At 44.0% G+C, this 144,179-nt stretch overlaps 1 protein-coding gene and 2 non-coding genes across 9 annotated transcripts; 2 read left to right on the forward strand and 1 right to left on the reverse strand.

The window, feature by feature from the left end:
- The first annotated feature begins 17,276 nt into the window (after window positions 1-17,276).
- GAPVD1 (GTPase activating protein and VPS9 domains 1) lies at window positions 17,277-93,419 on the forward strand. Of its 7 annotated transcripts, none has more exons than XM_010810351.4 (26): window positions 17,282-17,394; window positions 48,661-48,878; window positions 50,129-50,972; window positions 52,702-52,788; window positions 53,735-53,869; window positions 54,019-54,208; window positions 56,702-56,862; window positions 57,322-57,451; window positions 58,552-58,677; window positions 60,427-60,600; window positions 62,573-62,713; window positions 64,053-64,187; window positions 64,679-64,798; window positions 68,668-68,745; window positions 68,874-69,247; window positions 70,890-70,977; window positions 71,968-72,048; window positions 75,394-75,516; window positions 76,812-76,941; window positions 78,946-79,055; window positions 80,827-80,986; window positions 82,586-82,788; window positions 83,295-83,508; window positions 85,453-85,525; window positions 86,703-86,900; window positions 88,173-93,419. In XM_010810351.4, the coding sequence occupies exons 2-26, from the start codon at window positions 48,694-48,696 to the stop codon at window positions 88,311-88,313; spliced, it is 4,401 nt and encodes a 1,466-aa protein (XP_010808653.1). In that variant the 5' UTR covers window positions 17,282-17,394; window positions 48,661-48,693; the 3' UTR covers window positions 88,314-93,419.
- Window positions 93,420-122,651: 29,232 nt separating this feature from the next.
- LOC112448975 (U6 spliceosomal RNA) lies at window positions 122,652-122,755 on the reverse strand. Its single transcript, XR_003037424.1, has one exon. It is a non-coding gene; the product is annotated as a U6 spliceosomal RNA (small nuclear RNA).
- Window positions 122,756-143,874: 21,119 nt separating this feature from the next.
- Window positions 143,875-143,987, forward strand: LOC112448953 (U5 spliceosomal RNA). The gene has a single exon (XR_003037402.1). It is a non-coding gene; the product is annotated as a U5 spliceosomal RNA (small nuclear RNA).
- The last annotated feature ends 192 nt before the right edge of the window (window positions 143,988-144,179 follow it).

The raw sequence follows: 144,179 nt of genomic DNA on the forward strand, positions 1-144,179 counted from the left end.
GGAAATCAGAAGGCCAGGTTTCCAAGAATCCGCTCTCAGTGGGGTAACATAAGACATGCTTAATTGCTCCAGGTTCCAAATAGGAAAAGGAGTACGTCAAAGCTGTATATTGTCACCCTGCTTATTTAACGTATGCAGAGTACATCATGAGAAACGCTGGGCTGGAAGAAGCACAAGCTGGAATCAAGATTGCCGGGAGAAATATCAATAACCTCAGATATGCAGGTGACACCACCCTTATGGCAGAAAGTGAAGAGGAACTAAAAAGCCTCTTGATGAAAGTGAAAGAGGAGAGTGAAAAAGTTGGCTTAAAGCTCCACATTCAGAAAACGAAGATCATGGCATCTGGTCCCATCACTTCATGGGAAATAGATGGGGAAACAGTGGAAACAATGTCAGACTTTATTTTTCTGGGCTCCCAAATCACTGCAGATGGTGACTGCAGCCATGAAATTAAAAGACGCTTACTCCTTGGAAGGAAAGTTATGACCAACTTAGATAGCGTATTGAAAAGCAGAGACATTACTTTGCCAACAAAGGTCCGTCTAATCAAGGCTATGGTTTTTCCAGTGGTCATGTATGGATGTGAGAGTTGGACCGTGAAGAAAGCTGAGGGCCTAAGAACTGATGCTTTTGAACTGTGGTGTTGGAGAAGACTCTTGAGAGTCCCTTGGACTGCAAGGAGATCCAACCAGTCCATCCTAAAGGAGATCAGTCCTGGGTGTTCATTGGAAGGACTGATGCTAAAGGTGAAATTCCAATACTTTGGCCACCTCATGCAAAGAGTTGACTCATTGGAAAAGACCCTGATGCTGGGAGGGATTGGGGGCAGGAGGAGAAGGGGATGACAGAGGATGAGATTGCTGGATGGCATCACCGACTCGATGGACATGAGTCTGAGTGAACTCCGGGAGTTGGTGATGGACAGGGAGGCCTGGTGTGCTGTGATTCATGAGGTAGCAAAGAGTCAGACACGGCTGAGTGACTGAACTGAACTGAACAGAATGATGTGTGACAACATGTACAAAATGTTGCCAATCAAGGAAGCTCATCTGAGCCTAGGATTCCAGGATTTTTATTGGGGGTCAATCAGGTATACAGTGCATATCCAGAGAGAAGATGTTCACCAGAGAATACATACTTGTTAGTATAAACCAGACAAACTGGTACAATGTGGCTCAAAAACCCCAGGCATGTGTTCTTGTTTTTTCCTTTTTCTATCCTTTTTCAAATTCCTTTCCCATTTAGGTTATTACAGAGTGCTGAGCAGAGTTCCCTGTGCTATACAGTAGGTCTTTATTGGTTCTTTAAATATGACAGTGTGCACATGTCAGTCTCAAACTCCCAATCTATCCCTCCCTACCCCCTGGTAACCATAAGTCCAGTCTCTTAGTCTGTGAATCTGTTTCTGTTTTTATAAATAAGTTCGTTTGTATAATTTTTTTTAGATTCCACATATGCACGATATGACATATTTGTCTTTCTTGATTTATTTTCTGAAATTGTCCATTTCTCTATTTAGAGTTTCTTATTTTGTAATTAGTTAATTCTTTATATTTACATATTAGTCATTTTTTCAGTTATATGTATTGCAAATATCCTTTAACTACACTGTGGCATTTGTTTTCAACTCTCTTCCTAGTGTCTTTAAAAACCTTTTCCTTGTGAAAGCATTGCAGACTTGCAGAAAGTTACTTTGCCATTAAAGGTCTGTACAGTCAAAGCTATGGTTTTTCCAGTAGTCTTGTAAGGATGTGAGAGTTGGACCATAAAGAAGGCTGAGTACCAAAGAACTGATGTTTTTGAATTATGGTGTTAGGGAAGACTCTTGAGAGTCTCCTGGACAGCAAGGAGATCAAATCAGTCAATCCTAAAGAAAATCAACTCTGAACATTCATCAGAAGGATTGATGCTGAAGCTCCAATACTTTGGCCATGTGATGCGAAGAGCTGACTCACTGGAAAAGATCCTGATGCTGGGAAAGACTGAGGGTAGGAGGAGATGGGCCAACAGAGGATGAGAAGGTTGGATGGCATCACTGACTTAATGGACATGAGTTTGAGCAAACTCTGGGAGATAGTGGAGGACAGGGAAGCCTGGAGTGCTGTGGTCCATGGTGTCACAAAGAATTGGACATGACTGAGCGACTGAACAACAAAAACAGCAAAATACTAGAATCCCATGTACCCTTCACTCAGGTTCCTCCAATGTAAGATGGAGGAGGTAAGATGTAAGGTGACATCTTACATAGTTGGAAAAACTAGGAAGTTGACATCAGACCGTTACTTTTAACTAGACCACACATTGTATTCAGTTTCTACCATCTTTTTAGCCTGTGTGTATGTTTGCATATAATCCTATACAGTTTTTTTTCCCCAAGAAGCATTATTTTTTATTTATAACCCCACTGTTTTATATGTATATTTATGGACTGTCCAAAAGCAGTATTTTTAGTAACCTTGGAAGTTTTAAATACTCTAAGCAGCTCCTGAAATCAAGTTGTCAAATTCCTCACCAAGGACAGCCTTAGATAATCTGTGGGCTCCCAGATAGTAAGTATTCACCTGGCAGCCATCTGTGCTTCAAGCCTCCATCTTTCACCTGCAAGGCTGGTGATACTCATTTCTGCCAAATTCTGACCATGACACCATTATCAAGATCTACACCCTAAGTGGCACTTCTGCGTTGACCTGATTTCACACTGTGACAAGGTCAACATACCTGCAGTTATCCTGTGAAGCCTTTCCCTTTCACACCCAAGAAATCCCCTCTTCTATTCAAAATTCCATGACATACAATCGATGAGCAATAAACTCACCCCCATCGTCCCATCTCCTGACGTGGAAAGCAGACCTGGGGCCTCCTGAGTTCTCACCGTCAGCGTGGTGGAGGCCACACCGGAATGCTGCCCTCCAGTGTTCAGGATGCAGAAACCTCGGGCCAGCAGGCTTGTGACGGGAACCTCTCCAGACCCAGGGAGTCTGCATGCCAGGGACCTGGCCCTCAGAGGCCTGGTGGCAGCTTGCCCCAGTCCACTCGAACCTCCGGAGAAGAACATCCCTACTGAGAACAGAGGCTAGAAAGCAGTCTTATACTGTTTTATCTGATGGATAGATTCATGTAACCATCACTAAAATTAAGTTAGAACTTAATTCTATTTTTGATGGCCAGATAGTTCGACAAACAGAAAACATCAATTTTTTTTCTTTTATGGTTGTGCTTTTTATGTCGTTTTAGAAATCTTTCCTTATCCTGAGATCAAGAAGATATTGTTCTTAATTATCTGCTAAAAACTTACTTTTTATTGTTTTAATTAATTAATTGGCCGTCCTGCAGCATGTGGGATCTTAGTTCTCAGCCAAGTATTAAACTGGTGCTTTGATAGTGCGGAGTCCTAACCACTAGACCACAAGGGAAGTCCCTAAAACTTACATTTTTAAACCTGTCTCTCTCAGATCTATATAATTTACTTGGAATTTATTTTTTGATATATGTGAGTTATACATACTGTGAGTAAAATGAATTTTTTTCCGTATGAATGCTCAATGGTCCCAACACCATTTTTCATATCAGTGTTTTGTGAGCCTCTGTCTTAATTTCTATAGCTGTATAGAGCTGGACTTTGAGCGACACACAGGTTTGAACTGCATGGATCCACTTACGCATGGATTGTTTTCAATAAGAAATACTACAGTAGTACAGAATCCGAGGTTCGTTGAATTTGTGGATGTAGAACTGTGGATACAGAGGGCTAACTTACAGTTGGATTTTCTGCTATGTAGAGGGCTGGTGTCTCTAACCCCACACATTGTTCAAGAGTCAACTGTAACAAATTTTGATATCTGGTAGGACAAGTCCTTCCACACTGCTCTTCTTCAGGAGTGTCCTTGGCTAATCATGGTAATTGTATTTCCATATAAATTTTATTTTTTATTTAAAAAAATTTTATGTATTTGGCTGCACTGGGTCTTGTGTCATGTGGGATCTAGTTCCCTGACCATGGCTCCAACCTGGGCCCCCTGCTTTGGGAGCATGGAGTATTAGTTGGACCACCAGGGAAGTCCCTCATAAAAAATTTTAGAATTAACTTATAAACTTAGGAAAATAAATTATTAAATAAAAAAGCTAAGTTACTCAATGAGTCCTATGCCATTTATTTTTAAAATAAGCTTTATAAAGTATTAATTTTCTATTTAACTTATTTCTGTATTGTAGAGTTCTTTAATTTGCATGAATTTTGCATTTAAAATTTGCTATCAGGAGTAAACAATTTCCATTTTGAAATGATGTTATGATTTATCAGTATGATATATTATGTAGCCATTAAAAGTGTTGATATCTATGATTTTCAAAAAGTACATAAATTGTAAGCATGTTACTTTTTTGGTCTAGACTCTTTTGCTATTAAAAAATCTCCATTTATCTATCAGGAGCTTAATAAACTTGGAAAACTTTAAGAACTTAAAGCAGGAGGGCTTAGAGGAGCTATTCCACATTCAAGGTCACAAGGGGTGGTGGTGAGGAGATACCCCTCGTCCAAGGTAAGGAGCAGCGGCTGCGCTTTGCTGGAGCAGCCATGAAGAGATACCCCACGCCCAAAGGTAAGAGAACCCAAGTAAGACAGTAGGTGTTGCAAGAGGGCATCAGAGGGCAGACACACTGAAACCATACTCACAGAAAACTAGTCAATCTAATCACACTAGGACCACAGCCTCGTCTAACTCAATGAAACTAAGCCATGCCCGTGGGGCAACCCAAGATGGGCGGGTCATGGTGGAGGGATCTGACAGAATGTGGTCCACTGGAGAAGGGAATGGCAAACCACTTCAGTATTCTTGCCTTGAGAACCCCATGAACAGTATGAAAAGGCAAAATGATAGGATACTGAAAGAAGAACTCCCCAGGTCAATAGGGGCCCAACATGCTACTGGAGATCAGTGGAGAAATAACTCCAGAAAGAATGAAGGGATGGAGCCAAAGCAAAAACAATACCCAGCTGTGGATGTGACTGGTGATAGAAGCAAGGTCCTATGCTGTAAAGAACAATATTGCATAGGAACCTGGAATGTCAGGTTCATGAATCAAGGCAAATTGGAAGTGGTCAAACAAGAGATGGCAAGAGTGAATGTAGACATTCTAGGAATCAGTGAACTAAAATGGACTGGAATGGGTGAATTTAACTCAGATGACCATTATATCTACTACTGCGGGCAGGAATCCCTCAGAAGAAATGGAGTGGCCATCATGGTCAACAAAAGAGTCCGAAGTGCAGTACTTGGATGCAGTCTCAAAAACGACAGAATGATCTCTGTTCATTTCCAAGGCAAACCATTCACTATCACAGTAATCCAAGTCTATGCCCCAACCAGTAACGCTGAAGAAGCTGAAGTTGAACAGTTCTGTGAAGACCTACAAGACCTTTTAGAACTAACACCCAAAAGAGATGTCCTTTTCATTACAGGGGACTGGAATGCAAAAGTAGGAAGTCAAGAAGCACCTGGAGTAACAGGCAAATTTGGCCTTGGAATACGGAATGAAGCAGGGCAAAGACTAATAGAGTTTTGCCAAGAAAATGCACTGGTCATAGCAAACACCCTCTTCCAACAACACAAGAGAAGACTCTCACATGGACATCACCAGATGGTCAACACCGAAATCAGGTTCATTATATTCTTTGCAGCCAAAGATGGAGAAGCTATATACAGTCAACAAAAACAAGACCAGGAGCTGACTGTGTCTCAGATCATGAACTCCTTATTGCCAAATTCAGACTGAAATTGAAGAAAGTAGGGAAAACCACGAGACCATTCAGGTATGACCTAAATCAAATCCCTTATGATTATACAGTGGAAGTGAGAAATATATTTAAGGGCCTAGATCTGATAGAGTGCCTGATGAACTATGGACGGAGGTTCGTGACATTGTACAGGAGACAGGGATCAAGACCATCCCCATGGAAAAGAAAAGCAAAAAAGCAAAATGGCTGTCTGGGGAGGCCTTACAAATAGCTGTGAAAAGAAGAGAAGCAAAAAGCAAAGGAGAAAAGGAAAGATATAAGCATCTGAATGCAGAGTTCCAAAGAATAGCAAGAAGAGATAAGAAAGCCTTCCTCAGTGATCAATGCAAAGAAATAGAGGAAAACAACAGAATGGGAAAGACTAGAGATCTCTTCAAGAAAATCAGAGATACCAAGGAAACATTTCATGCAAAGATGGGCTCGATAAAGGACAGAAATGATATGGACCTAACAGAAACAGAAGATATTAAGAAGAGGTGGCAAGAATACACAGAAGAACTGTACAAAAAAGATCTTCATGACCCAGATGATCACGATGGTGTGATCACTCACCTAGAGCCAGACATCCTGGAACGTGAAGTCAAGTGGGCCTTAGAAAGCATCACTACGAACAAAGCTAGTGGAGGTGATGGAATTCCAGTTGAGCTCTTTCAAATCCTGAAAGATGATGCTGTGAAAGTGCCGCACTCAATATGCCAGCAAATTTGGAAAACTCAGCAGTAGCCACAGGACTGGAAAAGGTCAGTTTTCATTCCAATCCCAAAGAAAGGCAATGCCAAAGAATGCTCAAACTACCTCACAATTGCACTCATCTCACACGCTAGTAAAGTAATGCTCAAAATTCTCCAAGCCAGGCTTCAGCAGTAAGTGAACCGTGAACTTCCTGATGTTCAAGCTGGTTTTAGAAAAGGCAGAAGAACCAGAGATCAAATTGCCAACATCCGCTGGATCTTGGAAAAAGCAAGAGAGTTCCAGAAAAACATCTATTTCTGCTTTATTGACTATGCCAAAGCCTTTGACTGTGTGGATCACAATAAACTGTGGAAAATTCTGAAAGAGATGGGAATACCAGACCACCTGACCTGCCTCTTGAGAAACCTGTATGCAGGTCAGGAAGCAACAGTTAGAACTGGACATGGAACAACAGACTGGTTCCAAATAGGAAAAGGAGTTCGTCAAGGCTGTATATTGTCACCCTGCTTATTTAACTTATATGCAGAGTACATCATGAGAAATGCTGGGCTGGAAGAAGCACAAGTTGGAATCAAGATTGCCAGGAGAAATATCAATAACCTCAAATATGCAGATCACACCACCCTTAAGGCACAAAGTGAAGAGGAACTAAAAAGCCTCTTGATGAAGGTGAAAGAGGAGAGTGAAAAAGTCGGCTTCAGATCAGATCAGTCACTCAGTCGTGTCAACTTTTTCACTCTCCACTTTCACTTTCATCAAGAGGCTTTTGAGTTCCTCTTCACTTTCTGCCATAAAACTCAATATTCAGAAAACTAAGATCATGGCATCTGGTCCCATCACTTCATGGGAAATAGATGGGGAAACAGTGGAAACAGTGTCAGACTTTATTTTGGGGGGCTCCAAAATCACTGCAGATGGTGACTGCAGCCATGAAATTAAAAGACGCTTACTCCTTGGAAGGAAAGTTATGACCAACCTAGATAGCATATTCAAAAGCAGAGACATTACTTTGCCAACAAAGGTCCATCTAGTCAAGGCTATGGTTTTTCCAGTGGTCATGTATGGATGTGAGAGTTGGACTGTGAAGAAAGCTGAGTGCTGAAGAATTGATGCTTTTGAACTGTGGTGTTGGAGAAGACTCTTGAGAGTCCCTTGGACTGCAAGGAGATCCAACCAGTCCATTCTGAAGGAGATCAGCCCTGGGATTTCTTTGGAAGGAATGATGCTAAAGCTGAAACTCGAGTACTTTGGCCACCTCATGCGAGAGTTGATTCATTGGAAAAGACTCTGATGCTGGGAGGGATTGGGGGCAGGAGGAGAAGGGGACGACAGAGGATGAGATGGCTCGATGGCATCACTGACTCAATGGACGTGAGTCTGAGTGAACTCCAGGAGTTGGTGATGGACAGGGAGGCCTGGCGTGCTGCGATTCATGGGGTCGCAAAGAGTCGGACATGACTGAGCGACTGGTCTGAACTGAAGAACTTAAAACTAAGAGTAATACAAGACAGTGAAACAAGTCATCAGTGAAAGATATAAGATATGATTACATTAAAGATACTTCATACACTGTAAGGGACTTCCTTGGTAGTCCAGTGGCTAAGACTCCATGCTTCCAATGCAGGAGGCCTGGGTTTGATCCTGGGTCAGGGAACTAAGATCCTATATGCCATAACTAGGAGTTCACATGCCACAAGTAAAAATCTCAACTGCAACTGAGACTCGGCACAGGCAAATAAATAAAAACAACAAAAAATTTTTTTTTAAAGATTTTTCATGCATTGTAACTGAGTGCTTGCTTAGTCGCCCAGTCCTGTCCAACTCTGCACCCCTTTGGACTGTAGCCCTCCAGGTTCCTCTGTCCATGGGAGTTTTCAGGCAAGAATACTGGAGTGGGATGTCATTTCCTCCTCCAGGGGATCTTTCCAACTCAGAAATCAAATCAAATCCATGTGTTCTGTGTCTCCTGCATTGCCGGTGGATTCTTTACTGCTGAGCCATAGGGGAAGCCCATGCATTGTAATTAGTCGTCAGTTAAATTCAAATACAGATAATGCACCAAAGTTTTATGTTGCATTAACATTATAGCTCCTATCATTCTGCACATAACTTGCAAAGGTAGAAAAATAAGTTTTATAGTAGATTTCATTGCCCTTAAGTATGAGTTGCATGATTTATGATCCTGTTCTACAGGAGTCATTTTTATCATTTCCAGTAGTCTCAAATTTTAGGCTTTTATCTGTTGTTCTCAATTTAGCCAATAATTTAAAATTCCTTGGCATATGTTACAAAACTAAATGACTATGTGAATACATTAATACACTGCCTTAAATCAAAAGCTACATCAGCTTCACAGTAAATCGACCTCTGAATATCTGTATTTCTGAACCTGCCAGTGGGGGCCAGTGCAGGACAAGCAAGGGCACAGAGCATGGAATAAGGCTATGGCTGCAATCTTGTTCTCTACTTGCAACTGGACTGTACACGTGCAAAGAAGGGTTTTGTGAAGGAACTCTTTGCCACCTGTGATTAGGACAGCATCCATGCCTGTCTTCTTGGATTTTCCAGAGGTTTAGAAAAATGTTCCCATTAAGACATAACATATAGTTAATTCACATGTATTTTTTTGTTACTCAAAGTGTGATGAGTCAACCTAAAGACCTATCAATAGGAGATGCTAAACTAAACTAGGGTAGAGTATACTATGGAAATATTGTGTAAGGTTCAAAACAATGAGGTAGATTTTTATGTATCTATATGGAAAGATGCCAGGATTTATTATTACATGGAAAAAGTATTACAGAACATGGAACAATATATACAATGTGATTCTATTTGTGTTAAACACCCCACCATGTGCCAAATCTGGATGCATACCTCTCGAGTTGACAAGCTCGGCTCCTGGATGGAATTGGATGGGAATCAAGAGGAATTTTTGACCTCTTTATATTGTATACATTTAAAATTTTTAATTTTCTTTTTTTTATTCATTTTTTTAAAATAAATTTTTTCATTTTATATTGGAGTATAGTTCATTTACAATGTTTTGTTAGTTTCAGATGTACAGCAAAATGATTTAGTTATACATACTTCTATTATTTTTTGGATTCCTTTTCTATATTACAAAGTATTGAGTAGAGTTCCCTATGCTATCCAGTAGGTCCTTATTGCTTATCTTTTTTATATACAGTAGTGTATATATTGGCGGAGAAGGCAATGGCACCCCACTCCAGTACTGTTGCCTGGACAATCCCATGGATGGAGGAGCCTGGTAGGCTGCAGTCCATGGGGCTGCTAAGAGTCGGGCACAACTGAGCGACTTCACTTTCACTTTTCACTTTCATGCACTGGAGAAGGAAATGGCAACCCACTCCAGTGTTCTTGCCTGGAGAATCCCAGGATGGGGGAGCCTGGTGGGCGGCCGTCTCTGGGGTCGCACAGAGTCGGACACCACTGAAAAGACTTAGCAGCAGCAGTAGCAGTGTATATATGTTAATCCCAACCTCCTAATTTATCCCTCTCCCCCACCTTTACCTGATAGTTCAGTTGGTAAATAATCCACCTGCCATGCAGGAGACCTCAGTGTGATTCCTGGGTCAGGAAGATCCACTGGAAAAGGGATAGGCTAGCCACTCCAGTACTCTTGGCCTTCCCTTGTGGCTCAGCTGGTAAGGAATCCGCATGCAATGTGGGAGACCTAGGTTCGATCCTCGGGTTGGAAAGATCCCTTGGAAAAGGGAAAGGCTACCCACTGCAGAGTTCCAAAGAATAGCAAGAAGATAAGAAAGCCTTCCTCAGCAATCAATGCAAAGAAATACAGGAAAACAACAGAATGGGAAAGACTAGAGATCTCTTCAAGAAAATTAGAGATACCAAGGAAACATTTCATGCAAAGATGGGCTCGATAAAGGACAGAAATGGTATGGACCTAACAGAAACAGAAGATATTAAGAAGAGGTGGCAAGAATACACAGAAGAACTGTACAAAAAAGATCTTCATTACCCAGATAATCACGATGGTGTGATCACTCACCTAGAGCCAGACATCCTGGAATGTGAAGTCAAGTGGGCCTTAGAAAGCATCACTACGAACAAAGCTAGTGGAGGTGATGGAATTCCAGTTGAGCTATTCCAAATCCTGAAAGATGATGCTGTGAAAGTGCTGCACTCAATATGCCAGCAAATTTAGAAAACTCAGCAGCGGCCACAGGACTGGAAAATGTCAGTTTTCATTCCAATCCCAAAGAAAGGCAATGCCAAAGAATGCTCAAACTACCTCACAATTGCACTCATCTCACACGCTAGTAAAGTAATGCTCAAAATTCTCCAAGCCAGGCTTCAGCAATACGTGAACTGTGAACTTCCTGATGTTCAAGCTGGTTTTAGAAAAGGCAGAGGAACCAGAGATCAAATTGTCAACATCCGCTGGATCATGGAAAAAGCAAGAGAGTTCCAGAAAAACATCTATTTCTGCTTTATTGACTATGCCAAAGCCTTTGACTGTGTGGATCACAATAAACTGTGGAAAATTCTGAAAGAGATGGGAATACCAGACCACCTGATCTGCCTCTTGAGAAATCTGTATGCAGGTCAGGAAGCAACAGTTCAAACTGGACATGGAACAACAGACTGGTTCCAAATAGGAAAAGGAGTCCGTCAAGGCTGTATATTGTCACCCTGCTTGTTTAACTTCTATGCAGAGTACATCATGAGAAACGCTGGGCTGGAAGAAGCACAAGCTGGAATCAAGATTGCTGGGAGAAATATCAATAACCTCAGATATGCAGGTGACATCACCCTTATAGCAGAAAGTGAAGAGGAACTAAAAAGCCTCTTAATGAAGGTAAAAGAGGAGAGTGAAAAAGTTGGCTTAAAACTCAACATTCAGAAAACGACGATCATGGCATCTGGTCCCATCACTTTATGGGAAATAGATGGAGAAACAGTGGAACCAGTGTCAGACTTTATATTTTGGGGCTCCAAAATCACTGCAGATGGTGACTGCAGCCATGAAATTAAAAGATGCTTACTCCTTGGAAGAAAGTCATGACCAACCTAGTTAGCATATTGAAAAGCAGAGACATTACGTTGCCAACAAAGGTCCGTCTAGTCAAGGCTATGGTTTTTCCAGTGGTCATGTATGGATGTGAGAGTTGGACTGTGAAGAAAGCTGAGTGCTGAAGAACTGATGCTTTTGAACTGTGGTGTTGGAGAAGACTCTTGGGAGTCCCTTGGACTGCAAGGAGATCCAACCAGTCCATTCTGAAGGAGATCAGCCCTGGGATTTCTTTGGAAGGAATGATGCTAAGGCTGAAACTCCAGTACTTTGGCCACCTCATGCAAAGAATTGACTCATTGGAAAAGACTCTGATGCTGGGAGGGATTGGGGGCAGGAGGAGCAGGGGACGACAGAGGATGAGATGGCTGGATGGCATCACTGACTCGATGGATGTGAGTCTGAGTAAACTCTGGGAGTTGGTGTAAAACTGTAAAACAGAGACATCACCAATCCTATCTATCCCATTTGGTTGTTATTAGGGTAAAACCAGAGGATGCAGGTCAAAGCTTTTTATCATAAGTCAAAATATAAATGTTATACTTTGACATAATTCAAACTCAAACAGCTGGCAAACATTCAATGCTAAAGGCTAACTTAGTTGTTTTCTGTTTACTACATTTCTTGTGTAAAGTCTACTTTCAATCCAGCAAGCAATATATTCATTCTTGTTCTTATAAAATATATATATGATACACAACGTGGATGGGCCTAGAGATTATCATACTTAGTGAAGTAAATCATACAAAGACAAATATCATGTGGTATTGCTTATATATAGATTCTAAAAAATGATACAAATGAGCTTATTTACAAAACAGAAACTCACAGACTTAGAAAACAAACTTATGGTCACCAAAGTGGAAAGGTGGGAAAGTGAAAGTGTCTGACTCTTTGCGACACTATGGACTGTAATCCATGGACTTCTCCAGGCCAGAATACTGGAGTGGGTTCAGTTCAGTTCAGTTCAGTCACTCAGTCGTGTCCGACTCTTTTCGACCCCATGAATCGCAGCACACCAGGCCTCCCTCTCTATCACCAACTCCCGGAGTTCACTCAAACTTACGTCCATCGAGTCGGTGATGCCATCCAGCCATCTCATTCTCTGTCGTCCCCTGCTCCTCCTGCCCCCAATCCCTCCCAGCATCAGAGTCTTTTCCAATGAGTCAACTCTTCACATGAGGTGGCCAAAGTACTCGAGTTTCAGCTTCAGCATCATTCCTTCCAAAGAAATCCCAGGGCTGATCTCCTTCAGAATGGACTGGTTGGATCTCCTTGCAGTCCAAGGGACTCTCAAGAGTCTTCTCCAACACCACAGTTCAAAAGCATCAATTCTTTGGCGCTCAGCTTTCTTCACAGTCCAACTCTCACATCCATACATGACCACTGGAAAAACCATAGCCTTGACTAGACGGACCTTTGTTGGCAACGTAATGTCTCTGCTTTTGAATATGCTGTCTAGGTTGGCATAACTTTCCTTCCAAGGCGTAAGTGTCTTTTAATTTCATGGCTGCAATCACCATCTGCAGTGATTTTGGAGCCCCCCAAAATAAAGTCTGACACTGTTTCCACTGTTTCCCCATCTATTTCCCATGAAGTGATGGGACCGGATGCCATGATCTTCGTTTTCTGAATGTTGAGCTTTAAGCCACCTTTTTCACTTTCATCAAGAGGCTTTTTAGTTCCTCTTCACTTTCTGCCATAAGGGTGGTGTCACCTGCATATCTGAGGTGATTGATATTTCTCCGGGCAATCTTGATTCCTACTTGTGCTTCTTCCAGCCCAGTGTTTCTCATGATGTACTCTGCATTTGTTAAATAAGCAGGGTGACAGTATACAGCCTTGATGTACTCCTTTTCCTATTTGGAACCAGTCTGTTGTTCCACGTCCAATCCTAACTATTGCTTCCTGACCTGCATACAGATTTCATGACCTGCATGTCGGGTGGTCTGGTATTCCCATCTCTTTAAGAATTTTCCACAGTTTATTGTGATCCACACAGTCAAAGGTTTTGGCATAGTCAATAAAGCAGAAATAGATGTTTTTCTGGAACTCTCTTGCTTTTTCTCCTACATATTGATGCACAATAATGTAAATTTTACTTTTTCCAGGGGCATGTAGTTTTTAATCAGGATCTCTTGAGGGACAGCCTCTAAATTCAAATGAATGCAACTTTGGACTAGGTGATCTCTGATACAGCTCTAACATCCAGGATTCAATGTTTCTATCACTAATGATGACATTTCAGAGAGCTATCATGGACATGAGGAAAAAATATTTTTGTCTGGAAATACCAAAAGCCCCTCAAATCACTTGACGTAGCACCTGCTTTCTTGTCTTGCCTCCAAGTACTGGCTGTGCACAAACAAAAGGAAAGAGAACACTTAAAAAAGATTGAGTTTGTCACTGCTCTCTGCTTCTGTGGCAGAGTAGTCTGGGGATTATGAGGTCGAGAGTCTCAAGAACTGAGCTCTAATCTAGATCTGGCATGATTTCTGTGGGTATGAACAAGTAATTTCATTTTCTCTGTATGTCAAGGAAAGTTCCGTGATGTAGTGGAAAGAAAAGTGCTTTGACCACAGCTCACTGTTTATTCATCCCATTCATTAAAAAAAAAAAAAGAAAATATGTATTACATTCTAAGTAGGTAGTATGGCAGGTTCCAGAGAGACAGTGGTGAACAAAATGGGGTTCTCTCCCTTTGTAGTGAAGTGAAAGTCGCTCAGTCATGTCCGACTCTTTGCAATACCATGGACTGTAATCCATGGAATTCTCCAGGCCAGGATACTGGAGTCCGTAGTCTTTCCCTTCTCCAGGGGATCTTCCCAACCCAGGGATCAAACCCAGGTCTCCCACATTGCAGGCGTATTCTTTACCAGCTGAGCCACAAGGGAAGCCCAAGAATGCTGGATTGGGTAGCCTATCCCTTCTCCAGGGTATCTTCCTGACCCAGGAATCAAACTGGGGGTCTCCTGCATTGCAGGCAAATTCTTTACCAACTGAGCTATCAGGGAAGCCCTCTCTTCCCATAAAGTGTACTATTAATTGATTCTGAGCATCTTTTCACCTCCTGAGTTCACTTGTCTTTGTGTAAAAAGTGTTCAGGATAATCTTCATATTCCACAAGAATTACTGTTACAGTGATCCTTTTCTCGTTTTTTTTGGCTGCGGTGGGTCTTCACTGCTTTGCACAGCTAGTTGCGGTGAGTGGGGGTTACTCTTTGTTGCCATGCATGGGCTTCTCATTGTGCTGCTTTCTTTTGTTGTGGAGCCTGGGCTCTAGGTGTACAGGCTGCAGACAGGCTCAGTAGTTGTGGCTCTCAGGGCTCTAGAGCACAGCTCAGTCGTTTTGGCTTTCGGGGCTCTAGAGCACAGTTCAGTCGTCGCGGCTCTGGGGCTTAGTTGCTCTGTGGCATGTGGAATCTTCCTGGACCAGGGATGGAGCCGGAGTGCCCTGCATTTGCAGGTGGATTCTTATCCACTGTGCCACCAGGGAGTCTGGTGATCCCTTGTTCTGATGTGCAGGTTGTGTTCCTTGGATGTACTAGCTGGAAGAAAATATTGAGAACTACTTATCTAGGTCAAGTTCTTCATTTATAGATTGACAGAGGACTCAGAATGACTAACTGACCATCCCGGTATTCTTTTTACTTACTACACACTGCAATTTCTTCACAACCCTTAAGAACTTTTCGCAACTTCGGGGGTTATTTCCTTCCCCTTTAACCTGGCTTGTGTGCTCCAGCCCATTTATAGCACTGTACTCATTGTTAAGTGAGAGCCAACTGTGAATGCATTTCATTTTGCTGGACTCTTCCTTAGTGATATGCCATTTCTTTCTTGAAATCCAACCATTCAGTAAATTTGAAGTGTTACTTCCTGCCTAAAGTCATGGCCCATCAACGTGATGAATATTTTCACCAGGAATCTGAATGCACTTTATAACAGCTTATATTTATGATCCTTAATCTGTGTGATTATCCTTTTACCCTAAATAATAAACCATATTCTGTTGCTTTTTTCATTCACTGGTTGCTGTGTGTGTGTGTGTGTGTGTGTGTGTGTGTGTAGGTGTATGTGTGTGTGTGTTAGTTGCTCAGTCATGTCTGACTCTATGCACCCACCAAGCTTCTCTGTCCATGGGATTCTCCAGGCAAGAATACTGGAATGGATTGCCATGCCCTCCTCCAGAGGATCCTCTCCACCCAGGGATTGAACACAGGTTTCCTGCATTACAGGCGGACTCCACCATCTGATGGAAAAGGCAATGGCAACCCACTCCAGTACTCTTGCCTGGAAAATCCCATGGATGGAGGAGCCTGGTAGGCTGCAGTCCATGGGGTCACAAAGAGTTGGACACGACTGAGTGACTTCACTTTCATGCATTGGAGAAGGAAATGGCAACCCACTCCAGTGTTCTTGCCTGGAGAATCCCAGGGACAGCAGAGCCTGGTGGGCTGCCGTCCCTGGGGTTGCTCAGAGTCGGACACGACTGAAGCGACTTAACAGCAGCAGCTAGCATCTGAGCCACAAGGGAAGCCTCTGGTTGCTTTGGACAATGTTTTATAATACATCTGTGGAATAATCTCTAATTCTTGAGTCAGCTGAATGGCAATATGATAGCAATAATACCTGATGAGCTTACCACAGAATGCTCTTGTGATTTAAAAAAAAAAACAGAGGCAATAAATCCGAGGCAAATTTTGACAATTTCTAAAGATAATACATCAAGGAGAATGACTAAATGGAAAGCAGTCTGGGAGCTGAATCATATTTAAGTTGCTGCAAAACTGACAATTATCACTTTTTTTTTTTTTTTTTTGGTCTGGAGACGCCTAGTGTTGGAAGATATAATTATTGTGTTCAAGTTTTTGAAAGACTCAAGGGGAAAACATTCTATATTGCTCTAAGCAGCATAACTACTAGAGGTGGAAGGAAGTAAAAGGGAAATAGATTTTGGTTCAGCAGGAGAACTTTCTAACATTAAACACTGCCCAACAGTTGAGCAGGCTGTCTTACTTAAGTAAGTGAGCGCTCTGAAATTTGAACTGTTGAAATAGAAGTCGGACGCCTATCTGGTGGGAGTGTACAAGAGGGAATTCATGCCCGGAGGAAGTTGGACTAATGACTTTTAAGCTGTCTTCCAATTCCAAGGTTTATAGGAGTGTTCAGTTAACCTGACATTTGAATATATGTGAATTGTTATTTTTTAAAAATTGTATTAAATTGTCAATCGACCTAAAAACTGTATGGTCAAGTTTACAGTAAGTAAAGTTTGATAAACATAGTGGGAAATCAGGTTTAAGACTGAAAACCCAGATGTCATTAAAGGCAATTAGTGACACTTTTAACAGAAAGGAAGAAGAGAGAGCTATATGGGTTTGGAATGATGTGTTCTGGTCAAGTGACACTTGTCACCTAAAACATAACTGCTATAAATTGTTTTACTTTACACATACTTGCTCAGAAGGATTTTTTAACATTCAGCGGTACCCTACGCGAAAGCAAGAGGGAGTCTTTGGCGAACAAGTCTCTGGAAGCCCTTTCGCGGTAACCCAGCCGCTGAAGACGGCTCCAGCCCGTGGCGGACTCGGGGTCGGGGGGTGGGGGGTAAAAGCGGAAGAGGCGCCGCTGGTCGCGGGTCCGAACTACTAGTCCCAGAGGTCCCCGCGGCTCTGCGCAAGCGCGATGACTTGGCGGCAGCGCCGCCGCAGGACGCAGGGAAGCCAACTAACGAGTGGCGGCGGCAGGGGCAGCGGCGGTGGCAGTTCGCGGCGAGAGCGACGGCTCCGAGGCCGAGTGACGGTCCGACGCACACCTCGGTGCCTTCCTCCGCATGATCTTCTCGGTAAGTGCACGTCCCCGATCACCCCGCGCCCAGTGCGCGGGCTCCTTGCCTGGCGGCGGTGCTGCTCCGGCCTAGGGCCGCAGCCTGCGCCTGACGGCGGGCCACCGGGTCCAGCTGACCCCTGGGCCCTGGGCCTTTCCCTCTAGCGAGGGGAAACGTGGTGCCGGGGGCACACGGTTCGGTCCGAGGGGAGAGGAGGCGGCGCGCTGGGGACCAGGCAGCCTGGGGCGGACAAGAGGGAGGGACGCGTGGGGGATGGGATGGGAAAGGAGAGCCAGAGGCGAGCGACCTGGCAGCTGGAGAACTGAGAATGGGAGTCGAGAAGGTGCAGTGTCCTCTGAGTGCCGCTGGTGAAGATGTCTTGGTTCGGAGACTCTTGACAAGCTGGACTCAAGGGTCTGGGGGTGGAGGGGCAGCCCACCTACCAGAAACATACACACCATACTTGGCATCTTTCCACTTCCTGTTGGAGGTCTGTAAATATGAAGCTGTCGGTTGCTTCCATCGCCTTTCCTTCAACTTCGTCTTTCATTGACTGGCAAAATGTAAACGAGTGCTGGCTAAGCAAAGAAGAGAAATAAACAGGTAGTTCTGTCTGTAAATCTGCGTAAAAACAGGAAGGCGTGGTGGTCCGTTCAGATGAGAGGTTAGTCAAAGGAGAACTCAGTGTTTTTATTTTTAAATTTGTGCTAAAAATCAGTTTGATCGAGGCTTTAAACTAGAAAGGATTTTAAACCTGGGATTCACCAGTTGGTGGATAGAATTCAGGAGCTCCTTGAACTAGAATGAGAACAAAACGCGTCTTTATTATCTGATGACTGTATTGTCATTTCCTTCACTTACGAATATAAGCAACAAACCACAGTAGAGTTAGCGATGCCTGTGACTTTGTCACCAATGTAAATAATAGGTATTTTTGTGTCATGTTTACAGGTGTTGCGGGTATCTCAAAATATCATTTATGATACACTCCAGTAAAAAAAGTATCATTTATGCTTATAATTTCTTTGGATTATGGTATTATCAGACCCACTGTTAGACCTTGTTATTTAATTTGATAATAAAGGTGCACATATATTACAATATCAGGGTTTTTTTTTCATTCTTTTGCTAATAGTTCAGTATAATTAGTTTCTTTTGTAGTCGCATATAGTTAATTATGCATTTAAAAGCAATCTGAAAGGGGGGTCCGTAGGCTTCACCAGACTACCAAAGAGACCCACGGCTCAAAAAGACTAAGAATTTCTGAAGCAGAAGTAAGTTTTGGGGATCTGTAATTTGGCTTTCAAGAATATTTGAATCATTAGATAAGAAAAAAGTCAAAGCAGATACGACAATAGTGTAGATGAAAGAGGGAATTTTTGTATTCAGGGAAATAAAAAAATCTGACTGTAATCAGAGTAATAGTTTTGAAAAATAGTATGGACCACAGATATTTCACTCAAGGTACTGAGGAATCAGCAAAATAATCTGAGGAAGAAAGGGAAGTGAGTACTTTGGCCCTTAGATTTTTGTATAAAGGCACCTCCTGGTTCTAAGTGATTAAAGGAATTGAGCCCTCCAAACTCTTGTGTAAGTCCGTGAAAGAAAATTTTAGTGTGTGCTGTTTTTCTTTAAGTCATGTAGGTAGTGTGACTTTTAAAGGGGGGGAGGATATTCTAATTTTTCTATCTTTTTGGGGATGCGGGGTGGTGGGCCACACCGTGAGGATTGTGGGATCTTAGTTCTGTGACCAGGGATCAAACGCGGACCCTGGCGGTGAGAGTACTGACTGCCAGGGAATTCCCCAGACTAATTTTTCTGTCATTAAGAGAAAAACTGCAGGATCTCTCTTCGAGTCTGTTTTCCTGTTGCCGTTCTTTTCATACATGACAGACAGTAAAGTACAGCTTAGAGTTGAAGAGTTACTAAGTCTTTTTCTTGAAATTTCATTTTAAATTCTTGTAGTTCAGCTTCTTTTTGGCCTCAGACTTCTCACTGACAAATCACTGTTAACATTTTTTCAGAATATGTGTGACTGGAAGTTTGCACCTGTTTGTAAAGCACCTGTCAGCATCTTGTGTGAGATATTTTCCCCTCTAAAATAATAGCTATAATGAAAAACTAGTGCAGCAGACTTTTTCTAGAAAGGATTAGGGGAGGGTATGGAAAGCTGAGGAAGAGTCTTTTGTGAAATAGATGTTGGTGCTGAAATAGTTTGTGTTGACTTAAACACACCGTATTAAAATCACTGCCTTGGGGAGGTCTTGCCAGATCTTTCTGTGACCTTACACTGCCTCTTTCGTCATTCTTTCTCCCCTGCCCCTTTATTTTATTTATAGCGTGTACCTATCTGGCATCGTATTATTTGTATATTTGTATATATTTATACCTAAAAGATGAAGAGAATTTAGATTGGAGCTACTACTACTAAATGGGAGAGTGGAGATTGGGGAATGCTGTGTGGATATGTCATTTGAACTGGACATTCAGTCGTAGATGTGATTAGCTACAGGGATACTGGAGAAAGGCTTTGGGTACAGGGAACAACTTGAACAAAGACAAGGACAGAGGAGTTTGTAAATCAAATAAACATCTAAATCAACAGCTCGCCCCCACCTCACTCCCATCCATCCATCCATCCAACCAGCGCGTTAGGTCTGTAACAGGAAAACTGGAAGAAAAGATTATGTATAAAGGCAGTTTGGGATGAACAGAGGCTGAGAAATCTAGGCTCCCCATGAAAGTATGTGACCATTTGCCTCCAGATGGATCTCTCCCTCCTAGAGCCCACCACAGTGACATTGCTCACAGGGAACTTGAAGTCTCTATGCTGAAGAACCAGAGAGGCAGCCTGGGGAAATGAAGAGTGTGGGGTGTGGAGTCAAACAGATCTAGTCTTGAATTCCTTGTCTGCTGCATAATAGCTGGATGATTAGGCAGTAAGTTATTTGACTTCTCTAAAGCTATTTCCTCATCTGTATAATGGAGGTGATAAATAGCTGTCATATAGGATTAACCCCAGAAGTAACTTCAGGAACATGGCTTTCACTCAGTAATTGCTAGTTATCTTTTGGCATTCCAACTTTCAACGTGCTTTCACCCTTTTCCACCTTCATGCCACGTCCCTGACCTTAAAACAGCCACTGCTCTCTGGTGCCTTCTCGGGCACTGTCACAGTGATGTCACTTCCCACTTCACCCAGTCGGCTTTACTGTGAGTTTGTGAGCAATTTTCCAGTGGTGACACTTAGCACCATACAAGGTGATACTGCCTGAGAATGGCATTCTGGAAATGGCAACAATATGTATTAACTTTTGTTGGGTGCCCCTAACAATACAAAATTTGCCACTCTTTAAATGGAATGTGCTTCAGTTTAGATTAGTTTATTTGGAAAAATTGCCCCTGATATTTGCAGAAAATTGCAGCAGGAAAGTAGATACATTCCCAATTGTAAGATGTTTCACTTTTATTTGTTATTATTATTTTTAGTAGTGAGTGTATTGGGGCGTTGGTTACACATTCTCCAGGATAAAGTATGATTTTTTTGAGGTGTTAAAAGTCTGATAAATTTAAAATAAAAAAGTCTGATATAAGTGGGATCCTTGGGGTGGATTGGGGGCATGGAAGGGATGTTCAAGAGGGAGGGGATATATGTGTACTTAGGGCAGAGTTACAGTGTTGTATAGCAGAAACCAGCATGACATTATAAAGCAATTATCCTCCAATTAAAAATAAATTTTAAAAAATAAGTGGAATCCTTTTTACTTGCTTAGGAAAGACCAAAAATAATTGAAGAACAATTTCTTCTCAAGTGATTAATTAAAATTTCCCCTTCAGCTTTCCTTCTCTGTAGTTAATGTTTTCTTAGGTAAGAAAGGATTTTAGCTGTGTTTTTGATTTTTTACATTTGAACTGCATAGAACACAAATTCTATATGTTTGCATAGAATTATTTGTGGCTTTAACTCTTAAATCCTAATCAAGATATTTTCATTTGTAAAGGAACAGTTTCTGTATTGTGTACAGAAAAAGCTTTTGACACAAATTGTTTGACTTGTGGCTTGTAAAATTATAGATAATTAAAATTTCCTTCTTTGTGTTTACCTATATTTTCTTATTTTTTGGATTATGTTTCAGTATGTATTACGATTTTGTAAAAATATTTTCAAAAGGGAAGTTCTTCACTGTTTCTAAGCTGAAACCCAGTTTTGAACTCTGCAATTCAAAGGTCAAAAAAAGTGATGAATATCTATTGATACTTCAAGTTCTCATATTTAATAAATAAATGGTTGAGCAAATGTTTAAGAAAATACAGACTTCCTAAGGGTCTTTATAATGTCTTTTTTCTTTTCTAAGTTTGAAGATAAACTAAATACTTATTAAGTATGTATACCCAAAAGGAAAATATAACTTAATGCTAACAGTGTAATTAAATTGTATATATTAAGCCAAAATTATCTTTGTATTCACCTTTTCTGTAAACCGTTTAAAAAAGACAAGACTACATAAAAAAGAATGAAATGTTGCCATTTGCAGTAACTTGAGTGGACCTAGAAAATATTGTACTTAGTAAGTCAGAGAAAGACAAATATATGATATCACTTATATGTGGAATCTAAAAATAATGCAAATGACTTTATATTCAAAACAAAAACATAGACATAGAAAATAAACCTATGGTTATCAAAGGGGAAAGGGGGTAGGGGGTTGGTGGGATAAATTAGGAATATTGGATCGACAGATACAGACTGCTGTACATAAAATAGATAAGCAACAAGGATTTACTGTATGGCACAGGGAATTATAACCAGTGTCTTATAATAACCTATAATGGAAAATAATCTTAAAAAAGATATCTATCAATATATAGATAGATTTCTATATGTATGTATCTACTTGTGTGTGTGCTCAATTGTGTCTGACTCTTCATGACCCCAAGGACTGTAGCCCACCAAGCTCCTCTTGCCCATGGAATTTTCCAGGCAGAAATACTGGATCAGATTGCCATTTCCTACTCCAGGGGATCTTTCCCACCCAGGGATCAAACCCTCGTGTCTTGGGTCTCCTGCATTGGCAGGTGGATTCTTTGCCAATAGATAAAAGATAGATAGATATACATATCTGAGTCACTTTGCTGTATACCTGACATTAACACAATATTGTAATCAACTATACTTCAATAAAATGATGATAAACAATACAAGGCTTTAAGCAGACTGTAACTGTATAAACAGGCAAGATGTCTGCTCATTAATTTAAGATGTCTGTCTGAAAGGGTGCCTGCTTGGTCTTGCTCCCATGTAACGCCTGTACACCCACGCTGGAGACTAGTCATCAAACGTGTTCGGTTCTATTTTTTTCTCTTCCTAATTTATACTTTCAATTTATTTTCTCTGAGTCTTTGAAAGGATTAATATTGGGAAATTTAAAAGACAGAATATTTAATCAAGGGATGTTAACCTATTCCCTTTTTTTCAGGATCAGAATCAAATTATCTTCCCAAGCAATTCAAATTTTATCTAAGTACATCTATTTTAAAAGTTTTTAGGACTTAGGGTAAAGTCATCTATTTTCAGCCCACTCTGAACTATCTCCTTTCACTTTCTAATGGAGAACTCTGACCCATGTCTTAATTTTACTTCCACTGTTTATAAATCCTGACTACCTGACAAAAATACATTAGGTCTGAAAGTCATAGCACTTATGGCAGAATTGCAAAATGTTTACAAATATGGATTTCTGTGTCCAAAAGGCTTAGGGAAGAATAGATTAGTTCTTTTTACAGAATTTATTTCATCTTTACCTTCTTTAGAACTCAAGGAATCTAACTTTGATTTCTCTAAAACAAAGTGCTTTTTAATATCGAATTATTCAAGGGCCTGGTGGGCCAACGTGGATTCTGATGGAAAGTAACTTATTAAGTAAGCTTTCCTCTAAGTTTCTGTTTGTTGCTGTTCAGTTGCTAAGTCTGACTCTTTTCAACCCCATGGACTGCAGCAGGCCAGGCTCCTCTGTCCTCCACCAACTCCCAGAGTTTGCTCAAATTCATGTAAAGTTTTTATTCCATCATTGCAAAACATCATGATAGCAATAATGACAACAATACCTAACATTTATTGACTTCTTTTTTTGTAGGCATTATGTAAACTAAAGTTAAAAGTTCCATAATTCTATGGAGGCATCTTAATGGTTCATTTATTTTTGAAAAGCCGTTTGACTAATGAGATTTTTTTTTTTTTTTTTTTGTGCTCCAGAATGTTCCTTTTAGGTAGAACACAGTGATAATAATACTGTTTGAAGTTTGATAGTGTTTGTAATTTTATGAAGTACCGTTTTGGTAAATGTGATGACACAGACATGTCAGTCTGCTGTTTACATGCTTTCCTTAAATTTGAGGGTGTACTCTTGGATCTTGAAACAGGCTTTACCAGTATTACAGCTCAGCAAAAATGCAGCTGAAGCCCAAAGTTCTCTTTCTGCTCTTCTATCTGGTAGTTTTGTGCACCCACTGTATTTAGGGAAGAAACTTAAGTTTATGCTGGGGACGAAAGCTTCCTCAAAGCATGTGGGTGGTGAAATCTCTCTCTCAGAGGTTTGTAGAGTGTTCTAAGGGTTTTAGGATTTTTTTCACTAGTTTGCCTTGATCTACAGATTTCTGTATGTCTTAGTGAGTTGTCGTTAGAGATTGGTGAATAGGAGGAAATTAGATTTGGTGATATATAACTTTGGACTAATGAAATTAATTAAGGCTTACATAACATGGAAGTTCCTGATACATTTCTAGATCAGGTGGATATTTTTTGTGTTACTTACTGCCTTTGGAGGAAAAGGGGATATAATTTTAATACCATTGAAATTCTGCTTATTAGTGTGTAGTGTGTTATTGTTCAGATGTACCAAGAAATTAAGTACTGTGTCCTTTTTGTTGGACTGGAAAATTTCACAGTTTTAATTATTCACAAAATTTGTCTGGTCCTGAGTGTTTAAGTAATTGTACTAGCAGATCTTTAAGCAGGGGAGCTTTTAGTGCCAAGTTTTTATTATGTTTTCCTTAAAATTTTTTTTGAATTACTTAAGTAATAAATATTCTTTGTTTAAAAAACAAAACTAAAAACAATGCAGAAATGAAAAATTTTTTCCCTACCTGTATATGCACATGCTATATGATTTGGAATTTTTTTTTCCCCCAGAATTATAGTTAACACTTGTTCTTGTTAAGTGCTTTACATATGTTAACCCATTAAACCCTCTAAACCTTATGAACATACCTGTCAAAGGTTCAGTTTTACATCCATTTGCATATGAAGAAACTGAGGCAAGGAAAAGTAATTAGCCAAAGGCTGCATAACTGCTACTGCTACTGCTAAATCGCTTCAGTCGTGTCCGACTCTGTGCAGCCCCATAGATGGCAGCCCACCAGGCTCCCCTGTCCCTGGGATTCTTCAGGCAAGAACACTGGAGTGGGTTGCCATTTCCTTCTCCAGTGCATGAAAGTGAAAAGTGAAAGTGAAGTCGCTCAGTCGTGTCCGACTCGTAGTGACCCCAAGGACTGCAGCCTACCAGGCTCCTCTGCCCATGGGATTTTCCAGGCGAGAGTACTGGAGTGGGGTGCCATTGCCTTCTCCAAAAGGCTGCGTAACTAGTGAGCAGCAAAACCGAGATTTGAGCTCAAGAAGTCTTGCTCTGGGATTTGCCTTTTAACCTTGGACTGCCTCTGGGATCTTACCTTGCATATCATCCTGCAGTTTGCTTTTTTTCACTTGGTGGAACCTGATAGGCATCGTCCCATGAACCTCTACCTCCTTCTTAGTAATGATGTGGTAGTACATGGAAAGCCGCTTCCCTGGTGGCTCAGCGGTACAGAATCTGCCTGACAATGCAGGAGAAGAGACGCAGGTTCGATGCCTGAGTCAAGAACATCTCATGGAGAAGGAAATGGCAACCCATCCCAGTATTCTTGCCTGGGAAATCCCGTGAACAGAGGAGCCTGGCAGGCTACAGTTGATAGGGGTCACAAAAGAACATGACTTAGCAACTATGCAAGTCCATGGAAGGCGTTACCATAATTTACTTAATGTCTTTCATGCTTCATCTTGTTTAACTATCCCATTAGTAATGATTTCAAGTAAGATTTTAAAAAGTCAAGATTTTTAAATGAAAATAGTGAGTCTACATTAGTATTTACTAAGTAATGCATATTAGCTGTCCAGGTGTTTTATTTTGTCAGTTGTGTGGTCTAATAAAACTTGAGCTTAATCCACAAGCTGTTTGTTATGCATTGGATTTCATTGTTTTCATGGTTTTTCTTTTTTAGCTCTGGAAAATTAATTAATAGATCTGGGGGGGGGGTAAAATTGACCTTTGGATTTTATTTACTTTTGGTAGGGTTTGGAGTTTTGGTGTCATAACACAAAGTGCTGTACTCTGAATTTTGGGTACTATCTGACTTTGAATTAGGTACTTACGTCTTCAGAGCTGTGTGTCTTTCAGTTCCTTGTGCTCCTGCCAGGAATAGTTGGTACCAAGTCTATTTTTTTAAACAATGTTTTACTTTTGTTTCAAAAATGTCAACCAAAGATCTTAGAAAGTATCAGTCGTTTCCATATTTTTCCCTCATGATATACGTTTCTTCATTGTGAAGAAATGTCCTTTTTTTTGGTACCTTAATAGTTATTTCAGACATACTCATTGGGAAGTTAATAGGTGTCTCCAACTTAAATTTGGTTGCTGTTCTTTAATCATTTTGGAACTGAGTTAGCAGCAGCTTGGCTGATTCCTAACTGGAACATTGCTCTTCATCATTCAGTCGCTTGTTTATTAATTATTTATAAATTTATATGTTGATTCAGTACCTGCTAAACACCAGTTCCTCTGCCAAGTAATGGAGATACCAAGATGACTGTGTCCCTGTTTCAGGGCACTTGAAGTTTTGTTGAGGAAACAATGTTCTGTTGCAAATAGTCTATGAGAAAATGTCTGACTCAAGAGGCTGGTAAAGGCTTCTCAGTTTGGGCTGGGCCCCGCTGCCTGAGTGGGACTTAATTGGCCACTAAGAGGAGTAGGCAGAGGATTCTAAACAGAGGGCGTGTAGAAATCCAGTCTCTGACAGTGACTCAAAATTGTCATCAGAATGTCATGTATCCCTGTGAGAATGCGGGTCCCTCAAGAGCAGACCTTAACCTGTCATGTTCATCAGCGCCTTGCACTTCATAGGTGTTTAGTAAACATTTGTTGACTGGGTGAGTGAAACGAGTGTGTTAAATAAAGCCTTACTGTCCTTGTCTGTCCATTTTTTGGAAAGAGCTGAGTTCATTATTTTTAATACCTGATGATGTTTAGAGTATGTTAATTTAAAGAAACATAAAATGAGTAAGAAGCTATTCCTGCATCGAAAGAGGTAAGTCTTGCAAAGGGAAACACATGCAGACAAATCATTGTAATTCAACATGATTATATTTATTTAAAAAAAAAATTTGCAGTGAACACCCATCTCTGGTATGGGTTGGATACATCCCTGAAAAGTGGTGGGTATTTAAAATCCTATACAGCTAACATTGTAGTAGGTCATTAAAAATGACGGTCATTTTTTTGCCTTTTCACATTAGTATAAATAGTACATGAATATTATGATGAAATGTACGTATATAGTGAACAAAAAAAGTAACTGACAGTTCTGTCAAGGTCTAGGCAGTAGTATATAACTGTTTACCATGCTTGATTCTCAAGTAACATCAGAACTTTTCCTGAATCTGCACACTGCTTTACTGTTGTTTATTTGAAATGTCTTTTTTGGGGACCCCTTAAAAATATTTTTAAAGAAGCTTTATGTTCTTACCATAATGAGAGGCTACTATCTCTTGCCCTAAATAGAAACCAAATTAAATATAATAAAAACACGGCAGTGTTATAAAACTTTGCTTACTGCTGTTTGTAGAAGAGTACTGAGTTTGAGATCTGCTGTCCTTTAATGAAAGGAGAGATTAGCAGGTGTTGGGCTTCCCTGGTAGCTCAGCTGGTAAAGAATCTGCCTGCAATGCAGGAGACCTGGGTTTGATCCCTGGGTTGGGAAGATCCCCTGGAGGAGGGCATGGCAACCCTGTCCAGTATTCTTGCCCGGAGAATCCCCATGGACAGAGGAGTCTGACAGGCTACAGTCCATGGGGTCACAAAGAGTCAGACACCACTGAGCGACTAAGCACAGCACAGCAAGTGTTAGGGAAATGTTGAAGACAAACTGGGGCCTTGCTTAGGTTTTCTCCATGATGTGAATAGGAGAACTGAAAGAGACTTTAAGATGGAGTAACTTTCCCACTCAGTGTCATAAGGGAGGAAGGACGAACCCTATTTGTTAGAGGCAGTTCCCCCAGCACTTAGCAGTGGGAAGAGATTTGGGGGCTGGGCCTCAAAGGAGAAATTTGAGTTCACTTAAAGATAGGGAGGATATAGGCTTCGTGTGTGTGCATATGTGCGTGTGTGCATGTGGATGCTCAGCTGTGTCCGACTCTTTGCGACCCCGTTGACTATAGCCTGCCAGGCTCTTCTGTCCATGGGATTTTTTTCAGGCAAGGAAACTGGAGCAGGTTACCATTTCCTCCGTCAGGGGATCTTCCCGACTCAAGGGATTGAACCCATGTCTCCTGTGTCTCTCCTGCAGTAGGGAGGAGAGTCCAGGAATGAGACTACTCAGATGATGAGACTCTTCATAGTCTGAAGGGTTGACTGGAGGAAGATGATAATCTTGAATTTTCCTAACCTTTCCCAATAAAGGGCCATTTTGATTTTCTGTTCTCTCACATTGGAAGAAGGCAGAAGATACACTCAGAGCATAGCTCACTTTGACAATATTGATTACTCTCTGAGGTCACTTGCCCACAGGAAATCCCAGTTAGCTTCTAGAGAAAGAGAGTGAAGTGACCAAGATGTTCTGGTGCCACTTAAGGAAGAATTGATGCTTTTGAACTGTGGTGTTGGAGAAGACTCTTGAGAGTCCCTTGGACTGCAAGAAGATCCAACAAGTCCATCCTAAAGCAGATCAGTCCTGGATGTTCATTGGAAGGACTGACCACCTGATACGAAGAGCTGACTCATTTGAAAAGACCCTGATGCTGGGAAAGATTGAGGGCAGGAGAAGGGGATGACAGAGGATGAGATGGTTGGATGGCATCACCGACTCAATGGACATGGGTTTCGGTAGACTCCGGCAGTTGGTGATGGACAGGGAGGCCTGTCGTGCTGCAGTTCACGGGGTTGCAAAAGAGTCGGACACGACTGAGTGACTGAACTGAATCTAGGTTAGTCCCTAGTAACTTTTTCAAAACTTTCATATACCATTTGTTTAGTAGGATTTAGGTTATTTAGTCCTGAAGTCCAACTAAACTTAACTTTGTCAGACAGTTTGAAACTTTCGAAGAAGAGGGGAGTTGTCCAGCTACTGACTGACATATTAATAGTTGGAAGAGTGGGGTGAGTAGAAGAAGTGACCTTGATGGTGAATTAAAGCACTCATTTTTGGGAGGCACATGGCATGGTGGTTAAAATCTGTGTAAGCCAGGTACACTTGGATTCTAGTCTTAGCTTTGCTAGTTACTGATTTGACCTTGGGCAGAATATTTAATTTCTTCATCAGTAAAAGGTGGGTACGAATACCTTTCAGGAATGTTACACAGATGAAATGCAAATTTCCATATAAAGTACCTAGTTAGTCCCTAGCAATGACAATCCTCCTGGCAATCTTGATTCCAGTTTGTGTTTCTTCCAGTCCAGCGTTTCTCATGATGTACTCTGCATAGAAGTTAAATAAGCAGGGTGATAATATACAGCCTTGACGTACTCCTTTTCCTATTTGGAACCAGTCTGTTGTTCCATGTCCAGTTCGAACTGTTGCTTCCTGACCTGCGTACAGATTTCTCAAGAGGCAGATCAGGTGGTCTGGTATTCCCATCTCTTTCACAATTTTCCACAGTTTCTTGTGATCCACACAGTCAAAGGCTTTGGCATAGTCAATAAAGCAGAAATAGATGTTTTTCTGGAACTCTCTTGCCTTTTCCATGATCCGGAGGATATTGGCAATTTGATCTCTGGTTCCTCTGCCTTTTTAAAACCAGTTTGAACATCAGAAAGTTCACGGTTCATGTATTGCTGAGCCTGGCTTGGAGAATTTTGAGCATTACTTTACTAGCGTGTGAGATGAGTGCAATTGTGTGGTAGTTTAAGCATTCTTTGGCATTGCCTTTCTTTGGGATTGGAATGAAAACTGACCTTTTCTAGTCCTGTGGCCACTACTGAGTTTTCCAAATTTGCTGGCATATTGAGTGCAGCACTTTCACAGCATCATCTTTCAGGATTTGAAAGAGCTCAACTGGAATTCCATCACCTCCACTAGCTTTGTTCATAGTGATGCTTTCTAAGGCCCACTTGACCTCACATTCCAGAAACACAAGCTGGAATCAAGATTGCTGGGAGAAATATCAATAACCTCAGATATGCAGCTGACACCACCCTTATGGCAGAAAGTGAAGAGGAACTAAAAAGCCTCTTGATGAAAGTGAAAGTGGAGAGTGAAAAAGTTGGCTTAAAGCTCCACATTCAGAAAACGAAGATCATGGTATCTGGTCCCATCACTTCATGGGAAATAGATGGGGAAACAGTGGAAACAGTGTCAGACTTTATTTTTGGGGGCTCCAAAATCACTGCAGATGGTGACTGCAGCCATGAAATTAAAAGACGCTTACTCCTTGGAAGGAAAGTTATGACCAACCTAGATAGCGTATTCAAAAGTGGAGACATTACTTTGCCAACAAAGGTCCGTCTAGTCAAGGCTATGGTCTTTCCCATGGTCATGAATGGATGTGAGAATTGGACTGTGAAGAAGGCTGAGTGCCGAAGAATTGATGCTTTTGAACTGTGGTGTTGGAGAAGACTCTTGAGAGTCCCTTGGACTGCAAGGAGATCCAACCAGTCCATTCTGAAGGAGATCAGCCCTGGGATTTCTTTGGAGGGAATGATGCTAAAGCTGAAACTCCAGTACTTTGGCCACCTCATGGGAAGAGTTGACTCCTTGGGAAAGACTTTGATGCTGGGACGGATTGGGGGCAGGAGGAGAAGGGGACGATAGAGGATGAGATGGCTGGATGGCATCACTGACTCGATGGACGTGAGTCTGAGTGAACTCCAGGAGTTGGTGATGGACAGGGAGGCCTGGCGTGCTGCGATTCATGGGGTCTCGAAGAGTCAGACACGACTGAGCGACTGAACTGAACTGAATGACAATCCTGAAAGGCCCAGTGGTTATTATTGTTTTTGTTTCCTAGGCACACGTACACTTTACTACCACCAGCCAAAACTCTCCTCTTCAAGCTCAACCACTACTACTTATAATGGCTTTTTAAAAATTTTGCTATTAAGTGGAAATTAATATGAAAACTGACTTTTCCTAAACAATTCTGGCTGATTTGCCTTGCTTCTTTTGACTAGGAATTAGTGCAAAATGTTAATACACCTGTGGAACTTTTGCGTTAGGAGGTTTCTGTGTTTTGTTTCCGATCACAGTGAACTGAAAGAAAAAATATTCTTAGAATGATAGTTTAAACAGTGCAGTATGTTACCAGATGTTAGTGGGTTCTGTGACATCAGTTGATGATAAATTACAGTGTTCATGTGCAGTTCTCAAATTCGTATACTTTTTCTTACTGAGAGAAGTTGCCAAATTGTATGCTTAGATTTAGAATTATGTTATTTATACAACAAAAAATTAAAAGACTTTACTTTTTAGAACAGTTTAATTTACAGAAAAACCTAGATGATGGTATAAGGAGTTGCCATACACCCAGTATCAAGTTCCTGTTGATATGGCACATTTGCTATAATTAGTGAACCAGTATTGATAATTATTATTAATTAAAGTTCATACTTTATTCAGATTTCTTTAGTCTTTACCTGATGTCCTTTTTCTGTTCCAGGATCTCATTCAGGATATGTTACATTTAGTTGTTATTATCTCTGTAATTTTTGATTGGATCATTTTAATTAACCAAATTATTTGTTTGCAAAACATGCTTTATTCTCAAAATTCAAAGCCATACCTATGTGTGGCATATTATGTTACTAAAAATGCTCTTTGCTTGAAGCTAGTTCACCTTTAATAAGCCTTTATTAGTATAGGTTTCATCATGTTAGCAAGTAGTCTGTCTTACCTTTTAACTAAAAAGGTAAGAATATTTTTTCTTTCAGTTCACTGTGATCGGAAACAAAACACAGAAACCTCCTAACGCAAACTGTTTGATATTTCACGCTTACTTTCATGGAAAGGTTCATTTTGGTCGCCTCTGTCATGTGAAGGACATGGAGTATGTCTCATTGTGTCCTAGCGAAATGATAAAAATTACTCTGCCTCTTTTTTGTGGAGGAACTAAGATCCCACAAGCTGTGCCACGTGGCCTGTGGGATTTTACCTCATTGACCAGGGATTGGACCGAGGCCCTTGGCTGTGAAAGTAGAGAGTCCTAACCACTGGACCACCAGGAAATTCCCTGCCCTACCTCTTAATTGATAAGAATAGTGATGTCCTACATCATAGATTATTTATACTTCACAATCTTCTCATGTGAACTATACTATTGAGCATATGAAGTAGGTAAGAGGTAAGAGCATTATCCCAGTTTTGAAGATGGGGAAGCAGAAACTTAGCTGAAATCACTAGCTACAGATCACGGTGCCAGTAGAAGGCAGAGCCCAGTCTTAAATCCCTCAGATTTTCTTACTGTAGTTGTTTGTTTGTTTTTTTTTTTAATATCCTTTCTGTTGTCTTGTATGAAATAATTTCTATAAAAAATGATAAAGTAGTGAGTGTTTTTGTGTTACTGACTTATAGAGTTGATCTTGAGTTTATTAAATTCCTGAAGCCTGGCGTGCTACAGTCCATGGGATCTCAAAGAGCCGAGCAACTGAACAACAAGAGAGAGATGATTAGATAAACTCTCGCTGTTACTTATAAGTTTAAAACTCTTAGCTGCATATCATTAACTTGGGATGCTTCTGATTAGAAATTTTCATCAGTGAAATAATCAGACATGATTCTCATTCCATAAAACATTTGAAATGATTTCCCCCTACTTTTGAGTCCTTGAGTCACGGGAGTTCAGGCATAGTTGCTGACATGTGTGATACGCGTTTCCTCCCTGGAACTTTGAATGCATTTTCTAATCCACGAATTTCACTTTATCTGGTTGTGCTTCCTTCCCCATGCTCTGTGTTAGAGTAGGTATGCGTGCTTATCAGGAGTTGACAGGCTTTTTAGGCCAGATAGTGAACGTTTTAGGCTTTGTGGCATATGGACTCTGGTGACTCTGGCAACTATTCAGCTCTGCTGTTGTAGCCTGAGAACAGCCAATGATAATATATAAACAAATGTGCATGGCTGTGTTCTGGTAAAACTTTATTTGTACAAGTAGGCAACTGGTTGAATTTGACCCACAGGCTGTAGTTTGGCAGCCTCTCCTCTACACAATTGTAGGAACGATACAAAAGCCCAGTGTGCTTCATTCTTCCAACTAAAATCTCCCTCTGGGCTCTCAGTGATAAGTCTTCCTAACATGAGTTGAAAAGGTTAAAATCTGACTTAACACGCACAGGTATGCTGCTGCTGCTGCTACTAAGTCGCTTCAGTCGTGTCCGACTCTGTGACCCCATAGACGGCAGCCCACCAGGCTCCCCCGTCCCTGGGATTCTCCAGGCAAGAACACTGGAGTGGGTTGTCATTTCCTTCTCCAATGTAAGAAAGTGAAAAGTGAGAGTGAAGTTGCTCAGTCGTGTCCAACTCTTCACGACCCCATGGACTGCAGCCTACCAGGCCCTCCATCCATGGGATTTCCAGGCAAGAGTATTGAAGTGAGGTGCCATTGCCTTCTCTGATGCATAGGTATAATTGACTTTATTTTTGTAGAAAATGTGGGTAAGTGGAACTGAGGTTAATATAGATTTTCAAAGTTCAGTTATTGACCCCTCCAAAAAGAGATTATCTAACTTTGAAAATGCTTGCAGCTTTCAGGGGGCAAAAAACAGTTTGTTACTGTGAGATATACCTAAAGTTAATTTAAAAATTCTTTGATTTTTACTTAAGTTCTTTTTCTCAGAGCGACTTGTGATAATGCCGTTAGCAAACCTGTATGAGAACTTCTGTGTTCGGCTGTGGTATTGGGGGCTGGACATACATAGGTCTAAGAGAGAATTCTCATCCTTTGAGGGGACCCTTCATTCTTGCTGGAAGGAAAATGGACATTAAAGATGAAAACAAAAAATAACGGTTCCAATGTAATGGTGTGAATAAGCACTGCTTTAGGAGTTCAAAGTTGGAATTTATCAGTGGGGCAAACTGCATGGTTGGGAAGGAAGATTTCATTGAGCTAGGCCTTGAAAATGTAAAGGAGCAAATAGGATGAAGGTGAGTTGAAAATAAAAATGAAGAGGCATACGAGGGTTTGTATAGACAAATAATACTCTAAAAGTAAGGAATAAATGTTAATTTTGAGCGTGTAGTATTTTTAATGTTTTCAGTACAGTGTGCTTATTGTAGTTAACATGTATTGATGCTTTTCATAGTATTTACCTCTCCTCTTTTCCTGTCCATCAGAGACTACATGCTTGTTCTTCCTATGTTATTTCTACCTCTGCTTACGAGGTTTCTAACATGAATATGTTACTGAAATGCCTCTTTTTCATTCATATATTCATTAGCAGATGTGTACTGATGTGCATGATGTGATGGATTCTAGTCAGTGCGAACAGAACTGGAAACAAATTGGGCATAAATCCCTCCTCTTAGGGAGTGTATATTTTCTTGGGGAGATGGTGAATACATAAGATAGATAAGTGAAATGTATAGTAACCAGTGCTAACAAGTCAATCCTGAGATCAGTCCTGAATATTCATTGGGAGGACTGATGCTGAAGCTGAAGCTCCAGTACTTTGGCCACCTGATGCGAAGAACTGTCTCATTGGAAAAGACCCTGATGCTGGGAAAGATTGAAGGCAGGAGGGGTAGGGGACAGCAGAGGTTGAGATGATTGGATGGCATCACCAATTCAAGAGACGTGAGTTTGAGCAAGCTCCAGGAGTTGGTGATGATCAGGGAAGTCTGGTGTGCTCCAGTCCATGGGGTTTGCAAAGCGTTGGACACGACTGAGTGACTGAACTGAACAAGAAAAATGAAATCAGGGAGACATAAAATGAGCATGTGACTGAGTGAGGGTTGGAATTTAGGTAGGGTGGACGAGAAAGACTTCACTGAAGATGACTCTAAGACCCAAAGGAAGTAAGAGACCCGGGTGGGAAGCAGGTGCAAAGATACTGGAGTGGAAGTATGCCCGGCAGGTTTGAGAATCGGGCTGAAACAGAATGAATGTGGGGGTTGATAGGAGAGTGATCTAATGTCCTTCTTTGTGTGTCTTGATGAAATTATTAATAGTGTCTGCTTTCATTCCCAGTAGTGTCCCAGTTTGGACGGTAAGTTCTGTGGTCTGGTAATAGGAGGTGAAGTCAGAGAGCTAAAGGGGAATAGAGGTAGACCACGGAGAGCCAAGAAAAGAAGCTTTTGGCGGATTTTAAGTACAATGATGTTATTTGACTTAGGCTTTCACAGGCTTTCACTTAGGCTCACTGTGTTGAGAATAGGCCGAGAGCAAAGACCGAAGCAGGGAGCCTGTGGAAAATCGCTTCCGATGCTTCGGTTTTCTCAGTGAAGTAGGAGGCAAGGGGCTCAGAATAAGGAGAGGGGAAGAAGTTGGAGATCTGAGGAGAGAGGATGGTATGGATTCATTGCCTGGGGGATTGGGGAGTGGTGGAGGGACTTGGGGGAGTACCAGTGCGTGTGCCATGCGTCAGTGAGGGCCCGTGTAGGGTTTGTGATCGTGAGTTTGAAGTGATGCTAGCATGGTTGTGTATGTCGGTTTTCTCATTCACAGGTATAAAGTAGGAGTTGGGAGAGCATTAGATTCAACTGGAATTGAGGGTCAGTCAAGTGAGGGCAAATTGCGGGCTTCCCAGGCAGCGCTAGTGATAAAGAACCTGCCTGCCAGTGCAGGGAGATGTACTAGATGCAGGTTCGATCCCTGGGTCGGGAAGATCCCCTGGAGGAGCACAATCCACTCCAGTATTTTTGCCTGGAGAATCCCATGGACAGAGGAGCCTGGCAGGCTACAGTCCATAGGGTCACAAAGAGTCGGACACGACTAAAGAACTTAGCATGCGTGCACGGAGCAAGTTGAGAGTGCATTCGGCAAGTGATCATAATGATTGACTATGGGGTTTATGCTAGTTGGGTAAGGAGGGAAGCAGGGACAGGAGGAGGCTGAAGGTTAGTTTAAAAAAAAAATATATATATATATATATATATAAAATAGGCTTAATGGCTTGAAATTCTTGGTGGGGTCAAATGATCATTGGAGTTTGAGTGTTGTAGGGGAAGGAGAGAGACTGTAGTACATGATAGCAGTAAGGGTGGGTAATAGTAGGTCATATAGTCTGATGAACTTGAAAGAAAATGCTTAGCAAGTTTACCTAGTGTTCTGGATTTATTTAAAATATGTTCACAGAAATGTCTTTGAAGACATTTTGGGCTATCGAAGGGTTTAGAAGGTGAGTTCTTGTTCAGATATTTGAAGCATTACCTTCATGTGATTTTTTATTTTTAAATATTTATTTATTTGGCCATGCTGGGTCTCAGTTGCGGACATGTGTTAATTTTTTTAAGTGAGGGTTTGCTTGAAGGTTTTGGTTTCTAAATTGCATAGATTCGTTCACATTTTGCTATGTCGTTGGAAACATTTTACGCGTCCTATCTTGAACAGAATTTCAGTTCTAATTGGACTGTGAGCTCCTTGAGATTAGGGGGCCTGGCTAGGTTCCCACAATAGTTGATAAGATATTTTGTTAAGCTGTATTAAGGCAGCAAGAAAGGTACAGTTTGAGAATCGCCAAAATATTTTCCTCTATCATTTTATTATGAAAAGCTTCTAACATAAAGAAACTGTTGAAGAGTAGTACATTGATCACCGTATACCCACCAACCAGATTCATTCAACAGTGTTTATATTTTGCAGTGTTTTACAAATCTTTTAATTTTTTTTTTGACCATGTACAAGTGAGTTCCAGATATCCTGACACTTCACTTCTACATACCTGAGCGTGCATCTCTGAAAAATACAGTGTTCTCCTGTGTAACCACAGGATTTTTCTGAGCCATTCTTGTAGATCAGGGAAATAGTAAAATGTACCGGCTCTGTCACCTGTCACCCACTTGGCCTCGTGCAAGTTACTTAACGTCCCTGAGCCTTAATTCGCTTTGCTGCGAAGTTCCTATCTCAGAGGGATGTTGTGAGGATGAAGTGTGTAAAGTTCTTAGAACCACACCAGGCACAATTTTCAGTTTATAAAGTGGTTTTCTGACATAATACTCAATTCTGGTGTATACCGCCACAGCCGACCCTTGTCACCGGAGTTGGAAACACCTGCCTCGCCATCGCCATGTATAAGTGTCAGCAAGCTGGGATTTTCTGCCTCCAGTGTCTGTCACATCTGTCCGATTCTTTCCACTGCCACTGCAGTATTTCTTGCCTATCAAGTTTGTAGTGTTTCTTCATCTAGTTCCATCCCTATCTCCTCTTCTTTCTCCTTACTGCCAGAGTTTATGTTCTCAAATATAAATTTAATCATGTTAATCCATTTAAACTCTTTCCCCATCTCCTACAGTCCAGTTTCTTTTTCTTTTCTTTTCTTTTTTTTTACAGTCCAATTTCTTAACACTGGGTTCTGTGTGCAGTCTGTCTGTAGCCTTATCTCATTATACATTGAGTCCTCTGCCTCCAGCCTCACTCTTAACACACACAAACACACATGTCCCCAAACTGTAGGAAGTCATGTGTAGTTCTCTGAATATCACACACCTCTGTGCTTTTGCTTGATTGGCTCTGTGTATCTGGAAGTCAGTTCAGTTCAGTTCAGTCACTCAGTCGTGTCCGATTCTTCGCAACCTCATGAATCGCAACACGCCAGGCCTCCCTGTCCATCAACAACTCCCGGAGTTCACTCAGACTCACGTCCATCGAGTCAGTGATGCCATCCAGCCATCTCATCCTCTGTCGTCCCCTTCTCCTCCTGCCCCCAATCCCGCCGAGCATCAGAGTGTTTTCCAATGAGTCAACTCTTTGCATGAGGTGGCCAAAGTACTGGAGTATCAGCTTCAGCATCATTCCCTCCAAAGAAATCCCAGGGCTGATCTCCTTCAGAATGGACTGGTTGGATCTCCTTGCAGTCCAAGGGACTCTCAAGAGTCTTCTCCAGCACCACAGTTCAAAAGCATCAGTTATTTGGCACTCAGCCTTCTTCACAGTCCAACTCTCACATCCATACATGACCACAGGAAAACCATAGCCCTGAGTAGACGGACCTTTGTTGGCAACGTACTGTCTCTGCTTTTCAATATGTTATCTAGGTTGGTCATAACTTTCCTTCCAAGGAGTAATAGTCTTTTAATTTCATGGCTGCAGTCACCATCTTCACTGATTTTGGAGCCCCCAAAAATAAAGTCTGAGATTATTTCCACTGTTTCCCCATCTATTTCCCATGAAGTGATGGGACCAGATGCCATGATCTTCGTTTTCTGAATGTGGAGCTTTAAGCCAACTTTTTCACTCTCCACTTTCACTTTCATCAAGAGGCTTTTTAGTTCCTCTTCACTTTCTGCCATAAGGGTGGTGTCAGCTGCATATCTCAGGTTATTGATATTTCTCCCAGCAATCTTGATTCCAGCTTGTGTTTCTCCCCGTCTACCATTTCTCATGATGTCTCTGCATATAAGTTAAATAAGCAGGGTGACAATATACAGCCTTGAAGTACTCCTTTTCCTATTGGAACCAGTCTGTTGTTCCATGTCCAGTTCGAACTGTTGCTTCCTGACCTGCATACAGATTTCTTAAGAGGCAGGTCAGGTGGTCTGGTATTCCATCTCTTTCAGAATTTTCCACAGTTTATTGTGATCCACACAGTCAAAGGCTTTAGCGTAGTCAATAAAACAGAAATAGACGTTTTTCTGGAACTCTCTTGCTTTTTCCATAATCCAGCGGATGTTGGCAATTTGATCTCTGGTTCCTCTGCCTTTTTAAAACCAGCTTGAACATCAGGAAATTCACAGTTCACATATTGCTAAAGCCTGGCTTGGAGAATTTTGAACATTACTTTACTAGCGTGTGAGGTGAGTGCAATTGTGCCGTAGTTTGAGCATTCTTTGGCATTGCCTTTCTTTGGGATTGGAAGGAAAACTGACCTTTTCCAGTCCTGTGGCCACTGCTGAGTTTTCCAAATTTGCTGGCATATTGAGTGCAGCACTTTCACAGCATCATCTTTCAGGATTTGAAAGAGCTCAACTGGAATTCCATCACCTCCACTAGCTTTGTTTGTAGTGATGCTTTCTAAGGCCCACTTGACTTCACATTCCAGGATCTCTGGCCCTAGGTGAGTGATCACACCATCGTGGTTTTCTGGGTCGTGAGGATCTTTTTTGTACAGTTCTGTGTATTCTTGCCACCTCTTCTTAATATCTTCTGTTTCTGTTAGGTCCATACCATTTCTGTCCTTTATTGAGCCCATCCTTGCATGAAATGTTCCCTTGGTATCTCTAATTTTCTTGAAGAGAGCTCTAGTCTTTCCCATTCTGTTGTTTTCCTCTATTTCTTTGCATTGATCTTGAGGAAATCCTCTTTTTGTCTGGCAAATTCTTATCCCACCCCTGCCTCCCCGCCCAAATACTTGTCTTTGAAGACCAGACTCGGGTACCTAACTTCTCCGTCACTCCTTCTCTTTTGTCCCTGCTCTACGTTGTACAGCCTTCAGCATATAATCCATATTTTGGGGCAGCCACTAACTTGCATGTCTAATAGAATGGGGGTTCTATTAAATTAGAAAGTCCTTGAGGACTAGGTTTTATCTTTTTTTTTTTTGTATCCCTTGTACCTAATGTGTTGCTCATGCCAGGCACAAAATAAATATAGGTATTGTGTCCACGTTTTAGGAGAAAAAAGCCTGAAGTTTAGAGAATATGCATTATGTACCCAAGGTAACAGAACTATTAATGAAACATAGATATCTTTAAGAGCCCATTTCAGTTTTATTTTCATTAACTATAATACTTCTCATAATTACAACCATTTGTTCAGTGATTCTGTTCTTAGTCTGTGGATTTAGAGCCCCCTAGAGGATGTTAGAATTCCCTCATACTACAACTACTACTTCTAAGTCGCTTCAGTCGTGTCCGACTCTGTGCGACCCCATAGACGGCAGCCCACCAGGCTCCCCCATTCCTGGGTTTCTCCAGGCAAGAACACTGGAGTGGGTTGCCATTTCCTTCTCCAATGCATGAAAGTGAAAAGTGAAAGTGAAGTCGCTCAGTCGTGTCCGACTCTTAGCGACGCCATGGACTGCAGCCCACTAGGCTCCTCCGTCCATGGAATTTTCCAGGCAAGACAACTGGAGTGGGGTGCCATTGCCTTGTGTGACGCATAGGTATAATTGATTTTATTTTTGTAGAAAATGTGGTTAAGTGGAACTGAGGTTAATATAGATTTTCAAAGTTTAATTATTGACCCCTCCAAAAAGAAATTATCTAACTTTGAGAAGGAAATGGCAGCCCACTCCAGTGTTCTTGCCTGGAGAATCCCATGGACGGAGAAGCCTGGTAGGCTGCACTCCATGGGGTCGCAGAGTTGGACACGACTGAAGCGACTTAGCAGTAGCAACTTTGAAAATGCTTGCAGCTTTCAGGGGGAAAAAAACAGTTTGTTACTGTGAGATATACCTAAAGTTAATTTAAAAATTCTTTGATTTTTACTTAAGTTCTTTTTCTCAGAGCGACTTGTGATAATGCCGTTAGCAAACCTGTATGAGAACTTCTGTGTTCGGCTGTGGTATTGGGGGCTGGGCATACAGAGGTCTAAGAGAGAATTCTCATCCTTTGAGGGGACCCTTCATTCTTGCTGGAAGGAAAATGGACATTAAAGATGAAAACAAAAAATAACGGTTCCAATGTAATGGTGTGAATAAGCACTGCTTTAGGAGTTCAAAGTTGGAATTTATCAGTGGGGCAAACTGCATGGTTGGGAAGGAAGATTTCATTGAGCTAGGCCTTGAAAATGTAAAGGAGCAAAGGATGAAGGTGAGTTGAAAATAAAAATGAAGAGGCATACGAGGGTTTGTATAGACAAATAATACTCTAAAAGTAAGGAATAAATGTTAATTTTGAGCGTGTAGTATTTTTAATGTTTTCAGTACAGTGTGCTTATTGTAGTTAACATGTATTGATGCTTTTCATAGTATTTACCTCTCCTCTTTTCCTGTCCATCAGAGACTACATGCTTGTTCTTCCTATGTTATTTCTACCTCTGCTTACGAGGTTTCTAACATGAATATGTTACTGAAATGCCTCTTTTTCATTCATATATTCATTAGCAGATGTGTACTGATGTGCATGATGTGATGGATTCTAGTCAGTGCGAACAGAACTGGAAACAAATTGGGCATAAATCCCTCCTCTTAGGGAGTGTATATTTTCTTGGGGAGATGGTGAATACATAAGATAGATAAGTGAAATGTATAGTAACCAGTGCTAACAAGTCAATCCTGAGATCAGTCCTGAATATTCATTGGGAGGACTGATGCTGAAGCTGAAGCTCCAGTACTTTGGCCACCTGATGCGAAGAACTGTCTCATTGGAAAAGACCCTGATGCTGGGAAAGATTGAAGGCAGGAGGGGTAGGGGACAGCAGAGGTTGAGATGATTGGATGGCATCACCAATTCAAGAGACGTGAGTTTGAGCAAGCTCCAGGAGTTGGTGATGATCAGGGAAGTCTGGTGTGCTCCAGTCCATGGGGTTTGCAAAGCGTTGGACACGACTGAGTGACTGAACTGAACAAGAAAAATGAAATCAGGGAGACATAAAATGAGCATGTGACTGAGTGAGGGTTGGAATTTAGGTAGGGTGGACGAGAAAGACTTCACTGAAGATGACTCTAAGACCCAAAGGAAGTAAGAGACCCGGGTGGGAAGCAGGTGCAAAGATACTGGAGTGGAAGTATGCCTGGCAGGTTTGAGAATTGGGCTGAAACAGAATGAATGTGGGGGTTGATAGGAGAGTGATCTAATGTCCTTCTTTGTGTGTCTTGATGAAATTATTAACAGTGTCTGCTTTCATTCCCAGTAGTGTCCCAGTTTGGACGGTAAGTTCTGTGGTCTGGTAATAGGAGGTGAAGTCAGAGAGCTAAAGGGGAATAGAGGTAGACCACGGAGAGCCAAGAAAAGAAGCTTTTGGCGGATTTTAAGTACAATGATGTTATTTGACTTAGGCTTTCACAGGCTTTCACTTAGGCTCACTGTGTTGAGAATAGGCCGAGAGCAAAGACCGAAGCAGGGAGCCTGTGGAAAATCGCTTCCGATGCTTCGGTTTTCTCAGTGAAGTAGGAGGCAAGGGGCTCAGAATAAGGAGAGGGGAAGAAGTTGGAGATCTGAGGAGAGAGGATGGTATGGATTCATTGCCTGGGGGATTGGGGAGTGGTGGAGGGACTTGGGGGAGTACCAGTGCGTGTGCCATGCGTCAGTGAGGGCCCGTGTAGGGTTTGTGATCGTGAGTTTGAAGTGATGCTAGCATGGTTGTGTATGTCGGTTTTCTCATTCACAGGTATAAAGTAGGAGTTGGGAGAGCATTAGATTCAACTGGAATTGAGGGTCAGTCAAGTGAGGGCAAATTGCGGGCTTCCCAGGCAGCGCTAGTGATAAAGAACCTGCCTGCCAGTGCAGGGAGATGTACTAGATGCAGGTTCGATCCCTGGGTCGGGAAGATCCCCTGGAGGAGCACAATCCACTCCAGTATTTTTGCCTGGAGAATCCCATGGACAGAGGAGCCTGGCAGGCTACAGTCCATAGGGTCACAAAGAGTCGGACACGACTAAAGAACTTAGCATGCGTGCACGGAGCAAGTTGAGAGTGCATTCGGCAAGTGATCATAATGATTGACTATGGGGTTTATGCTAGTTGGGTAAGGAGGGAAGCAGGGACAGGAGGAGGCTGAAGGTTAGTTTAAAAAAAAAAATATATATATATATATATATAAAATAGGCTTAATGGCTTGAAATTCTTGGTGGGGTCAAATGATCATTGGAGTTTGAGTGTTGTAGGGGAAGGAGAGAGACTGTAGTACATGATAGCAGTAAGGGTGGGTAATAGTAGGTCATATAGTCTGATGAACTTGAAAGAAAATGCTTAGCAAGTTTACCTAGTGTTCTGGATTTATTTAAAATATGTTCACAGAAATGTCTTTGAAGACATTTTGGGCTATCGAAGGGTTTAGAAGGTGAGTTCTTGTTCAGATATTTGAAGCATTACCTTCATGTGATTTTTTATTTTTAAATATTTATTTATTTGGCCATGCTGGGTCTCAGTTGCGGACATGTGTTAATTTTTTTAAGTGAGGGTTTGCTTGAAGGTTTTGGTTTCTAAATTGCATAGATTCGTTCACATTTTGCTATGTCGTTGGAAACATTTTACGCGTCCTATCTTGAACAGAATTTCAGTTCTAATTGGACTGTGAGCTCCTTGAGATTAGGGGGCCTGGCTAGGTTCCCACAATAGTTGATAAGATATTTTGTTAAGTTGTATTAAGGCAGCAAGAAAGGTACAGTTTGAGAATCGCCAAAATATTTTCCTCTATCATTTTATTATGAAAAGCTTCTAACATAAAGAAACTGTTGAAGAGTAGTACATTGATCACCGTATACCCACCAACCAGATTCATTCAACAGTGTTTATATTTTGCAGTGTTTTACAAATCTTTTAATTTTTTTTTTGACCATGTACAAGTGAGTTCCAGATATCCTGACACTTCACTTCTACATACCTGAGCGTGCATCTCTGAAAAATACAGTGTTCTCCTGTGTAACCACAGGATTTTTCTGAGCCATTCTTGTAGAGATCAGGGAAATAGTAAAATGTACTGGCTGTGTCACCTCTCACCCACTTGGCCTGATGCAAGTTACTTAACGTCCCTGAGCCTTAATTCGCTTTGCTGCGAAGTTCCTATCTCAGAGGGATGTTGTGAGGATGAAGTGTGTAAAGTTCTTAGAACCACACCAGGCACAATTTTCAGTTTATAAAGTGGTTTTCTGACATAATACTCAATTCTGGTGTATACCGCCACAGCCAACCCTTGTCACCGGAGTTGGAAACACCTGCCTCACCATCTCCATGTACAAGTGTCAGCAGGCAGGGATTTTCTGCCTCCAGTGATTGTCACATCTGTCCGATTCTTTCCACTGCCACTGCAGTATTTCTTGCCTATCAAGTTTGTAGTGTTTCTTCATCTAGTTCCATCCCTATCTCCTCTTCTTTCTCCTTACTGCCAGCGTTTATGTTCTCAAATATAAATTTAATCATGTTAATCCATTTAAACTCTTTCCCCATCTCCTACAGTCCAGTTTCTTTTTCTTTTCTTTTCTTTTTTTTTTTAACTGTCCAATTTCTTAACACTGGGTTCTGTGTGCAGTCATTATACATTGAGTCCTCTGCCTCCAGCCTCACTCTTAACACACACAAATACACATGTCCCCAAACTGTAGGAAGTCCTGTGTAGTTCTCTGAATATCACACACCTCTGTGCTTTTGCTTGATTGGCTCTGTGTATCTGGAAGTCAGTTCAGTTCAGTCACTCAGTCGTGTCCGACTCTTCGCGACCCCATGAATCGCAGCACGCCAGGCCTCCCTGTCCATCACCAACTCCCTGAGTTCACTCAGACTCACGTCCATCGAGTCAGTGATGCCATCAGCCATCTCATGCTGTCATCCCCTTCTCCTCCTGCCCCCAATCCCTCCCAGCATCAGAGTCTTTTCCAGTGAGTCAACTCTTCGCATGAGGTGGCTAAAGTTACTGGAGTTTCAGCTTTAGCATCATTCCTTCCAAAGAAATCCCAGGGCTGATCTCCTTCAGAATGAACTGGTTGGATCTCCTTGCAGTCCAAGGGACTCTCAAGAGTCTTCTCCAACACTACAGTTCAAAAGCATGAATTCTTCGGTGCTCAGCCTTCTTCACAGTCCAACTCTCACATCCATACATGACCACAGGAAAAACCATAGCCTTGATTAGACAGACCTTTGTTGGCAACGTAATGTCTCTGCTTTGAATATGCAATCTAGGTTGGTCATAACTTTCCTTCCAAGGAGTAAGCGTCTTTTAATTTCATGGCTGCAGTCACCATCTACAGTGATTTTGGAGCCCCAAAAAATAAAGTCTGACCCTGTTTCCACTGTTTCTCCATCTATTTCCCATGAAGTGATGGGACCAGATGCCATGATCTTCTTTTTCTGAATGTGGAGCTTTAAGCCAGCTTTTTCACTCTCCACTTTCACTTTCATCAAGAGGCTTTTTAGTACCTCTTCACTTTCTGCCATAAGGGTGGTGTCATCTGCATATCTGAGGTTATTGATATTTCTCCAGGCAATCTTGATTCCAGCTTGTGCTTCTTCCAGCCCAGCGTTTCTCATGATGTACTCTGCATATAAGTTAAATAAGCAGGGTGACAGTATACAGCCTTGAAGTACTCCTTTTCCTATTTGGAACCAGTCTGTTGTTCCATGTCCATTTGAACTGTTGCTTCCTGACCTTCATACAGATTTCTCAAGAGGCAGATCAGGTGGTCTGATATTCCCATCTCTTTCACAATTTTCCACAGTTTATTGTGATCCACACAGTCAAAGGCTTTGGCATAGTCAATAAAGCAGAAATAGATGTTTTTCTGGAACTCTCTTGCTTTTTCCATGATCCAGTGGATGTTGGCAATTTGATCCCTGGTTCCTCTGCCTTTTCTAAAACCAGCTTGAACATCAGGAAGTTCACAGTTCATGTATTGCTGAAGCCTGCCTTGGAGAATTTTGAGCATTACTGTACTAGCGTGTGAGATGAATGCAATTGTGTGGTAGTTTGAGCATTCTTTGGCATTGCCTTTCTTTGGGATTGGAATGAAAACTGACCTTTTCCAGTCCTGTGGCCACTGCTGAGTTTTGCAAATTTGCTGGCATATTGAGTGCAGCACTTTCACCACGTAATCTTTCAGGATTTGAAATAGCTCAACTGGAATTCCATCACCTCTATTAGCTTTGTTTGTAGTGATGCTTTCTAAGGCCCACTTAACTTCACATTCCAGAATCTCTGGCCCTAGGTGAGTGATCACACCATCGTGGTTTTCTGGGTTGTGAAGATTTTTTTTGTACAGTTCTTCTGTGTATTCCTGCCACCTCTTCTTAATATCTTCTGCTTCTGTTAGGTCCATACCATTTCTGTCCTTTATCGAGCCCATCCTTGCATGAAATGTTCCCTTGGTATCTCTAATTTTCTTGAAGAGAGCTCTAGTCTTTCCCATTCTGTTGTTTTCCTCTATTTCTTTGCATTGATCGCTGAGGAAATCCTCTTTTTGTCTGGCAAATTCTTATCCCACCCCTGCCTCCCCGCCCAAATACTTGTCTTTGAAGACCAGACTCGGGTACCTAACTTCTCCGTCACTCCTTCTCTTTTGTCCCTGCTCTACGTTGTACAGCCTTCAGCATATAATCCATATTTTGGGGCAGCCACTAACTTGCATGTCTAATAGAATGGGGGTTCTATTAAATTAGAAAGTCCTTGAGGACTAGGTTTTATCTTTTTTTTTTGTATCCCTTGTACCTAATGTGTTGCTCATGCCAGGCACAAAATAAATATAGGTATTGTGTCCACGTTTTAGGAGAAAAAAGCCTGAAGTTTAGAGAATATGCATTATGTACCCAAGGTAACAGAACTATTAATGAAACATAGATATCTTTAAGAGCCCATTTCAGTTTTATTTTCGTTAACTATAATACTTCTCATAATTACAACCATTTGTTCAGTGATTCTGTTCTTAGTCTGTGGATTTAGAGCCCCCTAGAGGATGTTAGAATTCCCTCATACTACAACTACTACTTCTAAGTCGCTTCAGTCGTGTCCGACTCTGTGCGACCCCATAGACGGCAGCCCACCAGGCTCCCCCATTCCTGGGTTTCTCCAGGCAAGAACACTGGAGTGGGTTGCCATTTCCTTCTCCAATGCATGAAAGTGAAAAGTGAAAGTGAAGTTGCTCAGTCGTGTCCGACCCTCAGTGACCCCATGGACTGCAGCCCACCAGGCTCCTCCATCCATGGGATTTTCCAGGCAAGAGAACTGGAGTGGGGTGCCATTGCCTTCTCCAGAATTCCCTCATGGAAGATTACAAAGTCATGTGTGTTTTCTTTAGACTGAGTTAATAAGATTATGTATGTTTGGCACCAGTTTTTTTGAATGTACATGGATATTTTTGTGACTTAATAACGAATCATCTTGGTGAAGTAGACATATTTAAAATCTTTGAGAGGAAAGCAGTCTGAGGGACTTAATACAGGCGACTTGAATTAGTTTGCTGCTGCTGCTGCTAAGTCACTTCAGTCGTGTCCGACTCTGTGCGACCCCATAGACGGCAGCCCACCAGGCTCCCCCGTCCCTGGGATTCTCCAGGCAAGAACACTGGAGTGGGTTGCCATTTCCTTCTCCAATGCATGAAAGTGAAAAGTGAAAGTGAAGTCGCTCAGTCGTGTCCGACCCTCAGTGACCCCATGGACCGCAGCCCACCAGGCTCCTCCGTCCATGGGATTTTCCAGACAAGAGCAGTGGAATGGGGTGCCGTTTCCTTCTCCAAAATAGTTTGCTAGGTAATTGATAAAGTACAAGAAAGTGTTTTTTTGAAAGCAGTTAAACTCAGGTTAGATGATAATACCAGAAACTTCCCTAGAAATCAGTAGTTCATTAAAATAAAGGTTAAAAATTTCTGAAATCAAACTTATTTTAAAAATTGTTGAATCTGTTTCATTTTTTAAATTTAAAAGTGTCTTTAAATATATTTCCATTGATTCTCATAATGTTTAATTCTTGGTATTTTTTTAAGTCTTAGCACAAAAATACTTATTTCATATATATAAACATATTTTCATTGGGTCTGTAAACATATGGAGAGTTCTGTGGGCTATGTTCCTCTTTCCAAAGCTGAATTCACTGCAAATTATGGTTTATCAATTCCAAATAAATCCATTATGAATTTGTTTGGTTGGGACATTTTTAAAAAGATTTTTAATATATTTCTTTTCTTTAAATTTGTTTTTATTTGGAGGGGGACAGCTGTCCCCACAACTTTATTGAAGTATAATTGACATAGCATTGTGTAAGTTTAAGTTATATAATAATGATTTGGTACACATATATTGCAAAAGTTTGCCACAGTGAAGTTAGTTAATGCATCCTTCACCTCATGTAATTACCATTTTCTTGTTATTATGATGAGATCATTTAAAGCTTTACTCTCATAGCAGCTTTTAAGTATACAATCTTAATGTTTAATTCTTGAAAAAAATTTTTATTCAGGTTTAGATTCAACATTGATTTAAATGTAAATTCAACATATTCAAGTGTAAATTCCGCATTGATGTACAGTGTTTTGAAGTAACTCAGATATAAGTATTCTTTCCCATTACGGTTTATCGCAGGGCATTGAATATCGTTCCCTGTGCTATACAGTGGGACCTTGTTTATTCATCCTGTATGTAACAGTTTGCATCTGCTGATCCCGAACTCCCAGTCCTTCTCTTCCCCACCACTACTGTTTAATTCTTAATGAGGAGCATTTTTCTAACTTAATGACTGCTGTCTGGACACAACGTTGTATTCTGCTATCTGGGCCACAAACGCTTCTATTGCTGATAGAAAACATTTGTGGTCTGGCAGGCATTCTAACTTCAAGGGTATAGCTTAAATAATAATGCTCTAAAATATGTGTGCTATTTTTATCAGTTTGTTTAGCTACTAGATGAACAAGAATTGTGTGATTTCATTCATTCCTGTGGCAAATACTTCTTTACCTCCTGGCGTGAGCCAAGCCCTCTCCTTAGCCCCGAAATTACAGCTGTAAGTCGACAAAGCAGACAAGCCTTGGTCTTGGCAGTCCTTGCCTTTCAGTGGGGAAGCCCCACTCTAAGCATCTTGAACATGCATGTAATATATGCTGAGTAGGGGCAAATGCTTAATAAAAGGTCAGAAGAGAAAGTAAGAAGTGATTTTCTCTGTTTCAGAATGAGTTGTTTTAGAAGAGCTTTCTCAATAGACATTTGAGCAGAGAGACCCGAAAATAAAAATAATTTTTTTTTCTTTTTTACTCTTAGTGATCAGCCTTTGTACCTTCTCCACGTTTGAAGATGGTGAAGCTAGATATTCATACTCTGGCCCATCACCTCAAGCAGGAACGCTTATACGTGAACTCTGAGAAACAGCTCATTCAGAGGCTTAATGCAGATGTACTTAAGACAGCCGAAAAGTTGTATCGTACAGCATGGATTGCTAAGCAGCAGAGAATTAATTTGGATCGGCTTATCATCACCAGGTAAAGAAAAGGTTTTGAGTTCAGAAATTTTATAAACCGCTATAATTCTGCTTATGGCAGTTACATAACTGCTAACTGCAAATAAACAAATATATTTCTAACAAAGTGCATCGTTTAAGATAACTTAAATCAGCATCCCAATGGTGAGTCTTTGCTTATTTTGTTTATTAATTAATGTATTGACCTAAGCACTGTTGTAGAGAATTACAACTTCAGCATTAATATTTTATACCACAGCGTTTAATTTTGTACATTGGCATTATATAACATTTTATTTGTATAGAGAGTAAGTTATCTTGTTTCCTACTTTTCTCCTAATATTATTTAAAATATACATTTTCATGTTTTGCTATTGTGTATCTACTTTGCAGTTTTAGAAACCTCATTTTTCACTGTGTTAATACTTCATTATTCTATTGTTCCAAGAAGCAATTTTTTTTTTTTGGCTGCACCACAGGGCATGTGGGATCTTAGTTCCCCAACCAGGGATTGCACTCATGCCCCCTGCAGTGGAAGTGTGGATTCTTAACCACTGGACCACCAGGGAAGTCCCTCAAGAAGCGGTTTTTAAGTTTAGAAATACTGATGCTGTGGTATACTGTCTAGAAAAGAAGACAGACATAAAAGAGTACATACTCTATGATTCCATAAATATGAAATTCAAAAAAATGCAGGACTAATCTTCACTCCTAAAGGAAATCAACCCTGAATATTCATTGGAAGGACTGATTCTGAAGCTGAAGCTCCAATACTGATGCAAAGAGCTGACTCATTGGAAAAGACCCTGGTGCTGGGAAAGATAGAAGGCAGGAGGAGAAGGGGACGACAGATGAGACGGTTGGATGGCATCACTGACTCAGTGGACATGAGTTTGAGCAAACTCTGGGAGATGGTGAAGGACAGGGAAGCCTGACATGCCGTAGTCCATGGGGGTCGCAAAGAGTTGGACATGACTGAGCGACTGAACAACAACAACAACCTTCAATGATAGAAATCAGAATAACGGTTATTTCTCAATATTTTTCATGGAACCTGATTTAATATGAGAAATCTGTTCTCCTTTGTACTTTTTGGTTTTGACTTTCTTGACATATTCAGGTGCTGGTGGTCTAAAAGATTTTAGCAATTCCTAGTGATCTCATTGGTGAGACTGTAACCAACTCACGTTTCCATGCTTCAGTATAGTATATGTGTTACATTATTATTGTTGTTAATTTTATTATTTTGCTTGTTTGCTCTTTTTTTTTTAGTGCTGAAGCTTCCCCTGCTGAATGTTGCCAACATGCTAAGATTTTGGAAGACACACAGTTTGTTGATGGGTATAAGCAACTGGGATTTCAGGAGACTGCTTATGGAGAATTCTTGAGTCGACTAAGGGAAAATCCTCGTCTTATTGCCTCCTCCTTGGTTGCTGGAGAGAAACTTAATCAGGAGAACACACAGAGTGTCATTTACACAGTTTTTACCTCTCTCTATGGCAACTGCATTATGCAAGAAGATGAAAGCTACCTCCTTCAGGTGTTGAGATACTTGATTGAATTTGAACTTAAAGAAAGTGACAACCCCAGACGACTTTTGAGGAGAGGAACCTGTGCCTTCAGCATCTTATTTAAACTTTTTTCTGAAGGACTGTTTTCTGCCAAACTTTTCCTCACAGCTACTTTACATGAGCCGATCATGCAACTGCTTGTTGAAGACGAAGATCACCTGGAGACAGACCCAAACAAGCTGATTGAAAGGTTCTCCCCAGCTCAACAGGAAAAACTCTTTGGAGAGAAAGGCTCAGACAGGTTTAGGCAGAAGGTTCAAGAGATGGTGGATTCCAATGAGGCCAAACTTGTGGCCTTGGTGAACAAATTTATTGGTTATCTCAAACAGAACACTTACTGCTTCCCACATAGTCTGAGGTGGATTGTGTCACAGATGTACAAAACTCTCTCCTGTGTAGACAGACTGGAAGTTGGGGAGGTCAGGGCCATGTGCACTGACCTCCTGTTGGCCTGCTTCATTTGTCCTGCAGTCGTCAATCCAGAACAGTATGGAATAATCTCCGACGCTCCCATTAATGAGGTGGCGAGATTTAACCTGATGCAGGTATGCTTTTCCTGGGCATTCAGTGTGAAACCAGTTGATTGGGCATTGGGGTGGGAACGGAAAGTATGATGACATTGTTCGTATATTCTTAACATTCTTTTCCCCAAAGTGTCCCAAATATTTGCTTCTTAAGTTTTGTGTTCATTTTTAAATGGAGTCCTCACACACTTTAAATATTTAGATGATTCCATTTTCTAGAACAAGGCCACCATCCCTTTCCCATGATTTCACAATTCAGAATGATTAAAAACTGAGGTGGTCTTTTATACTTCCTTTGGTAGCAAAACCTATCCTGAACTAACAAGAGGCTGTTTATAGTCCATTTCGTGTTAATGAGTATTTGTGTTTTGCTGCGGGAATGTTAATGTATCTGATTATAGGATGCCACCCTAAATACTGGGCATGTTACGTATGTATGTTACCAGCCTTTCTAAAATCTCCAGATTTTGAAATCTGAAACTCTTCTGGACCTAAACGTTTTCAAAAGAAGATTTTTGGATCTATGTTAGCACTTTTTTCCCCCCTAATCATCTAAACTACTGAAATCATGTTTTTATTTCTTAAGGGATTCTTTTAATTATATGTTATTCCCAAAAATACTGTGAAGAAGATAGAGTTTATTTGGAATACCATATATCTTATCTTTGGATGATTATTTTTTTAATGATAAGCTTTTTTTTCATGATTAGTTCTGTCATTTTGGGGTGTTTAGAAATTACATAGACATCCCTAAAATAAAATTAGAATTTCTTTGTCATCTCTGAAACACTAAATTTATTCTTACGATAACATCATTATAGTTTTATTTTTGTCATTCCAGTAGAGATAGAATCACATGCTTTCAAAATGAGTAAAAAGAGGGATTGTCCCAGATTTGAAGATGATGCTATATGATAACTTTCAGCAAAATATCTTTAGAGAGTAGATTAACAGTTCACTTTTTGCAGTAAGGATCTGGCTCTGAGAGTTAATATTTACTTTCAAAACAGCTTATGCTCTGTAGGAATTATTTGCTTTCAAGTCTAGAAAAAATGTTTTACCTTGAGTACTTTATGAACTATAGAAAAAAGTACTTAATAATAACTTGAGATAGTTTGTCAGCTTTTACAAATTAAGTTTTTAAAGATACGGTAAGTACAGCAGCAGAAACAAAGATCATGTACCTTCATTTCCTATTGTCGATATAATATGCATTAAAGACAAAGCAAAATTTTCTACTTATTCATTATAGCTCAGTATAAACATAATAAAATACAGTGGGCTTCCCTGGTGGCTCAGTGGTAAAGAATCTGCCTGCCAGTGTAGGAGACACGGGTTTGATCCCTGGTCTGGGAAGATCCCACTTGCTGGGAAGCAGCTGGATGCGTGCACCTCAACTACTGAGCCCTTGCACTCTAGAGCCTGTGCTCTGCCTCCAGAGAAGCCACCGCACTGCAACTCAAGAGAAGCCTCGGCTCATTGCAACTAGCGAAAAAGCCTGTGCGGCAATGAAGACGCAGTCTAGCCAAAAATAAATAAATAAATAAAAATGTAAAAAACAGAAGTCCTTAAAATATAGTAAAAGCTGACAGAGTCAAGATGCATATTTTATTGGGGATCCCATTTTGTATGCTTGGTTAGGTGATGTGAATATTCTTATGAAACAGATTTTTAGAGTAGAATGGAGATGGTTTCACAGTGGGGACTGTCTCTCCAGCCTGCGTCTTCCCACCTCTGTTCTGGGTTGCAGGTTGGCCGCCTTTTGCAGCAATTAGCAATGACTGGCTCTGAAGAGGGAGATCCCCGGACAAAGAGCAGCCTTGGAAAATTTGACAAAGTAAGAGTGGATCCTATGTCATGTGAAGGACTCTGTATGGAAAGTTCTGCTAAAATATTAGTGAACCTAACTGTTCTCTTTATTAAATCTTATCTCTCAGTGATGTATAAATTAAATATTCTTTTTAATTATGCTTGGTTTGGCTGTAGAGGATACAGTGTTGGATCAGTAGCATTTAAAGGAAGATGTCATCAAAGATTACTAATGCTCACTTGCTGAAATGTTGAGGCGATGCCATTGTAATGAGAGCCAAACAGCTGTTAAGATTATTTTTTAAAGTTCGATTTTTAAAAATTGTTACAAAATTAAGTCTATGAATATATGAATCAGCAATGATTGATAATTTTAAATGGATTTCATAAGTTAACGTGGCATTGTTCAGTTGATTTAACTAAATAAAAATTTATCATATTTTTAGTAGGCTGTACATTCAACCTAGATTAAAATTCAAAGGTTATGTAGTGAAGTTTCCCTTCCACCTCTGATCTCTAACCTTCATTTCCTCTTCTAAAGGTTCTTTATATTATCAATCTTCTGTTCGTCCTTCAAGAAGTCTATGTGTATATTCCTAATATATTTTTAGGAATATCTTTTCCTAATTACAAGTGGTAGGACTGTGTGTACTGTGTGCCTCATGTTTATTTCACATACCAGACTATCTTGTTGATTATTTTATATCAATTTATAGAGTTTAATTTTTTCAAATATTGGGTTTAATATAATTTTCAAGAAGAAAAGCTTTCTACGTGCTTCTTTGTCTTAATCAGAAATTTTGTTCCCTTTATTGTTTTAAATTTATTTATTTTAATTGGAGGCTAATTACAGTGTTGTGTTGGTTTTGCCATACATTGACATGAGTCCGCCACGGGTGTACATGTGTCCCCATCTGTTCCCTTACTTTAAAGGGAGAGTGTTTCACAGTGGTTTTTTTCTCCTGTTTGAACAGAGCTGTGTTGCTGCTTTCCTTGATGTTGTGATTGGAGGCCGTGCAGTGGAGACCCCGCCAATGTCCTCCGTTAATCTCCTGGAAGGGTTGAGCAGAACTGTGGTTTATATAACCTACAGTCAGCTTATTACTCTGGTAATGGCTTTATTCTGTAATAGAATTTTTTTTCCTCAAAAGTCATTTATCTAAACGTGGGCAGACCCATGGATGAGTACATTGTGTGAGAAATATACACTGTTTGAAAAATTGATCTCACAAGCTAATGTCCTTTTTACTTTTGCCAGGTGAATTTTATGAAGAGTGTGATGTCTGGAGATCAACTGAGAGAAGATAGAATGGCTCTTGACAACTTACTGGCAAATCTACCCCAGGCAAAGCCGGGAAAAAGCAGCAGTCTGGAAATGACCCCCTACAGTACTCCTCAGCTGTCTCCAGCAGCCACTCCAGCAAATAAAAAGAATCGGTTGCCTATAGGTAAAGAGAATTTCTCACATTGAGGCTTTCCTTTAAATTGAATGTTTCTTTATTAGGCTAGGCTATTGCTTAGTGATTGGGGGTATAGTTTTCAGTAATTTGGAGAAGCTCTTCTCTTCATTTTTACTGGGAGTAATTCAGGTTTTAACATTAAAAAAATATTGCACCAGATTAGTTAAAGTTCATCAGTAGGCTTTAGCTTTATCTAGACATACTTTTCATAATTGATTGGAATCATGGCCCTTACAGTATACTTATATTTCAGTGTCTTGGACAATTTTGAAAATGTGATTTGCTCTAAGTGGTCATTATTTGAATTAGGTAGACCTCTTCTTTCCATAAAGTTCTAAATAATATAATAAAATAATATTATTTTAGAAGTTTTCTGTTGGTAAAGTTGAAAATATATAGTTACTATTTTTCATTATTAGTAATAGTCAGTCTTTTATGACTGAGTTAAAATCTTTGCTATTTTATGAAATAAGGCAAAACTTTCATTTTATTTTGTCAAGCATATTAAGAACTGGGCTTCCCAGATGGCTTAGTGGTAAAGAATCCACCTGTAATGCAGGAGACACAGGAGACGTGGATTCAATCCCTGGGTCAGGAAGATCCCCTGGAGTAGGAAATGGTAACCCACTCCAGTATCCTTGCCTGGAAAATTCCATAGACAGAGGAACCTGGTGGGCTACAGTCCACGGGGTCACAAAGAATCAGACAAAACTGAGCATACACATCAGTAGGAATGTGGCATCATATTCTTCAAGTCTTTGGCTTTCGTCATCCCAAAATGTCAATTTTCAGAACTAGAGAAAGAAAAAAGTAAAACTTGACATTCAGTATTATAGTCTTATTTGCGGGGTTTTTTTTTTAGCATTAAGAAACAAGTGGTGTTTGGTAAACCAGAGATTTTTTTTTCTTCCATGATTCACTCGTGTACATTAGTTCTTTAATTTCTTGTCATTCAGAAGTGTCATTATATAAAAGGAAAAGTATCATGGAAAGTAAACTTCAAATGTTTGCCCGTTGTGATTTTGTACAGTTGTGTGACCTGGTCGTTGAACTTACTTCCTATTGTAAGAGATATGTCCGTTATTCAGAGGGTCGATTTTCTTTCTGTTTAATGCCTTCGCAACCCAGGACAACAGTTAGCAGCCATCACTGCCTGGGATTCCTCAGCCACCAGTCTTACTGCTCATATTACTCTAGTAACCCCGTTTGGTGGGTAATAGGCTGTTCCTCTTCTTACACAACTTTTATTTAAGAAATAGTTTATGAAATCGTGCTCCATGTGCATGTTGCTTTTGCTTTATGTAAATTGCTACATGAACTTTGATTACTTGCATTTTTACAAATTGTAAAGTTTATTCCGTAAGATTTCATGTAGTTGTTCATAAAGCTGAATTTAAGCTTACAATTCGAGAGAAGACAGAGTCAGCGAAGAAAGGTGTGAGTGAAACCTGTTTTAGACTTGTGGAAGTTGGTGTGTACTTTGAGTTTTTGAAAGTTCGAGTGATTGATGAAGTGATCTACAGCATTGTGGAGAGAACATGATTGTTTATATTTCTGTCTTCAAGTAGGTCAGCTTTCACTCAAACTGAAGGTGAAAGGCTTTTGTTATTATTGAGTGTTTTGGCTTTGTCTGTGTTTTTTATTTTGTACAGAAAGAGTATCTATTTAGTATTCTAGTTGTATCGAATTGTAATGGCCTCTGAAAGAAAACTGAAGCTTATCACAGAGGACTGAAACTCATAGAGAATTTGTCACAAACCATCTAAATCTTTCAGTTTCCAAAGTTCTTACAAGATCTGTAGGATGGAATACTTTCTAAAGCTATTACTTATTTACTTATAGACAGGGGAAAAAGCACCACAAAATAATTAGATCCTTTGTTAGTTCAGACTGTTCCCATAAAGCAGAAAGGAAATGTGTATTCAAACAGAGAACTCTTCTGTATCTTTGAAAAGAGGTTAATACAGTTCAGAAAAAACAATGTTTTGATTCTGTTTTATTAACAGTTGCCTAATTAATGCGTATAACTTTGTATGGCTATCAGATTTCCATACGAAATTTTCTAATGCTTGTGAGTGTAGTTAGGAGTATGGGAGACCTGTGGCAGTTAAGTCATTATGCTGTAGAAGTAGTTGAAGATACCTTGAAAAGGTAAAAGAATAAAATAATGCTTTTCTTGTCACCCCCAAGTCTTAAAGTGATGGAGGCGTGTTTGCTGTTCTGCAGGTGTAATCTGTCACTCCCTGTCAGGTGAACATGGATCATTGTTTCTGTGGATCAGTTTTGAAGGAGAGTTTGTGTCAGTCACTAGATGAGTACCTGGGAGGACATATATATTTTTTTCTTATTCACATTCTCACCAGTCTTTTTTTGTGCATGTGCAAGTGTTCTACATTAATAGAAAATATATTTTTGTATTAATGTGCCGTTTTCTTCATTTTGTTTTTTCTGTAAATTATCATACTTGAATTTTTTTGTTAGCAACTCGGAGCAGAAGTCGCACGAACGTGCTAATGGACTTGCATATGGACCATGAAGGGTCAGCTCAAGAAACCATCCAGGAGGTGCAGCCGGAAGAGGTGTTGGTCATTTCCTTAGGAACAGGTCCCCAGCTTACTCCAGGGATGATGTCAGAAAATGAGGTATGATTGTATTGTTACACACACTTGTAGCTATTAACCTTAAGAAATTTAGATTTTTTTTTTCTTGGCTATGCTGTGTAGCATGAGGGATTTTGGTTCTCCAACCTGAGATTGAACCCACTCCCGCTGCAATGGAAGCTGGGAGTCTTAACCTCTGAACCATCAGGGACAGACCGCTGACCCTGAAGCCTCGGATTCCTGCAGCCCTGAACTGCCCATTGGCAGCTGATTGCCTTTTGAGTCACTGACATCAGTGGGGTCATGGAAAGGCATAGGTTCAGTTCTTCAGTTCTTCTTGATGTACTTTCATCCCAGGGGCACTTAGACCCTGTAAATGGGTTTTTAGTTAAAAAACGATTATTTAATGTTAAGAAGAAATTAAATATGCATTTGCCATGGTTTGTTTTTCTTATCAGCAATCTTTCCATTGTGATAAACTAATGGCGTTTTATTTTTCAGGTCCTCAACATGCAGCTTTCGGATGGAGGACAAGGAGACGTCCCTGTTGATGAAAACAAACTCCACGGTAAACCTGATAAAACCTTGCGCTTCTCCCTGTGCAGTGATAATCTGGAAGGAATATCTGAAGGTGAAGGGTTACTTCATTCAAGGAGTTGTGTGATTCAAGTAATATTTTGTTTTCTGTTCTTTAAAGGAGCCTTATAAATTATAATTATGCCATCTGTGCCTCTCACTGAGGAGAGTAATGAAGTTTTCCTCTAATGATCTCGAACAGTTGGCTGTAAAGATGATTTCTCTGAATAAAATTAAGATGGCAAGAGACCTTTGGTCATATAAAGTAGAGAAGATGTATGTCTTTATTGAGACTTGAATAATACCGAGTTTTATTTCACTAGTATTAAAATATACCAAAGCTTATAGAGCTCCTTTAGAGGGATTAATGCATGTGTAAATGGAAAAAATGGACTCATAATATTTCAGGACATTGTGTATACTTTTAACCTTTTAATGAAGCGGAAAGATACAATGGAAATAGGATAGGAATTAAAAAGGAAATAAAAAGGCAAGATTGTAAAGTGAGAATATGTAATTCCATGTGCAAGGACAAGCTTTATTAATGGAAGAGTTTCAAGTTGATTAACATTTTAGGATAACATAAACAGTAATAACTTTTCCTTTTTCCCCCCTCACTTTTAAAAATGTAAGTAATGTACATTCATTCTAGAGAATGAAATGAAGGGAAAAAATTGAACCATCTGTAACCTTATCTTTCTATTAATAACAGTTAACATTTTGGTTTATTTACAGCAAAATTAGGCTTATGCTGTTTTGCAGCTTTTTTGGTTTAACAGTGTAACAATAACATTTCCCTTTGTAATTGAACATTCTTAAATAACATAGTTTTTAATGGCTACTTTCTTTAACTTCAAATGGGCATTTCTCATAATATATTTAAACTTTCTTCTGTGACTACACAAGTAGATTGTTTCCACTTTTTAGACATTATAAGAAGTCCTGCAACAAGCAACCTTAGATGGAGTTTGATTAGTTCCTTAGGATAAATGTCTAAAAGCAGAATTTCTGGCTAAAGGGTGTGTTTATTTTTAGGGTGTAACAGCATTAAAAGCACTTTAATCAGTCTTTTATTTTCTTATCAAGGCATGAAACAGTACATGGCAGCTCATGACTGTCTTGTAAAGTTCACTCACAGTATAAACGTCTCTCTAGGTCCTTCAAATCGTTCTAATTCAGTGTCCTCACTAGACCTGGAGGGGGAATCTGTGTCAGAGCTTGGAGCAGGACCTTCTGGGAGTAATGGAGTTGAAGCTCTACAGCTGTTAGAGCATGAGCAAGGTAAAGTGAGGTTGAATTCAGTTGCTCAAGTAGCAGAGAATTTACCTGGTCACAGAATAAGCAATCTGTTTTCCTGTGAGTTGGCTGTGTTCAGTTGATTATATAATGACCATTAAACTGGCATTTATTCATAGTTCCTACATTTCTTAAAAATGTGTTTGGTTGGGAATTCCCTGGCAGCCCAGCAGTTAGGACTTGGCACTTTCACTGTGATGGCCTGCTTTAATCCCTGGTCGGGGAACTCAGATCCTGTAAGCTGCATGGTGGAGTCAGAAAAAAAAAAGTGTTTAGTTGCTAAGTGGATTATTTAGGCTTAAATTACATAGAAGAACTAAAATGAATTGCTTGAATTGTGTGATACTTGGTATTTCAGTTCTGTAGTATTACAATTTTAAGCGGTGCTAAGATAAATTCTGAGGGCTCAAGGAACTTAGAATAGGGAGAAAATGGTACGCAAATGATTAAAATGATCATAAAAGTGCATTGGCAGTTCTGGGTAAGAAATACATGTGGTTCAAAGTGTAGGGAAAAGCTTATAGGGAGAAAATACTAGCCTTGAAGCCTGGCTGGCATTGGCATTGGCTGAAACTAGAGATACTCTAGGTAAAGTAATATTAATAGTATAAGCAAGCTGGGAAACCATAGTACTCTCTCAGGAACTGTCAAGTAGGGTGATAATGTGAGGTTAGGATGAAAAGCAGATGGATCCCTGTTGTCCTTGTAGAAAAAGATCACTGGTGGATTTTATGGGAATGTTTATTGCCCTCAACTGGATTTGAGGCAATGACTTCAGTGGGTGTAAAAATCACCTGAGGAGTTAGGAAAAAAGGAAAAAAAAAGAAAAGGCATTTCCCATGTCTCATTTCTAGAAATCATGGTTTCATCTCTTTTTAGAAGGGAAAAGAGGGTTGCCAGTCAGGTTACATGTGGGTTGAATAAAAGTAAGGCTGAGTTTTACTGAATCAGTTTGTCACTGTGTTATTTAGGATTAAATTTTCTGCAAAAAGCAGAAACCTAAAATAATATTAGCTTAAGATGGAAGTTGAAAGAATATCACTTCTTTAACAAACCTTTTAGGTGATTCTGGTATTCTTTTTAAAAAATATTTATTTGGCTATGCCAGGTCTTGGTTGCAGCACGAAGGACCCTTAGTTACAGCTTGTGGGATGCAGTTCCCTGATCGAATCTGGACCCTCATGCATCTTGGATCACTTGTAGTCAAAGTAGGGAGCTCTGCTAATTTTAGCTGGGCGTCTATTGGTCAGTGGGGAGCTGGCTAGTCTAGGATGACCTTTCCTTTGTTCCGTGTGGTTCCTGCTCCCCTAAAAAGCTGGTTTCAGCTTGTCCTCGGGGCAGAAGCAAGGATGAGAGAGAGCAGATGCTTGTGAGATCTCTTGAAGCCTAACCTCGCAACTGGCTCACTTCCTCTTTATCCTTTCAGACAGAGCAAGTTACCAGGCCCGTCCAAATTCGAAGAAGGGGGCATATATCCCAATTCTTGAACAGTGTCACACTACTGAGGACGTGGAGACAGTAACTGACCAGAAGGGGGAGGACATATGTTGAGCTTGGTTCAGAGAGGGAAAGAGTACATCCATGAGGGAATAATTCCGTGTTTTGGTACTGTGTGCTGAATGTTCGTGTTCAAATACATAACTTGGAGTTCAAACACATAAAGTTCTTTAAAGTTGATTTTAAAAATGGTAGCTATGCTGTGAGTTTTAAAGTGCTTAATTTTGCTTTTGCTAGCTACCACGCAGGATAATCTTGATGATAAGCTCCGGAAGTTTGAAATCCGTGACATGATGGGACTGACGGATGACAGGGATATATCAGAAACAGTGAGTGAGACGTGGAGTACGGATGTCTTGGGAAGTGATTTTGACCCTAACATTGACGAAGATCGCTTGCAAGAAATCGCAGGTAACTGCTGGTGAATGTCTCTGGAAGATTGCTGTTCGGTTATTCGTATCCACCCACCCCTCATGGGAGGGAGCTTCCGTGCTCTAACATGGTGTGTATGTTAATAACTGGAAAACTGAGATAATTGTATGTGACAAGGCATTTGTGTATTTTTTTTTTCTCTTTATTGAAATATAGGTAGTGTTTTCTCTGTCTGCATTTAAGGGTTCTTCCCCATACAAAAAAGAAGAACCAATCTTTTGAATTATCTTCTTGTCAATTCTTGTTTACAGAGCCTAGGATATGTTCTTAGTCTATGATTAGCATATTCTTTTGAAACTAAACACTTTGCCTTAAAATGAAAATTCTTATGGGTTATAGCCGTAAAGCCTTTCAGAGTAATATATTGAGATTCTCTAAAACCTGAATTCACTTCTGGAAGGTTTAATTCTGCTCCAAGGAAGGAACAGTTTTCTCTTTTTCTGTTTTTCTAGTATCAGGTTTATCGAGATACAGTTTCCATATGTTAAAAGTTACCTTTTTAAGGATAGTGTTCTGTCCCTTCTGAAAGAGTCACACAGTCTTGTAATCACCATCTTTATTTTCTTTTTAAATCATGGACCATTTCAAACAAATACAGGAGAGAACAGTACACTGAGCACCATTACCCGTCACCCAGATGCAACAGTACACATACACACCTGGCCAGTTGTTTCATCTCTTCTCCCACCTTTTCATCCCCTCTCCTGATTATGTGATTAGGTTTAGGCATGTTCCAGACATTATTTTATTTGTGATTATTTCATGACATATCTTTCATTTAAAAAATTTTAAATTTTACATCAGGGTATAGTTGATTTACAGTGTTGTGTTAGTTGTGATTCAGTTACACATACACATCTGTCTACTCTTTTCTAGATTCTTTTCCCATGGAGATTATTACAGAACATTGAGCAGAGTTCCCTGTGCTATATGATAGGTCCCTAATGACCATATATTCCATATATGGTAGTGTGCATATGCCAATCTCAAACTCTTAACTTATCCATCCCTGCCCCCCATCTTTTCCCCTTGGTAACTGTGACGTATCTTTAAAAGGTAACTTTTGCCAGTAACCTTTTTCCAAAAGTTCTTCATCTACTGAAATAGAAGTTTATTAGGTTTAATCAGAAGTAGTGGAGCGTTCTGAATTTGACTATTTTTAACACAGATGTACAACAATGTTTAATCTTTCTGTTTGTATTTTTAAGACGTTTAAATAGATTTCCCAATTGGTTTTGCATTATTTTGTTCCAGATGTCAAAGTGAGAAGTTTATTAGGTTTAATCAGAAGTAGTGGAGTGTTCTGAACTTGACTATTTTTAACACAGATGTACAACAATGTTTAATCTTTCTGTTTGTATTTTTAAGACCTATAAATAGATTTCCCAATTGGTTTTGCATTATTTTGTTCCAGATGTCAAAGTGATATTTTTCCTGTAGGTGAACTGTATTTGGGCAATAAGTTGTATTTGCAGTTGAGTGAATGCTACAAAGGAGATGTGTATTTTCCTGCAAATATACTTTATTGCTCTGAATATGTGGTTAATGTGCCAGAAAAAAACGTTTGGCCAGTATAACTTTCTGTGGTTAAATGTCTCTGAGTGTTTTTAATCCCTGAAGGACTATAATTATTAGAGAAGTGCTGAGGACACACAAAATTTGCTGAAAAACAAGAGTGAAAGCTCGTTGCAATGACTTGACCTAATGAACTGTGTTTTCTCAGTGGAGACCAAGGTGAATAGTAGGAAACTGATGAAAAGGCATTCGTGCTGTTGTGACCCAAGTGGGAAATGTGTGTTTTTAGTGGTTTTATTGATTGAAATTACTCTTACCTTGGCCTTTTTCTTGTGAGTAGAGAGATGTTGTTAGCTTCGTGTTTGCCCTTTTTCCTTCATCACTGCTCTTTCCCTGAGGATCTTTGTTAACCCTTTGCTCCCCGTTGGTTATGCAGGTGCAGCAGCAGAGAACATGTTAGGCAGTTTACTGTGCCTGCCAGGTTCGGGGTCAGTGCTTCTTGACCCCTGCACTGGTTCCACCATATCAGAGACAACAAGCGAAGCTTGGAGTGTAGAGGTATTGCCAAGTGACTCAGGTTAGTATGCTGTCATTGTTTGCTTTTGATTTGCACAGAAGTTTTAAATGTAAGGCATCCTAATTTCTATATTATGTATACCTTTTGTCAGATATACGTTTGACAAGTATGAGGCAATAACATTGCTAAAAACTTCAAATGATAAATTAGTTTAGGATGTTTTGCATCCATCAAGAAAAAATGTAGTGTTGGATGGCAGAGGCTGATAACAGGTGCTTTCTGACTTGGTTCATTTATCTTGAAAGCAGTTGTTAGTAACTCATCAGGATTCTATGTGGGACATTGAGTTCAATGTCTCTCACTAACTTACTGCAAGAGAAGAATAGCAGCACAGCTTGAACCTTGAGTGGTTGAATACCTGGTAATAAGCATGTTTAGATTTGGAGAATTTAACCCAAAGATACCGAATGTATTTTTGAAATGCATTGAAATTGAGACTCTGGAATCCCAAGAATTCTTTTGTGCAGGGTTATTATAAACGTGGCGGTGGTTTAGTTGCTCAGTCCTGTCCAACTCTTGCAGCCCCATGGACTGTAGCCTGCTAGGTGTATTTTGTACTTTCTCTTATGTATTGCATTTCTGCTTTTTTTCTGCTTATGAATTTAAATCCTTGGCTTCAACTAAGTATCAACTACCAGGATGCAAATATAAGCAACTGGGTATCTGAATTACATTCTGTTTCATCTGCTTGGCTCAAAAATATGAAGTGATTTTGATATGTGTTTTTTAACCTTACCACATTCAGACATGCTGACCTGTCCATAAGGAGACGGTAGGATTAGCTCACTGCCAAGCATCCAGGAAAGTGAAAGTGAAGTCGCTCAGTCGTGTCCGACTCTTAATGACCCCATGGACTGTAGCCTACCAGGCTCCTCTGTCCGTGGGTTTTCCAGGCAAGACTACTGGAGTGGACTGCCATTTCTTTCTCCGGGGGATCTTCCCAACCCAGGGATCGAACGCGGGTCTCCTGCATTGCAGACATGTGCTTTACCATCTGAGCCACCATTGGAGTTATTTTTTTAGAAAGTGGTTGATTTAATGGCAGGCTCGCCTGTATTCTTTAGTTTACTTAACCAGAAGAAGAAATACTCTGAGATTAGTGATCTGGAAGCAGAGTTTTCATCTGTTCACAGTGAACTGGCCTGTATCAGGATAAAAACCACAACCTTGACTTCTTTAACACTTGATCTAACTGGCTTTGCTAACTGGCCCAGACTTGGAAGTCTGTTTGCACTGAGTCTGTTCATGCCCCAGTAGCTTTCTTCATCTGGGTCACAAAAGCTGAAACTGTGATGTGCTAGCAGAATCACTAATGTGGTACCTCACTTCTTCTGCTTAGAGGCCCCAGATCTAAAGCAGGAAGAGCGACTGCAGGAACTGGAGAGCTGTTCTGGACTGGGTAGCACATCTGATGATACGGATGTCAGGGAGGTCAGTTCCCGCCCCAGCACACCAGGCCTCAGTGTTGTGTCGGGTATGTCTGTCTTGTTTTAAGGAATAAGGACTTGAAGGTGTGTTCCCACTTCCCCCTTTGTAAAGTCAATAGCAAAGATATATATTTTGTTTAAGATCTGAGTAACTCCCAGGAAACAGTTATTTCTTCGGGATCTGACATCTGTGAGAAGTTACTATGTGCCTTTATAGAACTTGTCAGAGTGGTTGATAGACAGTCTGTGTGTGTTCCCTCTATAACTATCTGTTCTTGGTAGCCTCTGCTACTGTATTTAGCTGTCGTGTGGTAATTCTGATTATGTTGTACAAATCAAAGTAAATATATTTAAGCAATAGTACGAGAAAGGATATAATACCAAACAACTCCCTTGTAAAGAACTGGGACACAAAAGAATGTGAGACTATATACATTTCTCCAAACTTCATATACTTTTTGTGTGGTTATTTTGTTGTTCTTGCTGTTAATTTTTTTACCATATATATATATATATATATTTTTTTTTTTTTCTGAAGGCATAAGTGCAACCTCTGAGGATATTCCCAATAAGATTGAAGATCTGAGATCTGAGTGCAGCTCTGATTTTGGGGGTAAAGATTCTGTCACTAGTCCAGACATGGATGAAGTCACCCATGGTAAGAAGGGGAAATGAGAATGACTTTTATTAATAGAAATGATCACATCCGTGACTGAAACTGTCAACCTTAACACAGTGCTGATGGTGATATCAATTGTTATACATCTTTGGGGCGTTATGTGTATAAGGCCTTAAAATAAGGTTCACAGACTAAATTTCATTCAGTTAATCCATTGTAGGAATCAGTCGTAAGGAAACAGTTGATGTATGGAGAAAGTCTTAGGCACCAAGATATTCTTCATAATATTTATATTGGCAGAAAACTTAAAACAACCTAAAAACTGAAAAATAGAATGGCTAAGTGAATTTTGAAGTAACCACTTATTAGAACTTGCACAGCTGTTTTTTAAATACTTTAAAGAATATGAAATAATTTGGAGAAATACCTAGAACATAATATCACTTGGAAATTTTATCTTAAAGCATTTTATATATAAGATAATAAAATGTAAAAAAAAAAAAAACCTATCCTAAAGAAAGCACTGGGAAGAAGTACCAGAGTGTTAGTAAGTAGTGATTTTATATACTGTGTAATGGTTTTTTTTTTAATTTGTTTTTTAATTGAAGGATAATTGCTTTACAGGATTTGGGTACTGGGTTTTGAAGTACTTTTATTTTTACATTTTTGTTTATTCTAAACCAAGGTTTCTTACCTCAACACTATGGCATTTTGAGCCAGGTGATTCTTTGCTGTGGGGCCTGTCCTGTGCATTGCAGCATGTTTAGCAGCATCTCTGGCCTCTGTTGGAAGCGTACCATCCCCTTCTTGTGCAGTCATGACAACCAAAAGTAAAAGTTGCTCAGTCGTGTCTGACTCTTTGTGACCCTATGGACTATACAGTCATGGAATTCTCCAGGCTAGAATACTGGAGTTGGTAGCCTTTCCCTTCTCCAGGGCATCTTCCCAACCCAGGGATTGAACCCAGGTCTCCCACATTTCAAGCGGATTCTTTACCAGCTGATCCACAAGGGAAACCCAAGAATACTGGAGTGGGTAGGTAGCCTATCCTTTCTCCAGCAGATCTTCCTAACCCAGGAATTGAACTGGGATTGCCTGCATTGCAGGCAGCTTCTTTACCAACTGAGCTATCGGGGAACAACCAAAAATCATTGCCAAATGATCACTTCGGTGGTACAGTAAGCCCCAGTTGAGAACCACTGTTCTAAACCAGCAGTTTTCAGAGTGTCGTGTCCATGGTCCACTGAGGGCCCTTATGACCTCTCAAGGGGTTGGGGAGGTATGAGGTCAAAACTGGTTTCGTATAATAAAAGGTTATTGTCCTTTGTACCATACTGACGTTGCACTGATAGTACACAAGCAAAGATGGGTAAATTTGCCGAGGCCTTTAGGACAAAGCAGGACAGCAGGACCAGGCTACCAGTCACTGTATTCTTTTCTCAGAGTTAAAAAAAAATAAAAGTTTTACTTATGAATGTGTTTGATAAAGCAGTAAAAATTATTTAATTATATATCTCAACCCTTGAGTACACATCTGTCTAATATTCTGAAGACACAGGAAATATCCCTAATGGATTTTTGCTGCATTCTGAAATATGATGGCATGTCTAAGGAAAAGCTTATATGATTGAGTTATGAGCTGAAGTAGCTGTTTTTTTTTTCTTTTTTCATTGTTTGTTTTTTCATGAAACATCATTTTTACTTGAAAGAATGATAAGCTGTAGTTATTGGTACTTGGGTATTTGGCAGACATTTCTTGAAATTAACAAAATGAGCCTGTTATTTCAAGGAAAACAACTTACAGGGTAGAGTTTGTTGCCAGTGATAAAATTCAGGCTTTCAGATAGAAATCAGAATTTTTGAAAGCTTTGTGTCTACCTCCCTGAGCATGACAGATTACTGCTATTTAAAAACTTTTCTGGTGAGATTGGTGGTGATACTGAGAGTGTCATTTTTTCTGGATATTATACGATGAATGGTGTCAACATTTGGAAGATCTGCATTTATCTAGTTGAACCAGTATTTTCCAGATGACCAACACATGATGTAACAAAATCATGCTTGGGTAAAAGATTCCTTCAAAGTGCAAGACAGACCACTTGAATTTTAATGTAACAGTACAAAAAAGTTCGTTGGTCTGGTTTCAGCTTCCAAATTGTAGCTAACCTTTAAAAAATAGTTACTACTGCCAAGGTTTGGTATAGTATTTGAAGAGTAATATCCACAGTTTCCTGAAAAGGCTGTTAAAATATTATCTCCTTTCTACTTGCATATCTTTGTGTGATCAGCTTTTCCTTATATACGTCAACCACAACAGCACAGTGCAACAGATGGAAAGCAGAAGCAGATATGAGAATTTAGCTGTGTTCTGTGAAGGAATTTGCAGAAATGTAAACGTGTCACTCTTCTGGCTTTTTATTTTGGAAAATACAGTTACTTTTCACCTAAAAAGGTTATTTGTGTTACCATTTAATGAGTGTATTCAATTGAATTAATATATGTAACATTTTAATATAAAATTTATCAAAAGTTTAAATGTGTTTTATTTATATATTCTTTTCAGTTTTAATTGCTAGTATGGTTAACTATATTAGATATAACCAACCTTATATGAGATATATAAGATATATCTTATTATATATCTTATAATATATCTTATATTAGTTATAGTATTATATATAACCTTACATATAAGTAAGGTTTTAGGGTTAAGAAATTGTAAGGGACTTTCCTGGCAGCCCAGTGGTTGAGACGCCACACTTCCACTGTCAGGTATGTGGGTTGGAACCTGGGTGGAGAACTAAGATACCACGTGCTGTGTGGTGCAGCCAAAATATAAAAAAATAATTTAAAGAAATTAAGCATGTTTTACATGACCTAAGACCAAAATCTTGAAAACTGATAATTCTAAGCTATCTTTCCTAATGATAAACTATTTCTGTAGTTTTTAGAAAGGAAAGTAATTATAAGACAGAATAAAAGGAAAATCAAATGGAAAAATCATACTATCATTCATTATCAAAAAAGAACTCAGACTAGAAAGTTTAGAGCAACAGTTTCTTTCATATATTTGTGAGTTTTAGTCTCTGCATACTTATGTGTTTTAATAGTCTCTCATTTTGATTGTTTAGACATATGCTTAGAGGGGGCTTCCTAGGTGGCACAGGCGTCAAGAATCTGCCTGCCAATGCAGGATATGCAAGAGACATGGGTTCAATCCCTGGGTTGGGGAGATCCTCTAGACTAGGAAATGGCAACCTGTCCCAGTATTCTTGCCTGGAAAATTCCATGGACAGAGGAGCCTGGTGGGCTACAGTCCATGGGGTCGCAAAGAGTCGGACATGACTGAGCGACTGAGCACTCATGCTCAGAGGAATCATCTTTTACTCTGTAGCTTTAAAATAACGTATTTTAGAGGTTCAAGTTTGTTTTGTGGTATAATGTAGCTTGACTCACTTTTGTTATGAGTTCTCTGTTGCTGAGAACAATAGTGAATTTCAAGTTTTAGAACTTTTAATTTATGCTCCTGCTGTAGGTAGTATTTGTTTTTATAGGTGAAGGCAAAGTGGACTCAGGAAACTTAAAACATTCTGAAAGTTTTGATGATTTTCATCTTCTGACTCTGCTCTTTGCAATAACCACAATATAATTTGGCCATTAAAAGTAATAGGCATATGGATACTAGACCACTTAAACATAATTAAAATCCATGTATGTAGATAAAAACCTAAAGTGAATTTGACGTAATCAGAATATACTATTTATTAGACTGCTTTTTCTGGTATGCCCCTCAAGTTCTGATTGGTCAAAAAGGAAACCTGTGGAAGAGAGAGCCTTTTTCGCTGCGTGGAGACTGCCTCTGAGTCATGACTCCTGAGTTGGTCACACCGTCTGCCCGTGTCTTTCAGGTGCCCACCAGCTGACCTCTCCTCCGTCTCAGTCAGAGTCTCTGCTTGCCATGTTTGATCCATTGTCTTCGCACGAAGGTAAAGTAGTCGGGTGAACTTTCTGGCTCCTGTTCTATCACGGCCAGAAGAGCAGAACTACAACCCCTTTGTTCATGCCTTTTGGGACCAGTTGTGTCTCAGCTGAGAATGTTTTTCCTGTGTTGCAGGGGGAGCTTCTGCTGTGGTAAGGCCGAAGGTTCACTATGCCCGGCCGTCGCACCCACCCCCAGACCCCCCGATCCTGGAAGGAGCTGTGGGAGGAAACGAGGCCAGGTTGCCTACCTTCGGTTCCCATATCCTGACTCCAGCTGAGATGGAGGCGTTTAAGCAAAGGCACTCGTACCCCGAGAGATTAGTTCGCAGCAGGAGCTCCGACGTCGTGTCTTCTGTCCGGCGCCCGATGAGCGACCCCAGCTGGAACCGACGCCCAGGGAATGAAGAGCGAGAACTCCCTCCAGCTGCAGCCATTGGTGCTACTTCTTTGGTGGCTGCGCCTCACTCTTCATCTTCATCCCCGAGTAAGGACTCCTCAAGAGGAGAGGTACGGGACACAGGCCATGCAGAAGAGCTTGCTCGTTATGGTCAGCTACAGTTAGTGTTCCATCTGCCTAGTTCTCTTGATACCTGAAATTAATGCGGAATATATAAATCTAGGGTGAAGGAGGGACAGTAGTCATGTCTAAAGGTGGTTTGTCAGTCTGGTATGTCCAGCACCTTAACCCATTAAAAAAATCCCTCTACTTTGGTTTTGTAGTATCTTGCATTTTTATGATACTTTTAACTTTTCTACAAGTGATTTTGTATCTCATTTAAACCTCACGGTTTCCTTCAGAGATGGATAGAGGAACTGCTTTTTTTCTTTTTCCAATAAGTTGTTATTTTTAATTTTTCAGCACTCACAGGGTTACTAAAAAAAGTTGGAATGAGACACAAAGAGCCTCCCTCCCCCAGCCTTGTGAGACTTAGGTGCCAACCCGATGCTCCAGTGCATATTTCTCTATCTTTCTATGTAGAGAAACATTTCCAGTTCAAGAACAGCAGAATTCATGTCTCTCATTCTGTGTTTGCAATTCCCTTCTCCAGCAGTGAGAAGCCTGCTTTCATGATTCTTCATGTAGGTACTTAATTGATGAGTCTCCCTCGTAATGAATATCCCACCCCCACCACTGAACCCTCCCTGGGTGCCCTCATTTCCCTTCTTAGGTTCTGATATCCCATTCACATGGATGCCCTCAGAGAAGGTATTTTTAGTTCCAATTTTGTAGATGAGAAAACAAAAATAAAATGATTTGTCTAAGGTCATATCATAGATTAGTAAAGGAATTATAGTCTCTGCCTTTTGACATGTAGTCTTAATGATAACTCATAATTGATGGTCAAAGCAGCAACTTCGCAATTGGTCACATCTAGCTTTGAGCAGCTGTGCCACATCCAGTCTGTATAACTTTGGGGAACCTGGGGAGATAACCTTTTTTAGCCTCATATTTCTCATCTATAAAGAGGGCTTAGTAATATTTATTTCCTGAGACTATAAATATTATTGTTAAGCCCTTTTGCTGCCCTGGTAGCTCAGACAGTAAAGAATGTGCCTGCAATGCAGGAGACCCAGGTTTGATCCCTGGGTCAGGAAGATACCCTGGAGGAGGGTATGGCAACCCATTCCAGAATTCTTGCCTGGAGAATCCCATGGACAGAGGAGCCTTGCAGGCTATAGTCCGTGGGGTTGCAAAGAGTCAGACACGACTGAAGCCACTTAGCACCCACAAGGCTACTGTGAAGTTTAAATGAGGTAATACATGTTTTTCATTCAGTGTTTGGCACACAGTACATACTTAGTTTTATTATTAATACTACTGCTACCTCTCTCCAAATCTCTAGATTTTATCTGCATTGCATTTAGTCATCCCTTATGAGTATTTATTGAGTGCCTACTCTATGCTGGACTCTATTACCCTTTTGGCTTACTGACAGTAGTGAGATAATGCCTGCCCTCAAGTAATCAATCAGTCTAGTGCTTGAAAGGTATACGTCTATGTTCCAGAAGCTGCCTGTACCACAATAAGAACAGTTTTGCTTTGAAGACAAATGAGTGGTTTTTGTATTTTACAGACTAACTAAAATCCTTTTCATAGTAATTTATCCTGCTGTCCAACTACAAATAAAACATCAAACTTTTTCTGCAGACTGAAGAACGCAAAGATAGCGATGATGAGAAATCAGACAGGAACAGACCTTGGTGGAGAAAACGTTTTGTTTCTGCCATGCCCAAAGGTAATTTTATAAGATATCAGAATGCAATAATAGCAACAAGAAGCAAAGCCCCCAAATCTCTTTCAGAGAGCTAAAATTTCAACTCCTCTGGGAGGTTCTTGTGGGGCCTGAGTTTCATGCTGTTTTGAGGTTATAGAAAATGCTTTCACTCAGGTGAATGCTAAGGTACAGCTTTAGAAGTGATAGTTCCTGTTCTTTGCAGGAAGTGGCAATGGTTTCATAAATGAAAGTCAGGCAGGCCACAGTTGTTTAAATATTATATTCCATTGAAGTTAAACATGTAGGACTTTTGACATATGTATTGCTAATAATTACTGCAGGGAAAAGGGATGCTATTAATAAACATTGAAAATTCATTCTTTACATTCTTGGAATAAACTTAAGCTTCTTATGTTTATAATCATTGAGAATGATAATACCCTGAATATTAGTGTTTATTCTGGAAGGCAGTTGTGTACATTGTTCGCTTTTTTTGTGTGAATAGCCTGGCATCATTCCAATAGGTATTGAAATCTGAGTTGGCAAAAGCATCTCTTCTAGGAAGGAGAGATTATCCAGGACTAAAGGGAGGGGCTGCTTCCGAAGGCCGCTTCTCGGCACTGTGGTGCTCAGGAGCTGAGGAGCACTGCTCTCACGCCAGACTCAGGCCCACTAGAGGAGGAGAGAATGAGGCTCAGAGCTTTGAACGTGTTGTGTTTTTTTGAGCAGAGGTTAAGAGGCAGTGGTTTTGATTCAGTGCCAGTAGATTCCTGTTAAATCCTTCTTCCTGTGGCAGATGACCTCAAAGCAGATTCTGAAAACTTCTTTAAGAACCTTCAATGCTATGTTAAGAATGATAATCAGTGGACACTCGGGATTTCTTAGCTTTTAAACTTTTCACCTTCCTTCCACTTAGAAATGTTGGCACACCAGTTAACTCCAGAATGACTGCTGTCTGCCGAGTAGTGCAGTATGTTATATGTCACACTACTGACTTTATTTAATTTCCAGCTCCTATACCATTTAGAAAGAAAGAAAAACAAGAAAAAGACAAAGATGATCTGGGGCCTGACAGATTCTCAACACTCACAGGTTTGTAGACTCATGGACTTCCTGGCTCCTTCATTCCCAGAGCACATATTTCATAACACTTTCTCTTGGGTGCCATAAGCGTTGCCTTTTTAGACGAGTGTGTCTGTGTGTGTACAGTGGGGAGTATGTTCTCATAGCTCTGTGGTTTCCAGTTGGCGGCCACAGTGTGCTCTTCCTGCAGACCGCCACCACCATCATCATCCTCATTGTCATAACTTGCATTTATGATGAGGCCCCTGACCCTGAGCCTCTGGGCCTGCCCTAGCACCCGACATCTTAGTGGGATGACGACCTCCCATGCCTTTGAGGAAAGTGTGGTGACGGTTTCAGCGCTGTGCATGCCGTATCTTTGGATCATTGACGGTAGTTTCCTTTAACGTTGATTGTAGAAGTCTCAGTTTATTTCCATCTATAGTTCTTGATTATTTAGGATCACTGAAATTCTGTTTTACCTAATCATTTCCTTTTTTCCCCGAGAAGTGTTCAAACAACATCAGTAGATTTGTAAACTTGACCAGTTTTTTTACAGCTTGAATCATGTTAACATTGTTATCTGACCCAAGGAATATATAACTAGGGGTTGGGTTCTTACCTCATGCAGCATTTGTATTTTTGCAGCTTCTTTTTGGCATATTATGAATGAACACCCTGAAAGGAAAAAGTATGAGAGGTAGTATTGACAAGCCAACCATGAGTTTGATAGCTGTGTACTGTCTCCAGTGACTGCAGAGCATCTGGAGGGAAATTAATTCCTCGTCTCTCTTTTTCTTGTGTTGATTTTTAAATTATGTTATCCTACTCAGGTAAAAAGAAGGTTTTTATTTAAAAATGGGATAAGTTTCAAAAGAACATCCTCCTCAAAGAGCTCAGCATAGTACAGGTAGAATCCCATTTCACCGCATAGCCCCATCATGTCTAGCTCTGAAATACATGTAGACGGTTCTATGTCCCGGCGTCCCTTCCTGTTTATTTAATGAAATGACTTTCCTGGAATAAAGGGCTTTTATCAGCAGTAGCTGTGCTTTCAGGCCAGGTTTCCTGCTGAGAGCAGTCAGGCCTCATTCAACCAGCAAACACTTGTTGAACATCTGACTCATGCCAGGCACTGTGCTAAGGGTTGTGTGTGTTAAGTCAAATCACACATGAATCTTGGCACTTAGTCTGATTGAGAAGAATTGGAAAGGCATAGTTTGGGCAAGATTTCCGTGTTTTCTTACCATGCTCCTCGTTTTAGAACACCACCACCATTTACAGAGTGGAATACTCAATGAAGAAATCTCAGGTTTTCAAAATGTTTGAATTAGTAACTTTGGAGAAGTTTTAAATTATTTTTTATTCGTGTCTTTAGGCAATACATTTTTATTAGTTCTTGGTGCCTAAAGGAGAAGCTAAGTTGACTAAGTTTTTCCCATAAAATATTCCATTTTGTTTGTGTTTGATTCAAGCAGTTTAGCTGCCCGACTGGTGCAGAAATTTCTACACACTCTTAATTAATGACTCACGGAAAAGTATCATTAAATCAATTTTTTGAAATGTTATGAATTTCTTAACAGTCTGTCCATCATCTCGCCACCTTTTCTTTTTTTCATATTCTCTCTGAATCTTTCCATACCTAGACACGGCTTTTCATGATTAAATCAGAGTTGTATCCTTTTAGCACACGTTATTTCATAAACCCTCTCCCAGTTTCTCCTAGACATAGGTGGTTTTTTAATCATTATTGGCTCTTGGATCATCTATCATGATTTTATGGCAATGTAAACCATTTTCTTGCTTTTGGATATTTAATCATATGCAATTTTATTTTTTTACTATGAAAAACTACTTAAGATAAGTTGGAACACTCATCCCCTTGTACATATAGCATTTTTTGTATGTTTTAGTTATTTGTTCTTGTTGTTTATTGTCCTCAGATAAATTTTTTTTTAATGGCATTATAGAAATAAAGGTTATAAGCAACATTATTGCTTTCACTATGTTTAGCCTTTTTTCAGAGCTTTCAACAGCACTCAAAACCAATAGCAGAAAGAAGATTTTGTAACAATAAAGGTTTTGTAAGTTTTCATTTTGAAGATCATGTTTTTTTAGGACTTTCTTACCATGCATTGAAATTATTATAGCAGAAATTAAATTATTTTGGCAGTTGTTTCTCCCTACAGTTTTACCACAATTTTACAGAGACACAAACACTAAATATTGTTTTTTGTAGAAAGAGAAGAAGAGCCTGTGAGCATGCCACTTAACCTCTTTCTACTTAGATTTCCTTTTCTTGAAAATAGGGGTGGTAATGGTACCTCCCTTGTAGGGTTATTGTTCAGCACAGTTCCTGGCACGTGCTAAGCTCAGTAAATGTCAGCTGCTATTCACACTAGCTGCAGTTAACACATAGGAATATATACATTCTAGTGATTTTTTAAAAATATATGTTTTAAGACTTTTTAAAAAAATGGGATTCTACCGGAGTGTGGATATTACCTGCTTGGCCTAGATCTGTCTCAGGAATTCACATCTCACCATGGAACTATGTTTTGTCCCATAGATCTGTAGCACTTCTTTGCTTTGTTAACTGTTAATTAGTGACATTGCCATCTGACTCCAGGAAAACATAACTGATGTGCTTATTTTGCTGACAGGATAGTGGGCCTGTCAGTACCTGTGATGGTGGTAAACCTTTTCTCTGTGTACGCCAGGTACAATTCAAGCACTCTCCCAGAATGTCTAGATTCTCTGGGAGTGCCTCTGACGCCACTGCATGCACAAAAGTGCTCTCTAGTCCAGCACCTGTAACTGTCATGGTGAGATTCAGTGAGATAGAATATGAATTACCTGAAGGTTTTAAATACGGTGTAGAGAGAAAAATTCATGAAGGAAAAGTGGAGGAAGGCATTTTAAAAGTATTTAAAAGGGTTAAGTTTTAAGTCTGAATACGTTTTTTTTCCTCCTTCAGCATAGAGATGTCTGAATAAATGAAGCCTGAGTATAAAAACGCCTTGTTGGAAGTTCTGTTAGCATGCATTGCTAATAACAGTGATTTGAGTGTAAACACTGTAGGATCCCATCATCCATTCAGTCTGCACTGAACTGTTTGACAGTGTCATGCAGAAATCTGACGATGATGAGAAAGTGGAGCTATTCGTCCCAATTTCATGCCTTGGCAAGGCTCTCAGACCTAGACCTGGGATGAGTAGGCAGCTGCATGGTGCCTCTTGTAACACTGAGATATGTGCTCTAAAAAGTCTTACCTCCTAATCCGACTTTGGGATTATGCTACTGGTGTCGTACTAACATCAGAGTGGATGCAAACCAAGGGGCACTAATTCTTCTCCTCTCCTTTCCCTCCCGCAGATGATCCCAGCCCGAGACTCAGTGCACAGGCTCAGGTCGCTGAGGATATTCTGGACAAATACAGGAATGCCATCAAACGCACCAGCCCCAGTGAGGGAGCTCTGGCAAACTACGAAAGTGCAGGTGACCATCCTGATAAAGAACGGAATAGGAACTTTTATATCACTGCCATGAAAGTGGTCTGAACTGAAAGTAGCCTCTTTCTTTTTTAACTTTTTCTTTTATATTGGAGTTAGTCAATTGACAGTGTAGTTTCAGGTGCACAGCAGAGCAACCCAGCCACATACACACGTATCCATACGTACACACGTAGCCATACACACACACGTAGCCATACGTACACACGTATCCATACGTACCCACGCGTATCCATACACACACACGTAGCCATACGTACACACGTAGCCATACGTACACACGCATATCCATACGTACACACGTAGCCGTACGTACACACGTATCCATTCTTCCAAGTAGCCCTTTAGTAGCTCCCGTAAACAGTTGTCAAAAAACCATGGTATAATCCCCAAGATTAATATTAGAGCGTCTCTGGAAGAGTCTCTGACAAACTGAACATGAGTTGGCTCAAGGGGGACTCACAGGAGCCTGAGAAAACCACCTACTCTTTTTAAGTTTTAAAATAACAAAAAAGTTGGAATAGTACAGTGAAGGTCTGTTATATTCCATCTGCCTAGACTTACCAGTTGTTAATGTTTTGCCACATTTTCTATATGTATTTTTTTCCTGAAGTATTTGAAATGATCTCCTAAGAATAGAGATTTTTTTTTCCACATAGGCACAGTATCTTTATTACACTAAGGAACTTGTCATTTCTTTTGATTGTATACATGCATGTATTATCTAAATGGATAAATTAGAAACATAAAAATAACTGTGGGGGCACCATAGGTCTGTGCTGGCTGCATTTGTGAGTTTGTCCCCAGCTCATTCTCAGGTGGGGAGGATTGGGGGGGTGTCCCTTGGAGTGAGGATGAGGGGTCTCAGTGTGGCCTGGCCGAGAGGGTCACAGCCAGCTGCTTCCTGACTGGGCAGGATTCCACGTCTGAAAAACGAGAGTGTTATATAAAATGATTTCTGAGACCCCCTTTTAGTTCTGTGGTTCAGTGATTGTGGTTACAGAGTATTATCTTTATTAAGTTAATAAAGGTTTTCATTGTTTTGGATTATAATTGGATAAGAAGTAAAATTATTCTCAATTGCTCTCTTGATATATTATCATTGCAGGCAGTTTATTTATATGTTTGAAGTTTCTTTTTTTTTTTTCCCTTTCTCTCTCAAAGAACTCTTTTCAGAGGGCACAGCTTAATTTATCGTTGAGTTGCTCTGAATACCTACCAGTACTAGAATATTCCGGATTAACTTGCTTATCCTTTTTGCCGGGGGTGGGATTTGTTTAGAAGTCATGGGTGACGGTGAAAGCGCACACGACTCTCCTCGTGACGAAACCCTGCAGAACATCTCCGCTGACGATCTCCCAGATTCTGCGAGCCAAGCGGCTCACCCTCAGGATTCAGCCTTCTCTTACAGGTATTTCTTGTATACGACTTAGAATCTTTGGGTTTGAATTTGTCATCACTATTGCAGTCACTTCAAGTCAGGTGTTTCTTTGAGTCCCTTAATAAACATGTAGAGCAGGGAGGTAAGAACGAAACGCTGTGCACTGAGAAGACTTTGCTCGCCTTGTGGATGTCATATACAAAGGCTTTAATTCAGAGAATGAAAAAGCCAAGCAAACCTCATGGGCTCACAGGGACCACATATTGTTGAGTAACCCACTTCCCCAGTAAGCCTACTGGAGCCCTCCCAGTTTATCATCTTCCTCATTCCCTCGATTTCTAACACAGTTTGAGAAAATGACTTTAGGAGCCTGAACAGTTGTGCACGGGCTTAGTTGCTCCAAGGCATGTGGGATCTTCCCGGATCGAGGATTGAACTCCTGTCTCTTGCATTAGCAGGCAGATTCTTTCCTACTGAGCCTCCAGGGAAGCCCCTGGATTATCAGTTTTAAAGCATTAATTATCTGTCCATCTCTCCGTTTCTGTCTTTCTAGCTTTTTAAACTTTTTATTTTGGAAACTTTCTAGCTTGTACAAAACGGGAAAGTACAGTGATGTACCCGTTCCCCAGATCTGTTACTCATACGTGGCCAGTATTGTTTCATGTTTACTTCCTCCCCCACTTAATTTAAGTAAACTCTTAATAGCATATCATTTTATTTACTTTTATTGAGGTATCGTTGATTTATAATATTGTTTAAGTTTCAGGGGTACAACATAGTGATTCACAATTTTAAAAGATTGTACTCCATTTACAGTTATCATAAAATAATGACTATATTCCCTGTGCTGTACATATCATTTTATCATTAAATATTATGGAGCTTTATACTTTTTTCCTATGGTAAAACGGCATGGGGTGTAGTGGGAGACAATTTTTATTTTCCAGCCATGATGTCACTGCTTTATATTTCGGAGTCTTTACAAAGTAGGCAAATATTACAGTTGATTGAGCCGATTCGTAAGTTACTCATTTTCGAGGAAGCAAACCATTAAGGTGGGTCTCAGAACCAGTCAGGTGAGGTGGACAAGTGATAATCCTGCAATAGGAGCAAACTCTGGCTTGCTCTCAGAGGTGTTTTGACTCCTTTTATTGGGAGGCAGCCTCAGCCATTCTGAAGAAGCTCTGATCCCTGCCCTCCAAGACCCTCCCAGCATGAAGGACTGCGTTGCTGAGGAGGGTGATGTCTTGCTGAAGGGTGCTCTGCCAGGTGGTAGCAGGAGGTTCAGTGGTCAGAAGTTGAGCGGGTTTTGGTTCAATACAAAGTTTTGATGAACAAGGCAACAGAAAGGTCTTCTTGTCACAAGCTTGTCTTCTGGCAGGATCAACATTTCTTGAGAAATGTGGTGGAAGGCTTCCTTAGTTTGAGTGCTGAGATGGTCCTGATGACTTCTGTTGATTCCTTCCCAGCATGGGCAAAATCTGGCTTTCTGACTTGTCATCACGTTTAGCATAGAATTCAGTGGATGTTGGAACGTCAGAAAGGATTTGTTTGATTCTAGTGACTTTACCAAATGGTCCTTGCTCAGAGCCACCTTTACAACCTTACTTCTCAGGTAACCAGAAAGCCCACTCCTTAAGCAAGGTGTCAGTAAGTTAAAAATTATCTTTTATTTATGACCATTTGAAACATTTGAGTCCTGAGCTAGCCTATTAATTTGTGTATGTGCGTGTGTGCTAAGTTGCTTCAGTTGTATTTGACTCTTTGCAACCCTCTGGACCATAGCCCACCAGGCTCCTCTGTCCGTGGGATTCTACAGGCAAGAATACTAGAGTGGGTTGCCATGACCTCCTCCAGGGAATCTTCCCGACCCAGGGATCAAATGTTTCTTATGTCTCCTGCATTGGCAGGCAGGTTCTTTACCACGAGCACCACCTGGGAAGCCCAATAATTTGTATAGTAAATAAGATAATAGTTTATAGAATGTGACCATATCTGGACAAAGAAATGACTGTATTTTCATCTGTTTTTTAGAGATGCAAAAAAGAAACTGAGGCTCGCTCTTTGCTCTGCGGATTCTGTGGCTTTCCCAGTGCTAACCCACTCAACAAGAAACGGTTTACCAGACCATACAGACCCAGAAGGTAGGTTGCTACATGAGAGTTTGTTTTTTCCCTATGCTTTATAGGAACCATATGAAACTGCCAGTATTCAACTGTGTTTAAACTATACAGCAGTTCCATGCAGTTCAATGTAACACATTTATATTAGCATCAGTTAAGGGCACTTGGTGATGGAATTCCAGTTGAGCTCTTTCAAATCCTGAAAGATGATGCGGTGAAAGTGCTGCACTCAATATGCCAGCAAATTTGCAAAACTCAGCAGAGGCCACAGGACTGGAAAAGGTCAGTTTTCATTCCAATCCCAAAGAAAGGCAATGCCAAAGAATGCTCAAACTACCGCACAATTGCACTCACCTCACTCGCTAGTAAAGTCATGCTCAAAATTCTCCAAGCCAGGCTTCAGCAATACGTGAACTGTGAACTTCCTGATGTTCAAGCTGGTTTTAGAAAAGGCAGAGGAACCAGAGATCAAATTGACAACATCTGCTGGATCATGGAAAAAGCAAGAGAGTTCCAGAAAAACATCTATTTCTGCTTTATTGACTATGCCAAAGCCTTTGACTGTGTGGATCACAAGAAACTGTGGAAAATTCTGAAAGAGATGGGAATACCAGACCACCTGATCTGCCGCTTGAGAAACCTATATGCAGGTCAGGAAGCAACAATTAGAACTGGACATGGAACAACAGACTGGTTCCAAATAAGAAAAGGAGTACATCAAGGCTGTATATTGTCACCCTGCTTATTTAACTTATATGCAGAGTACATCATGAGAAATGCTGGACTGGAAGAAACACAAGCTGGAATCAAGATTGCTGGGAGAAATATCAATAACCTCAGCTATGCAGATGACACCACCCTTATGGCAGAAAGTGAAGAGGAACTAAAATGCCTCATGATGAAAGTGAAAGTGGAGAGTGAAAAAGTTGGCTTAAAACTCAACATTCAGAAAATGAAGATCATGGCATCCGGTCCCATCACTTCATGGGAAATAGATGGGGAAACAGTGTCAGACTTTATTTTTTGGGGCTCCAAAATCACTGCAGATGGTGACTGCAGCCATGAAATTAAAAGACGCTTACGCCTTGGAAGGAAAGTTATGACCAACCTAGATAGCATATTCAAAAGCAGAGACATTACTTTGCCAACAAAGGTTCATCTAGTCAAGGCTATGGTTTTTCCTGTGGTCATGTATGGATGTGAGAGTTGGACTGTGAAGAAGGCTGAGCACTGAAGAATCGATGCTTTTGAACTGTGGTGTTGGAGAAGACTCTTGAGAGTCCCTTGGAATGCAAGGAGATCCAACCAGTCCATTCTGAAGGAGATCAGCCCTGGGATTTCTTTGGAAGGAATGATACTAAAGCTGAAACTCCAGTACTTTGGCCACCTCATGTGAAGAGTTGACTCACTGGAAAAGACTCTGATGCTGGGAGGGATTGGGGGCAGGAGGAGAAGGGGACGACGGAGGATGAGATGGCTGGATGGCATCACTGACTCGATGGACGTGAGTTTGAGTGAACTCCAGGAGTTGGTGATGGACAGGGAGGCCTGGCGTGCTGCAATTCATGGGGTTGCAAAGAGTCGGACACAACTGAGCGACTGAACTGAATTGAACTGAAGTGAAGGGCACTTGGATTACTCGTGGTTTGTGAAAATGTTCTCTGATTGGTTCTGCTTAGTTTTACTGATACAGACATAACTGACTTCCCACAGGCTGAGGGATGACCTTCAGCTTATATAAAGCTTGTGGAACTTCTCAACAGTAACAGAATTCTGATGTTTTTTTATTTAGACAATGAAATTGTCTGCTTCTTAAAAGTGCAAATAGCTGAAGCAATTAACTTACAAGATAAGAACTTAATGGCTCAGCTTCAGGAAACAATGCGTTGTGTGTGCCGCTTTGATAACCGGACCTGTAGGAAGCTGCTGGCGTCCATCGCCGAGGACTACAGGTAACATCCCCAGCCTGTTTCACTTGTATAACTGTTTTCAGCTGCAAGTATTTTCTTCTCAGCCCTTATTTCAGAAATGAATCTAGGCTCACTGCAAAGTGCTGGGCTTTCCTGGATGTAGATTTCCAAGCAACATATGTGGATATTTAGTCTGGAAGTGTAGTTGTAAGCGAGCAGCTCTTACTAGGGCTTCTCTGATAGCTCAGTTGGTAAAGAATCTGCCTGCAACACAGCAGACCTCAGTTCAATTCCTGGGTGGGGAAGATCTGCTGGAGAAGGAATAGGCTACCCACTCCAGTATTCTTGGGCTTCTTGTGGCTCAGCTGGTAAAGAATCTGCCTGTGGTGCAATTTGATCCCTGGGTTGGAAAGATCCCTTGGAGAAGGGAAAGGCTACCCACTCCAGTATTCTGGCCTGGAGAATTCCATGGACTGTATAGTCCATGGGGTCACAAAGAGTCAGACACGACTGAGCGCCTTTCACTCACTCACTCACTCAGATCTTAGTAACAGAGTACAGTTGACTTCAGCTTTGCCCAAAAGCATCTTTGGTGGAGGTGGGGCCAGGATAACTAGGATGTCATTTCCCTCTTTTAGTGGTGATAGAAAAGACTACTTCCACGGACCAGGGAAGCAGGAGGAGTCCTAGGAATTGTTACCATTTGCCTGTTGCCTATCACTGCTGACATTTAAGTTGAGAAGCTTAGGAAGTAAAGAGGCTTAGGGAATGGGTGCTCTAGTGATTGTTGCGTTTAGACTATAAGCAGATAATTGGTGGTATATTTAGTGATCTTGTGATATATCAGCCTGTATTTTGTTGTTATTTTAGTCTTTTGTAGCAGTCAACTTCCTGTCAAGTACGAGGTTCTACCAGCATGGAGACTGTGCTCCAGTGCAGAACAGACCAGTGATGGGAAGAGATTTGGTAGTGTTTAGGGAGTTAGGGAGCTGAGTGTTCGGACCAGTAAATGGTTCTGTTTCTTTCTTTTTTTTTTTAATTGAAATACAGTTGATTTACAGTGTTAGTTTCAGGTGTACAACGTAGTGATGCGCTTTTTGAACATTATACTTCAGTTAAAGTCGTTATAAAATGTTGGGTCTGTTCTCTGTAGTGTACGTTCTACCCTTGCATAATTTTTGGCTGCACTGGGTCTTCATTGCTGCGTGAGGGCTTTCTCTAATGTGGTGTGTGGGCTCCTCACTGCGGCTTCTCTTGTTGCAGAGCACAGGCCTCTCTTGTTGCAGAGCACAGGCTCTAGGGTGTGCCGGCTTCAGGAGTCGCAGCACACAGGCTCTAGAGCTCAGGCTCAGTAGCTGTGGCACGCAGGTTTGCCCCTCGGCATGTGACACCTTCCCGCACTGCGGATCGAGCCCATGTTCCCTGCTTTGGCAGGCGGACTTGTAACTACTGGACCGCTAGGGGAGTCCTGACTCTGTTTCTTGACCTGGCAAAATAGTCAGTTCTCAGGATGGTTGTCTGCAGCCCGATAGGCTCATCTGTAAAACCAGAGTCTTTGGGGTAGTTCTTTTCCTTTGGAGAAAAGTCAGGACTCTTCATCTCCAAGGAAGGTGTGCGCTGTGTGTGTCTGGCGTCCTGCAGCGTCTTTCCTTTCAGGAAGCGGGCCCCCTACATTGCTTACCTCACTCGCTGTCGACAAGGACTGCAGACCACGCAGGCTCACCTGGAAAGGCTACTGCAGAGGGTTCTGCGGGACAAAGAGGTGGCCAATCGATACTTCACCACCGTCTGTGTGAGGCTGCTGCTTGAGAGCAAAGAGAAGAAGATCAGGGAATTCATTCAAGGTAACCAGAGACCCTCGGTGAAGCCGTATGTTAGCGGGAAGATTTGGGAAGTTTTCTTTTGCTACTTTTTAAGTACCTACCTGTCTAAGAGCAGTTCCTTAAATTCCCAGTTATTTCTTAGTAATTAAACCTTGATATTCAACCAATAAATGTCGTGTTTATCCTGGTTGAATACCTATGGTTTATTAAAAAGTTGGCAAAATTAACAAAGTTTTGGATGCACCCAATTTTTCTTATTTTTTTTTAAACAAAGCATATCATTTTGTAACAAACCTCTTGTTCTTAAACTTCTGCATGTGTCTTACCTTTCCCCTGTTTTTAATGATTTGGATGTATTTTCTCCCCAAATGAAACCATGCCCAGATACTTCTGGCTTTGAGAGCATGGTAGCGGCACAGTAGTAGATTATGATTCTAATAGTTTTCTATTTTTAACTACTTTCTAATAATTTCCTATTTAAAATCGTTCAAATACTCTATTTTAAAGCATATTATTTTGCATTGGAGACTTTCAGAAACTCACAGCCGCTGATGATAAAACCGCCCAAGTGGAAGATTTTCTGCAGTTCCTGTACGGCGCGATGGCCCAGGACGTCATATGGCAGAACGCGAGTGAGGAACAGCTTCAGGACGCTCAGCTGGCCATTGAGAGAAGTGTGATGAACCGGATCTTCAAACTTGCCTTCTACCCAAATCAGGACGGGGACATACTCCGTGACCAGTGAGTGCTCCTGCCTGTGATGGACTAAGTAGGGCTATCCCAGCCAGCCCCATAGTTTAGACAAGCTATTCATGAGACGTGGTATCTGAGTAGTAAAGGAAAAGATACGTGTTTCCTTTTTGCATCTCTCAGAGTTACCAGACCGGAAAGAAGGAAAGCGCTGTGTTCTCAGAGATGCTGGGAGTTGGGTTGGAGGGTCGTGTACACTGGCCTGGCCGCTGTGGAAGGCACTGCTGTTTACTCTGCCGCAGCTATTCTTCCCTTCTTTCTTCTACCTACTCTTACCCTTCAGATCAGGACTCAGACCTCACTTCCTCGGGGGAAACCTTTCCTAGCCTGTCTGCCTGGGTGAGATGCCCTGGCAGGGCAGGGCTGCCTCAGGCCTGGGTACCTTTCTTTAGCACTTGCCACCATTGCAGTTTTACACTTGAGTCATGGTTTCTCAAGCTGGCATGGCTGACATTTCGGGCCAGATGATTCTTTACTGTGGGAGGCTGTCCTGTGCCTTGTGGGACATGTGGCGTCATGGCTGGCCTTGGCTGGTAGTACCCTACCAGCTGTGAGAACCACGCCGTCTCCAGACACTGCCAAGTGCCCCTTGGGGGCAGAACCGCCCTCTGTTCCGGATCACTGGTTTGTGTGATTGTTTGATGAACGCCTCTGTCCTCCACCGGATGGTTCCTTCTTGAGTCCAGGAACACAACGCTTCATTCATCTCTCCACTGGGGCATCAAGCACAGTGTGTGACTTCTGATATGTTCTTTTTATTTATTGGGAATGATATGTATTTGAATATCAAAATATCAAAAAGTGTATGGCATATGAATTAAATCTCAGTAAAGCCTATTTTTAAAAACAATCCTAAAAATACTGATCTTGAAAAAAACAATCTAGAAGGGTAACAGTGGTTATTTGGGGGTAGTGAAACTCAGCATTTTAATTTTTTCCTCTTCTGCATTTTATGACCCGGTTTCTGTCCCCGAGTGTGTTGCTCAGTGGCCACCGTGTGCCCCGAGCAGTGACAGTGACTCACTGTGCCAGCGGCCCTGAGGGGCCCATGTAATAGGACCTCAGGGTGGGACACTGGTGGTTTCTGTAAGATTCACTTTTTTCATGGAAATTTTAAGATCTCTCGTATATTTGAGAGAGCTCACTTTCCTTTGAGTGGGTTAGGATCGTTCCCACCTGCCTCCCTCACTTGTTCCTAGACTCGGGCTTTTTACCCCTCCCCAAGTTTCTGTATGCAATTTGCCAACTGGGTTCTGTTTTTTCTCCAGAGCCCCAGTTTTTGGCTTCCAGGGTGGGATGAGGAATGGGAACATTCAAACTGCTTACTGCAGAGAGGACCTTTGAAGCCGAGTATGCCTCTGTCCCCTCCGTGTCATCTTTGCAGGTTTATAGAGAGTTAGCACTGTGTTCTGGAAAGGACACTCAAAGGCAGGAGACTGGGCGTAGACTCACCACTGTGTGGCCTTAGGGAAATCCTTCACCTTTTAGGCCTAATCATTGTCATCTCTGAAATGAGAGGTGAGCGTCCTCAGCATCCCTTCTCCATCAAAGCGTCTGTGCTCTCCAGTTTCTGGCCTTTGACCCCTCCACTTCTTCTTAGCCTGTTCACCAGTTAGCTTGTCCAGGTAGCTTCCGGGCTAAGGAGTCCCCTCACTTCTCCTGTGGACACTTCCCTGGTCCAGAAAGGAGGGGTTCCCACTCTTCCTCCTGCATCCCCTTGGCTCCCTGAGCCTTTCTAAGCAGATCCTAAACGTGAGAGTTTTTGACCAGGACAGAATACTTATAGCTAAGAGAGAGTCTCAACTGTAATGGTAATCTGTATTTGGAAGTGAGTCTAAAATGGTTTAAATGTGTTTTGAGGAAACCGATTATGACTACCTGCATACCTTCTTTTCTGAATTATGTATTTACATATGTGTTTTGGGGCATTTTCAGGGTTCTTCATGAACATATTCAGAGATTGTCTAAAGTAGTGACTGCAAATCACAGAGCTCTGCAGATACCAGAGGTAATAACAGTTTATACAGTATGGATGGTATTATTCAATTAAAAGTGTCTTGGTGTGCTATGTACATGTTACCAATTTTTCAGGGAAGCAGAATATAGTAAGTTATAAAGAAACCACTTGCACTGGATGTCCTTCAGCCAATAAAATTCTCAAAGGTCTTTCCGTGGATTAAAATTCCCTAGCCTGAGAAAGGACCTTAGTAGTGAGAGGTGAGTGGAGGGCCAGCCTGGGGTAGCCCCCGCCCTGACATCACCCCCTGTAGGCAGGGCTTCCTGCTCACAGCTCACTCCTCCTGCGGCAACCACACACTCCACTGATGCTTTTATTATCATATAGAGCCTTGGAGTCCTAACCACTCAATAGCCAGTGTTCTTTCCAGAACATTCTGCAGGAATGTCCCATATGAAAGGATCTGGTGGAACTTCAAAGAGAGTGTGGAAACTCCTGTCCAGAAGAGGGAACTGAATCTGAATGTGACCTCAGAATTACCTTTTAGTTCCTAATAGTACATTTTTACCTGTCTTACACCTCTTACAAAATCAGGAAACAGGAAAGTTTTAGGTATATGAGTTTTCTGGTTGTTTCATTAGAATCTGGATATTAATTGGCATAAAATTTTTAATTGTCCTTGATTTCTAGAGCTGCTGCAACACAGGTACATACTAATTTTTAAGCTATTGTAAAAGTAGCTTGTCGGTGCTTTTGGAATCAGCTGCAATACATAGATAAGTCCCATTCTAGCTCTTTTAAGAAAGATAATTGTTTTAAATTTATGAATTCTAGGTTCTGTGTTATCAGATGCCTCTATTACTATATTTCTGGGTGGGTTTGTGTGTTTGTTTGTTTTTCCTTTGGGGCCGCATCATGCAGCTTGGGGATCTTAGTTCCCCAGTGACCGGGGATGGAACCTGGGGCCCTGGCAGTGAGAGCTCAGAGTCCTAACTACTCAACGGCCAGGGCATTTCTCTGGGTGGTTTTATTTTAAAATTCAAAGCAAATAATTTAAAAGCTTAAAAGTTAGGCTTCAATCCTGAAGTGGGAGGATGGGGAGGAATTGCAATTTGGTTTTTCTGAAAAAGGGAAAAGGCAGCGGCTTCACCCATCCGCCTCCTGACGTAGAGGTTGCTCTGGTCACTGCTTCCCACGTGCATGACAGTCTGTGTGTGGTCTCGCTTAGGTTTATCTTAAGGAGGCACCGTGGCCCTCGGCACAGTCAGAAATCAGGACAATAAGTGCTTACAAGACGCCCCGGGACAAAGTGCAGTGCATCCTGAGAATGTGCTCCACGATCATGAACCTCCTGAGCCTGGCCAACGAGGACTCCGTCCCAGGGGCAGATGACTTCGTCCCTGTGCTGGTGTTTGTGTTGATCAAGGTAGGTCCTCGCTACCACCCGTGAGAAGAGTTTCTTTGCCATCCTGATTCGGGGGGTTGTGCAGAGGGTCGCCAGGTGTTAACAGACTTTGACTCTTTTACAAGTTTCCAGCTCTGTGATACCCAGGAAGAAAGTAGTTAACGTCAAGTTATGTTCTGTTCTGAAGTTAGGGTTTTCCAAAGAAAGGAAGAGCTAGATTCCTAGATGAACATTTTCAGCTTTTTAAAGCAGTGCCTGAAGGTCTTGCTTGGAGCTCAGTAGGTAATTACTGAATGAATGAATGAGGGCAGGTTCTCTGGTCATGTTTTTACCATCTTCTTTCATGTTGAATTCTTCATAGTGGTTATCACATAAACTACTACATTTTCCTGTCATCTTTCTCCTCTTTGACCTCACATTTTATTAATTGTACCATATTGTTTTTAAAAGCACTGACACCTCTTGTCCTTTTTTGACTTTAAAGTGTCACCATTCACATGGTTTATTTTGAACATTTTGGTTTGGAGGTGGGGACCCTGCAGTTTGGGTGCACAACAGCCAGCCAGTATGTGTTCCAGTCAGCTCAGCCCTCTGGTGATGTCTAAAGTGTATTTGACATATAGCTTACTAATTCTTAATGTTGCGGTATTTCTGCAGCCTGAACTCTTAGCTCAGAGTCAGAACCCTGACTCTGAATCAGTGTGCGATGAGCCTGCTTCACTCCTCCTATTGCCCGTTGCTCAGCTCCCTTCCGCAGGTGATGTGTTTAGTCCCTATGCAGAGCCAGTCTAAGCCCCTTTTAAGGAGCAGGCCTTAGCTTGCCCTCCTGATTTAACACACTTGAGCCTGGAGGTGAAAAGCAGGAGTTTCTGTGCTGCCTCCTGCAGCAGAGGGCCTACTCTTTTTTTTTAGTTTTTTTCTTTCTCTGCTCTATCCTTACTTACTAAACAGATATAACTCAATTTGTCTGCAGCATTTCCTTCCTTATCTGGAATCTTGGGATGTTGAGTAAAGCCACTGGGATTAGTGCAGCCCCTCTAAGGACCCGTGAGGTCAAGTGCTTTGTTAGGCTAGAAAGCTCTAGATAGTCGAGCTAGGATTAGAACCTGAGTCTTCTTTCCAATACACTGTTGCTCCTCACAGTAACTTGGGTTTACAAATTAGTTCCAAAAAGGATTTGGGGGATTATTTTGAAAAGGACTGGTATCTCTTTTTCACAGGAAAACATTTGAAAGATGTTACCATAAATGATTTTTCCGGCTGAGTAGTTGACTTTGTTTTTCACTTCTCTAGGCAAATCCACCCTGTTTGCTGTCCACTGTTCAGTACATCAGTAGCTTTTATGCCAGCTGTCTGTCTGGAGAGGAGTCCTATTGGTGGATGCAGTTCACGGCGGCCGTGGAATTCATTAAGACTATCGATGACCGAAAGTGACCGAGACAAAGGCCCAGCAAGGCGGCGGACTGTTGGCAGGGCACACAGATCTCTCAGAAAACGTACCAGCTGCTTTGAAGGCTGAAGATTGTTTTTGTATAATATTGTACAGTGTTCAGACCTTTTAAAACAGATCTTTACTAAACAGATTAATGAGCTAACAAGCAGGTTCTCTTTTCTTTGGGTTCTTTTCCTTTCTGAGTTGCATATTTCATTAATTTCTTGTCCCCACATAGAGAATAGTACTGCAAAAAGGGACCACATTTTTCAGGTATTTTGAAATACAAAAAAAAACACAACCCAAATCTAGAAAATTCCTAGATCTCTGTTTATGGATACTCATTCTTTCTTTTCATTAAAAAAAAAAAAAAAAGAACAGTACACCTCTTTTAAGATGCTGTCTAATCTTGGAAGCATCTAACAGAAGGAAAATAACCAGTTGCACTGAGGATTAAAATAGTGGTAACATTAGTGGCATTATCTATAAATACACTCACCTAAATTGAAAAGCTAAGAAGGAAATGTAAATATGATATATATTTATATTTGATGTAATATGGACATCTTCAGATTCTAATAAACAAGGAATATTGCTGATGGTAGGTTGTCATGTACCCTCTTGTGAAATGGTTTCCTTGACAACATTTAAGCTGAGCTTAAAAGCAGAAGGTGAACAAATACGCAGAAGTATTTATTAAAGTGTAACAGTTTATTGAACTTTCTAGGTATGGAATTTGATGCACAGGGCTGCCTTTGATGAGGGGTATAGAACTTATTGAATATATCACTTAGACCTTCTCACCCTGGACGTCTTTGAGCCTGCAGTAGGAGATAGACTGTTTAATCACCATACGTGGCATACAAAGGGACAGTAGATACCTAACCCACCCTTGTGGTACTTCTCATCTGAAATGCTAAATATAGTGTAGAAACCCCAGCCAGAACTCCTTACAAACCTTTAACTGTAATATATTTTTGAAATGATGATTCACATTGAATGCACAGACCAGGAATTCAGTGAATGTCATTTTTTTAAAAAACTAATTTGTATTGTCTGCTTTAGTGGTACAAGTTTTACTAGTGATAAACTATTTTAATCAACCATACTATTCTTACGGGGGGGAAAAAATCTGTTTTGGCAGGTTTCTGTGCCTTTGTTTCCCTCTTCTGAACAAAAGTATGTTTTTCTGTATTTTGGTTTGATCGTGTGTTGCTGATTAATCAGGAATGAGTTTTGGTGTCTGAGAAACAGGCCAAGGAGGCCCACCAAAGCTTTGAGCACAAGTCTTACACATAGGCCGTTGCTGACTGGTTTCACTCTGTGTGTTTCCTAAACGTGTTAACTTCTTTTATGAAAATTGGTCCCCTCCTTTGAGTCTCTTGTTGCTGGCAGCATTTCCAGGCATGTTTAAGGGAACTGTGACCAACAACCTTGAGCAGATAAGGACAGAGGCTGTCTCTCCAGGAGCTCTGTGCTCCACTGTGCCTAAAGAAGCTGGGTTTTCTTTATGCCTTGACCTCTTCTCATTCCTTTACTCTAAAATACTGAGATAAGTTGCAGAGGATTGTGAGATGAGGTTTCTGCCTTTTAGGGGCAGATCAAAATTAAAGTAGTACTGAAAAATGTCCTCTTGAATGTTAGATCAAGAAATCTATGTACAGTCATGCTTCATGGACTGTAACGGTCAAGCTCATTTAGGTCTTAGAAGTCAGATCCCACCGTAGATACTTTACAAGACAAACAAACTGTCTTAACATGATTTCTAAGGCAGAGGGGGGCAGTTCAGCATTTGATTCAATAAATGTTAAGTCAACAGAAGTCTTGAAATAGTTGAAATTTATTGTTTGGGGATTTAACTCAGAAGTCAATGCAGTTTTTCACCCCCGTGGTGGTTCCTAACTCACTTCCATGTTGTTACTATGGAAATAAATATGAAGATGTGGACACTGCATGGGGCTCTTTTCTGTGGAGAAGGTGGTGAGTTTGTATCTCCTAGAGGCAGGAGGTAGGGCTCTGCAGGGCTTGAGACAGTTGTGAGAGGAGGACCTCAGAGACTTGGCATCACTGGGTGCTTGTGTCTTGACTCAGATGCCAGCAGAGAAGCGCACAGCCCAGCTGTTTAAGGTTAAGCTGTTTTCTTCAGGAAGCCGGTCAGGAGTAAGGACTATTTCAGCATTAACTGTCATCGGTAGTTTCGTCATAACAGGGTTTAGTAGTGTTGAGTTCTGAGTTTAGGAATTGGTAACTGTCTGCATGGGCTTCTCAGGTGGCTCAGCAGTAAAGCCTCTGTGTGCCAATACAGGAAACTCAGGTTCGATCTCTGGGTCAGGAGAAGGGCATGGCAACCCGCCCCTGTATTCTTGCCGGGGAAATCCCATGGACAGAGGAGGCTGACCGACTACAGTCCATTGGGTCACGTAGAGTCAGACACAATTCAGTGACTACACAACACCTGTGTGTGTGGCAGCGGTGGGCGTGAGATAGGGAGTAATCCGATTGTACTCTTTCAGGAAAGGAATAGTTGTCCTTCAGCTGTTTCGTACCACAGATCCTCCCAGGACATAGGTCATATGAAGGAGTGTGCAAAAATACAAAATCACACGTAGGAAACCTTCAGTAGCCACTGATTATTACATGGAATTTACAAAGAAAATGAATGTTAAATGTTCACTGAAATTCTGTGGAATTATCTCACGAAAAAAATCAGTTCCTATTTTGTATTAATACTCTGCTTCCAGAGATGGTTAAGTAATAGAATTACAGATTGAAGATTATCTTTTATTTGTAAAAGTGTTATTTTTTAAATCGAGTAAACATTTTGTTTTCTTTCTCTAGGTCAAATCTCAGCCACAGTTAACTGATTTCTCCTTTTTCTTTTTAAAAACCTGTTTATAAAAGCCATTTTATACAGATATGAAATCACTGTAAGAGGGTTGGGCTTTGTGAAGGATGGAAAATAGATGTGGATGAGATGCATGGGTTTTTCTCTCCCTGTTGTGTCCTGGAAGCCTTTGTTTAATGTAGACTTTCAACCTACATGTTCCTGAGGTACGTAAGCAAGAGAACTAAAACCCGTCCCAGTCAGTGACAAGGTCTAATTTTGGCCACAAGAAGCTGTACCTGACTGTGCATGCCGGTCGGCACTGTTCCCCATTGCCTGCCGTGGGAATTCCGTGGCCAAGTGAAGATCAGCATCGTGAAGATTTAACAGTTCCTGTGTCTGATGAGATTGGGTGTGAAAAAGGAAAGTAGGAACACACTTGCTCAGAATTGTTAGTGGGTTGTGTCAAAGTGATAGAGTCGTTAGTGGACTTAGCTTCCTCCGTTGATGTGTGTCCTAGACTTTCTCCTCCCTTCCCATTCCTGCTTTATTTCGTAAGGAAAAGTCTGCCCTCTGTTTAGTTCTTTTAACTAGTAAGTTTATTCTATATGTAATTGCCAACTTTAGGGGGGAAGTCAGAAAAGATCTTGAAGCTCAAAGAATTTTTAGTTGAGTAGATGCACAGTGATGAGATGTTTGAGGTACTTTGCCAAAACACTTGAGAATGTTGCCAGATTAATAATCATATATTTTAGAATGTGGGTTACCCAAGGAGTAGGGTGACCAGGAATTGCTTTATTACCCTTGAGAATACTTGGAGAAAGGAAGATACGCTTTGCTTCAGTGTCAAGGTTGGTGTGGTTGAGCTGTGGCATCACCACAAAGCTGCATGTCCCACAGGCCTGTGCTCATCAAAGGTTAAATCCCCGGGAGAGAAAGTCCTCTACACCTGGTTCGTGGCAGACTCTGTGGGCAGGAGCCACACGCCTTAAGAATTCACCTCTGCTGAGTTAATGTTCTGTCTTGTCTTCCGTCGTCTTGTGTTTCACCTGTGTGAAAAAGCTTTGTACTGCCTCTCCTCTTGAAACTGATAAAAACCTATAAGCCTCAGTGAATGAGCTTGCACCATCTTGTATATGTACAGGAAACCCATCCTGTCTCCTAATGTGATTACTCATGTACAATATCATTGTGTAAAATTGATTAAAAAGGGAGAGCAGTTGAATTCATTGGGTTTTATGTTTCCATCATCTCTTTTGTATTTGGAAGCATTTCTGAAAATTTCTCTGACTTCTCAGATGTAACTAAGGTTCTCCATGAATTCACACTCGTCCTTTTCATCTGAACATCTACTTGTTAACTACAGTACAGGAAGGAATTGGAATCATCCAGCAGTTGCTAATAAGATGGTGCACATTCACTCCTTTAACACGGTTCCTGTCTGAACCCTGTATTTGGTTAGCTATTCATCAGCCTTAGTTCTGAGCGCAGAAGTCCTAATCATGGTATTCACGGGAGCCTTGATTAATCCTCTCAGTTGAGGGAAGTTTCTATTAGCCAAGGAGCCCTTGTTGCAGAGGCCAGCTCATTCTACTTGCTGATGGAAAAGCACTTTGTTCATATTGATTGCACTTAACTTGGTAGGAAACATTTAAAAACTGGATTAGGATTCAGTTTTCACTCAGTCTGTTCATTATTAAAATTAATGCTATGACTTTCCTAGAACTGAAAATAGAATTCAACTTTTCTTGCCAATTTGGAATTCCCTATGTCACCTGGACTCTTGTTATATTTGTGCCTGCTCAGCCCTCTCTAAGTAAGCGGCTCTGTGGCTTTTCCCTGAGGATGCAGAGCTAGTGATGTTTAGCTAGGCCTCCCTGCAGTGCTGCCTGTAAAATATGTCACGATCCTGGAAAGTGAAATCAGGTCAGAAGCTCCTCTTAGCTGTAAATGCGTCTCTACCTAGAGATTTAAGTATTCATTGAAGGGCTTTCGAGTCAGTCATTTCATTCCAGAAGAACCCTATTCCATCTTCTTAGGCTACCAAAATACAGTACAAAGACTTGAGGGGGGAAAAACATTGATCAGAGAGGCAGGAAAATCTGGTTATGAGGATCCAGGAAGCATCTTCCACATTTTGTGCTAAAATGGAAAAAGCTCTCAATTCTGTCATTGAACCTGTTGTGGACAGTGAACATGAAAACCATGGTAATCTCATTTCTGTTAACTAGGATTTCAGCATATTGCTGGCCCAAATCATTAAATTTTATGCTCCTGTAAAAAAGAGTATCCAGTGTGATTTTTAAACATGGACCATTTTACTTCAACTCTCCTTAGCCCTACTAATTTGCAGTTTTGACAGAACTTTTGTCACCAAGACTGTTGGTTAATAAACATAACTGCTGATGTTTCTTATCAGTAATTCCTAGTGAATGTAGTCAAGATATCTGTCTGATCTGACTCACTGACCAAATAAACCAATCTTTGGGAAAATGAAAATGTTAGTTGCTCAGTTGTGTCTGACACTTTGTGACCCCGTGGACTGTAACCCACTAGGCTCCTCTGTCCATGGAATTCTCTAGGCAAGAATACTGGAGTGGGTAGCCATGTCCTTCTCCAGGGGATCTGCCTGACCCAAGGATCAAACCCAGGTCTTCTGCATTAGAGGCAGATTCTTTACCATCTGAACCACCAGGGGAGCCCACAATCTGGGGGTGGTACTCAAAACAGGTCCATTTTTAAGTGCCCTAGGTAGTTCTGTAAAACATTGTTTTCAAACCTCACTGTTAAGAATCACCTGGTGCTCTTGCTGATAAATCAGCGTGCATAGGGGATGGGACAGGAATCTTTAAACAAGAACTCCAGGTGACTTATTTTTGTGGGACTTAGAGCAGCACCATGAGTCAGCATTTCACAGAGAATGAGCTGGAGGACCACGTGCACTGTCCACCTGGGACGATAAACTGCTGATTGATTATTCCTCACAGGGCACATTGAATCAATTTTGGGGGAAGAACAGAGAAAAAATCTGCATGCCTAGCAAACTCTCCTTCTCTGATGCTAAAAAATGTGTGATCTGTGAAAGGTGTTCAATTCCTCAAGTTTTGGCTCCACATCCCCAAGGTGGGTAGAGCCCCTTTTAAAGGATACAGGGCCTGGCAGGGACTTCCCTGGTGGTCCAGTGGTTAAGATTCTGCGCTTCCACTGCTGGGGGCATAGGTCCAGTCTCTGATGAAGGAACTAAGATCCTTCATGCTGCACAGCATGGCCAAAAAAAAAAAAAAAGGGATAAAGGACCTAGTAGCCAAGCTGATATCCTTTAAGGATAGTTTTTTCTTTTTTTAAAATTTTGCTTAAATCCAAATGTTTTCTGATAATTTTCTGGTTATATAAAAGGTTTCTTTCTCAAACCTCAAATTGCTAGACATTTGATAATCACGGTGTTCGAATTTCTAAGTGAAAACGTATCATCTAATCTTCCTTCCTCATTGTTTTAGCTTTTAAAATGGCTGTTTGGTTTCTGTTGCCTTTGCTGTCCCGTGTTAAGTAACAGCATTGTTTCTAGCAGCCCCAGTTTCCAACTGGATTTTTTCCCCCAACTGGATTTTTTTCCTGGCCTGCCCTCTGCTGAAAGTGAGAGAACCTGTAAGCAGTCACTTCCCCTCCTATTTCTGATCCTCTCAGTCGATACGTGAGTTCCAGCCCCTTCCTCTCTCTCTCTCACTTTTTGATCAGTAACAACATTCTTTTCCTTCTCTTGTGGCTGTGATGGTGACAGTTGAGGCTGTGTCTGCTGTAGCTTGGGCTTACCTGATAGCTCAGTTGGTAAAGAATCTGCCTGCAATGCAGGAGACCCAAGTTCGATCCCTGGGTTGGAAAGATCCCCTAGAGAAAGGAAAGGCTACCTACTTCAGTATTCTGGCCTGGAGAATTCTATGGACTGTATAGCCCATGGGGTCACAGAGTTGGACGTGACTGAGCGACTTTTACTTTCTTTCTGCAGCAGCTTAGGGGTAGCAGCAGTCTGGGAGTGAGCCAGCCTGGTGGGGTGGGGGGAGACAGAGGCAGGCGCATAAGAAAGTCACAAATGACAGGAAGGGGAGGTGCTAAGGCCATCATCCCACAGCACAGTGTCACAGTGATGCCCCGAAACACCTCCTCCACAGCAAAGCTGGGCCACACCAGTGGGATCATCCAGATCATTCTTGCTACTTCCTGGAAAGCCACTGGTTTCAAGTGGTATGTGGTTGTAATGTCAGGTCCAGGAGCCTGAAAATGGTTCTTGTTTTAGACCTGCCACTAATCAATTCTAAGGCCAATGAAAACCTCTTAGAAGGGTTTTTCCTGAGTTGGGCTCTACTACCTCAGTGGTCCTGGACATCCAGTCTTGGTGAATATATATGTATACACAGACTTATACATGGATATACAAATATGTATATATATGCATATATGTATGTGTATATGGGGCTTCCCCAGTGGCTCAGTGGTAAAGGACCCGCTCCTGCAGTGCAGGAGCCGCAGAAGATGAGGGTTTGATCCTTGGGTCAGGAAGATCCCCTGGAGGAGGGTACAGCAACCCACTCCAGTATTCTTGCCTGGAGAATCCCATGGACAGAGGAGGAGCCCGGTGGACTACAGGGGGTCGCAAAGTCGGATGTGACTGAAGCAACTTAGCAGGCAGGCAGGCATGTGTGTATATACATATGTGGGTGTATATAAATGTGTGTATATACATGTGTATGTGTATACGTGTGTGTGTGTATTTATATGGTCTTGAAATAGTTCTCCTGTGCCAGCATTTAACCGAGGGATGTAGTAGAGTGCAGTGACACTGCGGAGGTTGCCAGCATGGACCATGGGTGTTTGGAAGCCCTGATGGAAGAGGCTGCCCACTGAGCTGATTCAAGGAGGGACTTGAGGCTCCAGCCAGTGAACACCAGTTTAGGCACCCAGCTTCTTTCTAATCTGGTTTAATGAACTTGAACCAGGACTGATGTATTGTGGGTGACCAGGTACAGGCTGGGTAATCCTAGAGAAGCACTTTTCTCTGACATCAGCCAGCAGAGCCGAGGGGCAGCATTGGTTCTGCGTCGTGACATCCCAGGAACACCGGAACGACCTATGAACACAAAAACCACTCCACCTGTTTTTAACTAAAAGCTTCCCTTGTGCACTTAAGCTTGTGCTGCTGTGGTCATGAATAATACTGACACAACTTCTGAAACTTCCCTTTATACTGTTGACTGGAAAAAAAGTGCAGCGTAAGAGCTGTGAGTCCAAGTTTATTTGGGGACTTACTGAGGAGATGGTTCTCAAGCAGCTTTGAGGACCTGCTCTGGAGGAAGGGGAAGGCTGATACATACGTGATTTTGGTGAAGGTGGTGCATGCAGTGAAGCATACATCTCACTAAAAGGTTTCTGCTAGTCATGAGAAGGTGTCTCCATGAATGATTTTAGTGATTTTTCTAGATGTGAGGAGATGCAAGATATTGGGTTCAAGACATTTTCTCCTGAAAATATCTCTCTGCCAGTTTTTCCAGACGAAAGAGTGCCTCATTCCTGATCTCCACCCTGAACTCCTTTCAGGGGGTGTTGAAGGTCAGCAGCTGCAGTGGCTATGACCTAACCCTCCTAAAAGCAGATGGCGAGTGACTTTTTAGTTGTCAGTTCTTCTCTGCATTTGGCTATTTCAATCTTTAGTGCTCTAGTCCACCCACCTCTCCTATTCCTCACTGCCCCAATCCCTGGATCACTCACACCCCCTGAAGAGTCTCCTTAGGAAACAGCTCTAATGTGCTTTTTTTTTCATCTCCATGATCACAACTGGTGGATTTCCATGCCTCCCTTCCCTTCTTTCTCCTAGAGTCAGTCAAGTCTGATCAGATTTCTCTTCTCTCCAGAACATTTTCTATTTTGCTTCCAACCTGCATTTTCATCCTCATGCCTCTGTCCCTTTTTTCCGTCTAGCTCCACTCCTGCCCCTCAAAGTAAATCATGCTTTACCTGCAGTACCCACAAATTGGCACTGGCCCTCTACCTCTGCAAGGATCAGATTATGAACCACTGCAGCTGCTGACCTTCAACACCCCCCTGAAGGGAGTTCAGGGTGGAGATCAGGAGGAATGAGGCCCTCTGAGCTCTGTGAAAAACTGGCGGAACGAGTCTTCAGACAGATAATTTCAGGAGATGATTTTATGAGCCCAATTCTTGCATCTCCTCTCCTTCACGGTGACCTCTGCTCCTTGTGGCTAGCAGAAACGTTCTGCAAAAATTATGTGCCTGATTGCATGTACTTGCCCTGCATAAAATCACATATTGCCCTCCCCCCACCCCACCCTCTTTGAAGCAGTTTCTCAGAGCCATCTGAAATGCAATCTCTCAAGCTATAGTCCTCATTTGACCCCAAATAAAACAACTCACAACCCTCAGATTGTGCACTTTTTTCCAGTCAACACCTGCCCCCAAGCCTCCGCCTTTGCAGGGCCCTCTGGTTTCAGTGCTCTCCCTAAGCAGGCTCTGCAGCTCTTCTGGGCGGGCAACTCCCCAGATGTCCCCATCCTTCCCTCCCTCTCCTAGGAGGCTCATCCCCCTACACTTCTCTACGAAGTAGTGATCTCTCTGGAACCTGAGCTCTCCTTAGGGACTGTCCGATCACCAGCTGGCAGGTGTCCCCAAGTGTCGGGGGCCGGGGAGGAGGGTAGTCAGACAGTAGCCCCTGGGTGCGGGGATTCCACTCTTTTTTCCTCCCAGATTCAGTCTGTGCAGGGACAGGGGCTCTCTCTCCCCCACCTTCACGTGGTCCGGGGCCGAAAGCTCTGCTTGTCCTCGGGGAAGACACTGCGCCCCAAGCCCCGGACCTCTACCTGGGAGACGGAGGTGAGCACAGGCTCCCAGCGGCCCCGTCCCGCTGCGCGCGCCTGTGTCTAGGCCCGCCCCCGGTTCACCCTGCTGGGACCGCGCATCCCCAGCGGGAGAGGCCGGTTCACCGAGGTGGTCCTTCGAGCTGATGGAGGGTCGGATAAGGAGCCCCCCCACCCAGCGAAGCGCCGGCACAGCCGCGCCAAGTCCAGGGCGGGCGGGCGGACGGCCGGCGGAGAGTTTGGGAGGTCAGGCTGGCTGTCCAGGACGCACGCGGTTCTCCAGCTCCAGCCGGCCCTCGACGGCTCTTCCAGCGCCCGGGGCTGCGCTCGGGGCCCAAGCTGCTTCCGGGGAGCCGAGCCCGGGGGTCTCACCCTGCCTCCCTCGCTTGGAGGCCCAGATCCCGGTGCCAGGTGGCCGCCACGCAGAAGTGTGGGCCCTGCTGGGCCGTCTGGGGCCGCCCCGGGGTCCGAGGACGTGCCACACTGTTGCCTGTCCGGTGTCTGCTCCGCACCCCCGTGAGGCACGGGGCGGGGATGGAGGGTCTCCGGTGCCCTGCGGAGTGCCGCCCGGCTGCAGCCCCGAATCGGGCCACGTGGTCGTCTGTTTGCACCGCCTCCAGGTCCTCCTTGTTCCTCAGGCACGGGTTAATCCTACACCGTGAAGGAGTAGGAGTAATTATTATCTCTATTTATTTATTACTTTAGGTGGGGTCTACAAACCGGTGTTCTCTGGGGGCAGCAGTATCGTGTTGGGTAGGAAATCCTGGGATTTGAACCCAAGGCAGCAGGGGTTCCTCCCCTGAGGCGTCCCAGAGCTGCGGGGCGGTGGGAGAGGGCTGCGGCTGGACCTCGCTGTTCGCCGAGTCGACTCTGAACTGGCCGGTTTAGCCCAGGCCCCTGTTTTGCTGTTGCTTGGGCGACATCTTGTGGCCAAGGACGGGTACAGACCCGCGGCGGCAAAGGCTGCGGAACGAAGGCCCCCCTCAGGCTCCTCTGGAGGAGGCCAGAGGCTCTCGGACTCAGAAGCCGCAACCAGCCCCCTTGCACCCACCCTTTCACTGAACTCTTTTCTAGGACAGCCCCAGGCAGACCCCCAAACTCACTTGGGTCCCCTGAGCTAGACACAGGAATATACTGGGTTCCTCTTGGCCCACCCCTTATTGGGGCAAATTAGCATTATATAGCAAGCTAGTGACCTGGTGGCTTAGACAGTAAAGAATCTGCCTGCAATGCAGGTGATCCTTGGCTCAGGAAGATTCCCTGGAGAAGGGAATGGCAACCCACTCCAGAATGCTTGCCTGGAGAATTCCATGGACAAAAGAGCCTCATGGGGTCGAAAAGAGTTGGACCCAACTGAGTGACTAGCACACAATGACCAGGTTATTATTCCCATTTTGCAGATGAGGCAGCAGCCCTGAGTAACCACAGCAGAACTGGAGCCCAGCTTTGTCAGGCTGCAGCATGCTGCCGGACATAGGGCTGAGAGCCGCAGGTGTCGTGTACCCCACTGTCCAGGGAGGTGCTGCCAAGGGTGGAAGTATTATTGGCCACAGGAATGCCTTGAGTTCATTTTTTGGTGCTGAGCACAGAGCTGTGTGCTTTACAGTATCTCACAGAACCCTCACCTGTGAGCCGGGCAGCATTATGAGCCCCATGTTACAGGTGAGGAATTTGAGGCTCAGAGAGGTGAAGTGGCTCATCTAAAGCCACCCAGAAAATCAATGGCAGAGCCAGGATCTGATCCAGGTCTGGAGGATTCACAAATCCTTATTTTTTTTAATATATTAATCTTTAAAAATATATATTTATTTTTATTTATTTGGCTGTGCTGGTTCTTAGTTGGGGCATGTGAGATCTTCTATCTTCGTTGTGGCATGGGCATCTTTAGTTGAGGCATGAGGGATCTTTTCCAGTTGCCACAGGTGAGATCTGGGATTCCCAGGTGGCTCAGAGGTAAAGAATCCCTCCGACTAGCACCCATACCAATGTAGGAGATGTGGGTTTGATTCTGGGTTGGGAAGATTCCCTGGAGGAGAAAATGGCAACCCACTCCAGTATTCTTGCCTGAAAATCCCATGGACATGGATAGGGGAGCCTGGTGGGCTACAGTCTGTGGGGTGGCAAACTTGGAAACGACTTAATATGCACGCTCATGTAGGATTTAGTTCCCTGACTAGGGATGGAACCTGGGTCCCCTGCATTGGGAGTGTGGAGTCTTAGCCACTGGACCACCAGGGAAATCCCCTGAGTCCTTATTTTTAGCTACTAGGGGACCCTGTCTGCTTCTCTGCAACATATCAGCCCCATAGGATTATGGGAGAATCATATCAAGCAGGCGTGGAGAGAGCTTTGCGAACTGTAGAGGACGGGGCCCCTGACAGTGCATTATTATCCTGCTCCTGGTGTGCACTTCCCTTTGTGCGTGTGAGCCCTTTGAGGGCAGGGCTGGATGCTCATGGCATCCTCAGGGCCCAACACAGAGCCTGGTACCCAGTGGGCAGTCTGGGGAGCAGGGAAATGCCCACTTCCGCACCCATCCCCACGAGGCCCAGGTCCACTTCCTAGTGTTCATGGTCGAGGCAAGGATAGTCAGTCTCTGCCTCCTGATTCACTTCGTTCAGAGGAAGGGGTGACCTTCTCTGCCTCCTTGGTTGCAATAGGCTGGCACCTGGACTCCCACGCAGGGCCCAGAGGGAGAGGGCTTCGTGGCGGGAGATCCCTCGCAGGCCCTGAGAAAGCAGCAGGGCGGGCGGAATATAAATGCGCCTGTGAACGCGGAGGAACAGATGAGAGCGAGCCTCCAGGTGACTGGGTGGAGAGGACCCACAGGGGCAGCCGCCTCCTTTCGGCGCACAGATTGAGCCCATGATGAAGATGAATGGAAACCCCTTTGCTGGAAAATGTGGCGGCAATCAAGACGCTACCTGGGCCGGGGGCCCTCCTACCAGCTCCGTGCAGGGAAATGTTAGGATTCGGAATTTCAGCACCAGCCACATGGTTAGTACGGAAAGCAGGCAAAACTCGTGATAAGCAGCCCCAATTAGAGGATAAATGATACAGGATGCCCGTTAGTTTGGCAGGAATCTGTGGACTCAGCGGCTGCGGGTGGGTATCAGACGGCCCCTGCAAACAGATGCCAGCTTGCACAAAGAAACGCAGCCCGCACGGCTGAGGATCCCGGCCCAGCCGTGGACCCCTCGACCAGGGGGTCCTGCCCAGAAGGGTTTCCTGAGAGTAGCCGTGGGGTTCTGAAAGGCTGGCTGAGAGTGCGGAGGTGAGATGACTTTGTGGGTTGTCTAGCACTTGCGGGTGGCAACAAATTGAACTTGTAGCTTCCAAAATTCCACATGGGGAGGCAGGGCTCATGAGGACCCTGTGTCTTCATCTTTCCAGGCTGAAAAAATCCCCCTTTTTTCCCTCAGTACGTCCACTTCAAAGCAATGCGTGTGATCATTGGGTGACATGCACCGTGGACCAGGAGGGAAGGTTTGCCGGGCGTATTAATATTGTCGGCCAGATTGCAGGGGGCATGTTTAACGCGCTTCAGGTGTTCTCGCAGCGTTGGCACAACGGATCAGCTGATTACAAATCATGCCTATTTATTCATTAAACAGGGCCTGGGGGAAATTCAAAGAGGCAACACTGTCTTCACTTCATTCAATTTGCAGTCTGTGATTAAACGAAACACAGCTGCAAGACTCCAGAAATGTTGCCTAATATCCATCCGCCTTTATGTCCTAGCTCAGACGGACCTGTTCTCTGGAGGCCATTTCTACCCTCAAGTGGGGTCTTGTCATCCTTCTTCAGCTATTATGCACTCACAGACTGCTTGTGACTCTGAGCAAGTGCCAGCACCAGCACCAAGGACTCAGTTTCTTCATCTGTATAATGGGTTTGTGATCCTCTGGCTGTTGGGATGGGTGTTCAGCGGCTCTTCTAGGCCCCAGTCAGAAACTGGATGGTGAAGATTCCTTCTGTACCCCCTACATTCTGGGCTGCCATTAAGACGCAGGCCCCAGGGTCCCCCAGACAGCCCTGAACAAGGCAAATCTGCATCTGCTGCTACCATGGGGACCCAGCACAGAGCCTGGCACATAGGGACTGCTTGCCCAGCGCTGGGTGGAACTGGCCTGGTGTTTCCTGTCCACGACCCCGGGCATCCCAGTGTCCCTCTGGGATGATGCGGCTGACAGTCTCAGTTTGCCCAGGATGTTCCCAGGATGTGGGCTTTTTAGGACTAAAACAGGGACCGTCAGTTTGCCCTCAAAGTCCCATGAAACTCTGCTTTTCCAAGTTCCCTAAAATGAAAAATTGAGCTAACTTTACCTTCAATGCTTGCAAACGTGTGGAAAGCCCAAGAGTTATTTATTATCATCAATAAATTATAAGAACCAAATAGCCAACATTTGCTTAGTGTTTTTTAATCCACAAACTGCTTTTAATTTGTAGGATGAGTGTTTCAGGGCTTCCTTTCCACTTACTCAGCGTCCACGGCTTGAGCCCCTAGGGCTGGTATGGGAACACAGGCTATCAGGGGCTAAGAAAGGAGGGCACCGGTCCCTTGTGAGGCTCCTTGAATTCTGTCACTCTCAACTCAGGTCACGTTTCTGTTCCTCCCTCCTGCCTCTGTTAGAGGCATCCACATCCAGAAAGGGTCCCTAGGCAGAAAGTAAACTGTTAGCCTGAACCATATGAAAATAGTCTTTCTGTGGATCCCCAACAGTCCAGTATCATCATTTTCCTAGGGTTCAACCTCAGATAGTAGCGGTGAAGTTCAGGCCATGAGCAACTGGAGACAACTTACTTAATATCTCTGAGCTTCAGTGTCTCATCAGGAAAATGGGGCTCTTAATTAAGTTCCTCCGTTCCGGTGTTGCTGTTGGGATTAATGAGATCATCCTTGTATCAGGCATTTCAGTAATACCTGGCTCTTAGTAGGTGCTCTTCAAACTAGAGCTTTTATTTTCAGCCTGTATCTGTTGTGTCCTTCAGCTTTCTGAGCTGCTTGTGGTCAGCCACGCAGCAGGCGCCCGACAAATGCTGATTGAATGAAGGAGTGGAAGTATGAATAAATGTGGCTCTCTCCGTTAGTGTTTCCCAAATGACCTTGAACTCAGGCAGGCTGCTTCCCCTCCGCTAAGCAAGGGGCTCTCCCTCTGCCCTCCTCTCAAGGCCTCTTGGTGAAGCACCCCGTTTCTCCCGTGGCTCCCCACAGGGGAACTGATGGGTTGCAAGACGCGTTTCCATCCCCCCTATGGTTTCTAAAACATACAAATCATTCTGGCTGCACTTCTGTGTTTCATTACGAGGAATGCACATTTGAAAACAACAGAGGGTGAGGTTTAAAAGCAACATGCAATTTTTATTACATATATCTCCAAATCTGCCATTAGGCCTGTCCCCGTGGTGTTATTGACCTTGATTCTTTCTCATTTGCATCCTGCATTTTTCATCCTTTGGAATATGGTGTTTTGGGACTTCTCCATCATTAAGTGGATTTACAGCAATTTCCCTGTGTGTTTTCTCCAAGGGATTCTGTTATGAGATGCACATTAAATCTCCATTAATACCTCATTATCCGACTGATAAGATTACCATGATAATGAGGCAGAAATTCTAATTGTTTCACTTCTTATTGTGCCTTCCATTTAATCCTTTACTCTACCTGGAAGTTGGTCACGAGCTGGTGAGCACCAGGCAGAAAAAGACTTTCCAAAAGGAGGACCTGGAGGGTGGGATCTTCATGATCAATAGTGATGGAGGGAAAGAAAGGAGGTGGAAGAATGTTTAAATGAACTTCCTGGGCCAAAAGTTTGGCAGTGGAAAGCCATCTGGGGTGGGCCTAGGTTGATTTACAGAGCTTCTCTGCTCCAGCCTGATATACACTCAGACAAGGCGCATGGATGCACATGCACACAGACATGTGCTTAATCACATGTGCATGCACGCTCACGTACATAACCACTCACATACATGCACATAGGACACACATGCAAATGCACACACACGCACACACAGGCCAAGTTCCAGAGAGTCTACTCATGACCTCAGGCTCCATTTTCCTATTGGCCTGCACCCTCTTCCAGACCATCCCTTGCTCTGGAACTCTCTGTAAGCCTGCCTTCCAGACAGATGAGCTCATTTCACTGAATCAGAGGCATAGGGGCCAGAAGACACTGGGGGGAGGCGGGGGAGGGACAGAGAAGAGAACCTCTTCAAGGGACAGCCTACCTATGGGATTTCTCTGGTGGTCCAGTGGTTAAGATTCTGTGCTGTTACTGTTAGGGGCATGGGTTTGATCTCTGGTTGGGGAGCTGAGACCCCACATGCCACATGGCACAGCCAAAAAATAATATATATATATTTTATAAAGGGAGAGTCTACCAGTAGTCATGTATGGATGTGAGAGCTGGACCATAAAGAAAGTTGAGCACTGAAGAATTGGTGCTTTTGAACTATGGTGTTGGAGAAGACTCTTGAGAGTCCCTTGGACTGCAAGGAGATCCAACACTTCATCCTAAAGGAAATCAGTCCTGAATGTTCATTGGAAGGACTAATGCTGAAGCTGAAACTCCAATCCTTCAGCCATCTGATGTGAAGAACTGACTCTTTGGAAAAGACCCTGATGCTGGGAAAGATTGAAGGTGGGAGGAGAAGGGGATGACAGAGGATGAGATGGTTGGATGGCATCACTGACTCAATGGATATGAGTTTGAGTAAACTCTGGGAGCTGGTGATGGACAGGGAGGCCTGGCGTGCTGCAGTCCATGGGGTCACAAAGAGTCAGACACGACTGAGTGACTGAACTGAACTGAACCTATGGTCGTGTGCAGTTGCTTGGGCTGCAAAAGTGCCTCCCTCTTGACCTTTATCTTGCCCTTCTACTTAGAGAGCAGGGCTGAGAGCTGCGGGAGCCCCACTTTGAGCAGAGCTCTTGAGCTGCAGGAGTTCTTGAGCAGAAAGAACTCTTTGGGGACTTTCCTTATGGTCCAGTGGCTAAAACTCTGTGCTCCCAATGCAGGGAACCTGTGTTTGATCCCACAGGCTGCAAATAAATTAATTAAAAAAAAAAGAGGGCTTCCCTAGTGGCTCAGTGGTAAAGAATCCACCTGCCAGTGCAGGAGACATGGGTTCCATGGGTTCCATCCCTGGTCTGGGAGGGTCCAACATGCTGCAGAGCAATTGAGCCCGTGAAGCACAACTCTTGAGCCTGTGCACTACTAGAACGCTCGAACTGCAACTACTGAGCCCATGAGCTGCAACTCCTGAAGATTGTGTGCCCTAGAGCCCTTGATCCATGAGAGAAGCCACCCTAATGAGAAGCCCGTGACTGCAGGATAGCCCCTGCTTGCCCAAACTAGAGAAAGCAGGGTCTTTGCTGAAACTCAGCAAAGACCCAGCACAGCCAAAGAGAAAGAAATACATAAAAAATATATATGCATGTATATATTTTTTTTTAAAAGAAAAGAATGAGCACATTCAAGCCTGTCAGTGGCACAGTGTCTGAAGAAATGGCACATTTGTGAGCCCAGTTCCTCAGGTTTCCCAAAGCCAGGCATGGCCTAGAAGGCAGGAAACTGAGCCACTTCCAGGAACAAGCTCTGTGGTGCCAGATGTTATAAGCATTGCAGTAAAAATACAGTCTTTCTACAGTGATCTTAGATTTAATGGCAAATTCCTGCTAATATTCTGGTTTCTTCTGCATTAGTTCCCTAAGGCTCCCATCAGTAAGTACCACAAACTGGGGGCCTTAAAACAACAGAAGGGTATCCTCTCACAGTTCTGGAAGATTGTCGTTGTTCAGTTGCTAAGTCGTGTCCAACTTTTTGCAATTCCACGGGCTCCGGCATGCCGGGTTCCTCTGTCCTCCACTATCTGCCAGAGTTTGCTCAAATTCATGTCCATTGAGTCGGTGACTCATCTTCTGCCACCCCCTGCTCCTCTTGCCTTCAATCTTTCCTTTCCCAAAGCATCAGGCTCTTTCCCAATGAGTGGGCTCTTTGCATCAGGTGGCCAAAGTATCGGAGTTTCAGCTTCAGCATGTTCCATTGTTCTGGAGTACGCAAGTCTGAAATCAAGGTGTTAGCAGGGCCATACTCCCTCTGAGACTCTGGGTCAATGCTTCCTGGCCTCTCAGCTTCTGGTGGTGCTTGTAACTTCATCACTCTGGCCTCTGCCTCTCTTGTCACATGGCTTTCTTCTCTCTGTGTGTCTCTTTTTCTTATAAGGACATCAGTCGTATCGGATTAGGTTCCACACTAATGACTTCATCTTAACTTGATTGCATCTGCAAAGACTGTTTCCAAAAATGCCACATTCACAAGTGCTGAGAGGATTTCAGGGTATCTTGCTGTTGTTCAGTTGCTAAGTTGTGTCCAACTCTTTGCGACCCCATGGACTGCAGCATGCCAGCTTTCTCTGTCCTCCAGTGTCTTCTGGATTTTGCTCAAACTCATGTCCATTGAGTCAGTGATACCATCCAACCATCTCATTCTCTGTCGTCCCCTTCTCCTCCTGCCCTCAATCTTTCCCAGCATCAGGGTCTTTCCCAAAGAGTCAGCTCTTCACATTAGGTGGCCAAAGTATTGAAGCTTCATCTTCAGCATCAGTTCTTCCAATGAATATTCAGGGTTGATATCCTTTTGGATTGATTGCTTTGATCTTCTTGCTGTTCAAGGGACTAGCAAGAGTCTTCTCTAGCACCACAGTTTGAAAGCATCAATTCTTTGGTGCTCAGCCTTATTTATATACCTTCTTAGGGGACACACTTGAACCCATAACACCTTCTGAAATATATCCATGTAATTAAAATATTAATGATAATATTAGTCAAATACTAGTACAATTGGCAGAATTTGTGAGTGGATTCTCAGATGTTGAGGTCAAGGGCTGGCCCAGATCTGATGGCCCTCACGGTCTCGTTTTCCATGGCAGTTGTAGAACCACAGATTGGCAGAACTGGAAAGTCTTTCTGAGACCAATCAGTGCAACCTCATCATTTTCTTCATTGTATTTTAATTATTTCAATCCCCCTTCTCCCAAAGTATATAAGCACATAGTTAAAAAAAAAAGTCAAATAGTACTAACAGCTCCTAACAAAAGCCAGCTGTCCCTTGACCCCTTCCTGCCTCCTTCCCGAGTCCCTTTCCCCAAAGGCAATTGCTCCAAATGAGCTACAAGGGAAGACCTTAAATAATTTACAGGCACTTAATTAATATTTGTCAATAATTCGTTTGTACCACTATTTCTCATTCCAACAGCTTCAGACATTTTCTACTCGTTTCCTGCAACGGAACATGAAAATTTAATTCTCTTATCTGCCCTCACCTTTCTCTTTTCCTTGCTCACAGTGTAGGTATATAACAATATTAAATCAGGACTCAGCATCTATGTAAGTCTTGTTCACATCTGGGCCTTGTAAGAAATTTTGATCACATTTCCTTTCTCTGGTAGCTTTTTGGATCCTCATGTTTTCGTTTGATTAGTTTTTTTAATGTCCCAATTGTTAATTCTTCCCCAACTCTTTAACGCCTCTGGAGTCTGTTTTCCATGCAGTATAATAGAGATCTTGTGATTCTGAAAATGGCTTTACACCATGCACTTGTGTGATTGATGGTTTGGCTGGGTGTGATATTCTAGGTAGGAAGTCACATCCCCAGATAATTTTGAGAGTTTATTCCATTGTCTCCTGCTTTCCACCATTGCTGTTGATCTGGTAAATGGTATTTAATCTGGAAATGGACACATTTCCTCTTTTGCAAGGCCTTTCTTCTGGAATTTGAGTCATTCTGACCAGGAGTTGAGTTGAGTTTGGGTCATGTTGTTATGGCGACCCTCACATCCCTCTAGCATTACTGGCTCCACTAATAGTTCAGTTCAGTTCAGTTCAGTCGCTCAGTCGTGTCCGACTCTTCGTGACCCCATGAATCGCAGCACGCCAGGCCTCCCTGTCCATCACCAACTCCTGGAGTTCACTCACACTCACGTCCATCGAGTCAGTGATGCCATCCAGCTGTCGTCCCCTTCTCCTCCTGCCCCCAATCCCTCCCAGCATCAGAGTCTTTTCCAATGAGTCAACTCTTCGCATGAGGTGGCCAAAGTACTGGAGTTTCAGCTTTAGCATCATTCCCTCCAAAGAAATCCCAGGGCTGATCTCCTTCAGAATGGACTGGTTGGATCTCCTTGCAGTCCAAGGGACTCTCAAGAGTCTTCTCCAACACCACAGTTCAAAAGCATCAATTCTTCAGCACTCAGCCTTCTTCACAGTCCAACTCTCACATCCATACATGACCACTGGAAAAACCATAGCCTTGACCAGACGGACCTTTGTTGGCAAAGTAACGTCTCTGCTTTTGAATATGCTATCTAGGTCAGTCATAACTTTCCTTCCAAGGAGTAAGCGTCTTATAATTTCATGGCTGCAGTCACCATCTGCAGTGATTTTGGAGCCCCCCAAAATAAAGTCTGACACTGTTTCCACTGTTTCCCCATCTATTTCCCATGAAGTGATGGGACCAGATGCCATGATCTTCATTTTCTGAATGTTGAGCTTTGAGCCAACTTTTTCACTCTCCACTTTCACTTTCATCAAGAGGCTTTTGAGTTCCTCTCCACTAATAATACTGAGCATCAATTTCATGTTCTTATTGCATGCATATCTTCTTTGATGAAGTGTCTATTCAAATCTTTCGCCCATTTTTTAATTGGGTTGCTTAACATTCCTTCAGCGTTTCTGTGTTTTAAGGGTTGGGCTTGATTTGCCACAGGAGTTTTCTCTGTGTCTGTTCCACTCTCAGCTTCTGGTCTGCCCACTGTACTTGGCTCTGCAACTTCCATGGCCTTGCCCCTCCTCTAGCTGCACCTCGTTAGCCTGGCTGGGGGAGGAGCATTCATTGTTGTTTTACAGGCAGGAGCTGGATCTTGGTGACCCTGCCGCTCACCTGATGGCAGGTGAGGTCTAAGGGTCTGCGCCCAGGATGTGTTTCTATACCACACCCAGAGTTTGAGGGTTTTGACTAATTATTCACCTTTCTGGAAACCACAAGTCTGGTGTTGTGTGTTTGTCGGTGCCTTCAGTGTGCCAGGCTCCCCTGGGCCCAGAAGGGGACAACACGGAGCACGTGCCCTGTTGGGACATAGGGCTGTCCTGGTGGCTCTCGCTGGAGACTCCCCTGAGACATTGGGAACTGCGGTCTCCACTGTATAGTAGCAAGCCTGAGCTTGGCTGGGAAGACCAGCCCACTAGGAACTGCAGAGGCAGTTCCGGCCCGGGTCCAGCTCTTGCCAGGTACCTCTGGCAGCTGGGCCCTGCCTGGAGCTGGTGGCCAGGGCTGTAGTCACTGGGCCTCCGCTTCCCTCCACCTTGCTCACCACCCTGAGGCAGGAGATAAATGGACCCCCGGCTAAACAGCTGCAGTTTGTCCCTGTGGACAGATACTCCAAGATGAAGATAATAGCAGGAGGATAATTGGAGAAGCTGAGCCCTGCCCAGAGAAAAGATGGAGACCACATATTTCCTGTTCTCGAGGTGGAGACCTTTCCCACCGTACATGGGCAGAAAAGCTCCCTGGGGGTCAAAAAGGGAGTGATGTCAACCTCCTGGATTCTTTCCTGGAATCCATCTTGACTAAGAGATGCATGTACACACACAGGGAGGACCCTGAGAAAAATCCAATACGGACTCAGAACCAGGAGAAACAGGATGATTGGCCAAAGGAAACCCAGAAGAAATGGCCCATATGAGTGATTCAAACTACTGTGAGGCCTGGCTGGCTGAGTCTGCTCGTGTGTGCCTATTCACACGTACTCCTTTTCCTCTAAATAAACACTATACTTGTTTCACTAATTTCTGTCTCTCTGTGGAACTTATTTCTGCAAAGCCGATGGGCCAGGGACTTGTCGCTGGACACTAGTCCCTGGTGGTCCAGGGCAATGACTCAGCGCTCTCACTGCCACGGCCTGACTTCAATCTCTGGTCAGGAACTGAAATCCTGCTTTAAGTCACTGCAGACCGAGGCCACCCAAGATCAACTCCATGCCAGCAGATCCACAGGAGGGGGACGGAGCCACTTGTGTGGCTGAGTGTGAGAGTTCAGGCTCAGAGGCCAGGTTGGCTGGTGTTGACATTTATCAGCTGGGACACCATAGGGAGGTGAATTCCCTCCTCAGTTTTCTCATCTGTAAAATGGGAATAGTTTATCCCTAACTTGCAGGTGGTTGTGAGGGGCAAATGGGGGGATATGTGAGGTGCCCACAGGGCCAGGCCATTGGCAAGGGCAGAGCTGGGTGAAGAGGAGTCCGCTTTTCCTAGAAGTTGCTGTGCTGGTCTGTCAGGCCCCCTGGGGGTGCCCGTGGCTGCTCACTATACTCCATCCAGGCAGGGCAACCTGGCCCTCTGCCTCCTGAAGGAAGTTAGACCAGCGTCCTATGAATTTAGTAAGAGAACCATCCTGGGGAGATTTGGAGCAGAGCAGGGTCAGGTTAGCAAATCCGAACCTCAGTCACTGTTAAAGTTGAATCCTGTCCCCTTACCAAATCCACATGTGGAAGTGCTAACCCCCGGGACCTCAGAACGTGACTTCATCTGGAGACAAGATCTTTCAGTAGTAATTAAGTTAAAACACTTTTTGTGTGTGGGAGGGAGAAGTAAGTGTGGAGTGGGTAGGGGTTGGGAAATGCTGGGCTGGGACAGGTTGAGCCCCTGGGGCAGCTTCGAGAAGGGCGGGACCAGGCCTGAGGCCCTGCGGCTGTGACCACTCTTCCCCAAGGAAGCCTGGTCTTGCGGGATTTTGGATGATCTAAGGGGCCAGAGCAGGGGAGTCAGGGATGAGCAACACCTGGGTGCCCCAGTGCTGGAGACCCCTTATCCCTGACTCATCAATAAGGAGTCTGGCTCACATTACCCATCAACGCAAACCCCAACCCTCATCTATGCCTCACCCCAGAGTCACAGAGTGATGGGACATCACCCCAAGTTCAAAAATTTTATTGCCTTGGGGACTTCCCTGGAGGTCCACAGGTTGGGACTCTGCACTTCCAGTGCAGGGCCCTGGGTTCTGTTCCTGATAGGGGAACTAGGATCCCACATGCTTCGCGCAGCAAAAGAAAAACCCCAAAAGCCAACCAAACAAAAACCTTGTCTCTGTAAAGTTAAAAACCTGATTCTCTCTCTAAAGAGCCTGTCTTCAAATAAGGAAGTCCTTCCTGCGGCTGTTGCTGTTAAGTCGCTTCAGTCGTGTCCGACTCTGTGCGACCCCATAGACGGCAGCCCACCAGCCTCCCCCGTCCCTGGGATTCTCCAGGCAAGAACACTGGAGTGGGTTGCCATTCTCCTCTCCAGGGAATGTTCCTGACTCAGGCAGGGATCCAACCCATGTCTTTTCTATCTCCTGCATTGGCAGGTGAGTTATTACCACTAGCGCCACCTGGTGGGGACTAGTATCTAATGCTGTGTGGTATCCTTAGTCGCTCAGTTGTCCCACTCTTTGTAACTCCATGGACTGTAGTCCTCCAGACTCCTCTGTCCATGGGGATTCTCCAGGCAAGAATACTGGCGTGGGTTGCCATGCCCTCTTCCAGGGGATCTTTCCAACCCAGGGATGGAACTCAGGTCTTCTGAATTGTAGGCGGGTTCTTTACCATCTGAGTCACCTGGTAAGTCCTAGAATCCAATTAAAAGGAGAAATTTGGACTCAGAGAGTGTACAGGGAAATGGCCTGTGAAGATGGAGACAGAGATTGCGGTGGTGCTTTCACGAGCCAAGGGACACAAAGGTTGTCCCCAAACCACTGTAAGTGAGGAATGGATTCTCCCTTACAACCCTGGAAAGGAACCAACCCTGCTGACACCTTGACCTCAAGCTTTTGGCCCCTGAAACTATGAGACAGTATATTTAGATTTTAAGTCACCTAGCGTATGGTATTGGAGAAGGTGATGACACCCCACTCCAGTACTCTTGCCTGGAAAATCCCATGGACGGAGGAGCCTGGTAGGCTGCAGTCCATGGGGTCGAGAAGAGTTGGACACGACTGAGCGACTTCACTCTCACTTTTCACTTTCATGAATTGGAGAAGGAAATGGCAACCCACTCCAGTATTCTTGCCTGGAGAAGCCCCATGGACAGAGAAGCCTGGTGGACTGCAGTCCACGGGGTCTCAAAGAGTTGGACACGACTGAGCGACTAAAAACAGCACTGTTCTCCCAAACCAGTACTTCCTGTAAGAGACTCAGCAAGTCTGGAAGCTGGCAAAGCTTTCGTAGATGAGTCTCCCACCATGTGTATAATTGGGGAAACAGACACAGAGACAGGCAAGGCCCGTCCCAAGGCCACACAGAGAGGAACGACAGGCCTGGGTCCGTAGGGCTGGGGGGCTTTGTGCCAGTGAGAGGCCATGTCTCGTCCGTTCCCTCTGGTAGCATGTGCTGACTGGCGTGGGTTTCAAGGCCTGGGGGAACCAAGACCCTCCTGTCTGCAGCCACTCCTAGAGTGACTCCCTGCTGCCCGCCCCCCAACTCCAGGACCCATAGAACTCCCCCTGCACAGTCACCTCCAAGCCCTTGCACAGGTACCCCTTGTGCCAATCAGTGTCCATCTGGAGCCACCAGGTCCTGTGGGATGGGGGTGGGTAGTTTAGGATGAGGTCTGATGGGGTCGTGGAAGGAGCTGGGACAGTGATGATTGAGGGAGGAACTGGGGGATCAGAGCAAGAATCACAACCAGCCAACCTGGGGAGGAAGGTCCGGCCGGCCGTCCAGCCCCTGACTGGGAAGGAGGTGCCCAGAAGTCTGCATGTAGCTCCCACCTCTCTGGCTCTGCAGCCATGTACCCACAAGGCACACAAAGTCCCTTCCATCCATCTCAGGGGCTGTTAACTCCTCTCCCAACTGTGTCACACTTGTCCTTTGATACCCTAGAACTTGAGCACTGACGAAAGTGTAACTGCTATTAGTGCACTCTGTTACGTGAGGGGCAATGAGAGAGGAAGAAAAGGGAAAAGGAAAAGAATCGATTACCTATGCAGTACACTCACAGGTGGTTTTCCTTGGTGGCTCAGCAGTAAAGAACCTGCCTGCTAATACAGGAGGCTCAGGTTCAATCCCCAGGTCAGGAAGATGCCCTGGAGAAGGAAATGACAACCTACTCCAGTATTTTTGCCTGGGAAATCCTATGGACAAGAGGAACCTGGCAGGCTACAGACCATGGGGTCGCAAAAGAGTCAGATGAAACTGAGCGACTGAACAACAAAAACAACACGCTCATAGGTGGACAAGGGGGACGTAACAGTGGCTCCTGCAGTCCTTGTTTCTGCAAGAAGCCTCAGGGCTGCAGTTGGCATTAATTCCTCTTCCGTCACCCGTTCCACATTCTCTCTGCCTGCATCAGGCACCCAGCTGGTTGCGGTTCCTAACTGGTGGAGGGAGCCAGGCCTTTCCTCCTGAAGATGTGTCAGTGTTCCTGCCCATACTGAGCTGTAATTTCCATTCCAACTACATCCCTCCTTGCGCTGTGTGCTTAGTCACTCGGTCCTGTCCAACTCTTTTTCGACCCATGGACTGCAACTTGTCAGGCACCTCTGTCCATGGGGATTCTCCAGGCAAGAATACTGGAGTGCGTATATCCCTCCTCACTCCCATCGTATTAATATGTATATATGTATACGCATGTATCTGGCTGTACCACACGGCATGCAGAATCTTAGTTCCCCGACCGGGGATCCAACCCGCATCCCCTGCTATGGAAGCACAGAGTCTTAACAATTGAACCACCAGGGAAGTCCCCCATTATGTATCTAGCAGCCCTATTTCCCCAGACAGGGCCAATCACCCCCTTTTGGCTGTTGATTTGGCAGCATAACGAGCCCAAAATAGCCAGAAGGAAGCAGCGATTTAGTGAAACTATTGTTATGTCCGCCAGTGTGAATGTTTCTCCTTTGGGAATTCAAAATCGCAGGGATGGGAAACAAACACTTTGCTAGTGGGCCACGAGAGGAAATGATAAGAGCTACTCCCTCTTCTATCCAGCGTTGACTCCTACACTCGTGAATCCTGACTGTGAGAGAGACGGCCTGTGTGCTGAATGCTGACTCAGATCACAGCCTGCACCCTGGAGGATCCTGACCCAGCCTGTGAGGTGTTGCCCCACACTGGTGCCTTCCCCAGTGGCCCAGTGGCTAAGACTCAGTGCTTTCAATGCAGGGGGCATGGGTTCAATTTCCGGTTGGGGAACTCAGAGCCCACATGCCATGAGGCCAAAAAGTGAAAATTTATTTTTCAGGCTTCTCAGGTGGCACTAGCAGGAAAGAACTCACCTGCCAGTGCAGGAGACATAAGAGATGCGGGTTCAACCTCTGGGTTGGGAAGATCCCCTGGAGGAGGAAATGGCAACCCACTCCAGTATTCTTGCCTGGAACACTCCATAGAGAAGCCTGGCAGGCTATAGTCCATGGGGTCGCAAAGAGTCAGACATGACTGAAGTGACAGCACGCATGCCCAGTGTCAAAAACAGTGTCTCCAGAAGATCAGCCCACTTTTTTTTTTTTTAATATTTATTTATTTGGCTGTGCTGGGTTTTAGTTGTGGCATGTGGGGTCTTTAGTTGCAGCATTCAGGACCTTTAGTTGTGGCTTATGGGATCTGGTTCCCTGACCAGGGACTGAATCCCATCCTTCCTACCCACCTGCATTGGGAGCTCGGAGTCCTAGCCTCTGGACCATCAGGGAAGGCCCCATCCCACCCTTCTCCAAAGCCAGCTGCTTTAGCAGGATAGGGAATTCCACATGGATCAGGGAATCCCATGGGCCAATTTCTAGGCTTGATTTGCTGCAAAGTGAATGTCCTGGTTGAAGCAAAGCTTTGTGGAATACCATGTTGGTGGATGAGGCATTCTGTAAGTCCATGGGTGGTGGTTTTAGCAGAGCATTTGGGGCTGGGAAAGCAAATCTATACTCAGGAGAAGTTTATGCCAAGAAGCACGAAGTGCTGCTCCTTCTATGACGGTAGTGTGTGCTCTGTAATCTGTCTGCTACCAGGGTGCTCTGGTCTCCTTGGGGAGTGGTGTCATAGCATGAGCTCTATTGTGATGGTTTAGGGAAGAAACGCCAGTCAAGGTTCCTGTGGTCTGGACTATGGAAGAGGACTGGAAAGCTGAAGGTATATTACTGGCCCCACCCACTGGACGTGAACAACTGCTGCTAAGAGGGACTTCCCTGGTGGTCCAGTGGCTAAGACTCTGAGCTCCCAATGCAGGTGGCCCCAGGTTCGATCCCTGGTCAGAGAACTAGATCCCACATGCTGCAACTAAGAGTTCATACGCTGCAACTAAAGATCCTGCGTGTCTCATCGAAGACTGATGATCCCAGGTGCTGCAGCTAAGACCTGGCCCAGCCAAATAAATAAAAAACATTTTTTGAAAAAGAAGAGGTACAAGATGTACTGATGGTGAGCTCCAGCCAAGAAATGGTGTCAGAACAATAGCTGCAGTGGGAATCACCACGTGATGGAGCTGATGATCGTCCACTGCCATTCTCCAAGGTCTTCTGTGCGGACCCAGGAGGTGAGCTGAAAGGGGACGTGACAGGAACGGACAGCCCCTCGAGACGTGGTGTCCTCGATGGAGGCACCAACAGGAATGTGCTCTGCTCCTGGTTTACCCGATTCGGAGGGGCTTCCATCTGGCCTTTCTCCCATAATGCACCTTTCCTCCCAGCTGCTTTCAGAACTGGGAAGGATCCCTGAGCTGTGTGCAGGGATCCACTGGGTCCAAATGAGCTGGATGTGAACAAGACTCTCCTAGTTACCCAACTCTCCTGGTTACCCAAGAGTATTTTAAAATTATGACCATACCCAGAGATATAGCATGTGATATCACTTATGTATGGAATCCAAAAGAATGGTACAAACAAACTTGTTTACAAAACAGAAATAGATTCACAGATGTAGAAAATAAACAGGGTTACCAAGTGGGAACGGTGGGAGGGATGAATTGGGAGATTGGGGTCGACGTATGCACGCTACTGTATATCAAATGGGTAACTAATAAGGAAGTGCTGTAGAGCACAGGGGCCTCTGCTTAATACTCTGTAATGACCTACGTGGGAAGAGAATCTGAAAAAGGGTGGGTATATGTGTGTGTGTAACTGATTCACCTTGCTGTACACCTGAAACTAACACATTGTACAACTATACTCCAATAAAAATTGTTAAAAAATAAAGAAACAAGAAATGCAAACTCAATACAAAAACACGGTCATACATTCTTAACATTACTCCCATCAAGACGTGCAGACTGTGTCCCTTCCTCTTGAACCTGGGGGTCTCGCGGCTCCTTTGACCAATAAAGTATAAAGGAATGCTGCTATGGGACCTTGAAGGCTAGGCCTCTGAGCCATGGACCTCTCACTTTGTTTGCTGACTTTGTTCTGTTGCTCATGGAACCCAGAGTCCCTGAGTAAGAATCACGACCGCTCTGAGACCACCACGCCAAGCCTCATCAACAGTCCCAGCTGAGTCCTGCCCACCAGCCATGGCAGCCAAAGCACTGCGTATGTGAGATATTATCTCAGACTCTCCAGAAGAGCCCATTGCCAGCTGAGTGCCTCTGAGTGATCTCAGCTGACACCCAAAGGAGGAGAATGCCCACTGAGGCCTGCCTGAACTCCTCACCCATGAGATAATAGGGCATAAGACAATGTCTGTGGTTTGTTACTCAGAAAAGATGTCCACAATACCTCCAGAAGCCCTTACTCTGACGGGACCATGGTGGGTCTCCTGGAACTAGTGTCAACTCAGAACCAGCATCCAGTAATCTCTAAAATAGCTGGCACTTCGCCTTCTCCAGCCCACTCAGTCACTCAGGCCTCAGGTCCCATAGGGGAACACTGGGAGGAGAATGTATAGTAAATAGTCTTGGCTGTGTAGGGTCCTTCCTCAAGTGACTCCAGCCTCCTCTTTCATTCAAGGGGCTCTGTGTCCATGAAATGCCTGGTCCTGGCGTGGGTGGGCACTGACTCACATTCTCTGTTATACTGTTTTAGTTCAGACTTCTGTTCAGCAGACCTAGAACTTTCCTGCTTCAGCAAATCAAGATTTTATTAGGCTGCCCACTTACTTTGGTCTTGGGAGCACCATAATTGGTTGATCAATCAGTCGATCACTAATAATTCCATTCCCCTGCATTCCACCCTCCACAACTGGAGAACAATGGTGAGGTGGTGAGGTGGGTGAGCAGAAATTAAATAAATTCATTCAGAGAATTCCCTGGTGGTGCACTGTTACTGCCGAGGGTCTGGGTTCAATCCCTGGTGGGGAATCCTGTAAGTCAAATGGCACAGTAAAAAAAAAAAAGTCCACTCAGCATTTGAGCAATCTCTGGAATCTTCTGGACCCTTCCTTCTACACTCTACTAAAGGAATCCTGGCCTCTCAGCTTCACTCAGTGTAGGCTGCCTTGGGACCAGCCTTCGATGAATCAACCGAGCAACCCTTTAGAGCAAGCCCCAGGCCATGTTACAGCCACTCCCCATTGGTCCCTCAGCACCCCCAGATGGGATCGTCTGGTTACAGAAAACAAGCTCAGGGCTTCCACTGATTCTGCATTATGGTGAGTTATATCATTGTTTCACTATATATCACAACGTAATAATAATAGAAACGAAGTGCACAATAAATGTCATGCCCTGGAATCATCCTGAAACCATCCCCACCCCCAGTCCATGGGAAAATGGTCTTCCATGAAACCTGTCCCTGGTCCAAAAATGCTGAGGACCACTGTTTTAGAGCCATCCCCAGCTGTTTGAGCTAACAGGAGCAATGCAGGATCTATGATTAATGCATCCACCCACTTCAACACGTGATACTCCTTTCATTATAATGCGCTACTTAGTGTCCATTCCCAGACACATTTCCCTGCTCATATACACTGGAGACATCTTGCAGCTCTTTGGTGTGTACTATGCCTTCTCCGGGCTGCCCAGGTGGCGCAGTGGTAAAGAATCCGTCTGCCAGTGCAGGAGTCACAGAAGAAGCAATTTTGATCCCTAGGTCAGGAAGATCCCCTGAAGGAGGAAATGGCAACCCACTCCGGTATTTTTGCCTGGGAAATCCCATGGACAGAGAGGAGCCTGACAGGCTCCAGTTATGAGGTCACAAAGAGTCAGACACAACTGAGCCAGTGAGCACACACACACACACACACACACACACGCCTCCTCATGGGTCACACTGTGTTCCTGATACCCTGAAACTTGCTGGGTCTTAAGTCTGAGAAGCATTATCCCTTGGCCACTAGAGCTTCTCTAGGCACAAAGAGAACCTCTGGCTCTTTACGCAGACTTTGGGAATTGAAGCCCTTGAGCTCATCTTTTCCCTCTAAGTTTTCTGGTGCACTTAGAAACAAAGGAGCAGCCCCGTGGTCCTGATGCTCTTTATTTCCAGGTACGCTCTATGCCAGCAGCTGCTTGGTCACCCAGAGCCTTCTGTAGGTCATCACCCCAACAGTCAAAAGGTGATCACTTAAGTGTCGGCTTCACATTGCATGCCATGGACCACCAGTGACCCCTTTACCCCAGAAGCCAGGTACTTAAAATGCCCCTAAATCGACAGATTAGAGCATCGATGCCAGCCTCCCCTCCTTACAGTTCTGCTCCACTGGAAGTATCACCATCGCTAATCACTGTATCAGGCAGCACTGGGTCGAGAGGCTGAGCTCTGTGAGTATTATGGGATATGGATTTATCATGGGGATTAGGTTTGACATGACAGTGGGAGGAGCTAGGCAGATGAAGGTCCAGAGGGGGAACTGGAGGGTCAGAGAAAGAGCCTCCACAGGCAATCTGAGAAGCTGGGCACATCCAGAGCCTGTTGGGAGTTGTGGCCTCTGGGGGTTCCTGGCTGAGCCTCTGGAGGTGGGCAGGGGGCTGCTGATGGTCAGCAGGGCCAGCAGGCAGGACACGGAACTAGACACAGAGATGAGGGGAGTGAGGACAAGCGGGACCCCTCGGGACTCTGGGTCTGCCCGTCTCCACATCTGACGACTGTGACCTTGAGAGAGTAAAGATCACTGCTTCACCTCTGCTTTCCGGCCTCATGTACAGACACCATACAGGAAGGCATCCTGAGAAACGTCCGTTAGCACCATCAGCGCACTCCATCCCTGCATCTCCCCTGTCTCCTTCTCCCAGGCCAGGCTTCCCAGTCCCAGCACCTCCCACACCTGCCTGATGCCTGCCCCGCCTCCCCCAGCAGACTGTGAGCTCTGAGATGCTGGGCTGAGTCTCCCGACTCATCATGGTCAGACCAGCACTTGGCACAAGCTTGGAACAGAGCGGCGCTCAATATACGTTTGCAAATGGGTGAGTGAATAAACGAATGAATGAATGATAGTTGCTGGGTTCTAGGAAAGCTGGGAGAAAAAATCAGACAGGGAGGAGGCTAGCTGCGGCCGTCGGTACTGAGTACTTATACTCTGCATGACTCGGGGGAGAGGCTGGAGGTGGAGGGAGGTGGAGATGAGCTAACCTGTGAGTGACCAGAACACACATGGGTGAATGTGTCCAGTACCCTTGAACGAACCCAGGAAGAGACCCAGCAGGGAGCTCAGAGGCAGTGAGGCCCCGCCAGCCAGTGAATCCTGGAGGACTTCCTGTAGGGGGTGCTGAGCAGGGAGGACTGAAACAGGTGGAGTTAGGTGTGCCTTCCAGAGGGAGGAAAAGGCTTGTGCAGACGCGAACCCAGGGCACACATCTGAGAGAGTGAGGTTTTTATTTTGCCCTCACTTCAGGCTGTTTCTAGGTTTTGATTTCTAGAATGATTCCTGATAATTTTTTTTGAGTTGTTAAAAAGTATTTATTAACATTTTTCTCTTGGCCATGTGGCATGTGGGGTCTTAGTTTCCTGACCAGGGATCAAACCAGCACCCCCTGCATCACAAGCACAGAGTCTTATTCACACGGACCACCAGTGCAGCCACTCGGATGACTTCTGCTGTTAAAGAGGATGGTCTTGTTCATGTTAAGATTAATCTTCATGGTATAAACAGGAGACACAAACAGAAACCTAGTTCCTGAGTTCACTCCTGTCTCCGAGCTCAGCCTCTCTGGTCCACACTCTACAAGGGGGCCAGAGGGAAACCTCTAAATCCCTCCATGGCTTCCCATTGCCCTTGGGATATGATGCAGCCTCCTTAAGATGAGTCCAAAGTCATCCTCTCACCTCTGGATCTTCCCACGGGCTGCCCTGCCCCCCACCCAGAACACTCCTCACCCCTTAGATGCTGCCTCCTCAGAGCAGCCTCTCCTGTCCCAGCCTGGACCAGGGATCCCCTCGAACTCCCCAACTTACTAGTCATCATGTTTGTTACATTAGAGGCCTCCCTGATCATCACTGTTCACCACGGAACCCTGCTCAGCAGCCTGAGCTGGACTCCTGGGGCAACTTGTTATCCTGGCTGGACTCGGTGGGGGTGTGGGGAGCTTTTCTCTGTGGGGTAGAGGGACCCACAGCTCTGCAGGGCACACAGTAGGGGCTCTAGAAATCCTTGAGTGAGTGGCTGAAATTGTGGTGTTTCACTTAGTTTGTTCTTGTGTTACTTTTGAAAACTTTAAGGTAAGTTCTGTTATTATCCCCACTTTTTTTATCTCCACTTTTTAGACAAAAGAACAAAGGCTCAGAGAAGGGCACAAAGCTACTGACTATGCTCAGCTTGGTCTAATTCCAGGGACCGATAAACAAATAAAGCCAGGAGTCTGAGTGAGAATAAAGAAAATCAGGGAGAGGACTCCTGCGAGTTACTCAGATTTCAATTCAGTTCAGTTCAGTCGCTCAGTCATGTCCAACTCTTTGTGACCCCATGGGCTGCAGCACGCCAGGCCTCCCTGTCTATGATCAGCTCCCGGAGTTTACTCAAACTCCTGTCCATAGAGTCGGTGATGCCATCCAACCATCTCATCCTCTGTCATCCCCTTCTCCTCCCGCCTTCAATCTTACCCAGCATCAGGGTCTTTTCTAAAGAGTCAGTTCTTTGCATCAGGAGGCCAAAATATTGGAACTTCAGCTTCAGCATCAGTCCTTCCAATAAATATTCAGGACTGATTTCCTTTAGGATGGACTGGTTTGATCTCCTTGCAGTCCAAGGGACTCTCAAGAGTCTTCTCCAACACCACAGTTCAAAAACATCAATTCCTCAGTGCCTAGCTTTCTTTATAGTCCAAACCTCACATTTTTTTTGCTGACTAGTTTGGTCATAACTTTTCTTCCAAGGAGTAAGCATCTTTTAATTTCATGGCTGCAGTCACCATCTGCAGTGATTTTGGAGCCCCCAAAAATAAAGTCAGCCACTGTTTCCACTGTTTCCCCATCTATTTGCCATGAAGTGATGGGACCAGATGCCATGATCTTAGTTTTCTGAATGTTGAGTTTTAAGCCAGTTTTTTCGCTCTCCTCTTTCACTTTTATCAAGAGGCTCTTTATTCTTCTTCGCTTTCTGCCATAAGGGTGGTGTCATCCGCATATCTGAGGTTATTAGCTGTCTTCTATTAAGCACATGCGGGGCTTCTCTGGTGACTCAGATGGTAAAGAGTCTGTCTACAGTGCAGGAGACCCAGGTTCAATTGGACGATCCCCTGGAGAAGTGAATGGCAACCCACTCCAGTATTCTTGCCTGGAGAATCCCATGGACAGAGAGTGGGCTACAGTCCGTGGGGTTGCAAAGAAAGAGTCAGACATGATTAAGCAATTAAAAAAAAAAACTTCTGTGCAGCCCTTTCCCCAGGGCAGGCCCAGTGCTCACGGCAGCAGCGACCCTGCTGCTGTTTGCTCACGTTTCCTTAGAGGGACGAGTGCAGGCTCCTGGGCGGGCCCAGGTGCCACATTGTAGTCCGAGGGGCCTCTCCAGGGCGGGCCTCACTCTCACATGCAGACGACTTAGTGCTTCTGAATAGCCGCTCAGAGCCCAGTGCCTGGGCTCCAATCCCAGCTCCACCGCGTACCAGGGGCATGACCTTGAGCAAGTTAGCTTTCTTGGCCTGTTTCTCCATCCATAAAGTGGGATAATAATAGTATCTACCTCACAGGGTTGTGGTAAGGATTAAGTACTATTTGTCAAGAACATAGAACACTGCCTAGCACATAGTAAGTCCTATATTATTATGTTTTAAACTTTTTATTTTATATTGGAGTACAGTTGGTTAACAATGTTGCGATAGTTTCAGGCCCACAGCAAAGTGATTGAGTTATACATATACATGTATCTTTCCTTTTTCAAATCCTTTTCCCATTTAGGTTGTTGCATAATACCGAGCAGAGTTCCCTGTGCTATACAGTAGGTCCTTGTTATCCATTAAGATTGATTTATTTAAACTGCCACATGACTATTATTTTATTTTTTAAAGATATTTTATTTATTTATTTTTTGACTGCTCTGTGTGGCATGTGGGATCTTAGTTCCCAAACCAGGGATCAAACCTGTGCCCCCAAAGCAGAAGCTTGGAGTCTTAACCATTAAACTACCAGGGAAGTCCCAAGATTTATTTTTTTATTGAACATAGTGGATTTACAATGCTGTATTAGTTTCTGATGTACAGTAAAGGTATTCAGTTATACAATATATATTATACATATATATTCTTTTTCATATTCTTTTATCATGGTTTATTACAGGATAAAAATATGCAATGCTTCTCAAATTTTTGTGTCCTCCTCGCGCAGGGACCATGCTAATCTCTGTATTGTTCCAGTTTTAGTATCTATGCTACTAAAGTGGGCACACACAAATAAAAGTTTTTAATGTGCAGCACCTGCTCAGCAGTCCTACTTTGTGGAATCTGTCTGATGGACAGCTTCATAAAACTCATAATGATAAATATTTAAGAATGGTCCTTGCAGTGTTGTTTGTAAAGACAATACCTGGAAAAAACACAGCTGTTCATCAAAGGGGGAGTGGTTAAATAAGTGGTTAAATAATAAGTGGAACACTATGCAGGAGTGAACAAGTGAAAAGAACTGCGTGTGTGAGGTTGATTATCTGGAATTACTAACATTTGACCATTGTTGATTTACAAAGTTGTCATGGCAGTTTTAGAGGATTCCATCTCATACTACACACCTGTGTTAGACTAGATTGCGCTGTGGTGACAAACAGACCCGAGCATGTAATGGGCAAACACAACAGAGGTTTGTTTGTTGCTTAACACAGGCTGAAGGGGGATGAGATAAATGATGGGGGGGGGTCTCTTACAGGAGGCGGTTCAGGGAACCACACTGAGAAAAAGTCTGACATCTTCAACAGGTGCTTTTCCAAGGCTGCATGTTGATTCTGGCCAGATGGGAGAAAGAGCGCACAGGCGCATGGGGGACAACCTACGGCCCTGGCCAGGACGGGGTACCCCTTACTTTGGCCCATATTTCATTGCAGACGGCTTAGTCATACGGTCACACCTAACCGTGAGGACACTGGGAGACGTGCTCTAGCCGTGTGTATGGGAAGCAGGAGAGATGGGAGTTGGTGGATGGATGGGCTGTCTCTGCCTGCCGTTCTCTAAGCCTCAGTTGCCTTATCTTTATTATGGGGCAGTGGCAGCAGCCACTGCACAGCAAATGACAGAATGTGTGTGCATTCAGCACAGTCCTGACCCACGGTGGTGTGGCTTAGTTGCTAAGTCGTGTCTGACTCTCTGCGACCCCATGGAGTGTAGCATGCCAGGTTCCTCTGTCCATGGCATTTCCCAGGCAAGAATACTGGAGCGGGTTGCCAGTTCCTTCTCCAGGGGATCTTCCCCACCCAGGGATTGGTAGGCAGATTCTTTACCACTGAGCCACCTGGGAAGCCTGACCCATAGTGACCATCCCATAAGTATTAGGGTGACAGGCTACCTCCCAGAGGTCCCTACTGGAATCAAGCACCAGTTGCCTGCAAATGTACTTAGCCTGGCCATGGCAGATCATATTTCCCACATGCTCTCATTGGGCTTCCCAGGTGGCGCTAGTGGTAAAGAACCCCTGCTTCCCAATGCAGGAGACATAAAAATGTGGGTTCGATCCCTTGGTTGGAAGGATCCCCTGGAAGAGGGCATGGCAATCCATTGCAGTATTCTTGCCTGGAGAATCGCACGGACAGAGGAGCTACAGTCCACGGGGTTGAACATAGTCAGACACGACTTAGAGAATAAACAACAGCATGTTCTTGTTACAATGCCTCATTGACGTTCCTGCCTGCTTGAGCCTGGGCAGACCTTCATCACAGGTGGTGGAGGTGATACAATGTGACTCCTAAGACTGGTCCTAACAGTCTGGTTTCTGCCTTTCATTCTCTCGGTCTCTCGCTGCCCCCCACCCTTTTCTCTCTCTCACTTGCATGGTGGTTGCTCTTAGAACCTGGCCACTATGTTTCAGGAACCCAGGCCACCTGGAGAGGCTACCTGGGGTGTTCCAGCTCCCCACCCAGCTAGGTCCCCCAAAGAGAACCAGCATCAATGATCAGATGTGTGAGCAGGCATCCTTCGTGATGTCTCCAGCCCCAGCCTTGAACTTTTCCATTTGAGGCCTCAGACCCTGGTGGCGTAGGGGCAATTCTTCCCTACTGTCTGCATTCCCGACCCACAGGAATCAACAGTCAAGTAATGGTGATTGTTTGAAGTGACTAGATTTTGGAGTAACTTGTTAGCAGCAATAAATAATAGATAGGGTCATGCACTTTTTAGTCTTCTCTTTCCTTGTCTTATTGCCTACTTATTTCTCCTGGGATCACCCCCCACATCTCCCACCTGCCCTCCCTTTCTTGTCCCAGGGTCTGCTTCTGGGGGACCCAGCAGAGCAACACATTATGTGGAAAAGCTACATGTAGAAAAAGGACAAACATAAAAATTATTGGGTGCTTCTTTTTTGGGAGTGGGTTTGAGAATCAGAAACTTTACTTTTTAGTCAATACATGTCTGAATTATATGTTATTGAATTATATGTCTGAATTATTGCTTATATGTTAAGCAATACTTCATTATAATTTTTAAAACCTAAAAAAATTTCCATTTTCCTAACTTTGAGTCAGGTCTTATCAGAGTCGTGATGAACCATGTGAATTGATCTCTGAGAAGGTGAGATTCAGACTTTTCGTATTTGTGGGCAGTAGAGTTGGGGTGTGGTGACTTTTCCCTTTTTTCCTAATGCTTTAAATAAGCTTTAAAAAATTGTGGTAAATTATACATGAAATTTACTATTTAACCATTCTAAAGGATACAGTTAAGTGGCATTAAGTGTGTGCACATTGTTATGTAACCATCACCACCATCCATCTCCAGAATCTTTCAACATCTTTCACCACCCCAAGCTGAAATGCTGTATCCATTAAGCACTAGCCTCTGCCCCTGGGTGGTCACCTTTCTCCTTTCTGTTTCTATAAATTTGGAATCATACAATATTTGTCTTTTTGTGTCTGGCTTGTTTCACTTAGTGTTGTGGTTTCTTAAGTGGTCCCGGGATAACTTTCACGGTCACCTCCATCCACGGCCACAGTCCTTGGCATGAGACCTGTAGCCACCCAGCCGGCACAGGTGGGGCTGGTGGGCATGGCTGGCAGTGTAGTGGGCACACGTGACTGGTCCAGACACTTTGTTACGGATGAGCTCACGGTGCCTCCCCTTCCCCAGTTCCGAGCAGAATTGCTGGGCGAGGGTTAATCAACATTCAGTCATGTTTCCAAGTTTAAATGGAGCATTTGTTTAATTATGTGTAAGTAGCAATGCATTGTGGCCATTATCTAAATCACTATTTTATTTCCTGGATGTGGTTTCGTAATGCAGGGCTTCTGCTCCAGCCTAGCATCATTAACAGAGAAGAGTTAATGAATATAAAAGCGTAAAGGCTAATTACACTTTAATTTACAATCATGGTCTCATTTTGGGACCACATGAAATCTGTTTTGAAAACAATTAAAAAAAAAAACCCCACTCTTGCCTTGGTAAGTGGAGGGACCCCGGCCAGGAGCCCAGCTCTGTCTGCCACGTCGTGGCTGAGCAGCACTGGCTGGCACCGATCCCCTCCCTGGCGCCATTACTACGAGGCTGGTGAGGCCAAGTTCAGCGCCCTGTGACTCTGTCTTTTGTCTCCAGCAATTTTCCTCTTGCTTTCAGTGTCTGCGGGGAAGAGTTGGGGGAGCCCCATCTGGGGCTCCGGTGGTCTGATCATGCTCTTCTGATGTCGCATCACATTGAACCATGCTGCTTGTAGTTACTCAGTGGTTTTAAAAATGGTGGTGATGGAAATTCGTGTGTGGGGGGGGCAGAGGGTGGGGGCAGGGGATGCTGACATTTACTAAGTTCCTATGTGTGCCAGACATTATGTCGGGTACTTTTATATATATTATTTATTTCTTGAAATTGCTTATCAATGGCAATTAGTCTCCCTGAAATTTGAATTAGTCCTTCTGAAATGTTTAATGGAACTATGGAATCATTGTTAATTTTCTTGGCATAATAATAGCATTGTAGTTACGTAGAAGAATGTCCTTATTCTTAGGAGATGAAAAGAAATTTGTGGGTGAAACGTCATGATATCTGTCCCTCGCTTGCAAATGGCCCAGGAAAGTAATTTACATATATTATATATACACTCTTTTTTTCTCTCAGGTGGTGCTAGTGGTAAAGAACCCACTTGCCATGCCAGTGCAGGAGACATAAGAGACTTGGGTTCAATCCTTGGGTCAGGAAGATCCCCTGCTGGAGGAAATGGCAACCCACCCCAGTCTTGTCTGGAGAATCCCATGGACAGAGGAGCCTCAGTTCAGTTCAGTCAGCTCAGTCGCTCAGTTGTGTCGGACTCTTTGCGACCCCATGAATCGCAGCACACCAGGCCTCCCTGTCCATCACCATCTCCCGGAGTTCACTCAGACTCACGTCCATCGAGTCAGTGATGCCATCCAGCCATCTCATCCTCTGTCGTCCCCTTCTCCTCCTGCCCCCAATCCCTCCCAGCATCAGAGTCTTTTCCAATGAGTCAACTCTTCGCATGAGGTGGCCAAAGTACTGGAGTTACAGCTTTAGCATCATTCCTTCCAAAGAAATCCCAGGTCTGATCTCCTTCATAATGGACTGGTTGGATCTCCTTGCAGTCCAAGGGACTCCCAAGAGTCTTCTCCAACACCACAGTTCAAAAGCATCAATTCTTCAGCGCTCAGCCTTCTTCACAGTCCAACTCTCATATCCATACATGACCACAGGAAAAACCATAGCCTTGACTAGACAGACCTTTGTTGGCAAAGTAATGTCTCTGCTTTTCAATATGCAATCTAGGTTGGTCATAACTTTCCTTCCAAGAAGTAAGCGTCTTTTAATTTCATGGCTGCAGTCACCATCTGCAGTGATTTTGGAGCCCCCCAAAATAAAGTCTGACACTGTTTCCCCATCTATATCCCATGAAGTGATGGGACTGGATGCCATGATCTTAGTTTTCTGAATGTTGAGCTTTAAGTCAACTTTTTCACTCTCCTCTTTCACCTTCATCAAGGGGCTTTTTAGTTTCTTTTCACTTTCTGCCATAAGGGTGGTGTCATCTGCATAGCTGAGGTTATTGATATTTCTCCCAGCAATCTTGATTCCAGCTTGTGCTTCTTCCAGCCCATCATTTCTCATGATGTACTCTGCATATGTTAAATAAGCAGGGTGACAATATACAGCCTTGACGTACTTCTTTTCCTATTTGGAACCAGTCTGTTGTTCCGTGTCCAGTTCTAACTGTTGCTTCCTGACCTGCATACAAATTTCTCAAGAGGCAGGTCAGGTGGTCTCCATCTCTTTCAGAATTTTTCACAGTTTATTGTGATCCACACAGTCAAAGAGGGCTACAATCCACAGGGTCGCAAAGAGTTGTACACAACTGAAGCAATTCAGCACATATATATATATTTATATATAAATGCTATATATTTTAATATGTATAATTTATAATATATGATATATATACAATATATATGTGTGTACATATATATATATAGAGAGAGAGTGAGAATGAGGGAGACAGAGACAGACACCCAGAGAGAGAAACAGAGATAAGTGGGAAAAGTATGAATCGTTGTTGAATCTTGCTGGAGGGCATGCAAGAGTTCAGTGTGCAGTCCTTTCAGCTTTCCTGTTTTGAAAGCTCATAATAAAAACTGGAAAGAAAAAACATCGTCCCAACTGGCTGCCTTGAACCACTTTACCTTCTTTTCTTGTTAAATAAACTCTTTTTCTCCCAAATGAGGCAAAAAGTCCATTTAATTAAGTCCAGCATCTGTATGATTTTGCATTATGGATTACTGGAGTCTGGAATAATAATTAATCCGATAATCAAATAATAATTAATTAAACAAATATGTAAGAAAGCCAAATAAAACCTCGGAGGGGATGGCCTGCAGTGGGGCCTGGTTGTCTTTTGCTTCTGAAACCCTCAAGAACAAATCATTTAAAGACGTCCCACCAGCTGCTGCGCATTTATGCGAAGGGGGCAGTAAAGGGCCTTCTCGGTATTAGCTGAGTCACCCTTAAGAATTCATCCGCAGAAATGTGGGGGTGGGGCTGCAGCATTATTTATGTTAAACATAAAAGTAAAGTGAAAGTCACTCGGTCATGTCCGACTTTTTGCGACCCCATGGACTATACGGAATTCTCCAGGCCAGAATACTGGAGCGGGTAGCCTTTCCCTTCTCCAGGGGATCTTTCCAAGCCAGGGATCGAACCCAGGTCTCCCGCATTACAGGCGGATTCTTTACCAGCTGAGCCACAAGAGAAGCCCTAAACACAAGAGTAGGGACACTGAAATAGAAGAATCCGAAAATAAAACAATACATTGCATTTTAAGGCTCTCTGTAATTCCTACACAGTTTGGTAGGAGGGTCTGTGCTCCCCACCTGTGACTCCACCCCTTTGGCCACAGCTGATTGGATCAGGAGGACACAGGTACTCAAGCTGGGCCAATCAGAATGGCTGCCCCAGGAATTTGGAAAAGAGACTAAGGAATCCCAGGGCTGTCTGAATCTGGTAACTGTTTCTGGCCATCCTCTGCCCAGTGGACTAAGGAACCTGTGTGCCATGAGGAGTATGGAGCAGCCCTCGCAAAGAGAAGCAGGAGACAGCAGGGATGCTCTGGGGACACCTGACAATCCTGCCAGGCCTTCTCCTGGTCCTGCCCTTGGGTTTTAGGAGATTTCACTGTAGTGTTCTGTTAAATTCCGTTTTTGTCCTGTTGAATCTGGTTTGAATGAATTTCTGTTGGAACCAAAATAGTCCTAATATAGTGAACACTATAGAGATCACAGTCATTTGCTGATTGGGCAGGACACTGCATACTGTGCGGCCCCGGGCCTGTGCAAATGTTTCAGACCCATGCCTGGTTATTCCCGCCCTGCCTGGTGTTGCAAAGCTCTGCCCTGCCCTGCAACTGAGCTTCCCAGGCCCCTCAAATGGCCAGTGGGAGGCCCTGGGGGAGACAGGAGAGCAGGAGAAGGGAGAAGCCAGGGTATTTCTCCCCCTGTCGTCCTGCCCTGGCAGCCTCTGATAGGGACCATGCTGTCTCTGCAGCTCCACCCCCATGGCCCCTTTTGAACCCCATCTCCTCCTTTTGTGCTGCCCACACAGTGGCAAGGTGGCTGTCTGCTTCAGTGATCTCTGGGTCTCTGTCCCATTTCTATTGGCATCTCAGTATTTCGGTTACCTGTGCAGTTAATTGCCTGTATCAAATTCCACCTGTTGAAGTACTGTTTTCATGGTTGAATGCTGACGGAAGCACATGATCTCATTTTATTCTCAAAATGCCCCTCTGAGGGAGATATTAGGATCCTCACTTCGCAAATGAGGAAGCTGATGCTCAGAGAAGTTAAGTAACACACCCCAAAGTCATACAGCTTGTCACAATGCTCAGAAGCTCTTTGAGCTCTTACTATTGAGCTGCTGTGTTCAGTCACCTCGTTAGTTACAATGAAGGCTTCCCAGACGGCGCTAATGGTAAACAACCTGCCTGTCAGTGCAGGAGACACAAGAGATGTGGGTTCGATCCCTAGGTTGGGAAGATCCCCTGCAGGAGGAAATGGCAAGCCATTCCAGTATTCTTGCCAGGAAAACCCCATGGACAGAGGAGCCTGGTGGGCTACAGTCCATAGGGTCACAAAGAGTTGGGCACGACTGAAGCAACTTAGAATGCACGTATAGTTAGAAAGAAAAGTCATTAAAGACAAGCAACAAGAAACAAATCCTGGGCAAGATCCTGAGGATCTGGATTGGCCCTTCAGGCCTGGAAAACTCCCTCAGGCAAATCCATCCTCTCTCAGCCCCTGGACGGCACAGAGACTGGTCCTGGAATCTCAGGCCTCAACTTAGGAGCTCAGAGCCCCTGGGCATGAGCCTCTCTGAGCCCAGATCTCTCCTCATTATGGGAGAGAAGTCAAGTTTAAAGGTCAGATCCCCGAAGAGGCAGCACGAACACACCTCAGGCAGCAACGGTGGCGTGACTGCACAGTGGTCAAAGTGCTGCCTGTAGCCTGGAGCGCAGTCACCCCGATAAGCCTATTCAGCTCTTGTGTCTGCATCTCCTCCTCCTCTGGGGCCTCGGCCAGCTGTGCGGATGCAGAGGAGGGATGTGGATGCTGTGTTTCAGTTACTGATCCACCTTTGCCCAGGACAAGTACCACCTGTTCTCATTGACTTGGGATTTTTCTTGTTTCAAAAAATATGTCCATTTTTCATATCCATAAACTATTTGGGCTTGAAGGGCTGGTTCTATTTTTTTCCTGACACATATGAAGTGAAACGTGTAACTATTAGAGGAAAAATGCTCCTGGGAGCCCATGGGCCACTGCCCACTCAGGCATTGATGATAGGGGCCAGGAAAACTGCTCCTGCTGTTAGCAGAGTGATCCCAGACATGTGACTTCTCACAGGCCTCAGTTTTCTTACCTGTAATCTCAGTCCCTATGCCGGGGGTATTGTCAGGGTTCCTTCAACTAATTCAAAGGTCCAGAGGACGGGTACCACCTATAATTATTGTTTTGTTAATGTTTTGTTATTATTGCCAGCAATCTGTGGCCTGAGTGGGTCCCTTGTGGCCTATGGAAGTATAAGGCCAGATTCCAGGGCTCCTCAGGTGCCCCAGGCCAGGTGCTGGGATGACGGGTGGGCACCCTAACTTCTGTGGAGCTAACTTCTGTGAAGGCAAGTAGTCTGCAGCCCTTAATTATTATTTTTTAATTCGGCAACCAGGGATGGAACCCGGGTGCCCTGCAGTGGAAGCATAGAGTCCTGACCACAGGACCTCCAGGGCATTCTTTTCTGAATTAATTAATTAATTTGTAACCCTTATGAATGGCCTCTAATCTGGGATGGTTGGCAGGCTCCTGGTAAGCTTGTAGCTCTGGTGCCTGGCATCTCCACCTCTCAGGTCTGATCCCTTTTGTGCATTCAACTCAGATTCCCAACTCAGATTCATCTGGGGAATTAGCTTGGGCTCCATTTTGGCATCATGTCCTGCTGGGCAAGCTGTGTGACTCTGAGCATGTGGCTTAACCTCTCTGAGGCTTTGTCTCCTCAGGTAAGATGGTAGTTCTGATGATACCCACCTCGAGGTCTCAGTCCTGCAAGTCCTTACTGTTGATTGGACCAAGGTGGGTGTTGGTGGAGTGATGGGAATGTGACCTGGAGCCGAAGGACCTGGTAGTCTAGAGAGGCAAGTGTTGCTATAGTAACAGTAAGAACGGCCACATTTATTGAGGCCACACTACGGGCAGGGTGTAATAGCGCTGGATGTGGGCCCACCAGGGGCTCACTCAGCCCCTCGCTCCCCGCTGCCAGTCTGAGAGCTGATGGGAGCCATGATGGCTGCATTGGATGGAACTCTACTTGCTCCCTGGCCTTTGCCTGCCCAAAGAGAGAGTCCACGGGCATCCCAGAAGGCCAGCTGGGCCTGAACCAGGAGGCCTTCTGAAGTTTCATGGGCACCTGAAGAGTTGAAGCTGGAGGGCTGGCTGAACTTCCATCCACCCCTACTTTGCAGATAGAAACACAAAGGCTCAGATCAGAGAAGGACTTGTCTGAGGTCCCCACAGACAAGTTAGGAGCCCAGACATACTGTTTCCCCACCGAGGCTATGGTACCATTTCCTTTATGGTGGGGAAACAGCCAAGGGGTGCAGTGAGGGGACAAGGACATAAAGATAGCCATGCCACCCACCCCGTGGTTCTGGAAGTTGTTTCCAGGCAATTTTCCAGGGGAATTCCTGACTTGGAGCCAGGATGTCCGACTCTTTAGAGGCCGCTTCTTTGGTAGGACTGTAAAGGGAGCCAGTACTGGGACCTGGGCTGAGGGTCTGGTGGCAGAAATGAAGACTCCACCTGCAGTTGCTTGGACCCAAAGTGACCCTCCTCCCCCCGCCTGCTCAGCCCCCCTATCTCTAGCTCCCCTACTCATTCCATTCACTTCATCCTTCTGAGATTTATTCCCGAGTCTCGAAGCCTGGAAATAATTTGCTGACAAAGCCCCGTCCTCGGCAGGTGCTTTAATTGGTTTTGTGGGAGCAGGTCCGGGAGCATCTATTTAGAAGGAAATAGAAATTATGGCGGTGCTGCCCGTCCTTTCTCTGTAATGGGGACTGTGGAGTGTGTCTGTGTGTGTGTGTGTGTAGAGGAGAGGGCAGCTCGAGGAAAGCAGAGAACTGGTCACATAGGCTGTGGGTTCCTGGGGAGGGGTGTCTGGGACCACAGGGCAGTGAGGGTAGGGGCTGCAGGCCGCCTGCCTCCTCGGCCCTGGACCAGCCTTGGAATTGGGGCAGGGCAACTTCTTAGCCTTGTAGAGCTGAGGGAGGGAGAAGGCGGCAGGCTGGAGGGATCCCAGGTGCCAGGACATGGGTGGGCTTAGCGATCAGGAGCCTCATCCCTGTCCTGCTTCAAGGACACCCTAGCACCTCCGGGTGGGCATCCTCTGAAACACAAATCACAGTTGTAACTCCTTGACTCAAAGCCCTTCCATGTCTCTCCACTGCCTTTGGAACGAAGCCACGCTCCTTAGCTTGACATTCAAGGTCCCTCACATGTCTGTCCTCAGAAGACAGATGACCGCCTCAGCCATGTCTTGCTTCCCTCCAGTCCCCAACTGCTCCCTACAATAGTCTCTAGTCCCTGTCTTCCTGTGTGCCATGCCCCTTGATCACCCGGCAACTGCCTCGTTACTGAGAAGATCATCCCCACTCTCATTTTATAGCCTAGGAAATGGAGGCTCAGAAAGGTTAAGTCACACAGCGGGGCTGGGACTCCAACCCAGGACTGTCTAGTACCCAGTCCCATACTCTTCACTACCAAGGCCCAGGTGGAACAGGCCTCTGAGCCCCACGTCTTCTCCTGAAATATCTCTGCCTGCATTTTTCCATTGGCAAACCCTTATGCATCCTTTTAAAGCCCACTTGACGTCACTTTTTTTGGGAATCCTTTCCTGACTGACCCCTCCCATGTCCAGTCTCTCCTTTGAGCTTCCCCAAACCCCAGCCAAGCCCTCATCTCAGCTCTGATCTCTGGGTTTGTCCTTGTTTTGTGTTAGTGTCTGTCTCCTGCTCTTCATCCCTCCCTCCAGACAGAACTCCAGCTAAACCGTTGATCTTACAATGAGGACTGCGGCCCTGAAGCACAGATGGGTCAGATCCTGGGACCTGAACTCTTTTCTTGCCTGGGGTATTGAGCAGCCTAGACCACAGCTGCTCTGTGTGATCCTGAGCAAGACCCTGTGTCTCTGTGGACTCAGTGTGCCCATCTGTAAAATGGGAGGGCCAGTCTGGAGGCATCTGACTCTTAGGGACTCTGAGGGCCAGGCTTGGTCTGGAGCCTTACCAGTGTGATTGTGACTCTTGTGGTGGGTGTGATGGGGTGGCCACTCTCCATGTCAGGGTGGGTCACATCAAAGAGCCAGTGGTGGTGCCTGGCATGGGTTCCACATGGTAACGGGAGACGGGGCTTGTAGAGCTCTGAAGTGAGTCTTGAATCAGGGCTGCAATCTCAGCTCTGCCACTCACCTGCTATGTGTGAGCTCAGGCAAGCCTCCCACCCCATGGGCCTCGATCTCATCTGTAGGATGCAGTAACAATAATACCACCCCAGAGGGTCCATTTGCTGTGAGGATCGCAGGACAGGTGCACAGGGCCTGGCCCAGAACATGTGTCATGAGTGCAAAAATCTGGGTGCCACCTCCCTGCTGGCACAGAAGGGGGCAGAGGGGGTCCTAAAGGATCTCAGTGTAGTTAGACAACCAGACTGACTCACAGAGACCAGGCCAAAGCTAAGGGGCTCTCATGGGTTTCCTGGCCCCAAGGTGGACCCTGAGGTTGGGGCTCCTAAGGTGTTTTTTCTTGGTGTGATTTTTAAGACTCCAGAAAGCTAGTAGTAAAGAACCCACCTGCCAATGCAGGAGACATGGGATGCAGGTTTGATCCCTGGGTGGGGAAGATCCCCTGGAGGAGAGCAAGGCAACACACTCCAGTCCATGGGGTTGCAAAGAATCGGACCCAACTGAAGCGACATGGCACGCACACGCATGTGATTTTTTTAATTTTAAGACTCCAGGAGAGTGTTAAGTGGGTGCCGGCAGTTCCTGGACAGATGGGCAGGGTGTGGGTGGGTGGGCTCAGAGGAGAGCTGGGGCGGGCAGAGGCAGGCAGTGCCGGGATGAGACCAATACGACCCAGAGGTGGCCGGCCGGGTTCGGAGACCCCCATTCACATGCCCCAGAGTCAAGGTCCCAGCCAGGTTTCCCCGCGTCCCGGCTGTGCGCACCGCCTCGGTCACCCGCTCTGTCAAAGGAGGAAGCAGCCCCCGCCCGTGGCCGGGTTGGGGTGCGAGCCGGACGGGCCGGGCAGGCAGCCGCCGCGGGGCTCTGGCCCGGCTTCCGGGCCCCGGCGCGGCGGCAGCCGCCGGCCCTTCCACGCGGCCGCTCCGGGAGAGTGTCTGAGGCCACAGGGGAGCCCGGGAGAGTAGAAGCCACCATCCACCCCGACGCCCCCGGGCGCCCGGCCCGAGCCCGCGTAGTGCCGACCGCAGGGGGCGCCACGAGGCCGCGGTTGGGCCTCCCTGGCGGCTGCCGCAGCCCGGCGGAGAGGGGCGGCGCGGGGCCGGGGCGGAAGTCTCGGCCGCTCCCGAGCCCGAGCGTCCCGCCTCGCCGCCGTCGGGCAGCCGGGACCCCCGCGGGTGTTTGGGGCGCTTGGGGTCGCGCCCCCGCCGAACGAGGCCCAGGCCCAGACGGACGCGCAGGCATCCGATCGTCGACCCACCCGGTGCGCCGTGGCCCCCGCAAGGCCTTCCCGCCGCGTGTGTCCGGCTCCGCGTGGCAGCGGGTGTGCGCGGGGTCCGGGGTGTGTGTGTGTGAGCCCTTGCGGATCCACCGCGTGTGACAGCGGCCGCGGGCGGGAACGCGTCCAGCGTGTGTGTCCTTGGGGAGACCTGCTGTGGCGGGCTGGGTGCGCCGGGTCCTGGCGGGCTGGGGACCCTTCCTTTGTTGGCGCCCCTCCTCCCCACAGGCCGGGAGGGGGTGAGCAGGGGTGGGGGTCCCAGGCCGGAATCTGCAGGCCTGGGAGACGGTCACAAGGGCAGGCAGATGAAGGAGGAGATCTCTTCCTCCCTTTCCCCTTCCCATCTCCAGGTTCCCTGGCCTCCTTCCCCAAAGAGAAGACCTGAATGGGAGTTTCCTCTCCTCCTGGAAGAAATGGAGCTGTGTATGTGTGTGTGTTCCGGTATCCTCTTGACCCATAAATCTTGGGCGGAGAAAGCTCTTGATCTCTAGGGATTCGATCACTCCAGGTCCCAGGGAGAAGGCTCACCCCCGGCATGCCCTGGTGGGGACCTGAGCCTTGGGAGGGAGTGGAATTGACTTGCCAGGGAGTCTTGACTTGGAGACTTGACAGGGAGACTTGATTTGGGAGGAAGTGGAATTGAAACCAGCAACAGCAGGGGGCCTTGGAGGTGGTGAGCTGTGTGTCTGGAGGTTTTGAGCCCAGGGACTATCTATAGGTCCTTTCCAGCTCATTCACACAGAACGTTTGAGAATCCACACAGAACCTTTCAGAAGCACTTGTCCTGAGCCAGGCTCTGCCCTGGGAAAGGTGAGGGAAGGGAGAGGAGATTTAGAGAGGACTGAGGCCACGCCCCCGCCAGGTCATTGCAGTCCAGCGGAGCCGGTAGGACTTAAGGTTGGCAGCGCATGTAGGAGGGATGTGGTCAGAGGGGGAAACGAGAAGTGGGGTCGCCTCGCAGGACCTTAGAGCCAGAAAAAAGGAAATCTGGATTTTCTCTCACAGGGGCCACCAATGTGCCCTGTCCCTACTCCAAAACCTGCCCCGCCCCTGCAGGTGGGGATTCAGAACACAGGTTCAGAGCAATGGAAGGGGAAGCTGGGTGATTTGACGGGTTGCTTAACCTCTCTGAGATGTTCGTGAAACAGGCTTTGCAGTAACTTGATTTTGAGGTCCCACACTATTTCCCCCTTCCCAGTGGTGGCAAACCCAGCACCCACCACTGAGTACAAGGAAGAAGGTGCCCTCCAGGCCCAGCACATCACGGTTCCCCGTCCTGGCATTGTGACTGGTTCATATATGGGCGCAGGACCCCACTCCTGGCCGGAGGCTTTCCCGCAGGACAGGCTGTAGGAATTGTCACCACTTATTCTTGCCTTGGCTTTTGAACCTGTTACTGACTTTAGAAGGCTTGCATTTTCACTATTTCTGCTATTGGGCAAGTCCTGAGCAGTTCAGAAATACAAAAGGGGCTGCTTTGTGTGCAGGTTGCTTCATTCTTGGCAGCAGCCACACGGAGCAGGTGCAAGAGCTGAGGTCGGGAGTCAGACAGACCTCAGGGTCCCCATCTCTGCAGCTTCTCCCTGAGGGACTCTGGACAGTTTCCCTGGAGTCAGGGGGGACAAGGACCCTTGGAGGATCCAGCAGGAAAGAAGGAGGAGGCTGAATAGTTGCTGGGCTGGACTGGGGACACTGGTGGTGGGGGGGGTGGGGGTAAAGTGGGGTGCTGCAGTAGCTGCAGGGGGGCTCTGAGCCTTAGACACCCAGAGCCCCTGCCAGCTCGGGTCACCAGCTCCTCCAGTGACTACAGTGGTGGCATCCGTGAGATCTGTTCATTTCTCCCTCCTCCCCCTTCTCTCTCTCACTCCTCTCTCTCCCCTCCCCTTCCTGCCCCCACAGCCTCAGTCTCTTTCTCTCTTATCCACTTGACACAGGACAGTCAAGCAGCCTTTAAACCCAAACCCAAACAGGACCATGAACCTCTCCGGTTTAAAGCCCAAACGTGAATTCCTGTTGCTCTTGGACCGAGTCCTGACTTGGTCCCGGGCCCACCTTCAGGGCCCAGCCTGCCCCTCCACTTCCCTCTCACTGGCCTCCTCCCCATCCTTATGTGCTGGCTTCTCCCAACTGCTGAGCGCCAGGCCTGGAGCACAGTGGTGAGGGGCCAGGCTTTGGGATTTGAATCAGGACTCTGCTAGCTGTGTGCCCACCCTCTCTGCATCTCAGCTTCCCAGTCTACAGGAAAATAACACAATTATCCACCTCAGCGGGGAGGTGTGGGCACGCAGAGTGTTAGCACAGGGCCCAGCACCGGAAAGGACCAGACCCGTGTATGGCAGGCTTCTATTATTATTATTATCAGTGTCTGTGCAAGGAAGTCATCCCAGCCTCTTAACCCAGCCCTCCAGGAATCTCTGGCTTGCCAAGTCTCCCCTCCAGACTAGCTGCCCCTCTTCCCTCATCCCTCAAGGCTTTGTTCCCATAAGTGTGGAAGGACTGGAATCTTTGGGGCGGGGCTGTCATCACCCATGGGGGCTGCTTGTGGGTCCAGCTACCCCTCCCAGAAGCTCTGACCGGATGGGGAAGGGAGGATGGAGCACCTGGTCCCTGGGGGCTGAGATATCCCCGAGAGGGACCCAGAGGATAAAGAGACAGCATTTTCAAAATAATTGCAGTGATCAAGAAAGACTCCCCATCCCATCCTGGATAAAGGGAGGAAGACATTTAAGTCTTGAGTGAGCAAATTTGACCTGAGCAAACCAGCTTGGGCAGAGGGGTGTGCAGGACATTAGCTGGAGAGAGGTGACATGATTAAAGGGTCATTGTTAACTAAATCCTTACTGAATGCTTGGTTTCCATCGTTTTTGTTGTCTAGGCTGATAGAAAATGTACTCCTTTTCCCATCATCAGAGAACAAGAGAATGATCTATTTTCCACACACATAACGTTTCTGTCTGCGATCCCATCGCTGACACCCATCAGATGTTGCTGAGGAGGGTGTGGTTGGGAGTCATGGAAGGGTGGGAGATGGGGTGCTGGGCCCAGGGAGGAGGTGGTGGAGCAGGGAGAAGTGGACCGACTGGGGGTGTGCTTTGTGTTGGGGTGTTGAAGATCCCCTGGAGTAGGGCATGGCAATCCACTCCAGTATTCTTGCCTGGAGAATCCCACGGACAGAGGAGCCTGGCAGGCTACAGTCCATGGGGTTGCAAAGAGTCGGACACGACCAAGCAAATAAGCACAGCATAACGCAGACACTTGCTGATGGATTGGTTATGGGGTGATGGACGGGAGGTGGGAAGGCCCTTCCAGCTTTGTACAGCTGAGTGGATGGAGGCGTTGCTGCTGGGAGGAACAGAAGGTGGGGCCCCCAGCCTGGCCTGAAGGAGCCCTCTGAACCTTCAGCCCTGATCCATGCAAGGCTCTGGGAATCAGGAGCCCAGATACGTGGCTATGTGGGCCTCAAGAGATTTCTGATTACTGGGACTTCCTTGGAGGCTTCCACTGCAGCTTCCACTGCAGGGGGCATGGGTTTGAGCCTTGATTGGGGCACTAAGATCCTGTATGCTGCTTGTGGCCAAAAAATTGAAAAATATATTAAAACTAAAATAGTAATAATGATAAAATGTGTTTGTGATCATTAAAAAAGGTGAGTCTTGGGCAGGTATGTCTATGCACATGGCTGTGATGGGTTCAGGCAGGAGAACTTACCTGGCCGGGATCTCTCACTCCCACCCAACCCCTGTCACCCACGGACACAGGCTCTGTTGTTAGAGTCAGGAAGGGATGAAGGAAAGAGGGAAGACCAGGCCAAGTGGGTTTGACCATGCTCTGACTTGCTGGTGCAGACATGGCTTCAAAGCCTGCTGATCTGCATGCTGCCCTGCCCACCCCAACATAGACCAGTGGGGGGAGCCTGCATGGGGTCCAGGGGAGGCAGGGTGTGGTAGGGCCTTGTCTCTGGAGTCAGAGAGACCTAGGTTCAAATTCTCCCACATACTATTTTGGGCAGCTGGCCTCTCTGAGCCTCAGTCTCCTCATCTGTAAAATGGGAATATTGGTAGTTCCTACCTCCCTGTTGTTTGTCAGTAAGTCATATCTGACTCTTTTGCAACCCCATGGACTGTAGCCCACCAGGCTTCTCTGTCCATGGGATTTCCCAGGCAAGAATACTGGTTGCCATTTCCTTCTCCCGGAGATCTTCCTGACCCACAGGTGAAACCTGCCTCTCCTGCTTGGCAGGCAGATTCTTTACCACTGAGCCACCAGGGAAGACTTAGTGACTAAACAACAATAGCATCCTTGTAGGGTTGTTGGGAAGATTAGAATCTGAGAACACGTGTAAAGCATGTGACACAGCAGACAGGAAGTGCTCCGTGCATTTTAACCATCGTGATTATCATTACTGTAATAGGTCTTGAATGCAGCAGTAGATGTTCTTTCTACCTCCAGACCTTCTGAAGTTTTGCTTCCTCTGGGTCTGGGTGCTGTACCCCTCCTCCTCCTTCCATGCCCAGGTCAGGGGTCTTGTCTCTGGAAGCCCCTCTGAACTCCTCCAGCACTCAACTGACTTGAGATGCCCCTTGGTCTACCACCCTGGGCCTGGTGTACCCTCTCCACAGAGGTTACTCAGTACTGGCTGCCTCCCTTTTCCCAGACTGGCCACCAGGGGATGCTGGGCTTGACATTTTCTGTGTCCATGACCCACCCAGAGGCCTTAGATCGCCCAGCTCATGCTTTCTGTCTCCCTCCTTGAATTCCAGATCACTTTCCTCTCAGATGAGCAGGGCCCGGGCAGTGCCCAGCAGTGGAGTGTGGAATGCCAGACAGTTTAGGATGGTAGTGAGGTCCTTGCTGGCCTGGGCTGGGCTGGGTGTGAGGAAGGGGGCCAGAGCTGGTGGAGGCCGATGAAGGTTGAGCCCATGAGAAGGAGGTGGTGGCTATCTCTGCCTGGGGCATCCTTGATCACAGATACAGGTAATGAGGGAACAAAATGTAGGGAGTCCCTCTGGGGGGCCAAGGCCCAGCAGGAAGATGGTGTCAGCTGGAGGGCAGAGGCCATCCCGCCAGGCCGATACTCCACTGGCCCTGGGCTCAGGTCACTTCCAGGCCTGTCTTCTCTGGATGGGAAACCCTGTGTTGGGGTTTGAGTGGAGGGGAGGGATTTTATGGCCTGGGTAAGGGGAAATGGCAGACAGGCAGGGGGTAGATGGCTTTCCCGGAATCCCAGATCGCACTTTAATAATTTGTTTCAGAATTAATGTCCATTCACGCTGTCTTCACTGTTCCAGCTCATTGGAAGATTAAATAAAAACGCGTGTCCTCCCCACCAACCCCAATGGAGGGAGACCAACCCTGTTCTTTCCGGCTGGGCTGGCTGCCTGAAGCCAGTGCAGGAAATAAATCTCTCAGAGAAAACCACTTTGCTCACACGATTTCAATCCAACAGGGCATAGTGGCCCCAGTCACTCCTTGTTTTATTTAGCTGATAATCTTTCATTGTATCAGGAGAACCTCGCGGAAGCACTGTGTCTTTACAGGCCCGTGGCCTCCCCAAACAGCTGGGCCGGGCCTCCTGGGCAGGCACGGGCTGGCTCTCTGCCCTGGGCACCCTCCCTTTGCTGCAGCCAGGTACCCAGAGAGGTGGTTGCTCAGGTGCCAGGGCACTGGGGAAGGGACTGGGGTGGCTGCCCCTGGCTGCAGGACACAGGCAGGGCCTTGGTGGGAGTGGAACGGCTGTACTTTGCTTCTGGAGACCAGGCCTCAGGGGCCCAGCTTGTGGGGGCTCATCAGCCAGAGAAGCCATGAGCAGACGACCAACCAAGACGTCACTCAGTCAGTCAGTCACTCCACAAATATTTACTGCGTGCCTTCTCTGTGCCAGGCTCTGAGAATAAGAGGGTGAGGAGACAGACAGACAGGCCCTCCTGTGTGGCAGCCGCTCCTCCTGGGGTAAGCCTTTGTCTCATCACACTGCCTGATTAAACTTTCCTGCTCTTGTACCATTTTCTCTAAGGCGTAGTTCCATTCTTTTTTCCACTTGTTTTTTTATTTCATGTGGATTATCTAGTACAGAAGCCGACACTAATTTAATAATATTTAGAAATATTAGAAGCTAATGGGCTATTCTAAAAATAAGTAAAAATAAACCTTCACATCAAAGAGAGACATGACTGGATAAAGGCAAAGAAAATCTGTCAGTCTTGGGGTTAGGAGAGAAAATCAGCCAGCATTAAGATACGAGGTGATTGCTTTATCCAATTATCTATTTCTTATTTACTAAATTATTTTTTATTATGTATCCATTAATTAGCCAATATTTATGCATTTTTCCTATTTTGTTTTGGTGTTGCCTCTTTTACACTGCTGCTGCTGCTGCTGCTGCTAAGTCACTTCAGTCGTGTCCAACTCTGTGTGACCCCAGAGACGGCCCACTTATTATGTATTAACTTTCCCACTCAAGTTCTTTGAGTTTATAAATTGTATCTATCATATTTTCATAGTTCAACCTGGATCATTAGAATGTTTTCTGTTCTCACTGGGGTTTAATAAACTTCATGTAAACATAGATTTGGCTTTCCAGGTGATGCTAGTGGTAAAGAACCTGCCTCAGTGCAGCAGACATCAGAGAAGCGGGTTCGATCCCTAGGTTGGGAAGATCCCTTGGAGGAAGACATGGCAACCCGCTCCAGTATTCTTGCCTGAAGAATCCTATGGACAGAGAAGCCTGGAGGGTTATTGTCCAAAGGGTCACAAAGAATTGTACACGACCAAAGCGACTTGGCTCGCACACAGGCAAACATAGATTTGGCTCTGATTTCTTCAACACATTTCTCATTTAAAATTTTTCTAAATGAAAAAAAAATTTTTTGACATTAATTGTAGACTTACAGGGGCTTCCCTGATAGCTCAGCTGGTAAAGAATCTGCCTGCAACGCAGGAGACCCTGGTTCAATTCTTGGGCTATGGGGTCGCACTATTCACTGTTCATAGACTTACAGGAAATTGGGAAATAGTATGAAGAGTCTGGGATACCGTTCCCCCAAAGCTATCCCCAAAGGTAATATCTTTCATGGCTGTGATACAGTATCAAAACACCAGGGTAGGCAGGTTTGAACAACTTTGCTGCTGCTGCTGCTAAGTCGCTTCAGTCGTGTCCGACTCTGTGCGACCCCATAGATGGCAGCCCACCAGGCTCCCCTGTCCCTAGGATTCTCCAGGCAAGAACACTTTAGGGCTGGATAATTTCAATAATTTCAAGTTGCCTTTGTGCTCCTGTGCCTCATCCCTTCTCCGCACTCCTTGACTGACGGTGCCTGCTTGCAGGGTCATGGGGGCACCCCTCAGTACTGCCAGGATGATGAGGTCAGGAGAGAGTGGGGGTGAATCTGATAGGACCCTGACAGATTTCGTGCTGGGCCTGCTCTGAGCCAGGGCCCTGCAGGCTCTGCAGAACCTACGGTGGATGGACAGGCAAGGTTCTTGGCTTCCAGGGCTGCCCTGAAGTAAGCCCAGACTCTGGAGCTTTCTGGTGGGAGGGAGTTAAATGCCCTTCGTGGTGGACTGAAATGTGTCCCCACAAAATTCATGTGTTGAAGGCCTAAACCTTGTACCTTAGAACATGACTATTTGCAGGCAGGGTCTTCGAAAAGGTAATTAAGTTACAGTGAGGTCACTAGGGTGGGCTCTGACCCAACAGGACTGTTTCAGCAGGGGATATTAGGACACTCACAGAGGGAGGACCGTGTAAGAACTCAGGGAGAAGGGGGCCATCTGCAAGCCAAGGAGAGAGACTCTGTAAGAAACCAGCCCTGCTTGGCTACCTGGATCTTGCACTTCCAGCCCCCAGAGGTATGAGAAAAACAATTTCTTTTGTTTAAGCCACCCAGTCTCTGGTACTTTGTTATGGCAACACTGGTAAATAAACACTCTCCAGTGTATTCATCTACATTCAGGGGAGTGAGAGAGATGGCCCCCAGAAGCTGATACCAGATAAAACCCAGATGCCCAGTTAAATTGGAATTTCAGATAAACAGTGAACAATTTTTTTAAAACATATATTGAATGGGGGCATACTTATACTAAAAAAATTCATTGTTTATCTGAAATTCCGATTTAACCAGGTGTCTTATATCTTTATTTGTTACAGCCGGCCACTCGGCCTCAGAATTGAGGCAGTGGCTCCCGCCAGGACCAAGGCTCAAGGACACACACGCCAGCCATCGCTGCCCAGAAGGGGCTGAGAGCCGGAGGCGGCTTCCTGGGCCTGAGCACTCTCCCCAAATGGTTCCATCTCCTGCACAAACATATTTATTGGGCTTGATGGCAAACAGATTATGCTTGTCCCAGGAAGGGCAATTCGAAAGAGAAAACCTTGAAGTCCGGGAAATAACGATGAGGGGAGTTAAATTAAAGTGCAGAAGACCCTCCCGAGAGATAGCGTCAGGGTGAGTTACAGGCCCGATAAGGGACTGGGGGCTCACAGAGGGGGCTCAGAAAGGTCACTCGGTGGTGCGCAGAGGACCAGGAACCATAAATACGGGGCAAGATGCCCAGCCGGGGTCGCCAGGGTGAAAATATTGGGGTCATTCCAAAAACAATTATCCTGCTTGGTTTGCTCTTCAGGTCTTGTAAATCTTTCACCTTTTATAAAAGATTTCTGGGGAAAGAAGCACTTTGGAAGCTTTAACTGATTTTTGAGGCTGCTTCTTGGTGGTTCTGCGAAAAGAAAACAGACAAAAGGGAAAAAGTAATTACCCAGCATTCTCAGGGGCACAGGGATGGGCTGACTGGATTCTTATTCCTGAGAGAGTTTAGGCTGCCCTGCCTGAGTTTTGACTCACTCTATTTGGAGTCTGGTCACAATTTAACACTTAATGCTTTTTTTGTTTTGAATCCAGTCACAGTGGG

The sequence above is a fragment of the Bos taurus genome, chromosome 11 (genome assembly GCF_002263795.3).
Source record: "Bos taurus isolate L1 Dominette 01449 registration number 42190680 breed Hereford chromosome 11, ARS-UCD2.0, whole genome shotgun sequence".
Taxonomy (NCBI): domain Eukaryota; kingdom Metazoa; phylum Chordata; class Mammalia; order Artiodactyla; family Bovidae; genus Bos; species Bos taurus.

Excerpts from the sequence above, each read along its gene's own strand:
- GAPVD1 (XM_010810351.4), top strand. The coding sequence starts at position 48,694 with ATGGTGAAGCTAGATATTCATACTCTGGCCCATCACCTCAAGCAGGAA. Across the intron at positions 48,879-50,128 it reads GATCGGCTTATCATCACCAG|TGCTGAAGCTTCCCCTGCTG; the intron begins GTAAAGAAAAGG and ends TTTTTTTTTTAG. Across the intron at positions 56,863-57,321 it reads GGATGATGTCAGAAAATGAG|GTCCTCAACATGCAGCTTTC; the intron begins GTATGATTGTAT and ends TTTATTTTTCAG.